This window comes from Prionailurus bengalensis, chromosome B2 (genome assembly GCF_016509475.1).
Source record: "Prionailurus bengalensis isolate Pbe53 chromosome B2, Fcat_Pben_1.1_paternal_pri, whole genome shotgun sequence".
Classification (NCBI taxonomy): Eukaryota; Metazoa; Chordata; class Mammalia; order Carnivora; family Felidae; genus Prionailurus; species Prionailurus bengalensis.
The window spans coordinates 21239419-21364358 of record NC_057349.1 but is presented as its reverse complement, the minus strand read 5'-3'; the positions used below and the strand labels follow the sequence as shown (position 1 = coordinate 21364358).

The 124940-nt window shown below is 40.6% G+C and overlaps 2 protein-coding genes and 1 non-coding gene across 9 annotated transcripts; 1 reads left to right on the top strand and 2 right to left on the bottom strand.

The window, feature by feature from the left end:
• Positions 1-3601: 3601 nt before the first annotated feature.
• On the bottom strand, positions 3602-59816 carry CAGE1 (cancer antigen 1). 6 transcript variants are annotated; one of them, XM_043590866.1, is made up of 14 exons: positions 59626-59816; positions 57722-57876; positions 54234-54321; positions 50728-51251; positions 46937-47992; positions 43072-43221; positions 41100-41210; positions 38599-38679; positions 38263-38370; positions 23416-23520; positions 22721-22791; positions 8362-8430; positions 5903-5942; positions 3602-4406 (listed from the first exon to the last, which is right to left on the bottom strand). In XM_043590866.1, the coding sequence occupies exons 1-14, from the start codon at positions 59636-59638 to the stop codon at positions 4365-4367; spliced, it is 2613 nt and encodes an 870-aa protein (XP_043446801.1). In that variant the 5' UTR covers positions 59639-59816; the 3' UTR covers positions 3602-4364. The 6 variants fall into 6 exon arrangements, with proteins under 6 accessions (XP_043446801.1, XP_043446800.1, XP_043446802.1 ...); XM_043590865.1 differs by having other exon boundaries at positions 3602-5942; XM_043590867.1 differs by lacking the exon at positions 23416-23520 and having other exon boundaries at positions 3602-5942.
• Positions 59817-59896: 80 nt separating this feature from the next.
• Positions 59897-90884, top strand: RIOK1 (RIO kinase 1). 2 transcript variants are annotated; one of them, XM_043590873.1, is made up of 17 exons: positions 59897-60220; positions 63538-63751; positions 65493-65583; positions 67017-67086; positions 68368-68410; positions 71564-71656; positions 72431-72543; positions 72651-72731; positions 75004-75090; positions 75493-75630; positions 75998-76101; positions 76308-76414; positions 78970-79035; positions 81437-81556; positions 82383-82436; positions 83666-83818; positions 85385-90884. In XM_043590873.1, exons 1-17 carry the CDS (start codon positions 60150-60152, stop codon positions 85493-85495), a joined length of 1716 nt encoding a protein of 571 aa, XP_043446808.1. In that variant the 5' UTR covers positions 59897-60149; the 3' UTR covers positions 85496-90884. The 2 variants fall into 2 exon arrangements, with proteins under 2 accessions (XP_043446808.1, XP_043446809.1); XM_043590874.1 differs by having other exon boundaries at positions 60195-60308.
• Positions 74577-74649, bottom strand: TRNAE-CUC. The gene has a single exon. It is a non-coding gene; the product is annotated as a tRNA-Glu (tRNA).
• Positions 90885-124940: the final 34056 nt, after the last annotated feature.

Here is a 124940-nt window from a genome sequence, read left to right as displayed (position 1 = left end):
AGTCATGGTCCCCTCCTCAGCTACGCCTGAGCTGGTTTTCAATTCCAGAACCCAGTAACTGCAGAGAAGCCAGGGTACTATGATGGGGAGTCCTGAAACCCCACAATAGTTGCCATTCAGTTGTGAATCCCCCATCCTTCTTCAAAGGATGGACATTTACTCACAGTAATCACACATTGAGGAAACGGGAACACCCAGGCCTTTGGAGGATTCTTGGACACAAGGTCTGAACTGATGTTATATCCAGGATCTAACATGCCAACATGGCCCCCTTTTAGAGTAGGAGTATAAGGGAGCCAGGCAATAAATGGAGTCTCATCCTGGGTCCAGCCAACAGTGGATTCTTCAGGTTATCAGACCCACCATATCTGGTCCCTGAAAGTACAGATGGAATGGACATACTTGGTGGTTGAAAGAACCCTTACATTGGTTCCTTGGGGAGCTATCAAGAGTATTAAGAGTGTGAAGGGCTCAGTGGAAGCTTCTCAAGCTGCCACTACTACTCTCCTTCCCAATGGAGATAGTAAATTAAAAGCACACCCACATCCCAAGGGAATGGTAGAGGTGTGTGCCACTCTCATAGGGTGGTGGTCTCCATCAAATTCCAATTTAATTTGCCAGCTGGCCCCTACAAGAACTAGATGGGTCATGGCAGATGACAGTGAAATACCAAGAAAGTAACCAAGTAGCAGCCTTAATGCCTCATGTTCAGACACAGCAGCTGATCACAGTTTGTCGTACTAACCCTTCTCTTGTATGTTTCCCAAGAACAAGACTGACCAGAATCCTGAAGAAATTGGGGGTGAAAGCAGTGATTGGCTGCCAGTAGGCTAGAGGAGACTTGGGGTGTGTGAGATGGAAATATTCTAAAACTAGATTGTGGGGATTATTGCATGACTGTACATTTACTTTGTAAAATCACTGAGTTCTACACTTAAAATAGGTGTCTTTTACAGTATGTAGATCATCCCTCAATAAAGGGAAGAGTATATTAAAAAGATATATTAGTTGTAGTAATTCCTCATGTATTTATGTACTGTAGTTTTTATACCTATTTGTGAGATAGAAGAAAATATATATACTGGTCTCTGCCCCAGTTCCTGTCATAGAGCACCTAAAGCTTTTGTCAATTCCTAAGTGAGAACAGCATTAGGGGCATCTTTTGTTCTAACGAGGCAACTCTGTGAGCTCTGGATGACTCCTGGCTGGGGGCTGGTCACTGGAAAGACCAGACCATGATTAGGAAGTTGGAATTTTCAGCTCTACTGTCTATTTTCCAGAAAGAGGAAAAGGATTGGACATGGATTTAATGATAAGTCATGGCTACATGAGGACACCTCCATAAAAATCCCAAAAGGATAGGATTCAATGAATTTCTCAGTTGACGAATACCTCCAAATACCAGGAAGGGAACACACCCCAACTCCATGGGGACAGAGCACTCAGGATCCTCCCAAGACCTCATCCTGTGTAACTCTTAGTCTGGTTTTTCATCTGTATCCTTTTATAAACTGTTAAAGGTAAGTGTTTCCCTAAGTTCTGTGAGGTGCTCTAGCAAATTAATCAAACCTGAGGAGGGGTTTGTCGGAACCTCTGATTTATAGCTGGTCATCACATGGACTAGTGATAGGCATCTGCCGTGGAGTGAGGGCAGTCTTGTGAGACTGAGCCCTTACCCTGTGGAGTCTGATGCTACCTCCAGGTGGGGAGTGTCAGAATTGATTTAAATTGTAGGACACCCAGCGGATGTCACAGAGAATTGCTGTCGGATGCTTGGTGTGTGAAAAAACACCACACATCTGGTGTCAGAGTGTTGTGTGGTAGTAGCATCAGAGTAAACGAGAGACATGGGAGAGAGGGAACTGACTTCTTCCTAGACCCTATTCTCCGAGTACCAAAGGTCTCTGAAAGGGATGTTCAAATCCTCTAGTCCAAATGGAAGTGGAATTCATCAGTAGAGTGGTTGTGCTGTGAAATCACAGAAATTCTCTTCTCAGAACATCTTTGTTGACCTTGGCCCCATTTATTATAAGGACCCTCAAGTGTACATTAGTGCCATTGAATTTTTCACCATATCGTGCTCACTGGAATTTCTTAAAAACTATGCTCTAATTGTTCTTCATGCAAGGTTGGCCTTGCTAAATATGGGAGGATCTATGTTCAGTTTCACAAAGTACACCAGAGGTACAATTATGAATTCATACTGACTCCTAGAGTCCTTTGTAAATATTTCAGAGTGGAGCTTCCGGAATTACATATGCCACTTGCTCATACCCAGAGTTTTATTTCTATAGGCCAATGTCACAATCTTTTATTATTTTATTATTTTTAAAACGTTTATTTATTTTTGAGAGAGAGAGTGAGCAAGTGTGCATGACGGGGGCTGGGGGCGGGGGGCGGGCAGAGAGAGGGCGACACAGAATTGGAAGCAGGCTCCAGGCTCTGAGCTGTCAGCAAAGAGCCCAACATGGGGCTCAAACCATGAACTGTGAGATCATGACCTGAGCCGAAGTCGGACGCTCAACTGACTTAGCCACCCAGGTGCCCCTAACAGGTACTTCTGATTATAGCATCACCCACCATCAACCTACCCTTTACATCACTTTTAAGGTGATCTTTCAAAATGCATATATGACCACATCATTCCTCTACTTTAAAGCTTTTGGAGCTTGAGATTTCATAAGGATAAAGTTCAGATTTTTTGGCCAGGCATACAATGCTATTCATGACCATCTTCGCCTCCTGCCATATGAAGAATGTGGGTTTTAGACATGACTTGTGGTTCATGGGATGTAATAGAGCCTATCATGCCTCTGTGCTTTGACTGTGCTGTTGTTTTCCCCTTCTATCTGTCTGGGGAATGTCCAGTCAGGGACAGATCTGGCTCAGGTGTCCTGAATTTCCCTGACATAGTCCTGGGTCGTTTCATCTATGCTTCTAGCGTACCCTGGACAGTTACACCTGCACCCCACTCTAGAACAGTGTATCTATCTCCTTTGGATTATGTAGTCCTTCCTTGCCTGATTTTTCTTTGTGTCCTTGGCATCTAACATAGAGGCTGTCACACAGTTTATTGAAAGTCACTAAATGTTTACTGAAAGAAGTACAGGCTTAGACTCAGCATCCTTCAGTCATGCACCAAAGGAGGCACATTCATTTTGAGACAACCTGCAGGTAAAATATCATAAATGCCTAATAACATACATGGCAAATGTGGTGCTTAGGCACACGCTCCTGTTTGCAGACAGCCTATGTTAATCCCTCCTTTCCAAAAGTTTCATCACAATTGTGTACAGATTGCAGAACTGCATTAGCCATCTTTATGTTAATATTTGTCTTTCTCCTGTCATGTTTTTAATTTTCCCTGGAGGGGATCCTCCAGGGAAACAATATCTCTTTTTAAAACTGGAATCATTTCTAAAACTTTCAATGCTTAATTTTCTGAAACACAACACTGTCACAGCTGCATTTTTCTGTGCATTTTTCATCATTTGTCTTAAATGGTATTGCAACTTTTTGAATTCGAGAAGTTAAAATTTCTGTTTCAAAATTCACATAAGATCTGTCTTACAGAATTCCTCAGCAAAAATAACAACAATAATAATAGCTTTTATTTATTCAGCACTTCCTTCAAGTGCAGATATATATTCTCCATATATTCTTCTCTTGTACTTACCTGAGTAATTTCAGTGCAAAACTAATTTCAGCAAGCTAACATAATTTCTCCCTTCCAATAGTTGATTCAACAGCTACATCTCCATCCTGGTTCTGGGATTTAGCAAAAGGATAATATGCATGTAGGCACATTTGTTTTTCTGATATATCTCACAAAATCAGCTGTCTCTGGTTCCTTTGTTTAAATTCAGAACTAATTCCTCAAAACTATGTTAAAGTAGAAATTATGAGTTAGGTCTCAAAGGACCAGTCCTCCCCTTTCATCTGTGTTTTAATTCCAAAGGATTTCAGAATTAGTGTCTTAAAATTTGGTTGGTAGTAGGAAGAGCTTGCCTGCCGGAAGAGAAAAACGATGTCCTACAGGCAGAAACAAAAAGTTGGAATGAGATACATTACTGTTTTTATGTGTCATTAAAGGCTTGATAATATGGAAGTGATATTGTGTGAATGAAAATAGACATTTGCAAAAGAAGCCACTTGTTCCTCTGTTTATGTTAAAGTAAATATGTTTTGTCGTTCGCAGGAATAAATTAGAAGAAAAGTAATCACAATTTTTAGGATGTATAATTTCATCTTTTATACAGATTTTAATGTATCATTTGTATGATTGATCTGGTTACTATACTTAGTAATGACTGTGCTCCTGGACTGGTTGATGAAAATGATTAATGTTTAATCTTCAATCCTATTTAATTTAAATAATTTCTATTTCCTTCTAAAATATCTGGCATCTAAAAATGAAAGGAAAAAAAATGTATCAAGTTTTTAGGAAACACAGGCATTCAGTGACAGGACAGCTGATTCTTGATTACATATGGCATTCTTAATTATATATACAATTCTTACTGCATAAACAGCTAATTCTTATATACATATGGAAAAGTAGTACAGCCTGTAGATGGATAAACTTCACAGATAACACCAATACTATATTTTAATAAATATTTTTGTTTGTTTCAACCTTTTTCTCATTAAGGAACATGGCAAGGAACAAGGGTGGTTGAGTTTCATCTTCCTTGGTTTGGTTGCCAGCTGGCAGAATGAAGAAAAAGGAATAGAAACAAGAATGTAAATATTAAGGTATTCTCATAACTCCACTATTAGAACAGCTGGGTCTCAGTGGAGCATATACAGACATGCCCTTGACTATACCCCTCTTCCACAAAGCTATATCACAAATAGGCCACAGGTTTTCATGAATACATACCCTTGGCCTGGAGTAGGACAAGGGCACCAGTGGCTACATCTTATATTAGGAATTACTCCACCATGGGTAGCATTGGTCCTGGGTCCTGAGTCTGCCTAACACCCCCTTCTATTTAGTACCTATTAGGGGATAGGTGCTGGGGGATACCAAAATGAATATGAGACAATCCCTGCACTAAAAGGGTTCTAGTCAAGTTAAGGGATGTGCAAGTAGAGAACAGTAATGAAATGTTGCAGGTGCTGTTTTATCAAAGGGGACAGTGTGGGCACGTGGTAGGAAGCCAGTCAGTTGCATGTGGGATACAAGGCAGGAGAGGCTTTATACAGGAGATGGAGCTTGAACTGGTCTATAAGTCTGTGAGGTGGGAACTGAAGTAAGAGGAGAAAAGGAATTGAGAGAGAACATTCCTGGCAGGGGAAGATGCATGGGCCATACCAGAAAGGCATAAAAATAACAGCATGTTTGGAAAATGACAAGTGGTTAGATGTGGTTTGGTGTATGATGACAAGGAGGAAGCAGTGAATGAGAAAGCTGGATAGGAGGGTGAGGGCCAGATCACAGAGGACCTTACATGCTGTGCTAGGGAGCTCGATTTGATCCAGAATGCAAGTGGGAACCACTGAGGGGTTTTATGTAGGGAAGGGGCATCATCCTTTTTGCTTCTGAAAGATCACTCTGTCTACTCTGTGGAGGATGGAAGGAAGGGGTGCCAAGCTGGAGGCAGAAACAAGTAGGAGATGACTGTCATAGGGCGGATGAGAAATGATGAGGGCCTGACATGTGGCAGTGGCTGTAGGGATGCAGTGAAGAGGATGAATACAAGGAAAATTTCAGAAGGAAGGTTCCCAGTTACAGGATGTATGATGATCAGAGGTCAAAGAGGCCTCATCTGAGGACAGAAAGGAAAGCGACACTGAACATTACTGAAATGTAACTTTAGGAACTCCTATTTAATCTTGTGCTACGGTCAAATTACATGGAAACAGAACATTCTTTATAGTGATCATCAGTATGACCTACCACGGTCAAGGACTTTGGATGATATTCTAATCTTCTTGGTCTGTAGGAGATAGAGAATAACGTTAAAAAAAAAAGTGGTGGGCTAAAATAGAGACCCTAGTGAACAAGTATGCCATTATTTAATATGTTCTTGCCTTCACTTTCAAGGAGAAATTGCCATTTAGGATAGAACTATGAGCACCAAAACGATTCAGAGAAAGGTTTTCAGTGTGTAATATATGGATCAGGCTCATTGCAATTAAATAAAAATATTGAGCCACAGTCTTGTTGTGTTTTAACATTCTCATGGACTTCTTTAGGATAAGATTCTGGCTCTTGAAAATGATGAAGAACTAGAAGCAAAAAAAAAAAAAAAGACATCTGAAACTATTAACGTGCTCGCTTTTATCTCCGAATTTCCCACTCTTTCCACTACTGAAGTCAGCGACAGGAGCACCACAATTCTGAGGCAGTGCAGAGGTGGTCTAAAGCATGTTCCCCATGCTGAGGGGAAGCTTCAAGGACGGTGGTGGCTGAAGGCTCCTGTAAGTCTCCAGTTTTCTAAGAAACAGCCTTGACCAGCTGGAAAGGGCTCTTCTACTCCAGCTCATCCCCTGGCTTCAAAGGCCATTCGAAGTTTACACAAATGGGCCTCAAATCCACTGTGAAAATAGGCTAAATAAACAACTAGCTGCACTAGTGAAATCTGTGAATTTATATGTGAATTTTCTTATTTTAAAATAAGGATGGGAAAAATATTCCACAGTTTCTGACAGCAATTCAGAGAAGATTCATATTCAGTTTAAATTAGCAACTATAGGGCATCTGTAATATGCCAGGCATCAGATTGTATTCTTTCATATTAGGGGGAAAAAATCATAGTTAACCTATCACTTTGCAAATAGTAGGATAATCTGCTAAGGGGTTTTAATTCTCAAAACATAGTTGTATTGCAAATGGTATGCTGAACATTCGTGACTCATGACATAGTCAAAACTCAACTTTAATATCTGCTTCCCATTTCTGCTTTGGACTTTCCTCACTCAAGAAAGCTTTTCCTTTGCCATTGGCTGAATATGCAGCAGGCCCAGTGATGTCGTTGGCTAACTCTAAGGTGAGGTCAGTCCTCATTGTGGGGCACGAACACAATCTCAATTCAGTAAGCAGAATGTCCGGTCTTGCGTATTAATCCTTTAATCTTCATTCAAAAGTAGGACTTCTCCTCCCCCTTGCCAAGCTAAGGCATGTAGTTGGGAGCACCACCTGCCATTGAGGGTCAATTTCTGCTCCCTCTTCACTCACCATCTCCTCCATTTGCAGGAGGAGGGAGGAGAAGTAAGGTGCTGGGACATTTTTACTTGGTATGGTGACTTCAGTCTCTGGGCTTGTAGTGGCTAAGCTGACTGCGTCTGTGGAGCTTGCCACTGCTAGGGACCTCTGTCCTACAGTTCCCTTGACCAAAGCCGATGCATCTCCCTTCTGATTGTCACCTGATACTCCATCAGCCTCTAAAAATCTGGCATTCCCTTCTGGCCTCTTGGTGCTGGTAGCCCTCCAGGCAGCTTTGGGCAGAGCCCAAGATAACTCAACTCTCTCCTGTCTGGTTCTTAAGAAACTATCACACACATCTTTTGTCCTGCTGACGAGCTCAGAGAGAACAGGCCACCCCATCACAGCCCCTCTGTGGATCTGCCACAGCTTGCTTTAGTTATCTCAGGCATGGTGTGTCACTGGTGTTCTGTTTCCCAACTTTTAGGGCATGCATATCAAAGCTCTCAAGTTGATCTTCTGGAAACCCCCACACCAGGCTTTAAGCAAAAGAGGTAGAATTACTTGGGGGCAATGGGAGCTCACAATATGATGGATTCAAAGAAATTTCTTTTCCAGTCTTCCCCACTCTCCACACTTTTTATACATTGGATCTGGCCAAGAGATAGGAGTTCTGAAAGCAGTTCTTTGCAATTGCCTTCAGAAACTCTGCACATGGGGAAACTCACTCTCACTTTGAGAACTGATAACTGTTTTTTTAGCACCTCAGGGACTAGGCCGTGAAGAATCCCATTTTAATATCCTGCTATGGTCTTAATCAACCCCATAGGGCTTGTGCATATACCTTGTAGCATCAAAATTACAGAAATAATGTATGTATTATAAGATTTAATATTAGTGTAAGAAAATCTGGTCATAAGATATATATGTAAGCTGTTTTGGTGCAGACACAATATTAGCTCATATCTTTATATCATCTTCCTTAGAGGTGATTGTAAGTTCCATGAGGGCAGGTATTCTGGCTTTCCAACTCAAGTTCTACAAAAAACATTTATCAACCAACTATTTTATGCCAGGCAAAATACCAAGCACTTGCATATAGTGTATCTTAAATTAAGAAAAGGAAAAAAAAGTTTTTTAAATGTATTATTCATTAGACTTATGTTTTAAAGTTAAAGACATTATTATTTAGAAACAAAGAGAAAACTTACCTTGATTTTCTTGCTTTCTCTCTGGGCCTCCTAATTAAATCTTCCAGATGTTTATTTCTCTTTTCTAAACTGAAGGAAGAAACAATTGGATTTTATGACTAAAACTGACTCTTCTAAACTAATATTTTGTTGGACTCACTAGGGGATTTGAGACGATAAATATAAGTGGTGATCTAGCTTCCTGTGTATCATCCATCCACCTCACCGGTATGAGAATTTGGGATTCTTTCCTAGCAACTCAAATTATTTAATTTCTTCCTTTATAGGTTCCAGTAGTGAAGAAGGAAAGTAGATAGTAGTAAACCTATAAAGTGACAGACGTTCTATTCATTTACACAGACAGTGAGAGAACTGATCCCTTTGCTCAAGGAAACTCAACATGATCCTGGGAATAACATGTTAAAAACACAGCCCCTGGGGGCGCCTGGATGGTTCAGTCGATTGAGAGATTGAGCGTCTGACTTTGGCTCGGGTCATGATCTTGTAGTTTGTGGGTTTAAGCCCCACATCGGGCTCACTGCTGTCAGTGCAGAGCCCTCTTCAGATCTTCTGCCCCGCTGTCTCTCTGACCTTCCCCTTCTTGTGCTCTCTCTTTCTCTCTCAAAAATAAACAAACATTCAAAAGAAAAATTTTTTTAAAAGCACAACCCTTGAGCTGTGAACTGCTTTAACATGGGGGAAATGTGTAATAGTGTCGTAGGAAGGATCACAGCATGCAGGTGGCCTGTTAGAGATTTACTTGTGTTCTACTTTTATGGCTTTTAGCAAGAGAGGTACAAGCAGGTTCCCTTCTTGCCTTTAGGAGGGCAAATTCAATTAAAGTAGTCTCTTCCCAAACTCCCTTTCCCATCCAGGGACAGTTTATTAGTTTCCTGTGGCTGCTGCAGCAAATGACTACAAAGCTGGAGGCTTGAAAAACACACCTTTATTCTCCCACGGTTCAGGAGGTCAGAAGTCTGAAATCAGATACACTGGGCTAAAGTCAGAGTGTCAGCAAGGATGTGCTCCCTCCAGGGGCTCAGAAAGAGCCTTCTTTGCCTTGCCTTTTCCCTCTCTCTGGCCTCTGTCCTAATTCCTTGGCTCCTGGTTCCTCGGCACATGGCCTTTACTCTTCCTGCTGCTTGATCACATTGCCATCTTCTGTCATCAAACTTCACTCTCTCTGCCTCCCTCTTGTAACAACAATTGGGACTGCATTTAGGGCTCACCCGAATAATGCAGGGTAATCTCACCATCTCAAGATCCTTCATTTAATCACACCTGCAAAGTCTCTTTTGCCATACGAGGGCACATTCACAAGTTCCAGGGAATGGGATTTGGATGTCTTTGGGAAGCTGTTTTTCAGGCTACTATGGAGAGTAAACAGATCTGTGGAGGATAGAAAATTCTCTTGCAGAAGTCATTACCTCAAATGCCTATGGAAGAGTCAAGCAAGTATGTGAACTGAGTAAAGCCAGCTAAGTGGGGATTTGGACAAACCAGAGAGCATTTGCCCCTATTGTAGAGGTCACTTTTAAGTAACAGACTTGAGCCATGAAAACTTGATCAAGGCAAAAGGGCCCACAGTGACCCCAACCTCCTGGCTGAATACAGACCCGGCCCATCAGGCAGCCTACCTCAAAATATCCATAAGCCCTAGCTGACCAATGGGTTACTTACAGCCAGGCACAGTTCCAAAAAAGGGAAAATTCCATTGGTCACCATACCACCTCACCTTCCCTCTTTAAATACAGTCCCCACCCACTACCTTGTGGCAGTCAGTCAGTCTCTCCTTTGCTGTCCTGCCCACTGCTCCCTTCGGTGTATTCAATAAACTTCTATCGCCTTTGTTCTGCCTCAGGTGAATTCTTTCATTTCCCAGGCCACTGGCTTCCACTCAGTCTGGTCGCCCCACATTTGGGGGCCCCCATCTGATTGGGAGGGAATCATACTCATTCCCTGCCTAAAGGACAAAGTTGCTACTTGGCTGATGTTGCCTGATGTTGCCATGTGGGAATGTTGCAGTAATGACGTCAGATCTTAATTTTAAAGAAGAGACGGAAATCTAAATCTTTACAGGAAATCTTCCTTTTTAAATATTAGCAATATTTCAAAAATACTTTAAACATTAGATGGACCAAACAAAACATATCTGCCTTGGGATATGCCTCATGGGGTGTCATTCTGAAACCTCTGCATTATTGTCCAGAGATATCAGGCTTTTGTTTTCAAAGATTAAAGGGGAGATGTTGTCCATCCAGGAGGGGATGGAAATATTAAATAGGTCCTCTGTTTACAAACAGCTTGAGTCTGTCATGCTTCATTATTAGAGAAAATGCCATGGAATAAATCTTTGTCTTTCTAGAGCTCACAAACAACAGCCCAAGTCGTGGAGGAAAAGGATACTCAAGGAGAGAGACTAAAGGGGCTGAGTAGGTTAAGCGTCTGACTTCAGCTCAGGTCATGATCTCACGGTTTGTGGGTTTGAGCCCTGCATTCAGCTTTCTGCTGACACCTGGAACCTACTTCGGATTCTGTGTCTCCCTCTCTCTCTGCCCCTCCCCTGCTCATGCTCATGCTCATGCTCTGTCTCTCTGTCTCAAAAATAAACATTAAAAACAATTTTTTTTAAGATTTAAAAAAAAGAAGTAAAAAAGGAGAGAGAGTGAAAAGTTCTTCTAAGCGTGCTGCAAGCACCAATGTAATGTACTTATATACAGTGCTCCTGTGCATAGAGCTGAGGACAAAAAGTCACAACCTAAGGCCAGGTAGATGGAGTCATTGGTTTCCATGGGGGAAGTGATATCCTCCCTTGAAGGACACTGGCAGCTCATGCAGAAAGCCAAGCAAGCAGAGCAGCAACATCCAGCAGAATGAAAGTGCTAACTGGACCAAGCCAACAGATGGCATGATGTCCCTGCTTGGGAGTGGAAGTCAGACTTACCCATTGTAAAGTCTGTGTTAGCACTGGCGTTTGTTCTTTGTTTTTTAAACATCTTTATTAATGTATAACTGACATATAATGAACTGCACAAATTTAACATGCAGTTTGATGTTTGACATATATATTCACCCAGAGAACAATAATCACAGTGAACATAGTGAACATATCCATCATCTTCAAAATTTTGCTCATGTACTTGTGTAATCCCTCACTCCCATTCCTCCTTGCCCCCAAGTCCCCAGACAACCACTGACCTGCTTTCTCTCACTATGGATTACTTTCCATCACCTAGAATTTTATATAATGGAATCTCACATTCAGTCCAATTATTTTGACATTGATCCATGTTGTTGCCATGTACCAAGAGTTCATTCATTTTCTCTTTTTTTTTAATCACTGAGTAGTATTCTACTGTGTGGCTATTCTACAATTTATCATTTTACCATTTGAGGGACATATGGGTTGTTTTCAGCTCTGGGCTATTACAAATAAAGCTGGCATGCACAGTCATCTTTGTGTGTACACAAGTCTAGAAATACAAAGACTTATTCCATGGCATTTTCTCTAATAATGAACCATGATATACTCAAGCTGTTTGTAAACAGGGGGCCTATTTAATATTGTCATCTCCTCCTCATTTGGATCAACACATAGGAGTGCTGAATCATACAGTAGTGTCTGTGTAACTTTGTAAGAAGCTGCCAGACTGCTTCTAAAGTGGCTTGTGTCATATTCCATTCCCACTGGGATGGTCTGAGCTGGTCAGCTGCTCCACATCCTTGCCAATACTTTGTATAGTCAGTCTTTGAAAACTTCTAGTAGTTGTGTAGAGTTATTCATTGTGGTTTTGTCTTTTAATGATGTTGAGTATCTTTCCATGTGCTTCTTCATCATCCATATATCTTCTTGGTGAAGTATCTGTTCAAATCTTTGCCATTTTAATTGGGTTGTTTTCTTACTACTGAGTTTTGAGATTTGTTATATATTCTGGATAAAAGTTCTCTATCAGATATAAGACTTGCAAATGTGTTCTTTCAGACTGTGGCTTGTCTTTTCATTCCTCTATCTGTCTCCTGAAGAGCAGAAGCTTAATTTTTTTTTTTTTTTGGTTTCATTGAGACACAGTGACACATACATAGCACTATGTAAGTTTAAGGTGCACAGCATAATGACTTGATTTATACATACTGTGAAATGGTTACCACACGTTGCAGACTATGAGCCTGGAGTTCTCTCTTGTCCAGCAAGACAGTGGATGCAGAATTGAATATGTGAGAGGCTAATGTCTGGGAGGAGACAAGAGCCCCAAACAGGGGTTTCGTCTCCGTATTTGAGTTCACAACATATTACCCACATGGTGAACGTGGAGAAAACAAGATATTACCCATGTGGCGAATGTGAAGAAAACAAGATCTTACACACATGGTGAATGGAAGAAAATCAGATAGTAATCATTAACTTGTGTGTAAGCAAAGGATCTTGAGGGCAAGTGGAGTTTGTGATCAAAGTACAATAGTATATTGGTGTCAGAATGGAAAGTACTCATGATCCCATTACAATATCTCACTACCTAATCTCGAGTGCTTTTGCCCCGTGGTGGTGGCTTTCCACCTTAAGCTTTTTTCTAACCCATTTATGTAAGTAGAACCTATTTCCCCACAACGGCAATAAGTTTAGTCAACATCCATCATCTCATATCAATACATGAAAAATAAAGAGAAAGTAGCGGCAACTGGGTGGCTCAGTTGGTTAAGTGTCCGACTTCTGATCTGGGCTCAAGTCCTGATCTCATGGTCGTGAGATAGAGCCCTGCATCGAGCCCCATCTTGGGCTCTGTGCTGGGTATGGAGCCTACTTAAGATTTTCTCTCTCTCTCCCTCTGCCCCTCTCCCATTCTCTGGCATGTATGCTGTTTCTCTCTTTCAGATTAAATAAACTTTTAAAAAAGAGTAAAAGTTTTTTTCCTGTGATGAAAATTTTATAATTTACTCTTAGGGACTTTAAAATATACCATACAGCAATGTTCAACTATAGTCATCATGTTTTACATTTCATCCCAAGTACTTACATATCTTATAACTGGAAATTTGTACCTTTTGACTACCTCCACCTAATTCTCATGCCTCCTCACATCCCCCACCACTGTTAATTACAAATCTGATCTCTTTTTCTATGGGTTTGGGTTTTCTTTTATTTTGTTTTTCAGATTTCACATATAAGTGATATCACATAGTATTTGTCTTTTTCTGACTTATTTCACTTAGCATAATGCCCTCAAGTTTCATCCATGTTGTTGCAAATGGCAGGATTTTCTTCTTGTTTATTACTGAATAGTATTCTTCTGTGTGTGTGTGTGTGTGTGCATGTGCGTGTACATAACACATTTTCTTTATCCATTCATTCATCTATGGACACTTAGATTGCTTCCATACCTTAACTATTGTAAATAATGCTGCAATAAACATAAAGATACATATATATTTTTGAGCGTTTTCATTTTCTTTGGATAAACACCAGGACATGGAATTTGTAGATCATGTGGTAGTTCTATTTTTAATATTTTAAGGAACCTCTACACTGTTTTCTATAGTGGATGCACCAATTTATATTCCCACCAACAGTGCATAAGTGTCCCTTTTCTCTATCTCCTTGCTAACACCTGTTATCTCTTGTCTTTTTGATGATAGCCATTGTAACAGGTATGAAGGCATATCTCATTGTGGTTTTGATTTTGCATTTCCCTGATGATTAGTAATGTTGAGCATGCTTTCCTGTACCTGTTGGCCATTTGAATATCTTCTTTGGAAAAATGCCTATTCAGGTCCTTTGCTCATTTTAAAATTGGATTGTTTGTTTTCCTGTTATTAAGTTGTATGAGTTCTCTACATATTTTAGATTTTAACCCCTTATAAGGTATATGATTTACAAATATTTCTATCATTTTGCAGGTTGCCTTTTCATTTTGTTATTTCTTTTATCATGCGGAGTTTTTAGTGTGCTGTAGTCCCACTTCTTTATTTTTTTACTTTGTTGCCTGTGCTTTAGGTGTCACATCTAAAAAAATCAAGACCCATGTCAAGGAGCTTTTTGTTTTTAATTTTTTTTAATGTTTTATTTATTTTTGAAAGAGTGCAAGGGGGGAAGGACAGAGAGAGAGGGAGACAGAGGATCCAAAGTGGGCTCCGTGCTGACAGCAGTGAGCCTGATGTGGGGCTCCAACTCACAAACTGTGAGATCATGACCTGAGCCGAAATTGGACGCTTAACCGACTGAGCCACCCAGGGGTCCCTGTCCAAGAGCTTTTTAAGCTATCTTTTTTCTTAGGAGTTTCATGGTTCTCAGTCTTTCATTTATGTCTTTAATCCATTTCAAGTTCTTTTTTTGAATGGTGGAAAGGAGTGTTCTAGTTTATTCTTTTACATGTGAATATCCAATTTCTAAGCACCATTTATTGAAGAGACTGTCTTTTCTCCATTAAATATTCTTGGCTCCTTTATCAAATATTAGTTGACTGTAAATGTATGAGTTTATTTCTGGGCCCTTGGTCCTGTTCCATTGGTCTATGTGTCTGTTTTTATTCCAGTACCATGTTGTTTTGGTTACTATCACTTTATAAATATAGCTTGAAATCAGAAAGTGTGATGTCTCCTGCTTTGTTTTTCTTTCTCAACATTTGCTTTAGGCTATTCAGGGTCTTTTGTGATTCTATATAAGTTTTAGGATTTTTTTTTCCTAAGAAATTTTTAATTTTGAGGAAATCCAATTATCAAATTTTATTAAAAAAATTTTTTTAAATGTTTATTTATTCTTGAGAGAGACAGACAGACAGAGCATGAGTGAGGGAGGGGCAGAGAGATAGGGAGACACAGAATTGGAAGCAGGCTCCAGGCTCTGAGCTGTCAGCACAGAGCCCGATGTGGGGCTCAAACTCACAAGCCACGAGATCATGACCTGAGCTAAAGTCGGATGCTTAACCGACTGAGCCACCTAGGTGCCCCTCAAATTTTCTTTAATGGATTTAGTGTCTTTTCTAAATCATTGCCTAACCTAAGGTTAGAGGCATTTTCTTCTATATTTCTTCTAGAAGTTTTATAGTTTTAGCTCTTAAATTTAGATCTAATATGCATTTTGAATTTTTTCTGGCTGTAGTACAAGGTATAAATTAAAGTTTTTCTGTTTTTTAAGTTTTTTTTAAATTTATTTTTGAGAGAGAGAAAGAGAGAGACAGAGAGGGGCAAAGACAGAGAAAGACACAGAATCAGAAGCAGGCTCCAGACTCTGAGCTGTCAGCACAGAGCCCGACATGGGGCTCAAACCCACAAACTATGAGATCATGACCTGAGTTGAAGTAGGACATTTAACCCATTGAGCCACCCAAGCGCCCCAAAGTTTTTCTTTCTAAACAAATGAATATTCAAGTATTTCAGCACCATATGTGTCAAAACAATCTTTTCTCTACTTCATCACGTCTGCACCTTTATGAGACATCAGTCACCCATATATGTGTGGGTTTGTATCTAGATTCCATATTCTGTTCAATTGATCTTTTTTCCTATTTTAACGTCAATGCCACACTGTTTTGATTATTGTAGCTTCACAGAAAGTCTTAAAATCAGGTTTTCCCCCAATTTTGTCCTTCTTTCTCAAAGTTCTTTTGACCATTCTGTGGCCCTTTGAATTTCCATATGAATTTTATTTATCTTTTTAAACTTTTTTAAATATTTATGTTTGAGACACACACACACACACACACACACACACACAGCATGAGCGGGGGAGGGGCAGAGAGAGAGGGAGGGGATCTGTGCTATCAGCACAGAGCCCGCTGCTATCAGCACAGAGCCTGATGCAGGGCTTGAACTCAAACCAAAGTCAAGAGTTGGACACTTAATGGACTGTACCACCAGGTGCCCTGGTTTTTTTTTTTAATTATTAAAGCTTTCTATTCATTACTCCATGAATATTTTATTGCACTCCACTTACTTATGTATTCTTTAATCTTCCAATAAGGACAAAAATTTCTTTCCAAAGTTCATGGACATTTTTTGTAGGGAACTTTTGTTTGTTATTATATATAGACTTTAAAATTTTATTTAGTTTATTTATAGTGTAAAGAAATTAAATTGACTTTAGAAGTTTTTCATGATTGTCAATTTTGCTAAAGTCATTTGTAAATATCAATAATTCATCTGTAGATTATTTTGGGCTTTCTGGGTAGGCAAGTATATCATTGGAAAATAATGACAATTTTGTTACTTTTATACTAATATTCACAATTTCAATTTCTTTCTCTCTTCTTAGGATGTTGGTGGGGACTGCCAGCATATTACTACATAGAATTGGCAACACCAATGGGTTTATTTATCTTGTTCCTGATTTTCAGATGAAAGAAATACTTACAGTGTTTCAATTGGTTATTATATTGGCTTTGGGTTTTGGGAGGGCATGGGATGGGAACATACCCTTAATCAAAAAGTAGAAGATTCCTGGGGTGCCTGGGTGGCTCAGTCGATTGAGCGGCCAGCTGTTGGTTTTGGCTCAGGTCATGATCTTGTGGTTTTGTGAGTTTGAGCCCCGTGTCGGGCTCTGCACTGGCAGCACAAAGCCTGCTTGGGATTCTCTGTCTTCTCTCTCTCTGACCCTCCCCCACTCATGCTGTCTCTGTCTCCCTCAAAATAAATAAAAATAAACTTAAAAAAAAAGTACAAGATTCCCTTATTTGTATTTTTGTCATGAGCTGTACAAAAATATTTTTAATGTATACTGCTGTAGAATTTCTGAGCCTATTGAAATGCTATTTTCTCCTTTAATCAGTTAATGTGGTGGATTTTATTAATAGAGTTTTTAATGTTTCATTGCTGTGATAAATTCAATTTGCTCAGGAAGCATTGTTGTTCTTTTCATTGCTGGATTCAGTTTGTTTATTTTTGTTGAGAAGTTTTGTATCTATGTTTATGATGAAATTAATTTATCATTTATGCTTCTCAGGCTGTCCTTGTTTGCTTTTAATATTTTTTCTATAAACTCTCCATTTCATCTAATTTTTCAAAATCATTGGTATAAAGTTTTTATTATAATATCTCCTTAATTAATCTCTGCTGCACCTGCTGTCATTTCTCTGTTTTCATTTCATTTTGAAGTTTCTAACAGTAAAGTCTCATTGTCAAGAAATGATCTATGTTTTTGTCTGAAGTTTCTGTATCTTATCTGCATTTCTTCAAGAGTTCAAGTGGATAAAACATTCTAGGTTGGCAGTGACTCTTATCAGCACTTCACAGACAGTATTCCACTCTCTTCTGGCTTTTGTTGTTGCTATCCACAGGACAAAGGTCAGTCAAGCTGGTTTGCATTTGCAGATAAGGTCATTTCTCTTAAGCCTGGTTTTAAGATCCCCTCTTCTTATCTAGTGTTCTTTAATTTTACAACAACATTTCTAGGTCTTGGTTTCTTTACATTATCCTGTTCTGAAAAATCCTCCATAGTTTATTCTCCACCATTCCATTCTCTTTTTCTGAAATTCCAGGTAGTTTGGATCTTATTCCTCTGAGCAGTTTCACTTGACCTTTATTTCATATGCGTTTGTGTAATACAGTGTATGCATTTTTTTCTCTTCTAACTCACTTATTCTTTCTTATTCAGTGACCAGTCTACTGTCTATCCTGTTCATTGAGCATGTATTATGTATGTATGTATTTCTGTGATACAGAGGGACTGGAAGAAGGGTCACATTAGATAGTGTGGTCATAGAAGGTCTCTGAGGAGGTGACATTTGAACAGAGACTAAAGGTTGAGAAGGGCAAAATGTCAGGTCAGGGGAAAACATTCTAGGCAGAAGAAAGAGCAAGTGTGAATGCCCTGAGACAGACAAGTCTTGCCAAGTTCTAGCAACTACAAGGAATAGGTAAGGAGAGACCAAGATGAGGTGGGAGAAAGAGTATGAGGTAAAAAAAAATGCAGGGTTTTAGCAGCTGTAGTGGAGAGTTTGCATTTATATTAAGGGTGAGGGGAGGCTCTTCAAGGGTTTAATGCACTTTGAAATAGTGCTATCTAATTTGTGGCTTTTAAAATAATTTTTAGAGAGATATAATTGACATAAAACTTCATTTTAGTTTCAAATGTTCAGCATAATGCTTTAATATTTGTATATATTGTGAAATGATCACCACAATAAGTCTAGTTGCCATCTGTTACCATATAGAGTTACAAAATTTTTTTCTTGTGATGAGAAATTTTAAGATTTACCCTCTTGGCAACTTCCAAATATGCAACATGGTATTATTAACTACAGTCACCATGCTGTACATGACACCCCCATGACTTATTTTATAACTGGAAGTTTGTACCTTTTGACCCCCTTTACCCATTTCACCACCCCCCCAACCCCCTACCTGTGACAACCACTAATCTGTTTTCTGTATCTATGAGCTTGTTTTATTTTAGTTTTTAGATTCCACATATACGTGAGATCATATGGTATTTGTCTTTCTCTGACTTATTTCATTTAGCATTTCAAGGTCCATCCATGTTGTCACAAATGGTAGAGTTCCTTCTTTTTTATGGCTGAATAATATTCCATTGCATACGTACATCACATTTTCTTTTTCTTTTCAGTCATCAATGGATACTTCAGTTGTTTCCATACCTTGACTATTGTAAATACTGCTGCAGTGATTTTCATTTTCTTCAGATAAATACCTAGAAGTAGAATTGCTGGATCATATGGTAGTGGTATCTTTAATTTTTTGAGGAACCTCCATACTGCTTTCCACAGTGGCTGCACCAGTTTACATTCCGACCAATAGTGCATGAGAGTTGCCTTTCTTTCACATCTTAGCCAATACTTGTTATTTCTAGTCTTGTTAATAGCCATTCTAACAGGTGTGAGGTGTCTTCTCCTTGTGGTTCTGATTTGTATGATGATTAGTGACATGAGCATCTTTTCATGTACCTGTTGGCCATCTGTATGTTAAACCAGGATATTTAAAAAATTTTTGCTTATGTTTATTTATTTGGTGGGGGGGGAGGGGCAGAGAGAGAGAGAGAGAGACAGAATCCAAAGCAGGCTCCAGGTTCTGAGCTGTCAGCACAGAGCCTCATGTGGGGCTCGAACCCATGAAACACGAGATCATGACCTGAGCCTAACAACCAACTGAGCCACCCAGGCACCCTGAACTGGGATATTTTTGTGAGAGGATCTACCTCTCACCAAGATGTTGTCATAGATGTGATGGGGAGGAGGGTACAGAGAACAAGTCTAAAATTCCATAGAAAACTGTCCCTGAACCAGGAATATATGGAGCAGTACTTTTATACCTGAAACTGATCTGGCCACAGGTATTACAGGGAGAGCAGTGTTAGGGAGACAGATGCTTGGTTACTTGAATCTCTGTAGCATTATGGAAAAGCTGCCTTACTCAGACTGGGAAGACAGTGAATATACCTCTGAGGAAAGGGCATTTGGGTGGAGATTTTAAGAACAGTAGGAGATAACTGAGGTGCAGGTAGCCTTAGTGTTCCAGGTGGAACAGCCTATGCTAAAGTTATGAGGCCAAAGGGAATGTGATGCATTCGAGAAGCTATAACATCTCCAGTGTGGCTGAAGGCAATGCAGGGAGTGCGGAGATGAGACTGGAGAGGCAGGCAGAAACCACATTGTGAAGAAAATTTTAGGTCATGTTAAGGATTTTTCTTTTATCTAAAAGTGGTGGAAGAAATCACTAAAGTGTTTTAAGAGGCATGATCAGATTGATTTATATTTCAGAAAGATTACTCTGGCTGCATGCGCAAAATGGATCTCACCAAGTTCCTTCTTTTATTTAGTCTTTTAGAAAAATCAAGTGTCATTAACGGCTTTTATAAGCAAGCAGCTGTTTCTAAAATTCAAGGCATGTAAATTGAAAACTTACAGTATATCCAGTGAAAATATTTAAAGATACTTCAAACACTGCTAAATTTTAACAGAATAGCACCACCTTAAAGAAACATTGCTCTAATGATGTATTTGATAATTTTTGATGTATCATACACCTTTTAAAAAGATCAAAACTAGGGCATCTGGGTGGCTCAGTCAGTTAAGCATCCAACTTCTGCTCAGGTCATGATCTCACATGAGTTCACCAGGATATCTGTTGTCAGTGCAGAGCCTGCTTCGGTTCCTGTCTCCCTCTCTCTCTGTCCCTCCCCAGCTTGTGCTTTCTCTCTGTCTCAAAAATAAATAAAAGCATCAAAAAATATTTTTAAAGATCAAAGCTAATTCATGATAATTTAAAAAAACTGCTTTCATGAATGAAAGAGACTATATTTGATTTAAAAAAATGATGATTCTTATCACTTAAAGCAAATCAACTCACATGATATCTGGCAGTGGTTCTTGAACTGTCCAGACATTAGAATCACCTGGACAGCTTTTGAAATACACTGATGCCCAGAACCCACTTGTTATTTTAGTTTACTGCATCTGCGAGTAGAGTCTGGCACTGTGATATTTTTAAAAAGCATTCAAGGGAATTTTAATAAGTATCCACAGTTGACAACCATTTTAGTAAAATTTATAGAACCCAGATGTCAAATCTCTTTTTATTTTTTATTTATTTTTTTAAATGTTTATTTATTTCTGAGACAGAGAGAGACAGAGCATGAATGGGGGAGGGGCAGAGAGAGAGGGAGACACAGAATCCTATGCAGGCTCCAGGCTCTGAGCTGTCAGCACAGAGCGCAACGCGGGGCTTGAACTCACAGACCGTGAGATCATGACCTGAGCCAAGGTCAGACGCTCAACTGACTAAGCCACCCAAGCACCCCAAATCTCTTCTTTAAAAAAAATTTTTTTAAGTTTATTTATTTTGAGAGAGAGCAAGCAGGGTAGGGGCAGAGGCAGAGGGGAGAGACAGAGAATCCCAAGCAGGCTTCACATTGTCAGTGAAGAGTGTGGGGCTCGAACTCATCAACTGTGAGATCATGACCTAAGCCGAGATCAAGAATCAGATGCTTAACTGACTGAGCCATCCAGGTGCCCCTCATATCTCTTCTTGGCCACAAAGTGGATCAGTCACTTTTCTGAAATGTAAGTTCAAAAAAATTTGAACTTTAAAAATGACTGGGGCAAAGAAATGTGGCCAGAGTGATGGTTTGATATTGGTTTAGAAATATTAGGTTATTTGTTATCTATATTTCATGAGCCCATGATGTTTGAACATTGGCTGAGTTTTCTTGGTTACAAGCTAAGGAGGAGTCTTATTTTACTTGTCTTCAGTGTATAATTAACACTCCTTTCCTCTTTCAAATTTAAAATTTGTCAATGTCAGTCTGAAAAATGGGAAAATTGTTTTAACATTCATTCTGCTTAGATACAATAATAAGAAACAAAAACAAACTTCCCAAGGTACAAATACCCGAACTGTCTTTCAGTTAGTTATCTTGTGGTGAGTTAGCCCTATATAAAGTTCACATGTGGGGTGTGCCTTCTATGTAAGAATGTGCCTTCTATGTGCCTTCTATGTAAGACCTTTTGCTTAAGCTTAGTGATAGCCAGCACAGTATAAATGAAATTGGGGGAAGGATGAAGAAACAGCATATGAGAAATGAAGATAATAAGTGAAAAAAATTTGCAGAATTTTATTTATTTATAAATGCTTATTTACTTTTGAGAGAGAGAGACAGCGCACATGAGTGAGCAGGGGACAGGCAGAGAGACAGACACAGAATTCGAACAGGCTCCAGGCTCCAGGCTCTGAGCTGTCAGCACAGAGCCTGATGTGAGGCTTGAACTCACAGACTGTGAGATCATGACCTGAGCCAGTCAGACGCTTAACTGACTGAGCCACCCAGGTGCACCTTATTTTTTATTTTTATTTTTTTAGAGAGAGAGAGTGCCAGAGGTGGAGAGAGAGAATCTTAAGCAGACTCTGTGCTCAGAGTGGAGCCTGATGTGGGGCTCCATCCTATGACCCTGGGATCATGACCCGAGCCAAAATCAAGGGTAGGACGCTCAACTGACTGAGCCACCCAGACGCCTCAAGCTGAATCTCATTCTCATGAGAGAGTTTAGTTGGCACTTGATATATATATACATGTATGTTTCATTTGGTGTGCATTCAAAACTTTTTGTGAATAAAGTCTAAGCATTAAGCATTGCAAGGTTATTTTACCTGAACACCATGGAATAGCTCCTGAAATTTTTGGATGTTTCTCACTAAGTTTGTCACCGCCCCCCTCCCTGAAATCAAAGGGAGCTCTGAGAAAAGAAGATGAAAATCTGATTATTCAAGTAGTCAGACATTGAGCAGACTATTTGATTGAAGAATGGCCTTTATTTATAAAAACTTCACATTTTTCCTCTTTCTAGGAGCCTAAAAAAATAAACTTGGTAAGCCAGAGAGCAAAATAAAATACCGGTAAATGTTTACAAAATTAAAAACTAAGCTTTTTTCAACTTACTGTACAATATGGGAGTGGGATATCTCAAGTCTTTGGTCAGCACATTTGATAATTTCTTCATATGATGTAACCTTGAAAAAAATAAGCCAAAAAATTATTCTATGATAAATTCTAGAATTTTTATTTTTGTTTATATTTGCTTTTATAAAAATCTCTTCAGTTGAAGTTCAATTATGTGAATTTCATCAATAGCTTTACAGTAGGCAAAACATCTTCCTTACAGTTTGAACCCAGGAATATGAATAGAAATAGAATCATAAAGTACCTATTCATCGTGCAGAAAGAGTGAAGTGTCAGAAACTGGACAACTGTAGTGAGTCAACTATAATCCAGTTGTCTTCCACACAAGTGGTAGATGTATCAGCTAAGGGTTAGAGCCTGTTTGGTTAAAGTTAATGCAGTTTTCAGAAGGTAAACTAGAATGTTAAGTTGAAAAGATCTACAATTACCCTCAAAATGAAGTCGTAATACTAAGACCTAAAATTGCCAACAGCAGGGGATAGATACACAGAATGTTCTTTGTTAGATGTCAGCTAAAAGGCTGATGGGAGCATTTTATAATGTCATTATGAAGTGAAAAGAATCAGTATAAATGTGTTCCATCATTCTTCAGATCCTTTGTAGCACTAAAATTCTATTATTTTAATATTTGGCATAGTTTTTAAAGACAAATATTTCTATAAGAACATTTGTACCTTATTTATTAAGTTGCCTACGTATCTTTGATATTTGTCATTTTCTTCAATGAGTCTGTTGCAATGGTCTTCTTTTGTCTCTAGAAGATTTCCTAATTTTGTGATCTATGGAGAAACATCAGTAAAAATACTAACCTGGAAACTGCCATGAAAACCACACATGGTTGCTGAAAACTAATGAGAACAGTAGCCTATACTTTATTTCAAGATTCTCTCTTTTTTTTTTAAGTTTATTTGTTTTTGAGAGAGAGATAGCACTAGTGGGGGAGGGGCAGAGAAAGAGGGAGAGAGTGAGAGAATCCCAAGTAGGCTCAGCACTGTCAGCGCTGAACCGTAGGGCTTGAACTCACAACTGTGAGATCGTGACCTGAGCCAAGAGTTGGACACGTAATCCACTGAGCCACCCAGGTGCCCTTATTCCAAGATTCTCTTAAACCAAGCTGTATCACAAGTGAATTAATAGACACTAATCCTAGTTAGATTGCATTTATAACAGAGGTACAGAAATGATAATTTTATAATTTTATACTCACAATTATAACTTCCTCCAATTTAACATTATGAAAGACCTTTGCAAATAATTGAACATTTGTTAGTGAAAACGAACATCTGCCCAAAATCTTCATTATCCTCTTTCCATTTATAACCAGTGCATTGATATATTTGCTCCCATCTGAAGTAAAGCACTGATGTCCCTGATGATGCATTTTCAGGTTTGATACATAGTCTCAACTTGCATAAATGACACCAAGTTTTTAAAAAGGCTCAGCTCAATGTATGTCATGTTCTGACCTAAGGTCTAATGTTTTACACACAAAAAACTACCAAAAATTTAATGTTTATTTTTAGAGAGAGAGACAGAGAAAGAGAGAAAGCACAAGTGGGGGAGAGGCAGAGAGAGAAGGAGACACAGAATCCAACGCAGGCTCCAGGCCCTGGGCTGTCGGCCTAGAGCCTGATGTGGAGCTTGAACTCACAGACCCTGAGATCATGACCTGAGCCGAAGTTGGACACTTAACCGACTGAGCCACCCAGGTGCCCCCAAAATGGCCATCAACCTTCTAATGTTTTAGATATACTTACATGTCTGTAGTGAAATCCCATAGGAGAAGCAACAGCAAAACAAATTTGCTGTGGGAATAGCCACTCTCTTACTCTCTTATGTAAATAAATGGGGACAATACCAAATTAATGGTCCTATTCTTCTGACTACATACGTTATTTAAGGTAGGGAGTACAGATATTATGATCTCAGTTTAACAGATGGAATCAGGGGGAAGAGAATCTAAAAGTTTTTGAAAGGATAGGTCTAGAAGTGGGGAAGACTAAAATCCGTAATGATCAACTATTAGCATAGGGCTTGGCTTTTCCCATTCTATTCCTTCCCTGCACTCCTCACCTGGAGCTTCAGGTATCTCGTGACCTCTAACTAAAGCAATGTGGAATTCTTTCTCACTTCTGTTTTTCATTTATAGACTTCATGGCACGTTTTGGATTTCTTTAATGGCTTTCAAGATCAAAGTAATAACTCTTAAATCTGCTGACTGAATTTTTAAAATTTGCTAACCTCAGATTAAGGAAATAAGAGCAAAATGTTCCTTAAAAAATATTTGTTTTAGAGGTGAAGGAATAGCTCTCGTAAAGCAGTTTTTTTGGATTACAGTGAAAAGGAATCAAAATTTTAAGTTTCTGCTTAAGTGTGTGTAAAGTTTAACTGCTTTAAGAGTATTATTGAGGGGCGCCTGGGTGGCTCAGTTGGTTAAGGGTCTGACTTTGGCTCAGGTCATGATCTCACCGTCTGTGAGTTCAAGCCCCACGTGGGACTCTGTGCTGACAACTCAGAGCCTGGAGCCTGCTTCAAGTTCTGTGTCTCCCTCTCTCTCTGCCCCTCCCATACTTGTTCTCTCTCTCTCTCTCTCAAAAATAAATGTTAAAAAAATTAAAAAAAAAGTATTATTGACATATGACAACACATATTTTTATTAAACAATTTTATTCAATTTATTAAATATATTTTATTAAACATTTATTATTCATTTTTATTTACCCATTTTGAGAGAGAGACAGAGAGAGAGAGAGAGAGCGAGCATGTGCATGTATGATTGGAGTAGGGGCAGACAGAAGGAAAGAGAATCCCAAGCAGGCACCATCCTATCAGCATGGAGCCTGACATGGCACCTGATCCCATGAAACATGAGATCATGACCCAAGCCAAGATCAAGAGTTAGACGCTTAACTGACCAAGCCAGCTGGGTGGCCCTAAATTGCACATATTTAAAGAGTACAGTTTGCTGTTTTCACATATATATACAACCATGAAGCCATCACCACAATCAATATAATGAACATATCCATCACTGCCCCTCCTATTGCCTTTTGGTAATTCCTCTTTCTTGTCTGCCTGTCTTCCCTGACTCCCCACTCTATGTGAGCCCTGGCAAATACCCATCTGCTTTCTGTCACTATTGACTGGTCTGTATTTTCTAGAGTTTTATAGAATAGAAGCAAACAGTATTTACTCTTGTCTGGCTCTTCTCCACACAATTTTGAGCTTCATCTAGGTTGCATGTGTATCAGTAGTTCATCCCTTTTTCCTTGCTGAGTAGTATTCCATCATGTGGACATACCACAATTTTTTTATCCATTCATCTGTTGCTAGACATTTGAGTTGCTGTCAGTTTTTGATTATAAATAAAGCTGCTAGGAACTTTCACATCCAAATCTTTGTAGAAACATATGCTTTCATTTCTCTTGGGTAAATACCTAAGAGTAGACCAATGGCAGGTGTATGTTTAGCTTTTTAATAAACTGCCAAAATGTTTTCCAAAGTGGCTGTACCATTTTACATTCCCATCAGCCGCATATGAGACTTGTAGTTGTTCCACGTACTCATCAATCCGCGGTGTGGTCAGTCTTTTTAACAGACACTATAATGGGTTATGTAGTGGTATTCATTGTGGTTTTAATGTGCATCTCAATGATGTTGAGTATCTTTTCACATATTTATTTGCTATCCATGTATCCTTTTAATGAAGCGTCTATTAAAACCTTTTTGCCCACTTTTTAAGTTGGGTTATTTTCGGGGCGCCTGGGTGGCTCAGTTGGTTAAGCGTCCAACTTCAGCTCAGGTCACGATCTTGCCATCCGTTGAGTTCGAGCCCCGCGTCTGGCTCTGGGCTGATGGCTCAGAGCCTGGAGCCTGCTTCCGATTCTGTGTCTCCCTCTCTCTCTGCCCCTCCCCCGTTCATGCTCTGTCTCTCTCTGTCTCAAAAATAAATAAACGTTAAAAAAAATTTTTTTTTAATAAATTGGGTTATTTTCTTCTTATAGAGTTTGAGGGTGCCTTACATATGTTTTTAAGTTTTCTTTTTTAAGTTAATTTATTTGAGAGAGAGAAAGCATGAGTGGGGGAGGCGCAGAGAGAGAAGGGAAGAAAGAGAATCCCAAGCAGGTTCCACACTGTCAGCATGGAGCCTGATGCAGGGCTCAAACCCACCAACATTAGATTATGACCTGAGCCCAAGTTGGACGCTTAACCAACTGAGCCACTTGGGCACCCTGGTGCTTTACATATTCTAGATACAAGTCCTCTATCAAATCTTTGATTTGTTGGGCACCTGGGTAGCTCAGTTGGTTATGCATCTGACTTAAGTTCAGGCCATAATCTCATGGTTCATGAGTTCAAGGCCTACAACAGGCTTTACATGGAGCCTGCTTTGGATCCCCTGTTTCCCTCTTTCTCTGCTCCTCCCCCACACTCTCTCTCTCTCAAAAATAATAAATTTCTCCCAGTCCATTGCTTGTCTTTTCATTAAAAGCTCAAATTTTAGAGTTTAAAAAAAATTTCAAAATAGAAATATTTTAGGGGCACCTGAATGGCTCAGTTGGTTAAGCATCCAACTCTTGATTTCAGCTCAGGTCATGATCTCACAATTCATGAGATGGAGTCCTACACTGGGCTCTGTACTAAGAGTGCAGAGCCTGCTCAGGATTCTCTCTCTCCCTCTCTGCCCCTCCCCTGAATGCACATTCTCTCTCTCTCTCTCTCTCTCTCTCTCTCTCTCTCAAATAAGCTTTAAAAAAAAAAGAAAAATTTTAGAAGACAGAATTGAATCATTGAAAAAGTCTAAAACATTTTCATGAAAGCATACCAAAAAGTATATGTAAAGTAATATTTAAATAATAAAGGATGGAGTGGTGGTAACATTTTTCTTTTGTAAAGGAAGATACCATGAGATAACCTTGAATGTGATATTTGAATAATATTAATGAAAGGTGTCCTTTAATGTGTCTTTTCCTTGATGTCTCAGAGACACTGTAGCACTTCTGAGCTGAATGCTAACCTGAACCCACTTGAAGTCTCCACTAAAATAAAGTAGATTTGGATGAAGTATGAGAAACTGAAGAGTAGTAAAGTGACTATCTATGCACTTGGCTTAAAATAGCAGGAGATCTAGACCACTGTGAGTCAAACTGATGATAGAGCTCCCATTCACCACATGGTTCACAGAGAAGAGGTTTCACTTGGCTCTATTCTATCTGGCCCTAGATTTCTGGATCCATAGGTACTGTACCTGGTGCCACCACACCTCCACCCCATCCTCCTATCTGGTCGATGATTCTTGTGGCTTCCCTTCTAGGTCTTTCCTATGACATTCCTGCATGGTTTTTGGCCTTGTTTAGTCCTTTGATTTTGGCATCCTTTGTTGCGCCCAGTGAGGATCTCAGCCCTCACGGGGAAACTCCTCCCCCTGCTCCCCACCCCTCCCACCCTCCCTGGTCAGTCTCCATAACTAGGTGAAGGTAGAAGAGAAATCAGATTTGGGGACACATGAAATTGAAGAAAAAGCAAAAAAATCTTTAGATGGTTATCAGGCCTAGGAATATATACAATAACATTTAAAACTTTGTCTTGGAAAGCAGTTTGGAATCTGCATATAACAGGATGTTATTTATTCTATTACAATTATTATTCTTTAAAATATAATGCATATGTTAAAATCTCTGTTAAAAGAGAATTGTTAAACTCTGTATATATTAAAATCTGCAGGTGAGACTGTCCCCCACACACAATTGTAAAAACAGTATGTTAAAAAATGTTTCATCTTACTACAAGTATAAACTAAAAGGTCAATTGTTAGAAATATTTCAAGTGGTAATATTTGATGAAATAGCACCATTAACACACTGATATCTGTAAGGTAAAGTTAGTCTTTTGAAATTCATTTGATTATGTACATAAAGATTCACATGCATATTTATAGCTTTAAAAGCAGTAATGCCACTTCAATAATTTATTCTAAGGAAATTATCACAAATGAAAAGCCTCTCCATAAAAGCAGAAAGAACTCAATCATCCAATAAGTGGAATGGCTAAAAGATTATTGTATTTTCACTCTATGGAATATTATGCAGCCATTGAGAATTATATATAATCTATATACAATCTATAAGGATAGTATAGTAGCATATAAAAATGTGTGATATATCAATTAAAATTCAATAGTATATAGACATTATGATTTCAACTCTGCAAAGGTTTGTGGACAAAGACTCAGTATATCTGAAACATTCTAGTGTGAGCTATGATTTATTCATATGTTAAAATACTACATAGGAGTGAAAATGGGTAAATGCAGCTACATCTATCACAAAAAAAAAAAAGAACCTTACAGTTACAGGATTGAGGCCAAAAAACTTAGAAAAGGATGTACAATAAAAAAGATATGTAAAATAATAAAAGATATACAAAACAATACTGCACATTGTTTAAAGATACATATATATGCAGGAAATACAGACCTGCATGGTCAAGGTAAACATTAAATTCAGGATAATGGTTACCACTGGGTGGAGGGGACGAAAATGCAACTGGAGACAGCCACAGGGGGCTTCAACTATATTCACGTTTCATTTCTTTACCTGGGTGGTACATACAGGGTTATTTATTATATTAGTTTGGTGTGAAATATTTAAAATAAATACTTTTTAAGATCGCATCAGAGCCCTTGCATAAGTGGAGATAAGAAGTATCTGGAGGGTGCTCGAGGGCTGACAGCATTGCAGGGGCATGCTCTCTCATTTCCCCAGCACCTCCCTTCCTGTGGGGTCTGCCCACGTGTGCTGGAGCATGTGGTGCAAATGCAGACCTACAGCAGTGGCGAGGGGCCTTGCCAATGATCTCAAAGAGGCAGACTCCCAGGGTAGGGCTGAGCTAGGCAGAGGAAGAGTACCTGTGTCTGGCCCTATTCACAGGCCCTATACACTTGGCCAGAGTAGAGGAGGAAGTCTTCCTGGAAAGCTGCTTTCCATGCTGTGTGGACACAGGTACTGAGAGGTGAAGAAGCCAGCTGGCTGGTGGTGCTGGATGAGGTTCCCTTGGACCAGGTGTTACTGCTCAGTTATAAAGTCCTCCGGAGGAAGATTTCCTGGGTTGGGTCCCCTTTACAGTCCCCCTGTGTTCTAGATTTATGGACATAGTTCCAAGTTAATAATATATTAACTTGCCCTAATATATTATGAGGCACTGAAATCCACCCCCCCCCCAAAATAACATCAATACCTCTTGTATTAGCTTTTTATTACTGCTGTAACAAATAGCCACAAACCTAAGTGGCTTAAAACAACAGAAATTTATTATCTTTCATTTCTGTAGGTTAGAAGTCTGGCAGGGATCTCATTTGGCTAAGGTCAAAGTGTCAGCAGGGCTGTGTTCCTTTCTGAAGGCTTTAGGGGAGATTTTCCAGCTTTTAAATGCTGCCCACGTCACTTGGCTTGTGGTCTCCTTCCCTCATCCTCAAAGCCAGCACGTTGCATCTCTAACATTCTTCAAGGTTGTAGCTCTCTCAGACATGGCTAGATGCATGAGATTAGATTGGGCCCATCCTGATAATCCAGGATAATCCACCTCCACATCCCAAGGACCTTGATTTAATCATCTATCTCCACAGGTTTCCTTGATTTAATCACAGCTACCAAGTCCCTTTTGCTCTAAGTGCCTAGATTTTTTATTTCATTAAGCGACACAAAATCTCTGTTGCCGTGTTGGGTGGCCATTGCTGTGCCTCCCACACACCTCTGCGAGGATCACTGAGGCCTTCTATGATGAGAGGTACAAGTGGCCTGGTAATACAGTCAAGCTATTTGGTTCTACATAGTTCATAATTCCAGGTTTCCTAAGAAAAAAAAAATTTTTTTTTTTTTGCTTACACTAACACTTTTTCCTCAGATGGGATTGTCTTATGCTCTGCTGCTGTCAACTTACAGAGAAAGTGTGTCAAGGTAGAAATAACGTTTAACCATGATCATAAATATATCCGTCATTTTTATGAATGGCCTAGGAGACTGGGACATCTGAAGGCTGGCTGATTGATTGATTTCCCAATTCTTTACATGGTTTTGAGATTGAATACATATAGTAAAATATAAGTTAAATGCAATTAAATCAGAATGTACAGAACAAGTGAAGAACAAGATGCATACATGAAGACAGTTAAAACCTGCACTACAGAGCCATGCATTTGATACTGAACTTCCTGGCAGCTAAAGCAAAACTGACATATGGCCAGTTACATGACTTGCATTATTCGTGTGACGAAAACACACCTATTTCTAAAGAGAAGTTTTTCCTAGTAGGCCTGAGGCCTCAAAGGAAGTTCTCATCCACGTGGCACTAAGTGAAACAATAATCTCTCTGTAACAAATAGAGAAAGAGGTTTCCTAGGATTGTTAAGGGCATAACACGAAACACAACCTGGTAAAAGCAATCCTTTAGGAGGGCCAAGACAACGTGTTTCAAGCAGCAGCTTTCTTTTTTTTAAATTTTTTTTTTTCAACATTTATTTATTTTTGGGACAGAGAGGGACAGAGCATGAACGGGGGAGGGGCAGAGAGAGAGGGAGACACAGAATCGGAAACAGGCTCCAGGCTCTGAGCCATCAGCCCAGAGCCCGAAGCGGGGCTCAAACTCACAGACCGCGAGATCGTGACCTGGCTGAAGTCGGACGCTTAACCGACTGCGCCACCCAGGCGCCCCAGCAGCTTTCTGCTAATAATCATGATCCAGGTTGTGACTCATTAAGCAGTGAAATGAATTTATGACCAACATGCACAAAAATGGAATAGAACAGAACAATAAAAACCCAGTGTTTCTTCTGTGCGTGGGGTATATGTGTATTTGACCAAGAAGTGAAATGGATTTTCTACTGTGGATTGCTCTGGGAGGAATGACAGGGCTGCACAGATAATTCTTCAGAGATGGAAGATTTCTTAAGTTCTAGGTTGGTCAACAAATAGACTGATGTTATATCCTGCAACCAGGATCTGTCGTGCAAGTATTGCTTCTTGCACTGGCTTCACAATAGGATTTAGGAAAATCAAAACCAGAAAGATGAGGAAAGGGAGCAGAGTATCCCATGAATGCCCTGGGTGCTGGAGAGGGCAAGGAAACAGATGGTAAGGTCGATATCTTCCTGTGGAAACTGAGGAGCAAGTGTTCCGCCCAACTGGATAGCCCGCCCATCTGTGTGACCTGAGTTCCAATGAGCCCAGAATCTTCCTCAGGAGGTTGGTGGTTCAGTGGCAGAGAGGCCCACAAACTGTAAGGTTTACTCAAGGAAATACTGTATCCAAATCCAGGAACTGGTGGGTATATTTAATAGTTCAGAGGAACCATATGACATTGGGTTGTGACCGTTTTCTTTTGGCTTACTTAGAAAAGTTTTCCTAGAGTAGTAGTTTTATGCCTTATATAATATTTGTTTCCCTATTTTTAGGACTATAGAAGATGAATATGAAAATGAAGCGAATTTGCTACTTTCTGAGCATTTCCTTGAGAAGAAATAAACTTCTAACTTTTAAGACTACCAAAAGAATAAATTAACGTTTCATCTAATACAGTGAGTGTTACAGTAAAGTGGGATGTTTTAGAATAGTATTTCAGTTCTTAGTCTTCAACTATTATATAATTATGGTTACAGGATATCTTCTAGGGGCACCTGGGTGGCTCAGTTAAGCATCTGACTCTTGATTTCCGCTCAAGTCATAATCTCACAGTTGATGGGATTAAGCCCTCTGTTGTGCTGAGAGCACAGAGCCTGCTTGGGATTCTCTCTCTCTCTCTGCTCACACTTTCTCTCAAAATAAATAAACTTAAAAAAAAAGGATATCTTCTATAATACTGGTGTAAAAGTATTTTATTTTTATAAAAAGATTTTGGGGGCACTAAAAAGGCTCAGGCAGTTAAGTGTCTGACTCTTGATTTTGGCTCAGGTCGTGATTTCATGGTTTGTGAGATCAAGCCCTGCCTTGGGCTCTGTGCTGACAGCATGGAGTAGGCTTGGGATTCTCTCTCCCTTGCCCTCTGCCCCTCCCCCTCCTTAAAAATAAATAAACTTAAAAAAAAAATTCCTATTTTACTGAAGATGGGATCTAGGAGGACCCTGGAGAATCATTACAACTAGCCTAACTTGAACCCTAAAATTCATCACTGTTTTTTTTTTAATATTTATTTATTTTTGAGAGAGAGAGAGAGAGAGACAGAGCACGAGTAGGGGAGGGGCAGAGAGAGAGAGACACACAGAATCAGAAGCAGGCTCCAGGCTCTGAGCTGTCAGCACAGAGCCCCATGAGGGGCTTGAACCCACGAACCATGAGATCATGACCTGAGCCGAAGTCGGGCTCTCAACCAACTGAGCCACTCAGGTGCCCCATCACTGTTTTTTTTTAAAAGTTTATTTATTTATTTTGAGGGAGGGAGGGACAGAGAGAGAGAGAGGAAGACAGAGAATCCCAAGCAGGCTCTGCACAGTCAGCGCAGAGCCTGATTCAGGGTTTGATCTCATGAACTTGAACTCATGACCTGAGCCAAAATCAAGAGTCAGATAGGAAACTTCACCAACTGGGTCCACCCAGGCACCCCTGAACTTCAGCACTGTTAACTAGATGCCTGTCTGTTCCCTCTGACTAATTCCCCACCTTTGGTGTACCTTATCAAGGGCTTCTAGGATCAGGATACATTTTGTACTTGACAGTTAAACAACCACAGTGCTAGAGCCAGTCAGTAGGCAAAGCTGGGGTCAAGAACGCTGTCTCAAGATGGAAGAGGTCAGGAGGTGAAACGAGCAACAAGAGGATCAGAATTGTGAAGAAGAACCAAAAGCAAGGGGTCAGAAGGGCCACAAGAGAAGCACAAGACAAAGGAGGAGAGGAGGTATGAGCCTCAAATTTAGCTCCAGCAGACCAAGTCTTGCTGGCCTAGAGTTCCTTAGAGAATGAGAAATGAGCCTCTTGGAGCATACTTCTGCACTTCAAAAACAAAGAACACAACTAAAACTCTTTATTTGGGAAAATTCCAAACACATACAAAAGTAGAGAGACTAGTATAAATGAACCTCCATGTTCCCAGCACTTAACTTCAACAACTTATCAACATTTTCCATTGTTTTTTCATCCGTTTTCAACCTCCCACCATCCCAACTTGGCCACCTTTTCATTTCCCTGGAATATTTAAGAACTTTTTTTAAATGTTTGTTTATTTTTGAGAGTGCCAGTGGGGCAGGTGCAAAGAGAGAGAGGGAGACACAGAATCTGAAACAGGCCCCAGGTTCTGAGCTGTCAGCACAGAGCCAGACCTGGGACTAGAACTTATGGGCAAGATCATGACCTGAGCCGAAGTTGGACTCCCAACCAACTGAGCCACCCAGGCCCCCCTAGGTTATTTTTAAAGTTTATTATTTATTTTTGAGAAAGAGATAACATGTGCACACAAGTTGGGGAGGGGTGGAGGGAGAGGGGGAGAAAGAGAATCCCAAGCAGGCTGTGCACCACCAGTGCAGACCCTGACGTGGGGCTCAAACTCACAAACCGTGAGATCATGACCTGAGCCGAAATCAGACGCTTAAACAACTGAGATACCCAAGTGTCTATTCCTAGGGTATTTTAAAGCAAACCTAGACATCCTATTAATTCATTCACACATACTTTTCAATATGTATCACTAACAGATCAGGGCTTTAAAAACACAGTGATATCACTATTTCATTTAGTAAAATTAACAATAACTTCTTAATATTATACCTAGACTGTGTTGATTTTTCTGCTACTATCTCACAAATACCTTTTATTTAAAAAAATTTTTTTAACATTTATTTATTATTGAGAGACAGAGAGAGACAGAGTGTGAGCAGGGGAGGGGTAGAAACAGGGGGAGGCATAGAATCTGAAGTAGGCTCCAGGCTCTGAGCTGTTACTGGGAGCCCCTCACAAATACCTTTTCATAGTGGGTTTGTTCAAATCAGGACCTGTATACATGGGTGTCACACACTCACTGCATTTGGTTGATTAGTTTCTTGTCTCCAAACTCCTTTAGTCTATAATCGTTATTCTTTCGCTTCCTTCCTTTCCCTGTGTCCAGTGTTGACTGATGAGAGTTTTTCACATTCTGCATTTGTTATCATGGTGTCATTTAATTCATCTCTTTATCTACTGTCAAGGTAGTTAGGTCTAGAAAGCTGCTTTCGGACCCAGCTGTTTTGCTGAAAAGGCTTCATAGATGCTGCTGTGTGTGTCCTTCCTGTGGCATGTCACGGGGCACAGGCATGTGCGTCTCCCCTTTAGTGAGGTTGACATTAATCAGCAGGCTCAGGTGGTTGTCAGTCTGACCCATTCACTGAAAGTTCCCCTTCAGTCTTTTAAACAATTTTTTTCATGTTTATTTATTTTTGAGAGAGAAAGAGAGACAGCATAAGCAGGGGAGAGGCAGAGAGAGAGGGAGACACAGAATTGGAAGCAGAATCCAGGCCCTGAGCTGTCAGCACAGAGCCCGATGCGGGGCTTGAACCCATGAACTGCAAGATCATGACCTGAGCTGAAGTTGGACGCTCAACCAACTGAGCCACCCAGGCACCCCACCTCAGTCTTGAATGTAGGGTTTTAGCAGCCATTAGAATTGCTAGGAAAAGATGCCTCTTCTCTTCCGCTTTTAATAGCTTACGTTTCCAGTGAAGAGTTGTCCCTTCCTCATCAATTATTTGGTCTGAGACACAGTTTGCACAAGTAGGCCACAGCACACTTTAAAAATGACATCGTGGGGCGCCTGGATGGCTCAGTCGGTTAAGCGTCCGACTTTGGCTCAGGTCATGATCTCGCAGTCCGTGAGTTCGAACCCCGTGTCGGGCTCTGTGCTGATAACTCAGAACCTGGAGCCTGTTTCAGATTCTGTGTCTCCCTCTCTCTCTGACCCTCCCCCATTCATGCTCTGTCTCTCTCTGTCTCAAAAATAAATAAACGTTAAAAAAAAAAAATGACATCGTGTATCTGACATGCTTCCAGTTGTGTGCTCTTTCTCCTTCCCAGCTTCCCACTGCTGGGAACATGAAGTTCACTCGCAGTATCTTCTATGCTGAAGCAGAGAAACTACTAATGAACTTACTGAGGGTCTGCTCTCATCCCTCTATGGTCGGACATAACCAGCCATTCTCCTTCACGAGGTGTTCCATGACTCCTCCACCTGGACAGCATCTGGTCCTCCTCTGAACTCCTCATTCAACAAACATGGCCTCTGACAGATGCTGGTCACTGTATCACTTTTTAAGAAATTTCTCCTTTGGGGCGCCTTGGTGGCTCAGTCGGTGAAGTGCCCAACTCTTGATTTCAGCTCAGGTCATGATCTCATGGTTCGTGAGTTTGAGCCCCATGTTGGGCTCTGCCCTGTCAGTGTGGAGCCTGCTTGGGATTCTTTCTCTCCCCCTCTCTCTCTGCCTCTCTCTGTGCTCTCTCTCAAAATAAATAAACTTAAAAAAATTCTCCATTACCCCTTATGAATAGTTATTTATGTTAGAAGTGGACATCAGGGGGTTGCCTGGGTGGCTCAGTCAGTTAAGTGTCCAACTTCGGCTCAGGTCATGATCTCACGGTTTGTAAGTTCGAGCCCTGCACTGGGCTTTGTGCTGACAGCTCAGGGTCTAGAACCTGCTTCAGATTCTGTGTCTTCCTCTCTCTGCCCTCCCTCCTTTGCTTATGCTCTCTCTCTCTCTCAAAAACAAACACTAAATTAAAACAAAAAGAAGTGGGCATCATGTTTGATTTAGCTCTCTGTCTCCAGAGTGACTACATCTTTTAGCCTTTTCTGGGAAGTCAATAATAACTTATTAAATTAAAAAGTTAATGAATTACAAGAAACTTTTGAGCCCATTGGACTTTTTCTTCTCTCTTAAAGATGAATGGTTATGCTATGAATTTAGTGCAGAATGCCAATTTTTAATAATTTAGAAATATTATAGACTTCTCTAATTAATCACTATTAAAAAACAAATTACATTAATTAATCACCTTTTCATTATAGTAAAATCCAATTGGATTGTAATTCTGTAACTATCTAGATACCAAGATCACATTTTCACTTTTTTTTTTTTTAAGTTTATGTATTTATTTTTGAGAGAGAGAGTGAGTGTGACCAGGGGAGAGGCAGAGAGACAGAGAGAGAGAGAGAGAGTCCTAAACAGGCTCCTTGCTGTCAGTGCAAAGCCTGACACGGGCCTTGAGCTCAAAAATTGTGAGATCATGACCTGAGCGGAAATCAAGAGTTGGACACTTAACTGACTGAGCCACCCAGGCACCTCACATTTTCACTTTCTTATAACATATTTTTCATGTTTTAACTTTATTTTTTTCTAGCTTTATTGAGATATAACTGACATATAATACTGTGTAAGTTTAAGGTGTACAACATGTTCGTTTGATACACTTCTATATTGCAAAATGATTATCGCCACCACATTAGCTAACACCTCCCTTAAGTCACATAATTACTACTTCTTTTCTGTGGTGATGCCTTCATCTTTAGATGGCATCTAAAGTAAACTATAAGAACTATTTCCCAAAGTACTCCTAAATCATAGTTGTTATAAACAGCTATTGATATACTGATATAAAAATGATGGTAGTGGGGTGTCTGGCTGACTCAGTCAGAAAAGCATGTAGCCCTTGATCTCAGGACTGTGAGTTCGAGCCCCATGTTGGGTGTAGAGATTACTAAAATAAATAATGTGCAAAAATATAAATGTGCTTCAATCGCTGTGAAAAATAGCACATGTTTTTTTTTAAAAATTTTTTTTTTCAACGTTTATTTATTTTTGGGACAGAGAGAGACAGAGCATGAACGGGGGAGGGGCAGAGACAGAGGGAGACACAGAATCGGAAACAGGCTCCAGGCTCTGAGCCATCAGCCCAGAGCCCGACGCGGGGCTCGAACTCACGGACTGCGAGATCGTGACCTGGCTGAAGTCGGACGCTTAACTGAATGCGCCACCCAGGCGCCCCGCACATGTTTTTTTATTTCTGCATTTTGAAAAAATAAATCTGATTACTTTAAACAGTATCAGGTAGGACAATATGTAAAATTTCAAAACCTGAAAGTACAAACTTCAATTCTATACTCTTGTGGTCAAATAATACTGCCACAGTGCCAGTGTAAGACCATTTTAATGAACAAAGTTTTTGAAGGTTGATAGTTTTTTTTAAGTTTGATTCAAAGAATCCTTTATTTATTTAATTAAAAAAATTTTTTTAATGTTTATTTATTTTTGAGAGAGACAGAGCATGAGTGGGGGAGGGGCAGAGAGAGAGGGAGACACAGAATCCGAAGCAGGCTCCAGGCTCGGAGCTGTTAGCACAGAGCCCTATGCAGGGCTTGAACTCATGAACGGTGAGATCATGACCTGAGCTGATGTTGGACACTTAACCAACAAAGCCACTCAGGCGCCCCGAAGGTTGATAGTTTCTTAAACTTGTCCATAAAATGGTGCTATGGATAAAAAGGATAGCAAACCAACAAAAGATCTTTCTTACCAAGCAATCAAGCTCTTCATTCAGACTGTGGTACTTATTCCGTTTGGCTCCCAGTAAGATAGGTACATCTCCAACATTCTTGGTTTCATCTGAATCAAAGCCTGTAACCTGAGATTACATACATTTGTGCTCACTTCCAACACTTGCACATTCCTTGGAAAATTTGACAATAAATACTTTATAAGTTTAACAATCAAAGAGATCTTCAATGGCTAGAATCATAGATGTATAGAACATACAGCTGGTAGGATTTCAACACATTTCCCAGAAGAACATAAATATCTGAAATTGTATTTTTGTATGTTAAGGACAGTGCACAGTAAATATTACACTCACCTCAGTAACTTGATCTTGAAATGCTTTTTCATTAGTAATCAACTCTCTAAAAGCTGTGATTCTGTCTTTATGTTTCAGTAGCTAAGAAGAAAAGCATTTTACATTTCAGAAAAGAAGACAAAATAAAACTACATTCTATAACATTTATAATAAAATCATCAAATCATGCACCATCTAATCCCTGGTCTCCAAAGATCTACTGTTTTTACAGCTCATGTACAGAAAAGCGATCACACAGGAGATCTGAGACTGCTCTCCTTAGAAAGGCCTGCTAGTCAGATTGCTCCCTCGGGGACTGGAAACTTGGATTGCAGGAGGATTTCCATTGTTCCGTAATATGAACAGCTCATTGTGCCTCATCTATCTGTACAAAGATATAGTGTTTACTGAACACCTCTTTCCTTCTGGACGGTCTGGAATTTTAGTATGTGCTAGTCAGAGGTGCTTATGTGAGCAGCCCCCAATAAAAATCCTGCGTGCTGGGTCTCTAATGAGCTTCCCTGGTAAAAACTTCACATATATTGTCACAGCTCATTGCTGGGAAAATGAAGTGCATTTTGCGTGACTCCACTGAGAAGGAACTCTTGGCAGCTTGAATCTGTTTTCCTCTAGACTTTGCCCCGAGCACCTTTTCCAGGCGCTGACTTTGCTCTGTATCCCCTCACTGTGAAACAGAGCCTCGAGTATGACTCTATGCAGAGTCCCACGGGTCCTACCAATCAATGAACCTGAGGGTGGGCTTGGGAATCTCTGGGAGCTTATGCCAATATTCAGTTGTTTTTACAACCAGGCTATCAGAATTCTTTAAAGGAAAAAAAGAAACTACCAATTTTTCCTAGGTGTAATTTATAATCATTTCTTATTTGTTAATTTGTTCCTTCAGTATAATAACAATAACTCTTAATCTTCAAAATTCAAACTTCTGTGAAAATCAGTGAGGTAAACTATGAAGCACAGAATTATTATTATGAGCAATTTCCAATATAAATAGAGAAAAAACTTGAATGAACCTTCATTTAATTATCACCCAACTTCGACTATTGACGGTTAGCAGCCAATCTTGTATCATTTATATCCCCAACCATGTCTTCCCCACTCCAATCCTCCCCTTCACTAAGTCAAATCACAGACACCACATCATTTCACCTGCCAATATTTCAGTAAATTTACCAAAAGAACACAAACACCTGACATTGTATTTTTGTAACATCCTGCTCCAACCCTCAATGGGGCCTATTTTTTTTTTTTTACATTTATTTATTTATTTATTTATTTATTTATTTATTTATTTATTTATTTTTGAGAGACAGAGAGAGACAGAGCATAAGTGGGGAAGGGGCAGAGAGAGAGGGAGACACAGAATCCGAAGCAGGCTGTAGGCTCTGAGCTGTCAGCACAGAGCCCGACGCGGGGTTCGAGCTCACAAACCGTGAGATCACGACCTGAGCTGAAGTCGGATGCTTACCCAATGGAGCCGCCCAGGTGCCCCATCAATGGGGCCTATTTTTGAAGGGTGGCTTAAAAAATGGAGGATGTATCTGTTTCTCTGCATATCTGTTATTCCTTGATCCTTTTCTCTACAGGTGAACTAGAAGACAAAGAGACTCCCCAGAATACCTGCATAAATTTCTACCCACACCAGTTCAGAGAAGTAATTTCCTGATAATATAGGACTGAGTTTGTTACTACAATCCAAGATCCCATACTTGAGTATATTTTTATTCCGTTAGCTGATAAACTTGTCACTTGTGTTTTCTTCTCATATGAAAACTGGCAGAAGTTAACATCCTGGTATTACCCTCCCCATTTAACTTACTCTCTTAATCTGTTCCTCCATCGCTATACCACTATACCAAGAAAAGAATAATTGAAGAAATTCCAGGAATCTCTTCCCTTATGCTTGTGCCACTTGAAAAATAAAATGACTGGTTTTCAATGTACCCACTATTCCAAGTGATAAAGTTTGAAACCGCTATCGGGATATCAAAATACACTGTTCTTCAGGAATCTGTAGTGCTGGGACGCCTGAGTGGCCCAGTCGGTTAAGTATCTGACTTCGGCTCAGGTCACAATCGCGTGGTTTGAGTCTGAGCCTCACATAGGGCTCTGTGCTGACAGCTCAGAGCCTGGAACCTGCTTCGGATTCTGTGTCTCTCTCCCTCTCTCTGCCCCTCCCTGGCTTGTGCTCATTCTCTCTCTGTCTCAAAAATAAACATTAAAAAAAAAAAAAAGAATCAGTAGTGCCATGCAAAAGTGGAAAAAATAATCATACCTTTTTTTGGTAGATGAATAATATTTTGTAATACAAACTTAAGTTATAAAACAAGCCAATTGTTGAACAATGTATCTCCTTAGTTAGGGCCATAGTAAAACTAATCTGGTCCTCCAAAACGATTCTTTTAAAAAAATCAAAATTTGGAGAGTTTTATGTTACCTTTCTCTTTGACTATTATTTTCACCAAAAATGATACAGGTTTTAGAATAAAGAATAAATACAGTACCTTTTTATCTAAATTTTTCTTTTTAAGATGGAAGTGCTTCAGTTTTTGTAGCATTATATCACTAATTTTCTCACAATCTTTGAAATATTCAGCATCAGTAGTAGTAATGTCCTAAAGGGTAATAGTTTGAGAAGCTATATTAAAAAGTTTTCATTAAAGCTAAAAGGACAGAAAACACACACACACACACACACACACACACACACACACACACACACAATTCCATAATACCTGACCAAACCAAAAGAGATAAAATAATATTGAACTCAATTACTCATCCATAAGACACCTAATAAAGGGTTATAAGAAAGAATTCTTACAGATTCACACTTGTATGTAAGTGGTTATTGGGACAGATTGGTATAATCTCTGGGAAGTTAATACTCACCTATAATAAGGTGAACATCTCCTGTTAGCCTAGCCGGGTCAGTTTACAAATCCAAATTTCAGCCAAATTGCTATATCTAACAGCAGAGTAATCAGACATCCCCAACAATACTGAAGCTCTAGGTGCCTATAATGAAGGTATTTGTATGTATAACCTCAGGGTCAAAACTGTGTGCATGAGTCAGACTGCCTGAGTTTGTATCTGAGTTCTGTCACTTAACCCTATGTAAGACTTTGGACAAGACACCCTGCAGTTCTAAGTCCCAGTTTGTTTTTCCATGTTTTGTTTCCATTTTTTTTTAAGCCTGAGAATATAAAGACTGACATAAGGATTGGATGAGATAACCCATGAAAGGCAGGGACAGTAAATTTAAATGCCTCCAAGGACAGGTTGGAAAGTCAACAAATATTTGTTGAGTGCTGATTAAGGGCTTCATCAGAATTAGATACGGGGCATACAACATACCACGTTTCTGATGTTGAAGCCTTCCACTCTGGTGGGGGTGGGAGACACAGAATAAGCAAACAGATAATATTTGGTGTGGGATGACATCCACCAACAAGAGGGATGAGGATACACTCTTCATGGGGAGGTGTGGTGGAGAAGCAGCCTCCAATGACATGGTGGAAAACCAAGCCTTACAGTAAGTAAGCAAATGTTTGAAGGAACAAAGTAGGCTGGAAAAGTTTGCAGCTAAGGAGAGTCTGTGCCACATTCAGAGTCACATATATAAAAACAAAACGTTAGGTGGATATAGTCTGTATGCTGCCACTTTGTGATCTCTACATAAAATGCTCAGCTCAGTGTCTAGCATTAAATAAATGCTAGCATTCAACAAACTTTAGCTAAAACACAATAGAAATAAGGGTTGTGTTGGATCAGGAACATCACAGACCATGCCCCCCAATTTGGGCTCTGATGACTACACCCAAGATCAAAGAAATGGACAATAATGAAGAGGAAGAAAGACAGCTAGCTCATTTGAGAAGCTATCAAATGTCATGCTCTGTACTCTCATCTCTCATTAAATGTAGTGCTTGTAACCTCCCAGGGCAGGGGAAAGTATCATTTCCCCTACTTACAATGCAGAAACTGAGGCTGAGAAAGGCAAAGTCACTTGGGCCAAGTCACAGAGCCAGAAAGTGGTGAAGTCAGAATTTAAACTCACCTACATTAATTTCATTCTTCATTCCACTAATGTATACAACTCCCCACTGCTCTCCCCCTGCCCAAAAGCTAAATTTTAGATTGGGCAAACAGCTCCATGATGGGAACACTCACTAATCACTAGGCACCAACTGAACCAGAGAACAAGACTATCACTCTGATAGAGTTTCCATGACATGTAAGAAGTACCGAATAAAAGGTTTTCTCTGGTGCCTTTATCTTGTATCTGATTATATTATTTTACTTGTGGGAATTAGGTGTTAAAGAAAGATAAAAAGAAGCAGGAGGAGGTCTGAATTTTGTCTTCCATTTTTTTCTCCCATGACTTAACTCCAATGCTTTATATTGCTTCTTTGGTTTAGTCCAACTTCTATATTTCTTCCTTCCCCAATAAAAAATATGAATTTTTTAAATTACCTGACATGTGAGAAGTCCTATGACCAGAGCCAGAAGACTGTGAAGTTTGGAGACCAGCTGAGAGGTTCTTTTCACATCTGGGGGATTCAGGCTTTCTTCTTCACAAGGTGAGCAATTCAGGAACAAATTAGAATGTATCATCTTTGCATCCTATGTGTACACAATTCAGAGGTGTTACAATAAAGACAGAGAGTCTGGATTGCTCTTTTTTTTTTTCTTTTTTTTTTTTTCAACTTTTTTTTTTTTTTAATTTTTTTTTTATTTTTGGGACAGAGAGAGACAGAGCATGAACGGGGGAGGGGCAGAGAGAGAGGGAGACACAGAATCGGAAACAGGCTCCAGGCTCCGAGCCATCAGCTCAGAGCCCAACGCGGGGCTCGAACTCCCGGACCGCGAGATCGTGACCTGGCTGAGGTCGGACGTTTAACCGACTGCGCCACCCAGGCGCCCCTGGATTGCTCTTTAAGTAGAATTCTGAATTAAATACCACTCTTTAAAACTTTGAGCAGCCCTAACAACGTGGCACTCAAATTTAAATTTGAAGAGATAGCGGGACACCTGAGTGGCTCAGCTGGTTGAGTGTCTGAGGCTCAGGTCATAATCCCAGGGTTGTGGAATCGAGCCCTGTGTCCGGTTAAGAGTCTTTCTTTCCCTCTGTCCCTCTTCCCCACTTGCTCATGCTCTCTTTCTAAAATTAAAAACAAACAAAATTGGAGATAAATGTTAATATTTAAAAAAAACAAAATTATGAGCTGTGGTTCTCAAACTTCTGATTCTCAGGACCCCTTTATAGACTCAAAAATTAATAAGAATCCCAAAAGCCTTTTGTTTATATGGGTTATATCTATCAATATTTTTTGTATTAGAAATTATGACTGAGGGGGTGCCTGGGTGGCTCAGTTGATTAAGCGTCCCACTCCAGACATTGGCTCAGGTTGGTGGGATCGAGCCCCATGTTGGACTCCACACTGACAGTGCAGAGCCTTTTTGGGATTCTTTCCCTCTCCTTTCTCTCTCTGCCTCTCCCCCACTGGTGCGTGTGTATGCACATGCTTTCTCTCAAAATAATAAACTTAAAAAAAAAAGAAATTATGACTAAGAACATTTAAAAATTATGTTTACTGGGTCACCTGGGTGGTTCAGTTGGTTGAGCATCCGACTTTGGCTCAAGTCATGATCTCACAGTTCATGAGTTTGAGCCCCATGTCAGGCTCTAGGCTGACAGCTCAGAGCCCAGAGCCTGCTTTGGATTCTGTGTCTCCCCTCTCTGCCCCTCCCCCACTCTCTGTGTGCATGTTCTGTCTCTCTCATGTTCTCTCTCTCTCTCTCTCTCTCTCCTTCTCAAAAATAAACATTAAAAAAATAAAATAAAAATTTTTACTAATCTATTCAAATAACAATAAATCCTTTGTGTCAACATAAATAACAATTTTAATATGAAATTACCACATTTTCCAAAGGAAAAAATTAGTGGAAAGAGTGACATCTTTTACATTTTTGTAAGTATCTATAATGCTGACTTCATAGAAGACAGCATGATTCTTACATCTGCTTCACACATTGAGCAGCCATAAAAGCAATGATCAACAGTTTCTAGAAAATGTCACTGGGAGCACTTGTGAAAAAAATGAGACTGGCAAGGGCATAACATCTTCCTATTACTATGAAAATACTTTTGATCTCATGGACGTTCCCAGACCACACTTTTGAGAAAACAGACCTAGAGTTCATGAAAAGCAAAACTAAAAGCAGAGTAAGGATGACTTAGGGATATTAAAGAAATTGATTAGTCAAGATAAAACAAAGAACTTTCCTTTTTTAAAAAAAATATTTATTTGGGGGAGAGCATGAGCAGAGGAGGGGCAGACGATCTCTGGGCTAACAGGCTGACAGCAGTGAGCTCAATGTGGGGCTGGAACTCACAAACTGCAAGATCATGAACTGAGCCAAAGTCAGACCCTTAACCGAATGAGCCACCCAGGCACCACTACTTTTTTTTTTTTTTTTAAAGAAAATTCAAGAAAAAAAATATATACTGTGATAAACCTCTGTACAGTTGTACTAACTTATTCAGAGTTTACCAATTCAAAATTTGTCATGATTTGGTTAGCAGCTAAACTTAAGGTCATCTCTGCTTAGGTTAGTAGTTCTCAAAGTGTGACCCTGGGACCAGCAGCATGGGTGAGACTTGGGATCTTCTTAGAAATGCACATTCTCTTGGGGCGCCTGGGTGGCGCAGTCGGTTAAGCGTCTGACTTCAGCCAGGTCACGATCTCGCGGTCCATGAGTTTGAGCCCCGCGTCAGGCTCTGGGCTGATGGCTCAGAGCCTGGAGCCTGTTTCCGATTCTGTGTCTCCCTCTCTCTCTGCCTCACCCCCGTTCATGCTCTGTCTCTGTCCCAAAAATAAAAATAAAAACGTTGAAAAAAAAATTAAAAAAAAAAGAAATGCACATTCTCAGCACCACCCTCCTCCCTGCACACCTACTGAATCAGAAATGCTGAGGTGGGCCCCAGCAATCTGCATTTTCACACCTAATGCTGATGAATGCTAAAGCTTGAGAACCACTGGCATAGAAAATCCTAACTTCTTTCTGGAGAAAAGATCACAGAGAGAATTTTTTAAGTATAAGACAATATTTTCCTAAGAATCATTAAAAAAATTAGCCTTCTTCTAAAAAAGTTTTTAATGTTTATTTTTGAGAGAGAGAGAACAGAAGCAGGGGAGGGGCAGAGGGAGACAGAGAATCCAAAGCAGGCTCCAGGCTCCAAGCTGTCAGCACAGAATCTGATGCAGGGCTCAAACCCACGAACTGTGAGATCATGACCTGAGCTGAAGTCAGACGCTTAACCAACTGAACCACCCAGGTGCCCCCAGATTAGCCTTCTTTCTAAATAGTCAGAATTAATAAGGATGTACTATAAATAATATTTTTAAGTTTATTAATTTTGAGAGAGAGAGAATGCACATGGGAGGGGCAGAGAGAGAGAGAATCCCAAGCAGGTTCCGTGCTGTCAGTGTAGAGCCCAACTTGGGGCTTTATCTTGCCAACCGTGAGATCCTACCTGAGCCAAAATCAAGAGTTGGATGTTTAACCAACTAAGCCATGCAGGTGGCCCTATACTATAAACATCTCAAGACAAGCCTTCAAAACTGAAATAGATGTGCTCTGGCTTATGAAAATGATCACTTCCAGGACATGCTTCCAGGTTCTTGTCTACCAAGTCATTTGAACTGCATAGAATACAAAATTACAGCCTCTCCAAATGTACTGTTATGAGGCTTTCATGTTATTTTTAACAGATGTTAACTAGATTTATTGTGATCTCTTTCCAACACGTACAAATAACGAATTATGTTGTAAACTGGAAACTGATGCTATGGGTCAATTACACCTCAATCAAAAAGTGTATACTTTCATAAAATTAATATGTGATATAATATAGTTTTGTTTTACTTTGTAAACCAAATACGTAATTGCGTTATTTAGTTTTATCATTGAATAGGCAGAAGTGACATGAAAACATAGAGATCCCCACGTAGAAAACCCTTTCTCAAAGGATACTTCAGATGATTGGTCATAGGTACCCAGAAAATTCCCATGTTAATTTTCATCTCTACCAAAATAGTCACAAGAGGCCAGAAATAGCCTCTTTAGGTGAGTATCCAAGAAGTAGCTGTCTTTAATGTGAGTACCCAAGAACCGGAGAAGCTTCTCCAAATCTGTGGTACCTTTTCCACTCTCCCTTTTTTTGTCGTTGTTAATAATTCTTTCTGCTGACAAAGTGCTGCATCTAAATATGCATGAGCAGACTGTTAGAAACTCCTGAAATTCTGCATTAGAGATTCTGAATTTGTGACAATACCTTTGTGATATCTGCCTCCACTGCCTCCCCAGAGTCCTCCTTTAAATGAGCCGTCTCAAACCGAGGGGCATAATTTTGCTCCTCGCTCCCTGCAATCTGCTGCTGTAGCCTCACATTTTCTTGTTTTACTGAGATGACCTGCTGCTTCAGTTTGGCATTCTTCCCCTTCTCATTCTCAGATATGAACTGTAAATTATTAACTTGAGTGAGCAGTTTCTCCAGTCTTGATTTCAGTTTCTGTCGTTCTTCCAGGTTCTTCTTTTCATGTTTCTGAAATTCCTCCCGTAAAGACAGGAACTCGTGCTCTCGGGTCTTCTTTTCCCTTTTCAACAAGTCCAAAGCAGAAGTGGTGGCCTTTTCCAATTCTCCCTTGAGCTGCTTCAGCCTCTCTACCTCTTCTTCTTTCTTACTTAAGGTTGTGTTCATCTCCATGCACTGACTTACAGTTTTATCTTTCTGTTGCATTTCAGTCATGTACCTTTCCTGTAGGTGAACATAATTGCCCTTGACCTTCTTAAGCTCGAGCTGTAAGGTTTCCTTTTCATTCCTAGATTCCTGGAGATGTTTTTGGGTGTTAGTCAAAACCTCGTGCAAGTTCTGCAGTGTCTTCTCGGTATCATTCTTCTCTAGCATCACTCTGTATTTGTCTTCAATTAGTTCTTCCATCTTTTCCTTTAGCTTATTTATGTCAACGAACACCTGCTGCTTGGTAGTCTGCCTCTGGAGCTCTTCGACCTTCTTCTCTAAATACTTGTTACTACACTGCAGGTCTTGGATCAGAGTTTGCTGCCTTTTGTTAGTATGTTTTAATTTCCGTAAGACTTCATTTAAAGCCATGTCCTCTTCCAGAGGTTGTAAGCTCTCCAAACTCTGCTCCATGTCAGGTGCCTTGCTGTCCTCCTGAGATGCTCCACTACTCCAAGAAATGACTGCAGGAGACCAATATGAGACAGTCCCTGGTCTGTCCATGTCCTCCACTGTGACTTCCTTTTGGTGACTGACTGGCATCTCAGGAATATCCCCGAAACTCTGGATTCTTTTCGAAGACACTGAAATCTTATAGTAAATAAAATAAGTGAAAAAGAGTATAAAGATCATAAATTTTGAAATCAGAGCTGGCCTTAAGTCCTAGGTCCCTAGTTTGGTTTTCTCAGCTCTAACAATGATAATATCCACTTCCAATAATACCTATTTAACAAACATACTTAGGTATTAACTGCTAAGTATATATATAGCACCGATAGCAGAGCACAAAGAGTAGGTATATGATAGGTATCATATTTACTTTTACAAAAGAAAAACTCAGCTTTGATACTCTGACCACTTTCTATGGTGCAAAATTTTCTGAACACATGTACTTTCTTTGACTTCAAATGAATTAAAACAAATTTATCAATTACCCTACAGTCTGTGAGGCCTCTTCTGAAAATGAAGACTACCTCTTTCTTTTAATGTTTATTTATTTATTTGGGGTGCCTGGGTGGCTCAGTCGGTTAAATGTCTGGCTTCAGCTCAGGTCATGATCTCACAGTTTGTGAGTTCAAGCCCCACATCGGGCTCTGTGCTGACAGTTCAGAGCCTAGAGCCTGCTTTGGATTCTGTATCTCCCTTTCTCTGTCTGCTCCTTGCCTACTCACACTTTGTCTCTCTCAAAAATAAACATTAAAAAATAAAAAATAAAAATGCTGTTATTTATTTTTGAGACAGGGAACAGACACATGGGGGAGGGGGAGCAGAGAGGGAAAGAGAAAATCCTAAGCAGGCATGAGGCTCAGTGCAGAGCTCAATGCAGGGCTCGATCCCACAACCGTGAGATCATGACCTGAGCTGAAATCAAGAGCTGGGTGCTTAACCGACTAAGCCACCCAGGCTCCCCTGAATGAAAACTACTTTTATTGCCTGCTAAACCATTATCTCATTGCTATGACTCCTGTGAATGTAAGAATGTCAGATGAACATGTTTTGCCATTGACTTTCTGCCCACAACACAGGTTTTAGGGGCTTTTTCAAAGGACAATAAGTTGTAGTAAGAAAATACTGAAATGAATATGACATTAAAAATCCTGTAAAAGATATTTGCAAGGGTGGGCTGTATAACTTCCTAGAACTTAGAGATATTGGACCCCTGTATTTTTTTTTAATGTTTATTCATTTTTGAGAGAGAGAGTGTGTGAGCCCGGGAGGGCAGAGAGAGAGGGAGACAACAGAATTTGAAGCAGGCTCTAGGTTCTGAGCTGTCAGCACTGAGCCCTATGCAGGGCTAGAACTCATGAACCTGCCAGATAATGACCTGAGCTGAAGTCGGAAGCTTAACTGAGCCACTCAGGTGTCACTGGACCTCTCTTTTAATGGTTTACTATCATTCTGGGATAAAAACAACCATCCCTACAGAGGCCTACAGGTTCTACTATCTGGTCTTGCTGCCTAAGGCTACCTTTCATCCTCATCTACTACATGCCTCCTTCAATCCAGGCTTCTGTCAGGTACTAGTGGGTGCCATGTTCCCTGAAGCCACAGGGTTTTCCACATGTTACTTCTGCATGGAATGCTCTCCCACCCACAGTTCCTTAACTCCTAACTTATCCTTCAGAGCTCAGCTCAATGACCACTACTTCCAGAAGCCTCCCCCAAACTCGCTGACTAGGACAGTAAGACTCCTGTCATTTTATTCACAGCTCTTACCATCCTTGCAGCTTACAGTTTATATGTAATACTATAGCACGTTATCTACACTTTACATACACTTTATATGTAACCACTCAGAGCCTTATCATAGTTGAAAGTTCACATTTATTTGTGTGATTCTTTAATGTGAGTCTCCTCTACTAAGGTGTTACTTTCATGAGGACAAAAACCACATTCTTTAAAACCATTATATAATCAACACATAGCATTGAGCCTAGCACAGAATAGGTTCCAGAAAGTATTTATTGACTGAAAAAATGACTAAATGCAGTGGAAATAGGAAGGAGCAATCTTGAGAAATGCTAATTAAGCAGATTTTTTAAATGCCATTTTCCAGAATCAATACAGGGAAATAAAGTTCTCTTTTAAATAATGCTTCCAAATAAATGAACAAAAAAACTGCTCATACTTGTAAATGAAAAATAGTCATAGCTTTTCTCATCAGACTTAAAATAAAAAGGTATTATTTTTACTATTCTTGGATTATATTTGCCCATACCATTATATTACTTTTAAAAAATTTTCAGAGAGCACATAGAATTTATACTAGTGGCATCTTCAGTGTTCTTAGGATACTACATGTATGCCCAGAATCAATAAGTCAAAAGACAAATTAGTATTTTCACTTTGGTAGAAAAACTACCATTTTATACTTGTTAACTGAAATCCCTCATGATAGAAAAATTTTAAGATTTTCCTGTCAAATAACTTAATACCTCCATCCTTCTTCCTCTTCTCAATCTTTTTCTTACTGTAAACTCTTGAGTTCCAGCCAATTTGATTCACAAATATAAAAGCCAAGGCACCATGTAGATGCTAAGACACATAAAAGGATGAGTAAGACAGAGCCTTGGTCCTCAAAGACATGACCATTCAGTAGGGCTAATCTCCATGTATGGACATAATTTTAATAGAAAAATCTGTTTCTAAATTGATTAAGATCTCAGAAGGTATTTTCCCCAGAGAAGCAATGTCCCTCTTGCTGATTATTAGATTATTTAGTGGTACTTGGAAAAGTCTAAAATTATATACATAGTTTTGGGGGTTTTTTTTGAAAGCACATATTTTAATACTCCACAAGCTATATTGACCACCCCAAAATTTACCTTTTCTGTTGCATAATTAGCTTTCAGATCAAGCTGGTTAAAGCCGTTCTCTTTGTAAAACGGTTTGTCAACATCACTGGGTACATTTTCCTCATACCAGAAGCTCTGAGGTTGACTAGGTTTGAGGGCAGATTCCGTGGCAGCACTTTTAGCCAGTGACATTTCCATGAATTTCACTGTCTCTCCACTGCCGTGGACTACAGGTGGACTTCTAGAAGGTTGTATGACACATTTATGAGCAAATTGCTCTTCATTTGTAGAAGTGCTAGTTCCCAGTGAATTTTCTTCCTTAAATGAATCTTCCTTTATATTAGTGTCTTTTGCACAATAATACACATGAATTTGCATTTCGGGTTGTACTGTATAAGGTAAGCCTTCTTTCAGATTTTGAAATGTTATCATTTCATTACTAAATGCTTCTGTGTGATGAAATTTGCAAATGGGTTCAAATTGTCTGAAGGAAGAAATGCTGGGGTCAACTAGTTGAGGTAGTACATTCTGTGAGTCATTTCCAGTGTTGAAATCTCATTAGAAAGAGAAAGATGGAAATAAGAATTAGCTGTCCATACATTTATATGCTAACAGTTATATTTACATTTATGAAATAAACTGTTGGGAGTCTTTTTAAAATTATTTTTGTGTCAACATTTTTTTATTGAGTGTATTTCAGCATGACTTAGTGCTAGCAAACAAAATAAACTACTTTTTACATGGAGACCAGAAGTTCTCAAATGACTGCTACCAAAAAAGTTTGTACATCATTCTGGTCAAATGCCATTACAACAAATTCCAAGATATCTTCAAAATTCTTTTGTTGTACTGTAATTCTAAAATGTTTTGATTATGTGTCCAAAGAATACAAAAGCACAATGAACAGTATAATAACAAACACACATAAACTTGGTTAATCTCACAGCAATCCCCTGAGCCAGGCACTGTTATTATCCCTGTTTTACAGATAACGAAACTGAGACATAAGAGATGTTAAGTCACTTACTTGCCTAATGTCACAGGTTGGGTAGGCGGTGCACCTGGGATTCTAGAACACTATTTCTAAATGCTGTGTTTGTCAACATGACAAGTTATCCAGACTTAAGACATTAAAAAAAAAATTTTTAACGTTTATTTATTATTGAGAGACAGAGCATGAGTAGGGAAGACAGAGGAGGAGACACAGAATCCAAAGCAGGCTCCAGACTCCGAGCTGTCAGCACAGAGCCCAGTGAAGGGCTTGAACTCTCAAACTGCAAGATCATGACCTGAGCTGAAGTCGGATGCTTAACTGACTGAGCCACCCAGGTGCCCCAAGAAATTTTTAAAAATCAGAAGTAGAGATGCCTGGGTGGTTCAGTTGGTTAAACGTCCAGCTCTTAGTTTGGGCTCAGGTCATTATCTTAGGGTTTGAGCCCCAAGTTGAGCTCTGGGCTGACATTGTGGAGCCTGCTTGGGATTCTCTCTCTCCCTCTCTCTCTCTGCCCCTCCCCCACTCATGCTCAGCATTCCCTCACTCTTTCTCCCCCTCCCTCAAAATAAGTAAACATTTTAAAAATTAAAAAGATAAAAATCAGAAGCAAATAGGCAATAAAATGTTACAAAACTAATTAATGATGCCTCCTTCTATCTAAATTCCCTCCTTTCCCCCTCTTGAGAGATAACTACGAAAGCTGGTATGTATTTATTCTTTCCACCCATATTTTTCTGCTTTCATTACTCAATTATGTACCTTAAATAATATATATCAACTTCCAAGAATTGGAAAGAAATACCTAACAGTTCCATTTATTAAGTAGTGAAGCTCAACTTCAGTATTTGTCTCAACAACTTAGATGTTTGAAAATTACACACAAACTGAAAGAAAAATATAATGCTTTATTTTATTCTCATACAATTGAACTTACTACTTGGATGCACTACTGGGTATCACATGTCTCAAATCTTGGAATCAGATAGGACAATGCCAACCATCACTTTCTATTCTACATTGATTTTTGTACAATACTTGCTTTTTATCACAGCAACCTGCAAAGACCCAGCTTTGCAAATAATACTTTATAGAAAGGGTTATAGTATGGTTTTACACTGAAATAGTAAACTATCTTAAGCTGGTAGTTTGTGGAGTCCAACAGATGTCCAGTGTCACAGCTTCCTAAATATTTCAAAATGTCATGCAGCACCCTGGGTGATATGCAGTACAGTACTATTTTCCGTGCTTTAAAATTGTATGTAAACAGACTCAAATTACATTTGTAACATATATATTAGACATAAAATGTATATATATATATATATATATTTATATCCATACAAAAGTCTTTATTTCACTTAAAATTTTGCTTTTCAGACTTAGCCATGTAAATATCTGTGATTTGGTTCATTTTACTGAAGGACTACACTTTAATCCCTTTTTGTTAGATATGTTTCTAATTTTGCTGTTAAAAACAACCTTCAGTAAACATCCTTATACATGTTTCCTTGTACACTAAGAATTTTTGTCTAGGTTCTGGATATACATACCTCAAAGTAGAATCACTGGATTATAGAAAATGTTACCTTCAACTTCACTAGACATTGCAAAATTACCCTCCAAAGTAGCTGTACCAATTTATACTTCCAACAAGAGCATAGAAGTTTATCTGCTCTACTATGTCCCTCCAACGCATATTAAACTGGCATGCATTAAATGGTATTTTGTGGTCATTTGAATAGTTTTGCAGGTTTCCTTTTCTGTGATCTGCCTGTTAGATACTGTTATGGCCTCAATTTAATCTCCCCAAAAATCACATGCTGAAGGCTTAACCCCCAGCATCTTACAGTGTGACTGTATTTGGAGATAGGACCTATAAAGAGGTAATTAAGGTTAAATGAGGTCATAAAAGTGGGGCCCTAATACAATATGACTGGTGTTCTTATAAGGAAGAAAGGACATCTGGGAGGCCTCAGGATAAACCAACTCTTCTGACACCTTGATCTTGGACTTCCAGACTCCAGAACTGTGAGAAAATAAATTTCCGTAGTTGAAGTCACCCGATCTGTGGAGTTTTGTTATGGCAGCTCCAGCAAGCTAATACGTACACTTGGCCTGTTTGTCTATCAAGCTCTAGGGGTCTTTTTCTTATCGGAGTTCTTTATTTTGGATACTAATCTTGTCAATGTATACATTGCATGTGTTTTTAGTCTGTGTCTTGTTTTTTTTTTTTTTTTAATTTTGTTGGTTATAATTTGGTCATATAGAAATTATTTTTTATTTTAAGATAGTCAAATGTGTTGCTAATGGTTTGTACTTCTCATGTTACTCTCTGGGCCTCATGCTTCTCATCTGGGTAGATACAAACAACCCTTATTCAAAAAGAAAAAAAAACCTATTTCATAGGATTGGTTGTGGAGTGTGATCATGCATATAAAGTGTATATTATAGCACATGGCTATTATTATTATTGCTGTTATCACAGGACACGTACACACACAAATCTTGTTTCTCTGTGTATTGCCAACAAAGAGATACTCACCACCTAACCGGTCATCTAGTGTGCTATAAATTTCTTCAGCAAGTGTGAGTTTAGACTCATCTTCCCTTTTTATATTCTTTATTTCATTCTGTATTAATAATAAAAAAGGCATTAGTGTTAATACTTTAAACAAACATCAGAAGCTTCTTCTAAATGTGTATGTACATTGCTATGTAACTTTTCTCTTAGTATTTTTTGTTGCATGGGTAGAATGTACTTTCCAGTATCCTTCCCTACTGTATATCTGAGCTCCTTTACTAAAAAGTAAAACCATGCTAAGGGAGTCACGATATTAAATGACGTTAAGCAAGTATCTTGCTATTTTAATATTTTAGTTTTTTTTGTAAGTCAAATCGTGGTACCACAAACATGAGTATATAATAATGTATAAATCTCTGATAATCCTTTGGAGTCTGTTAAATCTGGTCTAAAGATCTATTAGGGTAGTTGTCATTTAAGTCTTTTAACAGTGAAGATACAGGGTGGGTTCCAGTAATGAGGTGAAATCTGATTTCCAATAGATAAAAATCTATAAAAATTCATGTAAGACTTATTCTCAAAGTTATCTCAATGTTATCTAAGGGAAAGGTTTTGTTAAGTAATATTTTAAATGTTTGAGGAAAACATTGGTTTCAATATGAACAGTGTACCAGGCATGTAAGACAAATGATGCTCTAAAAAATTTGTATCTCCTACTAAAGTCAGCTGGTTACAAGCTTCTATTCAATCATGCTTTTTATAACATTGTTCCACTTATTGAAGGTACCTAAAGAGTATGATAAAAACTGAGTTATATTTTATAAACATTTTTTTAGACTTCTTGCTAATTTAGACCATTCCTGCTAATTAGATTTTAAGATTTTAAACATATCAAGAAGAATATCCTTTATTTATTTATTTATTAAATGGTTTTACTTATTTTTGAGACAGAGAGAGACAGAGCATGAGCGGGGAAGGGGCAGAGAGAGAGGGAGACACAGAATCCCTTCAGGCTCCAGGCTCCAAGCTGTCAACACAGAGCCCGACGCAGGGCTTGAACTCACAGACTGTGAGATCATGACCTGAGCTGAAGTCGGACGCTCAACTGACTGAGCCACCCAGGCGCCCCAAGAAGAATATCCTTTAAAAAAAATAGTACTATTCACATGTATTGATCTTATATTTACATAAACTTCTTGGAACTCCACTACTCATTGAATTTCAGAGATTACCTCTAACTCTAGCCTTCTATGATAATACTGTCTTTAAAATATGCTTGTTGTTCCTTTGGTTTATAAATTATTTATAAAGAATAAAATACTCCATGAGTTCCAAGACAGAGAACCTCTTACATAATTTAGGAGATTCATTCTTTACAATTTGATATATATAATATGTTAGACTTTGACTAACACTGTAATACTATGATGAAATTTTCTTTTAAAATGAAATATGAAAGGGGCCACCTGGGTGGTTCAGTTGGTTAAGCCTCTAACTTTGGCTTAGGTCATGATCTGGCAGTTTGTGAGTTGGAACCTGCATCAGTGCTGAGCCTGCTAGGGATTCTCTCTCTCTCTCTCTCCCCCTCTTTCTCTCTGCTCCTCCCCCACTTGCATGCACATGCACACACATGCACTCTCAAAGTAAATAAACTTAAAAAAATAAATGAAAGGGGCGCCTGGGTGGCGCAGTCGGTTAAGCGTCCGACTTCAGCCAGGTCACGATCTCGCGGTCCGTGAGTTCAAGCCCCGCGTCGGGCTCTGGGCTGATGGCTCGGAGCCTGGAGCCTGTTTCCGATTCTGTGTCTCCCTCTCTCTCTGCCCCTCCCCCGTTCATGCTCTGTCTCTCTCTGTCCCAAAAATAAATAAAACGTTGAAAAAAAAAATTTTTTTTAAAAATAAATGAAAATATGATAAAAGTTATCATTATGAAAATAATCTTGAACATTTTAAAAAAGAGAGAAAGTAAAAAACACTCAAAAGCCCACTACTCAGTGAGAAGCAATGTGATCATTTTTCTATGTCACCGAATATACAGTTGACCCCTCAACAACATGGGTTTGAACTTCCCGGGTCCACTCACACAGATTTTCTTATAAATACAGTATAGTACTATAAATGTATTTTATTCTCCTAATGATTTTCTAAATCACATTTCTTTCCAGTATATAATAAAGATAATACACAAAATATGTGTTAATTGACTGTTATTGGTAAGGCTTCTAGTCGTAGTAGGCAATTAGTTAACTTTTGGGGGAGTCACAAGTCATATGAAGCTTTTCAACTATGAGGGGAGTCAGTACTCCTAAGTGCTGCATTGTTCAGGGGTCAACTGTGTGTCTGTATTATCATATTTAAGGTTTACATATCTACTGTACATCTGTGCAATCATCTAACTAGGTTCCTATTGGTAAAAATTTGGTTGCTTCTAGTGTTTAAATAATGCCTTTCATGAAAGTTTACTTGTTTATTTATAATCTCTACACCCAGTGTGGTGCTTGAACTTACAACCCAGAGATCAAGAGTCACATGCTCTTCAAACTGAACCAGTCAGGCACCCCTGATGTTTATTTATTATAGGTAATCCTGCACATAGCTCATTTGCATACTTCCTTGAGATAGAATTAAAAATAAAATGCAATTTCCTCTCACTAAATGGCCCTTTATTTTTTTTAAAGATGTGTTTCTTCAGTTTGTTTTGTTTTTATTTATTTTGAGAGAGAGAGAGAGAGAGAGACAGAGACAGAGAGCGCCTGTGCATGCACATGTCTGCAGGGAAGGGCACAGAGAGAGGGAGAGAGAGAATCCCAAGCAGTTTCTGCGATCCCACAAACCAGGAGATCATGACCTGAGCTGAAATCAAAAGTCAGACACTTAACCAACTGAGCCACCCAGGCACCCCACTAAATAGCCCTTTAGACAGTTTATGCCAATTTATGGGTTAGCCCACATGAAATTGTCAATATTTGTCCATTTTCAAACTATAAAAAGGCAATTACATATGGCACAAAATAATTCATTCCTATTATTTCCCTACACTCCTGCTAGTAATTGTTAAACATTCATCACAATTTGGGACAGTATATTTTTTTTTTAGTTTATGAGAAAGGACACTTGTAATTGTCATTAAGATAAAGTCATTTACATGCAGGGCTCTGTCAATACCATGATGAATGACATCTAAATCATTTGCATGCTGACATATTAGAACATGCTCAAGACCAGATGTCTGGCCCGTTGGGCTCTTTTCCTGCCTCTGTGACCCAGTTGTTGTGGCCATGTCCCCCTGGCTGCATGCTTAGGACTTTGTGTGGAGGCTAGAAAGGATCAGGTTTAATGCTCTATTTGTAACGTTCTACCTTTGGGAAAACTAGACCGTGTATTCCCCTCCTTTGAGCCTCCACTGGAGATTCTTTTAGTGTTTTTCGTATTTTTGAGGACATTTTCAGAGGAAGACAACGTGAAAGCTGAATACATCTATACCTCCTAGAACTTACAAGTAATGCACACCTGAGGCAAGTCTGAATTGGTACTGCTGGTATCCATATAGAAGGGAGAATCTGAGCAAGTTAAGTCTTGACAAAGACTGCTGACATTCCTGGCATCCGCTTCCAAGTTGCTTTCTAATTTTTCATGAGAAGCATCCACTTCAAAATGCACAGGATCTGAAGGTGATGAGAAAACTTTTTGATAATCCTTGTTCCTAACTGGTGAATGATGAAAGTCTTCTTTAAAAAAAAAAACATAATTTTAATGTTTATTAGTATATGTGAACAGAGAGCTTTGTCCCCCATGCCTTCTCACATTAAGAAAGCAGCAAAGTTCAGTGTCCTAAATTTTAAAATGTCATTGGTCAAGTTATTAGAAAAAAAATTTTTTTAGTCTGAGTATACCATGGTCACTTTGTATAGTGCAAATACTGATTTGGACAAAAACAAGTCGATATGTGTGGCTACTATCCAATAATTCCCCTAGAAGACTTGGGACTCAAAGTGAAGGGAACTCTCAGTTACTTAATCAAAAGATATTTACAAAATATTATCAGAGAACTATTAGGTTCCACAAAATACTGTTTTTCTATTTACTTGGTACTTTCTATTATCTCATTATCAAGTCAAATCCAACAATGTAAATCCGTTTCCCCCACTTCCCTATGCCACACCCATTCTCTTAGGCAACTGGGTTTGAAAACTTGGAGATGCCTTTGGTATCCTTCTAGCTCATCATTATGAGCCATCCAATTACCAAGTCCCATCCATTTCTCTTTTAAAAATGTTTTTCGTAACCCATGCTTTCTTTCTACTACTCGCGCCATCACACAGGCCCATACTCTCATGACTTCCTCAGGTCGGGGATGGTAGTGGACAGGATGTCCAATCACCTGGAGTTCAAGTTCTTCTGCTGGACTTTCTAGGACTCCCATAGCCTGGACCCACATTACCTATCCAATACTCGCCTGCTCTAGTCAGATCATACTCCTTACTATTTCAGTCTGACCTGGCAAATGCTTCTCTCTCCTAAAGCCTTCCTATATACCCATTCATCTATCTAAAAAATTCCTGCAACATGGGAAATCTCTACAATTCAGCACCTATTTGTTTTACCGTTTTAGCTTTTACCACCCTTTCAAGGGTGTTAGTATTTACAGATTATAAATGCCTCCAGAAGAGTCCATTCATGATTTTCTAGTAATCACCGCTGCAAACAGCAATGTTGTTCACAGAGTAAATACTGATCAAATGAATCCTGCAGTCCAAAGATTTTATTTCTATTAAAACTTCTCAATTTACAGTTGCTACCTATTTGCCCGGATTATTTTATTGAATTATCGAATTAATGAACAATTTATTGAGGCTTGATTTGTTTTCCCAAAGCCATGCCATCGTCTGAAGTATAAAAAGCCAGTAAGACAAGCAGGCTAGTCGGGCTTAGTGAAAGGCCTAACTTTATGCTCACCTTTTCCACCTTCGGAACACATAAATGCTGCCTAGGCTGTGGTGAAAGGAATCTGAAAAATCTTCGTTTTCCAAACGCAAAAAAACTCAAGGCCCTTATTTCTTCAATTTCTTTGTTGGTGAACCTAGAACTTCCATTTACACTTTTATAAATTTGTTCACATGGCGCAATCTGTCAACTTACTTTAAAGTTAGGTTTACTTTTTCCATCTTTCATCCTGTCCTTACCAGGTCTTTGCCAACATTTTTAAAGTATTTATTCAGATGTTTGGGTAGATATTCCAGGAACATTATAAAGCTGTTTTAAGATGGGCGCTAAAAGGGTCGTCATTTGGAGTTACCACCAACATTCTAGTTTTAAAATTCTCTCAGTTGTATGACAAACATTTTAAAAATCACTCCTCTCATTTTCCCTCAAAACAATGCACCAAACTTTTCAAGTCTAAAAAGTGTGCTCACTTTCAGGGTCCATAGCTTCTTGGATCCGCTGTAAGGATTTAGCGCTTCCACCTTCCGCACAGGGTTTCGCGGGAGAAAGAAAAACGCTTTACGACTTCATCCACTGAAGGCTTTGAAAAACTCGCAGTTGGCACACGGGCGCGCTGGAACGGCCCTGTGTGACGCCCGCCCACCGCCCTAGCCAGTCTCGGCTCGCTACGACGCCACGCGGGCTCCCACGCTCTGCGCGACGCCCCACGCCCCAGGGGCGCGGCCGGGGGAAGGGCGGGACTTCCGGCAGGATTGAGACTTCCGGTCGGGCGGGAGTTCCGGTCAGGGCGGTCCTAGCTGTCTTGGTTGTAGGTCTTTATCTCTCTTAGCACGTGGCGTTCGCTTTTGGCGTTGGAGCTTCTGAGCAGTTTGATAGGCGGGCATCTGCCCAGAGGGGGTTGGATGGGCTGCGTGTAGCGCTGTCTCTGTGCGGTTTCCGTCCCAGCGCGGGGCGGACGGCCTCCAGGGGCGCCGAGGCTCTGCGCGCTTCCGTCATGGACTACCGGCGGCTGCTGATGAGTCGGGTGGTTCCCGGGCAGTTCGACGACGCGGATTCCTCGGACAGGTGGGCGAGCCCCTTTGGGCACACAGACTCCGTAAGGATTCTGCTGTCTCCGCCGCCGCGGGCAGCCTCGGGCTTTTGAGGGAGACAGGTATTTCATTCGGAGTAGTCTCTCCATAGCCCTTTGCTTCTTTCTCCATGCCAGCCAGGTCTTTTAATCCCACTTTGCGCCAGAGTTCACGAAAGCCACTTGTCAAGGGAGTTCCAGATTGGCTAGCCTCGCTGAGAGGCAGAGTTGGAGACAGTGGTTGGGAAACGTAGATTTTTAGTCTTTAACTGCATTTGGCGTTCAAAAAATATTTGAGCACCTGTCGTGGGCCAGGTTTTGTCCTCGGCGCGGGAGATGGTGGTGAACAAGATTAAGTCCCTGCAGTCTTTGAATTTTACCTTCTATTTGGGAAGGAGGGCAGACAATTAAGTACATAGAGATATTTTATAAACAAACAAAAAAACCCCCCACAGATAATATATTCAATGCAAATAATTAAAATCAGTTGGTAGACTAATGACAGTGTCAGGGATGAGTTGAGTCCACATGTGGAACTAACCTCAGGAAGAGCAGAGGGAACAGCAGTTCAGGAAGAGGAGACAACAGTGCACAGCCCCAACGTTGGCATCACTCTTGGCTGTGAAAGAAAGGGCTAGAGGCCAGTGTACCTAGAGCACAGCACAGGGAGTTGAGAAGATGGCTAGGTAATGATGTAGAAGTGAGAAGGGGCCAGATCATATAGAGCCTTATAAGGGATGATAAGCAGTTGGGATATTCTAGGTCTTAACAGAAAGCCATAGGAGGGATTTTACTAGGGGAATGACAATCTGATTTATGATTTAAAGGAATTACTCTGTTATGGAGAGGATGGTTGTAGAGGGCATGAGTGGAAGCAGTTCAAAAGTGATAAAGTAATTCAGTTCAAACATGAGGGGAGCTAGAGATAGGGTCACGGGATATGTTTTGGAGGTAGAAGTGACAAGGTTTGGTGGTAGATTGGCTGTGGGATGTGAGGCAAAAGGATTTCAGGATAACTCCTACATGAAACATAAGAGTTCCTTTGGAATTCCAAGAAAACGTTTTTTACTTTATATTCACAATAAAGATTCATTACATGTAGATTTTAGTAGTCATTTGGGGATTTTTTTTTTCCAGTAAAAATACGTTGATCATTTTCTGTGTGCCAGGTCTAGTGTTAGTGGGTAGGGATACATTGTAAACATCACCCTGATTGACACAGAACTTACATGATAGGAGGGGAAACATTAAATAATTGGACAAATTATTTGTATTAGAATTGGGTAAGTAGTACAAAGGAAAAAGGAGTGAAGAAGATGGGAGACTTTCCTGACCAAATGATGATAATCTAATACTGAAAGGTTATATAAGATTTAGTCAGAGAAACAAGAAGATTTTATTTCAGATGCATTCCAGGTTTATGTTTCCAGATAACCATATAAAAGGCTTTAGGGAAGAAGTAGGAAGAAGAAACAGCCCAGTGTGGCTGGTAAATAGTTGGCAGTAATGGGTATACACTGGTTTACCGTCCATCACTGGATATTGTGAAGATAAGCCAATGGACTTTGTGACCCTGCCACACTCCAGGGTCCACTCCACTGGGAGGTGGGGGGAGAGCATAATGTATTGGGTAAGTAGAAGCCAAAGATGCTGCTAAAATTCTACAAGGCAGAAAACGACTTCCCACCGCAAAGAATTGTCCAGCCAAGGTTGAGAAGTTCTGGTACAAATGAGGTATAACTTTGGGGCGCCTGGGTGGCTCAGTCGGTTGAGTGTCCGACTTTGGCTCAGGTCATGATCTCGCAGTCTGTGAATTCGAGCCCCGCATCGGGCTGTGTGCTGACAGCTCGGAGCCCAGAGCCTGTTTCAGATTCTGTGTCTTCCTCTCTCTCTGACCCTCCCCTGTTCATGCTCTGTCTCTCTGTCTCAAAAATAAAGAAACATTAAAAAAAAAATAATAAAGAAAAACAACAAACAAATGAGGTATAACTTTAATGTGCCATAGTAGATTGTTGGCAATTAAAGGATCAAATTAAGGATTATGTTTACAAAATCGTAGTAAATAGCAGGTGTTTGATGATTATTCTCTTCCCACCCATGTCCATGGAGATTTGGAACCCTTTGAGCTGTGGCTAATTAATAATCAGGATTGATCACCTGAATTTACTGAATTCTTGTCTGACCGTTTTTAAGCTGGTAGTTCACATTATCAGGGTTCTATGTGGTTCCTGTGTTTGTTCTCTACATGAGTGATCAAAACTGGTGGGACCTCTGTTGAATCTGACCTGCAGACATATTTTGTTTGGTATGCACAGTGTTTTGTTAAAATTAAATGTACCAGTTAAGTGGGAGATTTAAAAGTCCACACTTCTGGCTTCTCTTGAAAAACTAAGATCTGGGGCGCCTGGGTGGCTCAGTCGGTTAAGCATCCAACTTCAGCTCAGGTCACGATCTCACGGTCCGTGAGTTCGAGCCCCGCGTCAGGCTCTGGGCTGATGGCCCAGAGCCTGGAGCCTGCTTCCGAGTCTGTGTCTCCCTCTCTCTCTGCTCCTCCCCCGTTCATGCTTTGTCTCTCTCTGTCTCAAAAATAAATAAACGTTAAAAAAATTAAAAAAAAAAAAAAAAGAAAAAAAGAAAAACTAAGATCTGGTAGCACTGGCTCTGAATTTTCACATGGCAGAAAAACACCTTATTGGTTGTGCTCCATTTACTCTGGGCCTGATCTCTGGGTTTGACAATCACCACTTCTCTTACTGAATTACACCCAGACTGCTCTGAATTACACCACTCATTTGTGGTGCTTATGTTCACCATTCCTTCCCTTTTATGAATAGGGGTGATTTGAAGTTCTTTGTGTAGCACAAATCTTGATACAGCTTCTTTTGTTGGAGTGGTATTGAGTTCAAGGTAAGGCTGCTTTAGACTTAGTCCCAAATTTTGTCAGAAAGCTTTCCCCCAATTGATTCTTAAGACATATCTGTGAATGGTTTTCCTGGAGTTGGGTCTGGTGTACTGGTCAGAGTGCATTCATTCAGCAGAGAAAATGACAATGTAAATCCTGACTTCATTAAGGCCGAAGTGATTTAACACCTGATGTACTTCTTCTTTAGTAGGACCTGGAGAATAAGCAAACAATGGGAATGACACTTTGAAAAACAGAACCTGGTATTAAGTTTGAGTTTATTGGGAGATAATGTTGAGAGGAAAACTGTTAGATTTATTGGTATAAATTTAGTCTGTTATATCACAAATAGCTGCATGTATAAATCCAATTAGAGTTATGTGGAAACATGCTGCACATTGTTATTTCTAGTGAAAACATTGACCTAAGGACCATCAGAGAGGAAGATATTCTGTTTGAAGATCTGCAGAAGAATGTGCCTGAGAAGATGGGTGGAGGTGATATGGAAGAGAAGGAGGAGGAGGAGGAAGAGGAGGAGGAGTATGATGAAGACGACTGGGATTGGGATGATGGAGTTGGAAAACTCACCAAAGGTTGTATCTCAAATGCAAGGAGTAACCCACAGGTATTTTACAAATGATTGTATACATCTTTATGTTATTTATGTCTTCTTTTTTTAAAGTACTTTTTGTTGTTCTGGACTTGAATTGGAAGATTTCCCTCAGGTTATGTTGCCCTGTAGCCCCAACCTTTAACGAGTTTTATTCTTCATCCTTTTTGTATTTCTGATAATTTCCTGGATGTAGGTTCTTTTCATAGTACATTTTAAAAACTACTTAAATTATGGTAAGATTAGGAGCTTTAAAGTCTGCATGGGAAAAGATGCAAATAGGCAGTTCACTACAAATGGTTAGGAAACATGGAGAGAAAGTTCCGCTTCCTTAGTAATTAAAAAATGCAGATTAAATATGTAGAAATGCTGTTTTTTCACTTATGAAACTGACCAAGATGCAAAATCTATAATTGCTGATTGAGTAAATAAGTACTTATTTAGAGGATAAACTGGTATGTGATAAAAGCTTTTAAAACATAAAATAAATGCTTTGATTCAGCAATTCTTTTAAGACTGTGCCAAGAATGGTGTTATGAGAATGATTCTCCAGTATTGTTTATAGAGAAACACTGGAAACAAGCTTGACTAAATTTGTTGTGGGACTGATTTCACACGATGGGATATTATGCAGCCATAAAATACATTGCAGTGGAACACTATATTAATGACATGAATCTGCCATCACCTACTGTGTACCGGGCACAAGTTATCAGACTGCAGAGCCTGCTTCTCAACTGGAAGTACTCTGTTTCAGGATTTTGCAGAGCCTTAGGATTAACATGGTACATCTTACTAAAGCATAAAGATTTCTGAAAGAGATGGAGGGGGAAAAAACCAACAGTATTTCTTTGAATATTAAGATTGCTATATTGTGGATAAGAATGAGTGCATTTTAAAAATAACCAGATGAATTTCACACTTGTCTGTTTTGGTGAGACGTTGAGCTATTTTAATATAGAGTTTATTCTCTTTTAATAAAGATAGAAAAAAAGGCAAGTGTATATGCTTAAATGTTAACTATTATCTTTGGGTGCTGGGATTGTAGGTGATTAAAATTTTACCTGTGTTTTCTACTGTGAATCTCTACTTAGAAATGTTTTTAAAGTTATATCTGGTAGAAAACTTTAAATAGGTCTGTACAGACAGCATAGGTCTGTGCAGTCAGCCTCACACTTGCAAGCTGAGATACGCGGAGTAAATCAGTCATTGTTATGAGCCCTTTTTATCTGTACTATACTCCCTTTGAATAAGGGTTCTTTCTTTTTGTTATTATTTTAGTTTGTGTATAGCGCCAGTGTAAGTGGTAAGCCTCATGCCTGATCTTTCTGTTTCTTGAGACAATAGGCCCAAAATGAAATTCTTAGAACCAGTTTAATGTTGGCCTTAGCCATTCATTATACGTTTTGGAGGTAAATGAACATTGTCAAATTCTAAGTCTATTAACAGTTGAATTAAAAAAATGGATTTAATTACAATTTGTTATTTATAATAATGAGGAATACATTGTAGGGAGGTTAAAAAATACAGATTATACAGACTCTTCATTTTAGCCAGTAACTTTGTCCTATTTCAAATGTCTTTTTAAAAAATTTCTTGAGCAAACATGATTGATTCTTAACCTTTTCTTAGGGTACTCCTTCAAGTATTGATGCTCTGATAGTTAACTGTTAGCTAAGGAGAAAGACATGTAATAACTAACCTTAGGTCTGTATTTATAACTAGTGCCTTCAACTCTGGAACTTATTTCTTCTAGACAAATCAGCAGACTTCCAACTACAATTTGGCCAAAATATCTACTCCAGCAGACAAGGTCTTACGGAAATTTGAGAATAAAATTAATCTAGGTGAGTTCATAAAATATATTTGGGCTATGAGGAAGTTATTCAGAAGCCATGAAGTGTCATAAATTTTGTTAGGTCAAGAAATGAGTGTGTTCAGTGTTACTGGCTGAATAATAATAATGTTTAGAGAAGATAAAAACTCCGTATTTAAAGACCTGGCTTTAGGAAGAGACTTCAGCTTCTGCTTTTTTAGCTGTTTGCTCCTCTGCTGTAAAAATATAAATTTACAGATATCTGTTCAAGTTTTCATCTGTTTTGTATTAAAGTAGCATTGTCTCAGACTAGAATGTTGAAAATACGTGGACCCTTGAACTTGGGGGTTGGGATGCTGACTCCATGCAGTTGAAAATCCACGTGTAACTTCTGACTCCCTCAAAACTTAACTACCAGTAGCCCACTGTTGACCAAAAGCCTCACTGATCACATAAACAGTTGATAAATACATTTTATATGTTATGTATGTTATATACTAAGTTCTTACAATAAAGGAAACTAGATAAAAGAAAATGAAAATGTTAAGTCATAAGAAATACACGTACAGTACACTACTGTGAAAAATCCGTATATAAGTAGATCTGCATAATTCAAACACATGTTCAAGTATCAACTGTGCTAGAATATTGAATATAAATACATTTTGTTTTACTAGACACTTTTTATGTACGCATTAATCATTTAGTGAGCTGTTGAATGCAAGGAATCAGAATGTTGATTTAAACCACCACCTCTTAAAAAATGCAGGATCATCTTTGTCTTGTGGAAGTTGATTCATTATAAACCTAGCACAGTGTCTCTCATATCCTATCACTGACCTATAACTTGAAATGAAACTGAAGTTTTTAGAGTTAAACTTGGAATTCGGGCAGTTTATATTCCCAAATTTGCTGTATAAAATATTAACAAGTGTCTGAAATTCAGCATATGCAGGTAAAGGATTTTGCGGAGATTCCTGGATCTGGGTTTCTGTGGCTCAAATTAGAGCTGTGATGATGACAGTGACAACACTTGTCACTAAGGAGACACAACTTCATGCTCAACATCTAAAAACATTAATAGTTTTTCATCATTAAAAGATACTCTATGGGGCGCCTGGGTGGCGCAGTCGGTTAGGCGTCCGACTTCAGCCAGGTCACGATCTCGAGGTCCGGGAGTTCGAGCCCCGCATCAGGCTCTGGGCTGATGGCTCGGAGCCTGCAGCCTGTTTCCGATTCTGTGTCTCCCTCTCTCTCTGCCCCTCCCCCGTTCATGCTCTGTCTCTCTCTGTCCCAAAAATAAATAAAAAACGTTGAAAAAAAAAAAATTTAAAAAAAAAAAAAGATACTCTATATGTAACAAAATATTTGGAAAATAGAGGAGGAAGAGGGAAAAAGTATTCTATTCAAATGTTGTCTTTTTGTCTTAACTGTTGTTTACATTGTGGATTTTTAAATTTTTAGATAAGCTAAATGTTACTGATTCTGTCATAAATAAAGTCACCGAGAAGTCTAGACAAAAGGAAGCAGATATGTAAGTAATATTTTAACTATAAAACATGGCGGATAGGGATTAATTCTAAACAAATGAGCATCTTGGTTATAATTCTTTTGGAAAGGATATTTCTTTATATGATTAAACCAGTTATTTTCTTTTTCTTTTTAGCTTAAATGAGGGTGTCCTTTCCTTAGTAAGTTGAGAATATTAAGTGAGTTTTAAATGGTCAAACTATAATCTTGTAAAATTCACAATGTGCTCTTGGGAGGGTAATGGTAAACTAAAATGTAGATTCCAGTTTAAACTGAAGTGTTAAAGTGTAAAAATGCTTCCTTTTAAAAACTTAATAAAAATTTTTCCCTTCCATGAAATGTTTTTAAATTTTTATTTTATTATTTTTAAGTTTTTTTTAAGTAGGCTCCATGCCCAGTGTGGAGCTTGAACTCACGACCAACCGAGCCACCCAGGCACCCCTCCATGAAATACTTTTAAAAATGTAAGGGAAGATTTAAAATTAAATAGTGATCTAATAAGAACAATTTCTATTTATTCTTCTCAAAACCAGTTGTTTAAGTGCAAGCTAACTTCTATATGCTAAAAACACTAGGGCATTGACATATTGTAGAAAATGACATTAAGTTTATACAACTAGCAGTGTTTGAACTTAAAAACCAACTTTCTTCTGACTAAAAATCACTTTTCTTCTGGTTTATTGCTATCCCCAAGAGATAGCAGCCTTTTGAGAACTGCCATAGTCATCTGTTATTTCATAGAAGTGTCTGAATCTTTGTGTTTGAATCTTTGAGTTGAGGTTAGTGTGCTAATAGAATCAGTGTGTGAACTGAAGCCAGTCAGAGTCTGCATTTTAATGCAGAACTCAAGAACTATCTTTAGATGACAAAAACCCGTGTCTTTGTAGAAAGGGACTCTAAAGAGAAGGTGATATAAATGACTTTAAATCTCACATTAGATTAATAGAATCATTAAAGATTGAAAGACAATATTAACAGACCCAATGTTTCCTTTTTTGCAGCATGGTTCACCTTACCCCGGCTGCTCTCTTTATCTAATCCTTCTGAAATATGGATAGAATGATTTTTTCTTACTGCAGATGTGCTCCTTTTGCTCTAGGGAACTGAACTGATGATTAAGGGGACACAAAGGAAGCAACATTGAGCAATGAAACTACAATGAGATTTTGAAATGGGTTATTAAAGAAAGTACCTACTTAGGAGTTTTATGGGATGAGATACATTTTGAACTTTTTATTTTGGCTTCTGAATTTTGAATGTCACATTCTTTTTTGGTTTTGGTTAGGTATCGCATCAAAGATAAGGCAGACAGAGCAACTGTGGAACAGGTACAATTTAAATGTGCTTTCATTTTAAGTAGGCATTATAAGTTCTCATTTTAAATTAGCACTTCTTTTCTCTTGGGATTATAGTTTGCATTCATTCTTCTTGCTTAATGCTAATGTTACCTAAAGTTACTCCTTCTAGTTTTGAGTTTAGAAGTCTACATTTTGAGGGGCGCCTGGGTGGCTCAGTCGGTTGAGCGCCCGACTTCAGCTCAGGTCATGATCTTTGGTCCGTGAGTTTGAGCCCTGCGTCGGGTTCTGTGCTGACCGCTCAGAGCCTGGAGCCTGTTTCAGATTCTGTGTCTCCCTCTCTCTCTGACCCTCCCCCATTCATGCTCTGTCTCTGTCTCAAAAATAAATAAACGTTAAAAAAAAAAAAGTCTACATTTTGTTTTATTGATAATAGATAACTTAGAGTCATGCCCCCCTCTGTGGCCACCTTGCGGTGTTTTCATCTTCTATGAGGATGCAGAATTTACTGGAAGTCCAGAAATCTTTTGTCTTGAGCAAGATATGCAGGAATTTTGTGAGCTTTATTAGAAGGTACCTGTCACAAAGTGAAGGGATAGGGCAATGCCTTCAGATTTTCACTAGAAATCCCTTACTTGGTTTAGACATTATGCTGGTTTTATTCTTTCTGTTCAAGAATGGGGGAAATTTTTCCTAATTTTCCCATATGTAGAGAGTTGTGAATTGGATGTTAGCATTGGCTCCGATTTTTGACGTGAAGGTGGTAAAAAGGGTCAGAACATTGCTACTGCTATCTACCACCCTTCTCACCCCTACACAGAGGCACAAACATTTTGGAATAGTAGCCCCTATGATCCCCAGATCCTTGATATAAGATATGAACCCCCTGCTACTAGCCACCTCAGTCCCCAGCAGAGTAACACCCAACCTGAGCTCCAGAACCATTTGTGCAGTTGAAGAATTCCACCTGTAGTTGGGCAGGAGTGGGTCTGAGATCTGTGTCCTCCTTGTCCTCTCATTTATTTTGTGTGTGTGTGGTTGAAAACAAAGTGTATAGTCCAGCTGAGAGAAGTGAGGCAGCCATAATTTTCAAACACCCTAAAATAACAAAGGCAATAAATCCTTTTTTCCCCCTTTTTCAAAATTAATTTTGAATAAACAATGTATATCTTGGTCTTAAGCTGTCTTTTTTTAAAATTTTTTTTTCAACGTTTATTTATTTTTTGGGGGGACAGAGAGAGATAAAGCATGAACAGGGGAGGAGCAGAGAGAGAGGGAGACACAGAATCGGAAACAGGCTCCAGGCTCTGAGCCATCAGCCCAGAGCCTGATGCGGGGCTCGAACTCCCGGACCGTGAGATCGTGACCTGGCTGAAGTCGGACGCTTAACCGACTGCGCCACCCAGGCACCCCTTAAGCTGTCTTTTTAAATACGTGTTTGTAATGTTTATTCCATTCTCCTGTTTCTCTCCCCTATTTTGTTTTTAAGCCATTTTGGTACGTTGCTCCTCCTACGCCCCTGCCTTGGCTTCCTCCCAGTTTTGCAGCCATACAGGTGTCTGCCTGGATTCTCAGCACTTTGCTTCCCTCTGCTGACCTGTGCAGTGAAGTGGGAATGTCAGTTAGGGCCCGTTAGCCCAATTCCCTTTCATTCCTCTCTAGTTGCCATAGTTGCAGTTTGGCTTTTTGTCCTGTAGTCTTTCCAGGGTTGTTTTGTTTTTATTAACCCTAGGTTTCTGGTATGACCGTGGCTGCATCACTGAAGGATAGACCCTAAAGTATAGTTAGATTTGGCCACTTCACACTGTCTCTCTCTGTGGAGCTGGAGGGGCTGCTGTGAGTGTCCCTTGAAATTGGATGTAAATATCTGGCTGGTTGAGTTCAGGGATGGATGAGACCAGGCTTTAAATTCCTTGCTTTCTGTTAAAGAGGACTTTGGGATCCTTTTTACTCAAGATAGATTGCTCTAGCTTTGAAAGAGACCCTTTCCCTGATTTACTCATCTATAGCAGAGGTGCACAGACTCTTTCTTTAAAGGGTTAAATAATAGGGGCGCCTGGGTGGCTCGGTTGAGCATCCAACTCTTGATTTCAGCTCAGGTTATGCCCACATTGGTCATGCTCCATACTCAGTGCAGATCCTGCTTGAGATTCTCTCTCTCCCTCGCCCCCCTTGTCCCGTGCCTCCCCAACCACCCACTCATGTGTGCGCGTGTTCTCGCTCTCTCTCAAATAAAAAATAAATGGGGTGCCTGGGTGGCTCAGTTGGTTATGTGTCCGACTTCTACTCAGGTCATGATCTCATGGTCCGTGGGTCCCCCGTCGGGCTCTGTGCTGACAGCTCAGAGCCTGGAGCCTGCTTCAGATTCTGTGTCTCCCTCCCTCTCTGCCCCTCCCCTGCTCACACTCTAACTCTTCTCTCAAAAGTAAACATTAACAATTTTTTTTTAATAATCAATAAATAAGGAGTTAAATAATAAATACTTCAAGCACTGTGGCTCACAATTTTTTTTTTTTAAGCAACTTTTAAAATGTAAAGACCATTCCTAGCTTGCAGGCTGCAGAAAAAAAAGCCATGGCCTGGATTTGACTTCTGTGCTGTAGGGTGCTGACCCCAGTTTAAAGTTGCAAATCCAGTACAGTGACCACTGAGCACTTGAAACGTAGCTAGTCTGGATTGACATGTGCTATAAACATAAACCAGATTTTGAAGACTTGGTGTAAAAAAAGAATGTTAAATCTCTTACTGATAACTTTTTATATTGATTACATGTTGAAATTGATAGTGTTTTAGATAGATTGCATTAAATAAAGTATATCAAAATTAATTTTACCTGCTACTTTTTGCTGCTTTTAGTGTGACTAGAAAATGTGAAACTGCTATGCAGCTTGCGTTATATATTATATTAGCTAATATCAGTCTAGAGTCCATTTCTGCTTCTGTTGAACTTGGTAGACTTTGACTTCTGTGTCTGAACGAACTTGTTGGTTTGTCTCTTGTTCCTTTGGCCTTCGTGTCGTATTTTATTTACTAAAAATCAGAACAAATAAAAACACCACAATTGAGACTGTCAGTCAGCCAGAATAGCATAGTATTTAAGCTCTTCAGTTTATTAATGGTCAGGTGCTTCAATGAGAAATACTTGATACTATCTTTCTGAACTTTCTATTTTTTGCATTTTTTTAGGTGTTGGATCCTAGAACACGAATGATACTATTCAAGATGTTGACTAGAGGAATCATATCAGAGATAAATGGCTGCATTAGCACGGGAAAAGAAGTGAGCTTTTCTTTGGATGCCTGAATGTTTTCATGTTAGTTTTCTTATTTCAGATACCAAATGAAACTAAGGCACGTAGTAAATAAATGGTGCCTTTAAAAGAAAAGAAAAAAAAAGCATGCACAAGTCAGGATAGTTTAATTAGTGTTTGTAAAAACAGCTTTATTAATATTTATGGCTAGGTAGGAAGTTGTGCACATAAATCGGCCTTTTCACTATTGTTGCTGTACTGGATCACTGAGTCCAGGTAGTGCCCAGGGTAGGCATAGGTGGTCAGATTACTGCAGGCCCCAGTCCTTGCCACATAGTTACTATGGGCGGGGGGGCTTATAGTCTAGTTTCTGTGGATGAGCAAATCTCTTTCTCTGTTTTTCTTTGTACGTGGATATGGAGACAGACAGACAGACATGGCATTTGTAAATTAGCAACTCATTCTATGGGAAGCAGTCCTCAGTAAAATTCAGTTTATAAATCATGAGATGTAAGAATGTCTTGAAATATTTTTCACATACTTGAGATGCAAAGATGTTTGAAACTGCTTCATGCTTAATTATAAATTGGATCTTATATGTAAATTGGAGCTCTACTTACTGTACGTTTTGGTATGATGTTTCATATTTTAATTGATGTATTCAAAAGATGATATTTCTTCTACATGCTACTTCAGTTCACTTGACTTTGTTTTTTTGACTTTTGAGGATAGAATCAAACAGTTGAAAATTAAAATACTTTTGTTATTTTACACAAACTTATTTTGTTTTTGATGCAAAATAGGCTAATGTGTACCATGCTAGCACAGCAAATGGAGACAGCAGAGCAATCAAAATTTACAAAACTTCTATTTTGGTGTTCAAAGATCGGGATAAGTATGTAAGCGGGGAGTTCAGGTGAGTGAGCTCAGATTCTTTTTCCAGTGGCCTGATTTCTATATCCTAAAAAAATAAAAACTAGAATAATAGAATGATTACAATAACAAGTGTTTTTCTTGTTCAAGATTTCGTCATGGCTATTGTAAAGGAAACCCCAGAAAGATGGTGAAAACTTGGGCAGAAAAAGAAATGAGGAACTTAATCAGGTGACTCTCGAGGGAGGGTGTCTGTGCTGTGCCAGGCATACTGGCCCCAGCTCCTTCTTGCTGACAAATCCCAGTGTGGTTCTGTGTAAAGGTGGGGACTCATAGTGCTGTTCAGTTGTGTTAGATCTGAGGTATGCAAAAGAAACCAATTTCTGGGCAAATAGAAACTACCTTATCTTCTCTGTTTTGAGAATCCGTTATAGAAAAATTTACATTTATTCAGCAAGGGTGAGTCGTTTGAAGCACCTTGGTAGCCATGTGAAAGCATTTAGAATTTATACGAAGGATGATAGGGGGCTGTTGCAGGACTTTATTTTATTTATTTATTTTTTTAATGTTTATTTTTGAGAGAGTGAGAGCGCAAGTGGGGAGAGGCAGAGAGACAGGGAGACAGAGGATTGATCTGAAGCAGGCTTTATGCTGACAGCAGAGAGTCCAATATGGGGCTTGAATTCACAAACCATGAGATCATGATGTGAGCTGAAGTCAGTTGCTTAACCGACTGAGCCACCCAAGCACCCCTAATTTATTTATGTAAATTCAAGTTAGTTAACATATAACGTAGTATTAGTTTCAGGAGTAGAATCAGTGATTCATCACTTACATGTGACACCCAGTGCTCACCCCAAGTGCCCCCCTTAATACCCATTGCCCATTTGGCTCCATCCACCCACCCAGTGCCCTCCGGCAACCCTCAGTTTGTTCTCTGTATTTAAGAATCTTACGGTTTATCTGTCTGTTTTTATCTTATTTTTCCTTCCCTTCCCCTATATTTATCTGTTGTGTTTCTAAAATTTCACATGTGAATGAAATCATATATTTGTCTTCCTCTGCCTGATTTATTTCGCTTAGCATAATACACTCTAGTTCCATCTACGTTGTTGCAAATGGCAAGATTTCATTCTTTTTCATCACTGAGTAGTATTCCATTTTATATATATCGTATCTTTATCCATTCATCTGTTCATGGACATTTGGGCTCTTTGCATAATTTGGCTATTGTTGATAGTGCTGCTGTAAGCACTGGAGTACGTGTACCCCTTCAAATCAGCATTTTTTTTTTTATCCTTTGGATAAATACCTAGTAGTGCAATTGCTGGGTCGTAGGGTAGTTCTATTTTTACTTTTTTGAGGAACCTCCATACTGTTTTCCAGAGTGGCCGTTGCAAGATTTTAAACAGGGAAGTAACACAATCTGGTGGTGAGACTGATGGGTTATTTTGTCATAGGTATTGGAGTTTAGACAGTTTTGCTAGGTCCTAAACTCTATTATAGTTTCTTTTTCTTATTTCTATCCAGTTGTTTTTAAAAAAATTTTTAATGTTTGTTTATTTTTGAGAGAGAGACAGAGAGAGCCTGAACAAGGGAGGGACAGAGAAAGAGGGAGAGACAGAATCTGAAGCAGGCTCCAGGCTCTGAGCTATCAGCACAGAGCCCGACACGGGGCTCAAACTCACAAATCACGATGTCATGACCTGAGCTGAAGTCGGATGCTTATCCAACTGAGCCACCCAGGCACCCCTCCTCTTTCTATCCAGTTTTGGACATGTTTATGTATTATTCTTTGTGCTGATCCTTTTATATCAAGTGAAGGCAACTTGCTTAGCTGAGGTGAAGTTTTTCAAAAATTTGAAGTATTTTTTTCTCTTTCAAATAACTTTTAACTTTGTATGTGCCATACAGAGGTAACATACATTGGATACTTTAGTATTAAATCCTTATTTTAAAAGTCCTTCTGAAATCTTCCTGTGTTCAGTTAGCTAGCTAGATGTTAGGTATGAGTTCAACCGTGTTTTGTTTTGTTTTGTTTTGTTTTGTTTTGTTTTGTTTTGTAAGTAGACTCTGTGCCCAACATGGGGCTCAAACTCATGACCCTGAGATTGAGAATCGCATGCTGTACCAACTGAGCCAGCCAGGCACCCTGAGTCCAACTGTTTTTATTAATCATTGTTTAGCTAGTTAGCTGAAAAGACATACCTGCTGTATCTCATCAGTTCTGAGATGCACATTTGACAGGTTAACATCTCTGGAATGGGACCGAATGTTAGAGACTGTGAGTAGTTGAATTGCCAGTGTTGTGTCATTCTTGGTCGTGCATCATGGTGTCACCTAAAAATCACTGGGGCCCTAGAGTTTATGACAAACAATAATACAGTTGAAACATGTTGGCGCTGCCTCCTAACAGTGATACTAATCTTCTGTAGCCATTATAATTTGCTTTAGATGCTGTGTCACCTTCTCACTTGTCCTTTTACCTGTTTAAATATCACAGGCTAAACACTGCACAGATCCCATGCCCAGAACCTATCCTGCTAAGAAGTCATGTTCTTGTCATGGGTTTCATTGGTAAAGATGACATGTGAGTACGTAGAAGGCCTAATAATTACATGCTCAGAATGGTATTTTTAAGTGCTTTGAAGTATACAGTGTATAAATATTTCCCATTTAAATAGCTCCTTTTATCTTGAAGTATTTGATAGGATTTTTTTTACTGTATGAGTGCATAGAGTTAATTTATTCTACCTTTTTTAAGTCCCCAAATGCTTCAGAATAACAAAGTTCACCCTGTTTCTGAGAAATGTTTTGTATAGTAGGCTGCAAGAGCACTTGTTTCTTGACAGCTTGCTGAAATGGTACATCTGTCATGAGCCAAATTGTTCATCGATGAGTTGTCGAAAAGAAGTGCATGTAGCAATGTAGTCTAAAGCAGGAAAACTTGTTCTGGGGCATTTTATCTTAGTTCATTTGATTTTTATTCAAGGCCAGCGCCACTGTTGAAAAGCGTCCAGCTCTCAGAATCCAAGGCTCGGGAGTTGTATCTGCAGGTCATCCAACTCGTGAGAAGAATGTATCAAGACGCCAGACTCGTCCACGCGGATCTCAGTGAATTTAACATGCTGTGAGTGCATTTTGTCCTTTAGGAGCCACCTGTGTGGTGTTTCATGTCCTTTAAAAAAATAAAATCCCAATCTAAGAAGTCATTTTTAAATTTTAAAGTTTTAAAGTTGGCTTCCATGCGGTCATAGTATAGGATGTGTTCTCTGCCTCTGGTGACCTCAGTCGCAGAATTGACCATCTGATCATTAACAGGCTTCTAGGACTTTGGAAATTTTCTCGGTTTTCATCTCTTGTTAGTCAAGCAGCCTCTTATCCTTACCCACCTTGTTCATCTTATTGGTTATTTCCCTTGCTTTTAAAGTAGAATTTTTTAAGCAAGGAATGCAGGAAAGTAGTAGCATCCAAGTCCCTGTGTGTCTGGCCCACAGGTACCATAGCGGAGGTGTGTACATCATTGATGTTTCCCAGTCCGTGGAGCATGACCACCCACATGCCTTGGAGTTCTTGAGAAAAGACTGTGCCAATATCAACGGTGAGTGGGAATTGGAGTTTCCAGCCAGCTTGTTTGTATAGTGGTTTTGCACTGTTAAGCTGTTGATATGGCCCTAAATCATTCGTTACAGCGATTACCATTTGCTAGGAGATTGTATATTTTTATTCATCTCTTTGTTCCTCTGTAAAGTAGTTGGAATAAACCTTTTCCCTCATAAAGCTATCATTATATTTTCCTTCCAACAGATTTCTTTTTGAAGCACAGCGTTGCCGTGATGACTGTGCGGGAACTCTTTGAATTTGTCACAGATCCATCCATTACACATGAGAACATAGATGCTTATCTCTCAAAGGTGAGATGGGGCGAGGAAGGGAAAGGGCAGAAAATGGCAATAGTAATTTGCACTTACATGGCGCTTCTAGGGACTCAGGTTGCTTAGCATATGTTCATTTTGACAGCTTCCTGAGACCTTTTCCTTCTGATTTCACAGATAGGGAATCAAAAGTACAGTAAAAGGCCAATGAGAAAGCCAGGTTTCTTGACATGAAGCATTGGGCAGGATTACATAGACTGCCAAAGTTCATGAATGTTTAGTAAGAGACATGTTCACTTTTGGTATTTCCCTTGTTTCTCAGAGGTCTTTCTGAATCCTAGAATTTTTGAAAGTGTGGTAAAACGTACATAGCATAAAACTTGCCATTGTAACCATTTTTAAGTGTACATGTCACTTAAGTGCATGCACAATGATGTGCCGCCACCGCCACCGTCCATCTCAGAACTTTTCTCCTTGTGCAAAATAGAAACTCTGTGCCCATTAAACATTAACTCCTCTTTCTTCCCTCCCACAGCCCATCCTACTTTCTGTCTGTGATGTTCCCTACTCTAGGTACCTCACATAAGTGGAATCAAGCTGTTTGTTTCTGTTTCTGGCTGACTTGATCCCCTTAGCATAATGTCCTCAAGATTCATTCGTGGCATGCAGCACATTTTGTTTATCCATTCGTGTGTGGATGGACACTTGAGTTGCTTCTACCTTTCAGCTGTTGTGAATAATGCTGCTATGAACACGGGTGCACAAATACCTCTTCAAGACCCTGCTTTTATTTCTTTTGGGCGTATACCCAAAAGTGGAATTGCTGCATTATATGGTAATTCTGCTTTTAATTTTAATACTGTTTTCCTTAGTGGCTATACCATTTTACATTGCCACCCAACACTGTGCAAGCATTCCAGTTTCTCCACGTACTCACATCCTCGCCATTTTCTGGTTTTGTTTTCCTGTTGGTGTTTTCCTGTTTTTGGAACAGCTATCCTGGTGAGCGTGAGGTGGTGTCTTATAGTTGTTAATTTGCATTTCCCTGATGATTAGTGATGTTGAGCATCTGTCTTTTCACATGCTTGTTGGCATTTATAGATCTTCTTTGGGGAAATGTCATCCACTTTTTTGCCCATTTTTAATTTTTTTTTTTTCAACGTTTTTATTTATTTTTGGGACAGAGAGAGACAGAGCATGAATGGGGGAGAGGCAGAGAGAGAGGGAGGGAGACACAGAATTGGAAACAGGCTCCAGGCTCCGAGCCATCAGCCCAGAGCCTGACGCAGGGCTCGAACTCACGGACCGCGAGATCGTGACCTGGCTGAAGTCGGACGCTTAACCGACTGCACCACCCAGGCGCCCCATTTTTTTGCCCATTTTTAAATGGGATTGTTTTTTGTTGTTGAGTTACAGGAGTTCTTTATATATTCTGAATAGTAACCCCTTATCAGATGATCTGTGATTTATAGATACTTTCTCCCATTCTTTGGGCTGCCTTTTCCCTCTCTTGGTCACACCCTTTTGATTTTGGTGTCAGTGTATCTGTTTTTACTTTCGTTGCCTCTAAATCTTAGAATACTGAATACATGGCATATATGCCCCGAAACAGTTTTCCAGGTTTTATCATACCCTTTTTGTATTCTCCCCTTTCCTTGGAATGCCTTCCCATTTCTACCTTTGCACATTTTGCTCTGCCTAGTGAATGTTAGAGCTCAGTTCAAAAAGCTTTCTCCAGGAGGAATCAGGCAAAAATCATTGTTTCCACGGGTGTATTTCCCATATTATGTGAGCCTGTAATAGAAGTAGTTGTACTGCATTCTGTTATTAAGTTCTTTTTAATGTTGTCACCCTTTACTAGACCATGAACTGTTAAGGGACAGGAGTTCTCTTCTTGTATTGCCTGTACCTCAGTCAGTACTGGTGCATACTAAGCAATTGCATATATTAATTGGATAAATGGTATCATTTTTATTTCTAAACTCTTAAGCACTAATTTTAGTGTCTGAATGTAAAACAAAAAAAGCTAGTACCACAATTTTTTCCTCTTTCCTGTATATTCTAAGTAGAGAACGAATCCAATTTTACAAGCCAGAAGACTCTTGTAAAATCTGTCACCTTAGTGTCAGTCATCGTTTGTTCAAAGAGCTTTCTTTGGTGGTTGATGCTTCCACAGCATTAGAGACACATACTCAAAAGGACAATCCACCTTTCCTCTTTCATTTCTTTCATTGACTATTCAAGAATTAAAGAATAGGTCTTTCATTCTTTGGGTCTCAGTTTTCTGTTAGTAAATGTTTTTGCTAATCATTTAAACATTAGGAAAAGTAGTTTTACTCTTAAGGAAAGGGGTGGGGATCCCCTGAGGCTAGATGAGTTTGATTTATTCTGTTACTTGTGAGCTTCCCACAGCCTTTTTGGTGAGGTCTGACTGAGAGAGCTAACCTGTATCACTAGAGGTCACTGAGTCTTTTCTTTCAGAAGTGTAGAGGTGATATTGGTAAAAATGAGAGCAGGTTTATATAAAATTGAGAAATGGATGCATCTTCTATAGGTTGAATATAAAGGAAAGTAACTTTTGATTTCTTTCCAAGGCCATGGAAATAGCATCTCAAAGGACCAAGGAAGAAAGGTCCAGCCAAGATCATGTGGATGAAGAGGTGAGATTTATTATCTACTCACAGGCTTAGGAAACACTGAGTTTTGTTTGTGTTTTTGTTTTTTGTTTGTTTGTTTTAAGGGCATGCTAGGTCACAAACTTGATTTTAAGAGAGAAGCAGTTTTCAAATGACTGTTTTCCTTGTGCATAATTTAACTGAGCCAGATTATATAAATACATTTCACTACATCATTCCACTCAGCAGCCTATGAGACAATCTTTCTAGATAGAGAACTTTATTTACTTGAAGAATAATTGACGTGCAGTATTATATTACTTTCAGGTGTACAGCACAGTGATTCAACATTTATATACATTACTAAATGGTCACCACAATAAGTCTAGTTCCCATCTGTCACCATACATAGTTATTACAATATTATTGACCGTATTCCCTATGCTGTATTTTATATGTGACTTATTTTAAAACTGGAAGTTTGTACCTCTTAATCCCCTTCACGTATTTTGCTCTGCCCCTCATCCTCTCCCCACCTGGCAACCACCAGCTTGTTCTCTATATTATGAGTCAGTTTCTGTTTTGTTTTTTTTTAGAATCCACATATAGGTGAAGTCTTATAGTATTTGTCTCTCTCTTTTATTTCACTTAATGTAATACTCTTGAGGTCTGTCCATGTTATCACAAATGACAAGATTTCTTTTTTTTTTTTTTTTTACTAATAATTTCATTTTACTGTGTGTGTATGTGTATCCACATACATACATGCACTCCATTTTCTTTGTTGATGGACACTTAAGTTACTCCCTTATCTTGGCTTTTGTAAATAATACTTCAGTGAACATAGGGTACATCTGTCTCTTTGAATTAGTATTTTTATTTTCTTTGGTTATATACTCAGAAGAATTGCTGAATTTTATGGTAGTTCTGTTTTTAATTTTTTGAGGAACCTCCATATAGTTTTCCATAGTGGCTGCACCAGTTTGCATTCCCACCAGCAGTGCATGGGGGTTCTCTTTTCTCTATACCCTTGCCAATACTGATTTATTTTTGATACTAGCCATTCTGACTGGTGTGAGGTGATATCTCATTATGGTTTAGATTTGTATCTCCCTGATGATAAGTGATCCTGAGCATCTTTTCATGGGTAAGTTGGCCATCTGTGTGTCTTTGGAAAAATCTCTGTTCAGGTCCTCTGCCCATTTTTTAAATCAGATTGTTTTTTTGTTGGTGGTAAGTTGTAGGAGTTCCTTACATATTTTAGATATTAACCCTTTATTAGATGTATCATTTGTAAATATTTTCTCCCATTCGGTAGACTGCCTTTTCGTTTTGTTGATGGCTTTGTTTGCTGTGAAAAAGCTTTTTAAGTTTGATGCAGTCCCATTTGCATATTTTTGCTTTTGTTGCCCTTGTCTGAGGAGACAGATGCAAAAAATATTGCCAACACTGTTGTTTAACTTTACTGCCTTTATTTTCTTTTAGGAGTTTTATAGTTTTGGGTCATACATTTAGGTCTTGGCTCTACTGTGAGTTTATTTTTGTGTATGGTGTAAGAAAGTGGTCCAGTGTCATTCTTTTGCATGTGGCTTCCAGTTTTCCCACCACCATTTGTTGAAGAGACTGTCCTTTCCCCATTGTGTGTTCTTACCTCCTTTGTTGTAAATTCATTGATCTTATATGCATGGGTTTATTTCTGGCTTATTTATTCTGTTTCCTTGATCTATGTGTCTGTTTTTGTGCTAGTGCTATACTCTCTTGATTATAATAGGTTTGTAGTGTAGTTTGAAATCAGAGAGTATAATACTTGAGATAGAGCATGTTTTTAAAGAAGCTATTGAAACATCTGACTCAAGGAAAATCCTGTTTCAGTTCGTGACTGTGAATTTTAAAATGATTTATATGTTGATTTCAGTAACATTGTAGATTTTAAATATTTATGGTAAAAAAGAAAATTGTTTTAGCCTTGAAGATCAGTGGATTTTTTGTGAGTGTGATCCATGTTCTCACAGCTATTAGTGTGATGGATGACTATAAGGCACCCTATATTTATCACCAATTCTGAACCCTTTTCACCATAGCACAGGACAGACAATATTTCTATGTAAGAACATGTTCCTTTGTAAGGCATAACCAGGGGCAGCACTTGCTAATGCAACTCCATTCCTTCCTTTCCCACTCAGAAAAGCTTTTGAGAATGCAAATGAAGGGAGAGAGGTGTTATTTTAAGGGTAACTTCAAATCATTTCATATTTTATTGTTAGTAACAAATTCCTTTTGGCACACCACACAGCAGATGTAAACACCAGTGTGTGCAGAGAGCCTGGCTGAAAATCAGTGTTGTAGATGACGATAGGTTCCTCTGTGACATGACGGGTGTGGGATGCTCAGTGAATGAGAGAAGCATGTGAATAACGCTTTTGGTTTTACTTTCCGTGTGTGTTAGGTGTTTAAGCGAGCATACATTCCTAGAACCTTGAACGAAGTAAAAAATTACGAGAGGGATGTGGATATAATGATGAAATTGAAGGAAGAGGATATGGCCATGAATGCCCAACAAGACAATGTGAGTAGCTTGATTTGTATATAGCAAGCAAATTTACAGAGGAAGCTACTGTCACATACCTGCCTCTTGACTGTTGGCTTCTAATCTAGTGAGATGGCTAATTCCCTTTGCATTAACAGGTCCTTTCTGTGTATTGGATATAAAGGATGTTCACTGGCATTTGTGAAAAAATGACACATTTGAGTCCAATAGACAATAGTTGCAGAAAATTGAAGATATCTGTATAAGTCTAGGCTATAAATCATTATTATAGTGGGTCTGTTAACAATTGTGTTTCAAGGTCTGGAACCTTTTTTTTTCTATGAAAAAGCCAGATAGTAAATATTTTTGACTTTGCAGGCCAGGAAGCAAATTGGAGGCTATTATGTAGGTCATTATATAACAAAGAAAAAATTTCCCCAAGTATTTATTGATGAAATTAAAAGCTCTTTAATAATAATCAATTCCTACTAATCACAATTCCTATTAATGAGAGAAGAATGGAGTTATTTGGGGGAGGAGAATACATTTCATTTAATTGAGATTCAGAGTTAGAGTTTTGTGTCATCAGGTTGGTGGCAGAGTTTCATCTGTAAAAACCATCAGGCTGTGGGTAGGTTGTGGGCAGGTTGTGGGCCAGAGTTTGCTCATGTCTCTTATGTTTGGTGGGCAAGAATAATTCCCACCAAGAATAAACTGTGTGTTAAGAGGAGATAAATTTTAGGCTCCTTTTAATAATCACAGAAGGTACCGGTCAGCTCCCAGCGTTCTTCCATAATATTACAGGGTATGTTCTTCACAGCGTAGGTTTATGTTGACTCTTCTTTTTTGTCTCTTTGGTTATAAGATTCTGTACCAAACTGTTACGGGAATGAAGAAAGATTTGTCAGGAGTTCAGAAGGTATGAGAACATGTGTTGCTGTTCACTTACGTGAATACTCCTTTGGAGGGTATAAAACTTGATGTATACTAGAATTAAATTAACAGTGGTATTATATTAGTATAGATCCTTTCCAAGTTCATGGGAATTTTCAGAAATGCCCTTTTTTCTGTTCATTCTTTTAACCCTAAGACTGAAATTTGGGAATTTACGGTTTATTTCTCATTCTGCCTCCGAATTGTTCTATTGTTGCTGAGGCAGTGATATTTTTTATATCCTGGTCTTCATTTGTGAAATTATTGATGATAGCCATGTATTTCTTAATGTTTTTACAGTCAGCTTTAAAAAAAAAACAAACACAATGGAATCTGGTCTCCTACTGCTTTATAACCTGTTGAAGAGCAATCTCCTCATGAGTCTAGCAGTCTTATACTGCTGGATTCCTTAGGGGTTTTTTCTTGGAAAAGTCTTGTTTTATTTTGTTTTACATTTCAGGATGGTGCAGATTAATTCTAATTAAGCAGTAGTAAATAAAGGCAGTTCGTGTTATTTTAATGTTCTTAACTAAAGGCTTAAATGTGAAGGATCATAGTTTGCTTTTTGAAAATTTGATGTGTGTTTGTTTTTGGAAGAATCAAATTAGGAAAACTCACATACTCACTGTGTGTTATATATAGCAAGTGTTACAGGGCTGTTGTGCCATGAATTCCAGGCCAGGAACATTTTGTTAAAACTGGCTAGGAAACCTTTTTGTACAGTTCCCTTTTAAAGTTTACTTTTTATTATAAAAAGAAAACCTCTTGTTCTTTAAAAATGCTTTCTGCTAAAACTTCTAAATATCAGAAAAGAAAATCTCTCTTGTTTAAATATTGTTTTCCCTTTTGATTAACAATAAATTGTTGCTTGAAATCGTATTCATAGGAAAAAAGCTGTGAGATTATCCAAATAAATCTTTTAATTCTTACTTCCATCTATATTTCACATTTTTCGATATTCCAGCTCAGTTCTGTCTTTGATCTGAGTCACCCTGGAAAGCCCCAGTTCCTTCATTTGGGTATGTTCTTGAGCCTCACGAGATGGGCTGTTTTCTAGCTTCTGCCCTGATGTTCTGTTGTTTTCGATGCTTCAGTACAGGATGTTGTTTTTCAGTGTATATCTGCAAGGCTAAAAAATCTGAATTGTGGCTTTAACACATTTAACAATAGATAACTAAGTGGTTTCGAATGACATGGTTTTGTAATATTTTCAAGGTTCCTGCACTTCTGGAAGATCAAGTTAAGGAAAAGGCTTGTTCTGATTCAGATGATGCTGGAAGCTCTGAGTGTTCTGACACAGACTCTGAAGAGCAGGGAGACCAGGCCTGCTCCAGGAAACCCACTGCTGACCCTGAAATTGATAAAAAGGTTAGTGAGAACTCAGATTCCCTTGTTCTTCAATGTGGCAGCAAAGCCAGCCTCATTTCTCTTTGTTCACATATCTAGATTATGATGGCAGAAAATAGTATTGATCAGTAAGTACTTCCAGTTGTAGATCTAGTTTCTAAGTGTGAACTTTGCCTTTGGAAGTCACACTGTTTAGGGATTGGACTGCTCTTAAGAGGTCCCTGGGCACTGCCTAGAGAGGAGGAGACACTGAATTCATTGATCAGAAATGATTGTAATTCACTTGAAATACAAATGATATTGGAGTTGTCCCATGATGAAATATTGAAACGCCATTTTACAGGGGATTTGCAGCCCTGCCAAGTGTTGCCAGGATCTAAAAGACTTACTCCACTCCTAGCCATGGACAAGAGACACTACTGACTGAATGATACATGACTGCTGTGTAAATGTTACTCTTCATTCTTAGCTTGATCCTTTAAACCTTACAACATGTGGGTCCTAAGACTTCTGAGAGACATACCGAGCTCATGTGCACAGAATTTTCTCTTTCAGTCTACTAGAAATGCTTAGTCTGTTTCCAACCTTTATTTCTCTTAGAGTATGAAACTTGTGAAGAAAATTAATTGCAAACATTTAATAATCCTCCCAGATATTTCTGTTTGGCAGTCTTCAAATTTCTTTCTTTTTTCTTTTCTTTTCTTTTCTTTTCTTTTCTTTTCTTTTCTTTTCTTTTCTTCTCTTCTCTTCTCTTCTCTTCTCTTTTTTCTTTTCTTTTCGAGACAGGGTGTGGGAGAGGAGCTGAGGATGGGGGGAAGAGACAGAGAGTGGGAGGGAGGGAATCTTAAGCAGGCCTCATGCTGGGCATAGATCTCAGGATCCTGAGATCATGACCTGAGCAGAAATTAAGAGTCACTTAACCGACTGACTAATCTAGGTGCACCTGGCAGTCTTCAGGGTTGTTTTTTGTTTTTTGTTTCTATTTTTTTTTTAGTCTTTATTTTTGAGAGAGAGACAGAGTGTAAACAGGAGAGGAACAGAGAGAGAAGGAGACACAGAATTTGAAGCAGGCTCCAGGCTCTGAGCTGTCAGCACAGAGCCTGATGCAGGGCTTGACCTCACGAACTGTGAAATCATGACCTGAGCCAAAGTCGGACGCTTAACCGACTGAGCCTCCCAGGCACCCCGTTTTTTTTTTAATGTTTATTTATTTTTGAGAGAGAGAGTGAGTGTGAGGGAGAGGCAGAGAGAGAGGGAGAGAGAGAATCCCAAGCAGGTGCTATGCTGTCAGAGCAGAGCCTGATGTGGGGTTCGAACCCAGGAACCCGGGAGATCATGACCTGATCCAAAATCAAGAGTCAGACACTTAACCAACTGAGCCACCCAAGTGCCCCGCAAATTTCTGTTAAGAAACTCCAAAGACAAATTTCGAATGAAATTTCACTACCAAATCATAATCATTTTCATCTAGTTATATTCACTTTTATCTTTTCACATATATTTTTTTATTTAGTTGTAATAGTAAAGTTAATATCCTGAACAAATGAAGTCTGCAGGTTCTTTTAGTTTATTTTTGTTTTTTTACAGGAAAGAAAAAAGATGGTCAAGGAAGCCCAGAGAGAGAAGAGAAAAAACAAAATTCCAAAACATGTGAAAAAAAGAAAGGAGAAGACTGCCAGGATGAAAAAGGGCAAATAGAATCAGAACGCCACAACATAAGAGTAATTTACCATCTGTCACTTTTCTCACCCACGCTGTGAGCTATGAGCTGCGTCTTGAAGACGTGCTACTGATTTTAACTGAGGTTATCACGGCAGTGTCGTGAAGACGGAGTTACGTGTTCTCATCTAATTATGTAAAAAGCTCTAAGCTCTCTTATCTAGACCCAGTCACTGCCTCTGTGTGGTATTGACAGAGGATTTATTTAAGCAACTATATGAAGAACTTTGTACAATTTTATTTTTATATGTATTTTTTTCTCCTGCAGTGTGTTTTTTGAGGCATCATAAATGTTACAATGTAATGAGCACTCATCGTCTTTAAGTGTAAAGGCACTTTGGACAGACTTGGCAGATTGTATTTACTTTGTTTGTACATGCCAGAGACCCATCTGAAATCATTTGATCACAGGGCCACGGTTTCTGTAGAAGGGAGTTTCCCTTCGAAGAGAATTCACATGGCTGTTGACATAATCATTCACTGCAACTGTTACGACCGTGAGGTATGCATTGATGCTCATTTGTGATGCACTTATGCATCATCTCTGATACTCTTTTGAGTTCAGACATCCCAGTTCGTAAGCTGTTTCACACTCTGCTGTTTGGCCTGTTCATTCACTCATCAAATATATGAGTGGCTCAGGTGCTAGGGATACAGAAGTAAACAAAACCAAAACATTACTACCTTCAGGTAGTTTACATTTTGAAAGGAAAACATTAAACAAGTAAATAAAAAACAGTGTCTGAGTAGGTGGTGAATTCTGTGGAGAGAAAGGATGCAGAAAAGAGAACTCCTGGGGAGGAAGGAGGCTACCATTGTCAAACAGTCCACACTAAGCAGCTACCTTTGAGCAAATACTTTAAGAATGTGAGTCGTGTGCATATTCAGAGAGAAGGGTATTCCAGGCACAACAGGTGGGAAGGCCTTGAGACAGAAGTGTGCCTGAAAGTTCTAGAAACAAGAGACTCCCATAACTGAGAAAGAGGAGATCTGATGGTGCCAGGCTATTAGAAGGTTTTGAGCAGAGGAAGGATATGATCTGACTTGGGTTTTGGGAGGATCTTGATCTCTCTAGCCTCTGTGGAGTCCTGAGTAGGAAGCAAGGGTGGGAGACCAGTGGGTGGTTACGGTGGTAGCCCACGTGAGCGATGGTGATGACTTGGTCTAGGATGGTAGCAGTGGACTTGGAGAGAGCAGTGGGATTCTGGGTGTAACACAAAGTGGAGCAACCCTGATGTGCTGAGGGGAGTATGTATCAGGCGTGTGACAGACAGTGAGGGATGACTTCAGGATTTGTGACCCAAGCAACTGAGAGACTGTTAGAGTTGCCACTTCCTGTGTTGGGAAGGAATGTGGCTGGAGCAGGTTTTGGGGGTAAGAGATGAGGTAAAAGCTTACATTGCAACAAAGGTCAAAAGAAATGAATTTTTAACTTTTTACTATATACTTTATGTTAGAAATGTCTGTTTTAGCCCTTGCATCAGAAACAGTTGCTACAAATAAGCTTAGTTTACCTTAAACTGAAGCTTGCACCTGCTTGTTTGAAGGTTGGTGGGCTAGTGGGGGTGGTCAACTAAGCTTTTAAAATATTAGATCACATTTACTATGTTCATACGATCTTCTCCCTGACTTCAAAAAGTTCAAAATGCAAAATGTAATTCAGTGAAATACAACAGCCCCTCTAAAATATTTTACAATTAACCAAAGGGAAACCAGAAACAGACTTAACAATTCTATACACCTTTGAGGGTTTTATCTTCAGGATCTTCCTTATGTTGTATTTGTTTGGTCTTACTCTCTGACAGGGTGTATTTGAAGGGGCCAAGTTTCTCAGTGCTATCTTTTGGTGAATCTAATGTAATTATGAAGTTTGGAATCAATTTCTCTTGGGCAGAAGTAGTGTCAGCAAGATACAGGGACAATTCCTTCTCATTTGCATTGCTTCCAGGAGGAAGTGGCTTGTAAAATACCAAAATTTGGGACTATAGGGAGATTCTAGGGGGTGTCTGGGTAGCTTGGTTAAGCATGAGGGTCGTGAGTTCAAGCCCCAATTTGGGCCCCGCGCTGGGCATGGAACCTACTTTAAACAAGGGGGGGGGGGGTAGATTCTAATTTGAGGAACATTTTTCTAATAACTGTCTTGCTGATAGGCTGTTTCCCTGTTTGGATTTGTGGGCCACTGGTAATATTCCTGGCAAACTTGTCTGAAACTGTATGTCCCCATTCCTGTCTTTCTCACCAGAAGGCTTAGAAGGAGTCTCTTCTTAGGCAGACTTCTAGAGCTATTTGCTGACTTCAGTTGCAATTGAATTTTGAGTGCCTGACAGGTTTTAAGTGCCCATGGATTATTGGTTGTACAGTTACTTTCCATCTGGAGGGATGAGGTTTGGGTCTTTGACTCAAAGGCTGGTACATAATTTTGTCAATTGTACGTGTATCTGATTTCCTGTCATATTTTGTTGATACTTAATCCTTTCAAATAATGTACTTTCTAAAAGTGTACTGTGAGAAATTTGGATAGTTTCTTTGAAGCACAAAGTCACAGCTATCTCCAGGGCTACTCTAGGTGTCATCCTTCCTGTGATGAAGCAGTTTGGGACCAGAACTTGCACAGGCCCAGATGCTCCAGCATTTGAGCACGGCCTTGCAGCAAAAAGACAGGAACTATGGTGGCACTATTTGTCTCAGTCTGACAAGTAGGAAACCCAGGTTTCTGTGCTGGCATCAGATTTCCTTCAGTTTTCTCTCTCCTTGATGAAGATGGACTCAAGAGGTTGGAAAACGTTTTGGTTTGGTACAAAGGGTTGTTTCAGATGGTCTCTCCTTTTCAAGAATGTTCTGTTGAATTCAGTGTGAGCAGCTTGCTGTTTCTTGGTAGTGGGCCTATCCTGTTTTGTGGCTGTGATCTCATTAGTCTTTTGGATTGGCAAATGAAGAGTTGAAAGGTTCTAAAACCTGGTAAAAGAAAAAATTCGGTTTAAGGACATCTCAAACGTCATGGGCTCCAAAGGAGGACATTAAAATCTTTTTGTTTTCAAAAGCTTGACAGGTTTTCTAATTTTTAGTTGTTTATACACACAGTAAGTAGAGACCATGCCCGTTCAGAGTTCTACCTTGACTTCTGGGGGTTACTTTGTCATGGTGAAAGAGTTGCACTGATCAGCATCTCCTCAAAGTATAGTTTCCCAGGAAGATGTTTTATGAGCACATCAGATGGACACAGCTTTCAACCATGGGTAATCATTAAGCAAGAGCTCTTTATGCTGTGTTTTGAATCGGATTAAGTTGTCACAGTCCCTACATTTTGGTTGCAGTTTTTAACTTCTGTAGCCTTTGGGTTTGTGTTGCCTTGGACATAAAGACTTTTGTAAATGCCCCAGGGCAAATTGGAATGCTGGGTATCAAATCATCTAAGCTAGTTTCCGAAGGGGAAGATGCCTTTCTTGCACCTGTGTTCTCCATGCATCTTGGTCTCAGTTGATAGTGTTATGGAAACCTCTGGACTTGAGTTTGAGGAACCAAGACTTGAATTGGTGGAATTCTTGACTTTGGTTTTCAGCTTTCCTTCATCTACTGTGTCACTGCACATCGTGCTTTGAGTGCTGGCAGGCCATGGGTGTGAGAAGGTAGCTGTCCTACAGCTAGAGTAACCACACAGCCACATAATCTTTGTCCTCATTCCCCCCCCCCCCCCACCCAGAACGGTAAGGGGGTCATCTAGTGTGTGAGCAGAGCTACTTGTAGCTCTCTGAGACTCTTCCATGTCTCATGAGTGCTACTTAGTAGTTTTTGTTTGTTTGTTTGTTTAGTAGTAGTTTTGTTTAAAGGCTGATCAACCTCATCCTCTTTGGATGAGATTTTTAACCTGTGTAACCACTATATGTGACCATCATGGGGTTCTAGATTTGTCGTTGAAAAAGTGGTAGGTCCTTGGGGCCAAAGAATTGTTGGAGTCACGATACTACTAGAGTGCAGAAGTTGGAAAAACAGAGGAGGCCAGAGAAAGGTATGTTTAAGGTCATACTAATGGAAAGTTGCCCTTGGACATATCTGCGGTGCAGCCATGGGTGGGAGTGGCCACGGGAGGGTAACAGACAAAAGCATTGAAGGCCGGAAGGCCAAGGAACTGAGGCTAGGGCATGGCAGGGCCATCTGTGTTAGGACAGGCCTAGTTTTAGAGTGTCTGTAGGAGCCCTCCTTCAGTCTTCAGGGAGAGAAGGGAAGTGAGCCAGGGAGGGCGTGGCACCGATGCTTGCCACTTGGAGGGGAAGTGAGCAGTGTCTGATGACATGAAACTAAGGGTGGCAGGTCGAGCAGTGCCCCCAGGAGAGCCAGAGTTTAAATGCAGTAAGTAAAAGGGAACCCTCAGAGGAGATGCTGAGGACACAAGGCTCTTGGTGTCTGACAACGAGTTCTGAAAGGCCCCGTGGGAGTGTTTCAGGACTTAGAAAGGGAAGGGATCTATTTGAGCTCAGGTGCAGGCCAAGCCTTGGTGGTGTTGGCGGCTTCAGGTTCTCAGAACCTGATGCCATGAAGTAGACAGATGCGGCGACCTTTGTGGAGATAGTAGTGGGGCCCACCTCACAGAGTTCCTGTGAAGGACGCTGAGGAGAGCTTGGTGAGGGGTGGATCAGGCCTTCAATGCCTAGACCCATTGCTCAGTCACTGAAAGTGGAACAGCCAGACACGTGGGCGCTCCTGTTGCGGAGTAGGAAGAAGCGCAACACAGCCACCTGTGAAGTATCTTGCCTCCTACAGAAGCCACTGAGCCTGAATCCAGGTAGTCTCCAGATGTGGTCAGCGGTTATAGGAAATACACAGCACACAGGGGCTGGATTAACTGAGGCTGGGAGGAATCAGTCATCCAAATCCAGAGTCAGAATATCTGTCAGGGAAAAAGGAAGAAGAACTGTTGCAAAAAGTGAAAGAAATCTAAGAGGCATGCATGCCAATGCTGGGGACGTCGTTTGGATCCTGATTAGACCAAATCAATTGTAAGAAGATGGGCTTTTTTTGTTTGTTAGGCAAACAGAATAAATTTAAAATGGAGTAGGTATTCAATGATGATAGGAAGGAATTGTAATTTTATTGGATATGAGGGTGGTATTGTTCCATTTTAAAAATTGTGCTCTGTGTGGACTGAAGACTTTATGGGTCAGACAAATAGGATGTCTGGGATTGCTTGAAAATACTCCATCTTTATCCCCATCCCTGCAGTAGACAAGACAAGATCAGAACATTAGTGAGTGCTAAAGCTGAGAGTAATGGGTGTATAGGATTCATTGTGTTACTCTATTTCTATGTATAAAAGTTTCCATAAAAGTGTTTTTTAAGATGATTTAAAGCATATTAAAAACAGGGCTTGTCACTTAGTGTCTATATACTTGTCTTATTATTTTTAAGTAACTGTTTTTGCCTGAGCATCAAGGTTTAACCATGTGGGCCAAATAAAGTCGGTATAGGCAGAATCGTGATGCCTACTGGTCCTGGACTCGCTTGGTGTCACTTGAAATGAACTTTTGGGTCTGAAATTCAGATGCCACTAGTAGGGTGCAGTTGGAGAACCTGTATAAAGAACAAAGGCTGATGGAACCTTTAGTTCTGCTGAACCTGTTCCTTGTTTTAAAATATGATGCCACCTTCTGAGTGCCCTTTCCTAACCACTGTTTGGCATGGCTGTCTGCCCACTTCCCTGAGGCCCCTACATTCTTTATTACCTTTGCACTATTTTTCTAGAGCTCTTCTAACTCACTTACTTGGATATTGAATTTACTTCTGTATATCACGTGTCTTCGCTCACTTCCAAAACTCTGATTAGAATGTAAGCTTCATAAGGGCAAGGATTTTTACCTTTGTTCAGTTTTGTATCCCAGCACCTAGAATGCTGTCTGAAACATAGTAAATGCTCCATAAATATTTAAGTGAATGATAGGTCATGTTCCTTAAACAAAAATGAGGGTATTACATCAATTGGATGCACCCCTCATGTTCATAACAATGAAAAGTAGAAGTTGATGTGGACTTCTTTGTACCCTCTCTAGCCCTACCCTGACCAGCGGTGTCCACTTTAAAGTGGCTGACCCGAGCTTTGTCTGTAGGCTATAGCACTGCCCCTGTGGCACTCAAGTCAGTGGAACTGATGGGTTTTTGTTTTTAATATTTACTTGAGAGAGAACATGTGTGCATGAGAGCAGGGGAGTGGCGGGGGTGTCGGGTGGGGGGAGAATCCCAAGCCTGTTCCTGCACTGTTAGCACAGAGCCAACGCTGGGGCTTATTCTCACGGTTCATGGGATCATGACCTGAACTGAAATCAAGAGTTGGACGCTTAACCGACTGAGCCACCCAGGCGTCCCTGGAACTCATGGGTTTTAAACCAGATTGATATTTTGACTTTGACCATGTGACACCATTTGAGCATTATCCAAAGTGCTCAGCCAAAATTGGATTGACTGATGAATTCTTCAATCACCACAATGTGTAACAATGGGAATCTTTGAAACCAACGTTTGTGTTTACACATTTTGTCATCTTTTCTAAAATATAGACTGAATAGACAAAGTTTTTAAGATAAATTTATTTTAAAAGATGGTTCTGACTTGAGGGGTACCTTGGTGGCTTAGTCACTTAAGTGTCCAACTCTTTTTTTTTTTTTATTTTTTAGTTTATATCCAAGTTAGCATATAGTACAATAATGATTTCAGGAGTAGATTCCAGTGGTTCATCCCCTATGTATAACACCCAGTGCTCATCCCAACAGGTGTCTTCCTTAATGCCCCTTACTCATATAGCCCAACCCCCCTGCCCACAACTCCTCCAGCAACCCTCTGTTTGTTGTCTATATTTGAGTCTCTGATGTTTTGTCCCCCTCCCTGTCTTTATATTATTTTTGCTTCCCTTCCCTTATGTTCATCTGTTTTGTATCTTGAATTCTACATATGAGTGAAATCATGTTATATTTCTTTCTCTAATTTTGCTTACATAATACACTCTAGTTCCAAGAAAGTGGTCCCGGTTCATTTTTCTGCATGTCGCTGTCCAGTTGTCCCAACACCACTTGCTGAAGACACTGTGTTTATTCCACTGGATATTCTTTCCTGCTTTGTCGAAGATTAGTTGGCCATACATTTGTGGGCCCATTTCTGGGTTCTCTATTTTGTTCCATTGTTCTAAGTATCTGTTTTTGTGCCAGTACCATACTGTCCTGGTGATTTTTGTAACACATCTTGAAGTCTGGGATTGTGATGCCTCCAGCTTTGGTTTTCTTTTTCAAGATTGCTTTGGCTATTTGGGGTCTTTTCTGGTTCCATACACATTTTGGGATTGTTTGTTTTAGCTCTGTGAAGAATGCTGGTGTTATTTTGATATATTGCATTGAATATGTAGATTGCTTTGGGTAGGATCAACATTTTAACAATATTTATTCTTACAATCCATGAGCATGGGATATTTTTCCACTTTTTTGTGTCTTCAGTTTTTTCATGAGCTTACTAAAGTTTTCAGCATATAGATTTTTCACTTCTTTGGTTAGGTTTATTCCTAGGTATTTTATGGTTTTTGGTGCAATTGTAAATGGGATTGATTCCTTGATTTCTCTTTCTGTTGTTTCATTATCAGTGTATAGAAATGCAACAGATTTCTGTGCATTGATTTTATATCCTGAGAATTTGTTGAATTCATGGATCAATTCTAGCAGTCCATATAGAGTATCATGTCATCTGCAAAGAGTGAATGTTTGACTTCCTCCTTGCTGATTTGGATGGCTATTATTCCCTTGTGTTGTCTGATTGCTGAGGCTAGGACTTCCAATACTGTGTTTAATAACAGTGGTGAGAGTGGCTATCCCTGTCACGTTCCTGACCTTAGGGGGAAAGCTCTCAGTTTTTCCCCGTTGAGGATATTAGTGGTGGGTCTTTCATACGTGGCTTTTGTGGTCTTGAGGTATGATCCTTCTATCCCTACTTTCTTGAGAGTTTTTATCAAGAAAGGATGCTGTATTTTGTCACATGCTTTCTCTCCATCTTTTTAGAGGATCATGTGGTTCTTGTCCTTCCTTTTATTGATGTGATGTATCACATTGATTGTTTTGTGGATATTTAACCAGCCCTGCATCCGAGGTATGGATCCCACTTGGTCGTGGTGAATAATTCTTTTAATGTATTGTTGGATTGGTTGGCTAGTGTCTTGTTGGGGATTTTTGCATCCATGTTCATCAGGGAAATTGGTCTGTAGTTCTCCTTTTTAGTGGGGTCTTTGTCTGGTTTTGGAATCAAGATGATGCTGGCTTCATAGAATGGGTTTGGCAGTTTTCCCTCCATTTCTATTTTTTGGAACAGCTTCAAAAGGATGTTCTTTAAATGTTCTTTAAATGTTTGGTAGAATTCCCCTGGAAAGCCATCCAGTCCTGGACTCTTCTTTTTTGGGAGATTTTTGATTACTAATACAAATTTCTTTACTGGTTATGGGTCTGTTCAAATTTTCTGTTTCTTCTTATTTCAGTTTTGGTAGTTTATATGTTTCTAGCAATTGTCCATTTCTTCCAGTTTGCCCAACTTATTGGCATATAATTGCTCATTTTATTCTCTTATTATTGTTTGTATTTCTGCAGTGTTGGTTGTGATCTCTCCTCTTTCATTCTTCATTGTATTTATTCGGGTCCCTTCCTTTTTCTTTTTGATCAAACTGGCTAGTGGTTTATCAATTTTGTTAATTCTTTCCAAGAACCAGCTCCTGGTTTCATTGATCTGTTCTACTGGTTTTTTGGTTTTGATAGCATTGATTTCTGCTCTAATCTTTATTATTTCCCATCTTCAGCTGGTTTGGGGTTTTATTTGCTGGTTTTTTCCCCAGCTCTTTAAGGTGTGAGATTAGGTTGTATATCTGAGACCTTTTTTCCTTCTTAATGAAGGCCTGGATTGCTCTATACTTCCTTCTTATGACTGCCTTCTGTGTCCCAGAGTTTTTGGGCTGTGGTGTTAACATTTTCATTGACTTCCATATACTTTTTAATTTCCCCTTTAACTTCTTGGTTAGCCCATTCATTGGCTAGGATGTTCTTTAGTCTCCAAGTATATGTTGTCTTTCCAAATTTTTTCTTGTGGTTGATTTCGAGTTTCATAATGTTGTCATCTGAAAACGTGCATGGTATGATCTTAATCTTTTTGTACTTGTTGAGGGCTGATTTGTGTCCCAGTATGTGTTCTGTTCTGGAGGATGTTCCATGTATACTCGAGAAGAATGTGTATTCTGCTACTTTAGGATGAAATGTTCTGAATATATTGGTTAAGTTCATCCTGTCCAATGTGTGATTGAAAGCCATTGTTTTCTTGTTGATTTTCTGCTTAGATGATCTATTGCTGTAAGTGGGGTGTTGAAGTCCCTTACTGTTATGGTATTGTTGTCAATGAGTTTCTTTATATTTGTGATTAATTGATTTATATATTTGGGTACTCTCACATTGGGGGCATAAATGTTTACAATTGTTAGGTCTTCTTGCTGGATAGACCCCTTAATTATGATATAATGCCCTTCTTCAGCTCTTGTTATAGTCTTTATTTTAAAATCTAGATTGTGTGATATAAGTATGGCTACTCCAGCTTTCTTTCGACCAGTAGCATGATAGATGGTTCTCCATACCCTTACTTTCAATCTGAAGGTGTCTTTAGGTCTAAAATGGGTCTCTTATAAACAGCATATAGATGGATCTTGTTTCTTATTCATTCTTTTACCCTTTGTCTTTTGATTGGAATGTTTAGTCCATTGACATTTAGAGTGAATACTGAAAGATGATGAATTTACTGCCATTGTGCTGCCTGTAGTGTTGGAGTTTCTGGTCGTGTTGTCTGGTCCTTTCTAGTCTTTATTGCTTTTGGTCTTTTTTGTTTTGTTTTGTCTTTTCTCCCCTCAGAGAGTCCCCCTTAAAATTTTTTGCAGGGCTAGTTTAGTGGTCACGAAGTCCTTTAGTTTTTGTTTGGGAAACTCTTTATCTCTTCTTCTATTTTGAATGACAGCCTTGCTGGGTAAAGAACTCTTGGCTGCAAATCTTTCTGATTCAGCACATTGAATATATCCTGCCACTCCTTTCTGGCCTGCCAAGTTTCTGTGGTTAGGTCTGCTGCAAACCTGATATGTCTTCCCTTGTAGGTTAAGGACTTTTTTTTCCCCTTGCTGCTTTCATGATTCTTTACTTGTCTGTGTATTTTGTGAATTTGACTATGATATGCCTTGTCAGTGGTCAGTTTTTGTTGAATCTAATGGGAGTTCTCTGTGCTTCCTGGATTTTGATGTGTGTGTCTTTCCCCAGATTAGGAAAGTTTTCTGCTCTGGTTTGCTTACATAAACCTTCTACCCCTTTTTCTCTCTCTTCATCTTAAGTTTGTCCTCTGTATTGCTGATTCACTGCTCTGCTTCATCCATCCTTGCAGCCATGGCAGCCATTCAAGATTGCATCTCAGTTATAGCATTTTTAATTTCATCCTGACTCGATTTTACTTCTTTTATCTCTGCAGGAAGGGATTCTATACTTTTTTCAACACAGCTAGTATTCTTAATATCGTGATTCTAAATTCTTGTTCCGACATCTTGCTTGTATCTGTGTTGATTTAGTCCCTGGTTATCATTTCTTCCTGTTCTTTCTTTTGGGGTGAATTCCTTCGTTTTATCATTTTGGAGGAAGAAAAAGAATTAATAAAATAAAATAAAAATTAAAAACTACACAAAACAATCAAGCAAAGGATGTTACCGCCTGTGTGTTTTGGTCTGGTTGTTGAAAGAAACTTGGTAGAATAGAGAAAAAAGGGAAAGAAAAGAAAAAGTAGAAAAATGTTTGAAATTAAAAAAAATACAATAAAATAGAATAAAATGAAATGATGAAAGCAAAATAGAATTAAAAATTTTACAAACAAATAAATTTAGTATAAAAAATTAAATAAAAATCTTTTTATAAAACGGAAAATAGGGGCACCTGGGTGGCTTAGTTGGTTGAGTGTCTGGCTTCGGCTCAGGTCATGATCTCACGGTTTGTGAGTTCGAGCCCCGTGTCGGGCTCTGTGCTGACAGCTTGGAGCCTGGAGCCTGTTTTGGATTCTGTGTCTCCCTCTTTCTCTGCCCCTCCCCCGCTCGTGCTCTGTCTGTCTGTCTGTCTCTCTCTCTCAAAAGTAAATAAACGTTTAAAAAAAATGGAAAATAAAAATAAGTTTCTCTTTATGTATTCACAAATAAGAAACAAAAAGAAAAAGACAAAAAATTGAATAGATGGACCAGTGAACAGAATGAAATACAATTGAAATTACATCCAGTTTCCCCTAGAAGTCAAACTATGAAGTACTTTATAGTTCATAAACTAAGCAGGCCTAGAGACTTGTGTTCCTCTAGAGCACGGTTGGCACAGCTGGACAGAGCTTGATGTAACGGCTCCATTCTCTGCTAGATGTTGCTGCTTAGTTTACTGGGTTGAATTGCTGTGACGCATGTACGCTTGTAGGTGCATGCACAAGAGGGGTGAAAATGTCATCACCCGGCTACCTAGTCTCTAGTATCAGAACTCTGTGCTCTCCCCAACCGGCAATCAAGTACCTCTCCTTTGTCTCTAGCTTCCATCCACTTCCCACTTCTACACTGTCTGTGACCAACTTATCAGCCTGCCAGGTGGCACCTCCCTCTTGAGTATTATCTCAGATGGGTCTGTGTTTCTAAACCCTTCACTTCTGAGGGCCCTGCAGCTTTGACCTACTCTGACCCTCTGGGGGAGGGTCTCGTTGAGCAATGGCTGGGTGCCGGCCTGCCCTGAGGAATGTTCGTGCAACTGTGCTGCTACAGATGCCCAGAGACTGTGGCTGGGTGCCAGCCCACCCCAGAAGAAGTTCGAGGGATCTTGTAGCAGCAGCATTTCAGGGATTATGGTAAATCACAACACACATCTGGCGTCAATCTTCCCCCTTAACGTCCTTGTACCAACACCAGCAAACATGGCACTTTTCTGGGGCCCACTGGAACCTTTGCCTATGGGATGGCTGCACAGCCTCTACTAAATGTCCTCTCAGCAGGGGAATTGCCTCTCCCTGTATGGCCTGAGGACCCCTCAGACCTCACTATCTGCTCCTGGGGATTCACCCTTCCCACTAGGACTCTGCCAGGTATTGAGCTGCAGAGTTTCAGACTCTGTGCTGCCCTGTTTATAGAGTCCTAATGGTATTTAAACCCTCTCCTTTCTCCTTTTCTTGTTCAGTCCCTTATGGGTGTTTCCATTCTTTCTCTCTCTCTCCAGCTGCTTTGGGGGGCAGTGCTTTTTCAGTACTCTCCCCTCTGTGTCTGTCCTTTCTCTGCAAGCAAAAATAGCTCCCTACCCTCCATGGCTTCTCTCTCCCCCAGTTCACCTCTCTGTGCCACCTACCTGCCAAATTCTGTGGTTCAGGTTGTGCAGATTGTTGTGTTAATCCTCAGATCAGTTTTCTAGGTGTGCAAGATGGTTTGGTGTTGATCTAGCTACATTTTAGGGATGAGAGAAACAGAAAACTTCCATGCTGCTCTGCCATCTGGGCCCCTCCTCTTAAACATCTAGTTCTTGATCTCAGCTCAGTTTTTTTTTTTTTAATTTTTAAAAAAATGTTTATTTTTGAGACAGAGAGAGACAGAGCATGAGCAGGGGAGGGGCAGAGAGAGAGACACACACACAATCTGAAGCAGGCTCCAGGCTCTGAGCTGTCAGCATAGAGCCTGATGCGGGGCTCAAACCCACAAACTGCGAGATCATGACCTGAGCCGAAAGTCGGATGCTCAACTGAGCCACCCAGGTGCACCCTGCAGGTCTTGATCACAGGGTCATGGGTTCAAGCCCTGTTGGGCATGGAACCTAAATAAATTAATTAAATAAATAAATAGAGGATGGTTCTGAGTTTAAACAAGACCTCTGCTCACTTGAGAAGCTCAGAAACTACCACAGTGAGGCACCATCCTGATCAGTTCCCTCAACAGGGCATAAAAGAATACCCCATCCCCAGGAGATTGGCATGATTGTTGACTACATATTTGGTCTTGCCTAACCTGGTTTTTCATTAAATGGTACCAACATTGGCAGTAATGTTGGGAGCTTGTCTCCTGCTCCCCCAGCATGTAAACACTGTCAAACTTTGCTTGAGGGGCTAAAGGAGCCACTAGCCCAATCTCTCTCTTGGCTGGAGGAGTGGGTAAGCCACTTTCCTCTGGGGGGAGATTTTTCATCTGTGGATTGAGGGAGTCAGACCAGGTAGTCTTAGATTTTCTTCTTTACAATTCCATTATTTTTAAAAAGTGTAGCACATCAGTGATTTTAAAAAGACCAAGGGACCAGGCTAGAATTACATCTCTTAAAAGAGTTTGTTTATTCAAGGCACAATAAATGGGTTTAAGGTGCCAGTTACCATACAAGGCAGATTTGCTTTTTATATGAATCATAATCTCAAGGCAACTTTTTCTTACTGTGTGCCATTTTAATTTTGTGTTCATTGTCCTTGTAATAATGTTTGCTCCTCTAGAGGGAGGTGTGCTCTTGAGTTCTGATTATCAACATGTCCTACAAGCTGTATCAATGGCCATTTAGGCTGCTGATCGCCAGAACTTTTAGACTCTGCTACACTGGTCAAGTTCATCTCTACGCTCCCCTTAGAAAAGGATTAAATGAATGGATCCTGTTGGCAGATGCATGTTTGGTGGCAGATCTTTGAACTAATCCTCTTAAAGAACTCCTGGAGAAATAACTCAATAACATTTTTCCAGAAGTTGTAGCTCATTTAATCAGGAGCTGTTTTACTTGAAAACAGCACACGTACTTCAAGAAAAGAGTAACAGTCACACAGAAACAGATGTTTGAAGAGCCTTAGATTGGGACTCTGACATCCTGTTAACTTGCTGAGACTCACTTTCTCTTTCTAGGCCTCAATTTCTTCTAGAAAGTGAAAGTGTTTGAGTGATGAGGTCTCAGAATTCTAGAGCTGCCATCAGGTGGTAACCACAGGCCACGTGTGACTGCTGAGCCCTTGCCATGTGGCTGGGCTGGATCGTTAAAGTGCAAAATACACACTGGATTCTGAAAACTTAATATGAAAAAAAGAATGTCAAGTAACTTAGTCACTTTTTAATATTGATTCTATGTTGCAATGATAATATTTTGCATGCGGTAGCTCCCTCTTACCGGTGGTTCCAGTTACCTGTGGTCAACCGTGGTCCAGAAGCAGATGATCCTCTTTCTGATGTATCCTCAGAAGGTCAACAGCAGCCTAGCACTAAGTCACAGTGCCTACATCATTCACCTTGCTTCATCTCCTCACATGACATTTTATCATCAAATATCCCAAGAAGGGTGAGTATAGTACAGTAAGATATTTTGAGAGAGACCACATTCACATAACTTATGTCACAGTACGTTATCATTATTCTACATTATTAGTTTTTGTCAATCTTACTGTGTCTAATTTATAAATTAAACTATCCTATGTGTGTATGTGCAGGAAAAAATTATATATACAGGGTTTGGTAGTATCTGTGGCTTCAGGCATCCACTAGGGGTCTTGGAACATATTCCCCTAGATAAGGGGTAGGGGCACTACATTATATTGGAAAATATATTAAACATATTTTAATAATTTAATAAATATATTAAACATATAAGTATAAAGAAAATATATTAAAATTAATTGCACCTATTTTTTGTGGGGTAGACAATTCTAAATTTTGTATATGAATATGTTTTTAAAATTTCATATTCAGGAATATTTATTACTTCTGAAGGTAAAATTGCCATTCCATTTGGCTTAAATATAGATAATAGATATATACAAGAGAGAAAAATGGGGCTTCTTAAGAATAAATTAGTATAAGGAGGCATTAAATACTTGTTTCTTTCTTTTTTTTTTTTAATGTTTATTTTATTTATTTTTTTTTTTCAACGTTTATTTATTTTTGGGACAGAGAGAGACAGAGCATGAATGGGGGAGGGGCAGAGAGAGAGGGAGACACAGAATCGGAAACAGGCTCCAGGCTCTGAGCCATCAGCCCAGAGCCTGATGCAGGGCTCGAACTCACGGACCGCGAGATCGTGACCTGGCTGAAGTCGGACGCCAACTGCGCCACCCAGGCGCCCCTAATGTTTATTTTTGAGAGAGTGTGTGTGTGCACGTGCTGGAGATAAGCAGAGAGAGAGGGAGAGAGACAGAATCCCAAGCAGGCTCTGTACTCTGCAGGCGCAGAGCCTGATGCGGGGCTCGATCCCACAAACCATGAGATCATGATCTGAGCCGAAATCAAGAGTTGGACGCTTAACTGACTGAGCCACCCAGGTGCCCCAATACTTGTTTTTTCTAACAGTATTTTGTTAGCTTGTTAGTTTACTCCTCAAACTTTTCTACTGAAGGTACTCACTGGGACAGAAAAGCATGGCCCCACACTGCATTCCACTCTATTTCCAGGCATGACATTTCTTTCAAATCTCTTGTTTTAGCTTAAAAAAAAAAAATCCATGTGAATTTTGTTTTCTAGTTAATAATAAATTCCTGCTAAAAACTTTTTTGGAAAGTTTTAAATGACCACCAAGTAATATTAATATTCCAGGCAGTCATGCCCATGTTTAATCTGAGGTTCCCTTGTGGACCATCATAATTGTTTTTGTTTTTTAACTTTTTTTAAAGTTTATTTCTGAGAGACAGTGTGTGTGAGAGCTGGAGAGGGGCAGAGAGGGAGACAGGATCCAAAGCAGGCTCTGCACTGTCAACGCAGAGCCTGATGCAGGACTCAAACTCACCAACCATGAGATCATGACCTGAGCCAAAGTCAGATGCTTAACTGACTGAGCCACCCAGATGCCTCCATCATAATTGTGTTTTAAAGTCTGTTGCTGGTGAGGACAGTGTGGCAGGATATTTGCTTGAAAATTGTAAGATAATAGTATCCATTATACTGCAGTGAGGATTAATGTAGTAAGTCACATAGTTCAAAATAAATGTTTATTAACAAAAAAATAGTAAGTATTGGTCACTTTTCTCCTTTGGTTTCTAAAAGGTGCCATTCCATTTAAAATGAAGGATAGAGGGTAAGGATTTTTCTTAGAAAATGTGAACTATACTAGGGGAGCATACATGAAGTTCTAAAAGACTGCCGCAGTGTGTGTAGGATAGCCACTTCATGTATAGTATTGTCAACACTTATGCAGGTGTTGGTAGATGGCCACATGCTGTAACTGAAAAGGTCCCACGTTTAAATTAAGAAACTGAACTCTCGTCCAGGATCTGATATTCCTTCTTATTTTATTTATACCCCATCTACGAAGAATTTTTAAATGGTTTCAGTAAGCAGCATATTGCAATACTGTCAATAAAAAGAGCAAAGCCATTCGGAGGAAGGGAGAAGTTATTATAGCAAAAACCTATGGGCAGATATATATATACATACACTTGTTGCCTGGCTGAATTTCCTGAGCTGTTGGGCAGAGGATCAGTGAGCTTGCGGAAGCCATTTGACATAAGCCCTTTTCTCCTCAGCTCCAGAATGAGGAGGCTAGACCAGGAGGTTGCTAAGGTCTCTTCCATCCCTAAGTACAGGACTTACAAGTCAGACAAATTCTGACTGGTTCTAATTCCACCTCCAGTGTTCACTAGCGGGATCAACATGGGCAAACTGAACTTTCTGAACTTGTTCCTTCATTTGAAATGAGGATGGTATGGAAATCAAATGTCAGTGAAAGTTCAATGCTTGACAAGTAGGAAATAATCAATGCCGGTTTCCCCTCAGAATTCTAGGAAATTCGAATGCAAGTTTACTTGCAGCGCCACATTACTGCTCTGTCACCCTCTTCCAAAATGAATGTTTTATTTTATAAACAGGATAATTTGGAACTTCAAAACCAAGAACTCCAGAGCAAGGGGTCATGGAGTCCATGGCACAGCCCTTGACATATGGGGGGATCACTGACCAACCAACCATCTTCTGGGAATAAATTAAAAAAAAAAAAATTTTTTTTTTTAATGTCTTATTTTTGAGACAGAGAGAGACAGAGCATGAGCAGGGGAGGGGCAGATAGAGAGGGAGACACAGAATCCGAAGCAGACTCCAGGCTCCGAGCTGCCAGCTCAGAGCCCAACGTGGGGCTCGAACCCACAAACCGCGAGATCATGACCTGAGCTGAAGTCGAACGCTTAACCGACTGAGCCACCCAGGCGCCCCTGGAAATAAGTTTTTACGAGCAGATGAGGCATTTTATTTCAAGACATATTCACCCCAAATTGTAAAAGGCTAATTTCTGTTGAGCAGACCTGAATGAGGTAGAGGGCAGTGGGATGCCCAAAGGGGTGTGGTGGGAAGTGAGGAGTCTGCAGAACGGGGAGGGTGGAGAAGTCCAAAAGTCAAACTACTGACTTCACAGTTTTACCTGGGGCCGGCCCTGCCCTCACTTAAAACAGCGGGAGGAGTCGGTTAGCTCTCAGGACCTGCTCATCCTGTTGGGAAACCTCTCCCTATGTGGGGCATGGGATCTCAGTGTGCTGCTCCCGGGTCAAGGTGGAGCTGTTTCAGGGAGCTTGCACCCACACCTAGCACCTGACTCGGAGAAGCTGGCCTTCCCAGTTAGGTGAAGGAGTGTGTGCTCATCCCATAGGGTGGGCTGTGGGGCTGAGGCTGTGAATCACTGAGCAATGGATGTCACTCCACCTCGGGACCCCAGAGTTCCTCTGGGCAGGCAGGCCAGGTTTTAATTAGGATTCTCCGGTAGAGACATGGGTTGGGTTCTTTTGGCTGTCTTTTGGTTTTGCTTTTTGGCTGTTTGTTTTAGGTCATGGCTATTTTCTGGCACATGTAATTGCTCAGCTCAGTGGAAGGGAAGAAAGCCAGTAGCTCTCCCTTTTGTTGGAAAGCTCGCTTTTGGTTAAGATTTCACCTTCCACCCTGAACTAGTTTCACTGCTTCTTCTCCAGTTTACGAATGAGTACACATTATGTTCGCTGCTTTTAGCCTGTGCCTGCCAGGGCAGAAAGTGTCCTCACCAAAAAGGCAGTGAGCAGTCCTGAGCATTAGCTGGATTCACCATCCCAGCAGCTCTCAGAGATCCTTTAGACCTTGGGGAGTGGATCTGAGTCCCTGGGATAGGCCACTGTGGGCTTAAATGCTCCTGCCTCTGGAGTCAGGGGGTGGGCAATGAAGATCGGATTCTCTGGGGACAGCTCTTCAGAGTGAATCCAAGTTCCTAAAGGTGTCACAAAGGTGGAAATCTAGCTCTCTGACTAGACCAGCTTGCTGCAGACAAGGCAGTCCTGGAGAAAAAAGGGAAAAAAAATCCTTCAACCATCTTAACAAAGGGAGAACATTTTTGTAACAAAGAAAGAACAAGCCCCGACAAGAAGGCAAGTGCAGAAAAGATCTCTGAATGGCCGTATTTCGGGTTTGAGATTTCAGCAGCTTCTAATCTTCAAGCCCAAGGGAGTCCTGGCCCAGCCCTGGTGGACTCTCTCTGGTCCAGCCACCTCCCCTGGGCCCTCATGATGGGTGACGTGCCAGCCGGTATCAGCAGCCCAGTGAGTGCAGGAGTCTGTTTTCCACAACCATGTGTTTTGAGATGGGGGGGGGGGGGGGGCGCGGAGTGGAGAATCAGATGAACTAGGGGTGCTTTGGATACTGCCGTCGGAGGACGGGCGTGGGCGCTGCCCAGGCGTGTGCCATGGTCACATGGAGGCAGCCCAGGCACCGCCCATGCACAGTGGAAACCCATGTGTTTGCAGACAACAAGGGCCAGTGAGGAGGGTGATTCCCAGTGCCTGTGAATTGGTGGTGCAGGATCCATCTGGTCTCCCAGCCAGTGCTTATGGACATTCAGACTGCAGACAGAGGCCAGCCCCACACAGCTTGGCTTGCCCCCTAAGTGGGTGGGGGTGGGTGAGGATCAGGCAGTCTTGGCTTTGGCAGTCTGGCCTCTCCAGCCACTCTTGGTGTTCCTGCTCCCCTCCATCAATCAGGTCATCTCCTTGAAGCTGGCAAGGAAGGTTCAGAGATCCAGGCACTTGAAGGAGCCTCAGGGCTCCTCCTGGCCGTGGTTGTTGTCCCCAGCTTAGGGGAGGGCTCTCACAGAATCTATGCCCTGGATGTGGAAACGAGGTCCACTTTCTCATGGCCTGTTCTTGAAGGGATTTTATTTTATTTTAATCTTTTTTTTCCCCTAGGTTGGAGTATGGTTTATTTTTTATATTTTTATATAAATAAATACAAATTAAATAAATATAATTTATGGTCAAATTGGCTTACATACAACACCTGGTGCTCATCCCAACAAGTGCCCGCAATGATCATCACCCATTTTCCCCTCTCCCCCACTCCCCACTTTAATCTTTTTTTTAATGTTTATTGTTAGAGAGCACACAAGCAGGTGGGGGAGGGGCAGAGAGAAGGGAACAGAGGATCCCAAGCAGGGTCCAAGCTGACAGCAGAGAGACTGATGTGGGTCTCAAACCCTCACACTGGGAGATCACAACCTGAAGTCGGATGCTTAACCGACTGAGCCACCCAGGTGCCCGTTCTTGAAGGGATTTTAAATGCTCTCGGTCACAGTTCCAAGAAGTCCAGGGGAAAGCAGAAAGCTGTAGATGGGATTGCCAGCACTCTGCTCTAGTTCTGAGGGCAAAGTTGCAACGGTTTGACTGCCGACCCAGGGGAACAGCCAGGCTGCTCCAAGGTTGGTTCCCCAGATCCCTGACAAGCCTCTTAGCTGCCTGCGAGTCTGCTCTGGGTTTTGTGGTGTTGGGTTTTGTTTTGTTTTGTTTTGTTTTGTTTAAGTAGAACAACAGAATGAAACGCTATCTGGAGGCTTCCTTGGGCTCTGGTTTATAGATCTTTCATATTGCATTCTTAGAGAGGCTTTGACCACATGAAATGTGCACTGAGGTCACAAGGGAGGTTTGAGAGCTCAGAGTCCATTTTGACTTGTATACCTTAGATTTATTTTCCAAATGCCCATTCCCCCACCAAAAATATAAAATAAAAACAAGCCCCCTGTGAATAAATAGCCAATGAAAATCAACAGTAGCCATATTATTCATGGAGTCTTTCTTTTTCTAATTTAAATATCATCGTAAGCTTACAGATGTTATGCTACTGGGGGATAGACAAGGGTTATACTTCAGCTCCTGCCCTTAATGTTACTGTTTCCTTATGGAATAAAACACACACGTGCATGTGTACTCCTACAGGGAACAATTGGGAAATAATGCAAGCCTTTTTAAGAGCCACATTGTGTGGTATAGGCAATATGCTATAGGCGTATGGAGTGAGGAGCAAACTGTACGGATTGGAGTGGTTGGGTATGGCTTGGAAATAGATCAAGGGATGGGTTAGTTTGGGGGTAGGAAGGTGAAAAGCTGAGCTACGTGGCAAAGAGCCATCCTAGAAAGGCTTGCTCTGATTGGCAGGAAAGAGTCCATTAGCATGCTTTGGGTTGCAAGTAACAGTAATCCCTGCCCCATGTGGTGTAAACAATAAAGACAAAATTGATTTTTTAACGTTATACCAGTTTCAGCATGGATTTTAATACTATAACGAGAATGGCCCCTGGCTGTGGTGATGGAGTAGGGTCCTGGAGGCCTCTGCTATGGCCAGTATTTACCCATTTTGCGGGGATAAGGGAAAGCCTAGCAAATTCTAGGGGAGGAATGAGGGGCTGGGGTGGTACTGAGACACTCAGGAGGCTCGGGACAATGCTATTAACAAAGCAGCACAGACGTATTCCAATATGCTGACAACAAATATGACAACAGGTGTGTACCTGCTGAAAAGAAGCCCTGAACAGGGCTAGTGCATTATCTTACACCCATGTTTAGAGGCAGGCCCATCCTGGCTGGATAACTTGGCAGTCCAAGGTCTTCATCCAGGACCCGGTTCTTTATGGTTCTCTATCCTGCCATCACCAGAGCAATCGCATTCTCATGACAATATCCAGAAGTAGAAAAAAAGGACACCCCTCCCCGTTATTCTTTTTATCAGCTAAGAATACATCTATCAGAGGTCTCCTTGCAGATTTTCATGCAAATTGCATTGCACTGCAAATGACTGGTCCAGGATGGCTAGGACTAATTGTGGTTCTCCCCTTGGGATTAGGGATGGGCCACTTCCCCTGAAGCACACGGCCACCACCCAGAGGAAGATGTATTACTGAGATGCACTTGGGGTTCTCTCAAGGGGAAAGAGGAAATGGCATTGGGTAGGCAGTCAACAGTGTGTGCCTAGCGAGGGCACATGAAGTAAGATGGAACCATGTTGGAAAAGGCCTTCTCTGAGTGGAGAAATGTTGACTTAATCAGTAAAGCCATTAGAGTAATGTTGGCGACCACTTAGTGAGCACTTACTGTGTATGCTGCTCAAAGACATCATATGCATCACCTCACTGAAGTCTCAGGAACTCCAGAAACAATGGACCTGAGTACCAGAGGGTTGTATACCCTGCACCCATCCCACAGGCAGACCGTGACAGTGCTGGAGCAACCAGCTAACGGAAGTGGTGATTCAGTGCAGCGTGGCACAGAATAGATTGGGAAGCAGAGAGGTCATGGCACGGAAACCAGTTAGGAAGTGTTGCAGACTATGAGTCTGGAGTTCTCTCTTGTCCAAGAGAGCAGACGCAGAATTGAATACAAGGGAGACTAATGTCTGGGAGGAGACCAAGAGGCCCAAACAGGGGGTTTCGTCTCTGTATTTATTGAGCTTTCAGTATCTTACACATGTGGTGAATGTGAAGAAAACAATCAGATAGTAATCATTAACTTGTGTGTAAGAAGCAAAGGGTCTGGGGGGCAGGTGGAGTTTGTGATCAAAGGACAATAGTATATTGGTGCCAGATGGAAAGTAATTTCCTGCAGGTGATATAACAAGTTACTTGTGATCCCATTATAATGTCTCGCTAGCTAACCTTGGGCGCTTTTGCCCTGTGGTGGCGGCTCTCCGCCCTAAGCTTTTTTTCCTACTTAATGTCTAAACTTTTTATAAAAGTATAAGGAATTCTTGAACCTATTTCCCCACAAGGAAGCTCTGGAAATGATGTGCAGACATGCTAAGGGTCTGAACCACTATGAAATGCCACTATTGTGTATATCTCTTTGACTTGTGCCGTCCAATAGTTGCCTCTAGGCTGCAGGTGACTATTTAAGTTTAAATTAAGTAAAATGAAATAAATAAAAATTAAGTTCTTCAGTGGGACTGGTCATACTTCAGTGTCCAATAGCCACATGTGGCTGGTGGCCACTGAATTGGCCAACACAGATGTAGAACATTTCCATCATTGCAGAAAGTTCTACCAAAGGGCATTGCCCTAGAGAAACTTGTGCTCCTGGAGCCATATATAAGAATGTTCCTGACCCATTGCTTGTAATGACCCTAAACTAGAAGCAGCTTCATGTCTTCCTGCAATAGAATGGGGAAAGTGGCTTACACATATGATGCAATATGACACTCATGAAAGTGAACAAAGAGATGGGGTTCCTGGGTGGCTCTGTTGGTTAGGCGTCTGAGTCTTGGTTTTGGCTCAGGTCATGATCTCATGGTTTGTGAGATCGAGCCCCGTGTCGGGCCTGCACTGACAGCACAGAGCCGGCTTGGGATTCTCTCTCTTTCCCTCTTTCTCTGCCTCTCTCTGTGCTCTCTCTCAAAATAAATAAACTTAAAAAAAAGAAAAAAAAAATGAAGAAAGAGGTACAAGAATACACACAGATGGATTATCACACAGACAGTACAGTGGTATGAAGTCTAAAATCATGCACAACTCTAATATATTATTTTTTTCACTATGGCAAAACAATAAAAGATTATCACAAAATGATTATCCCAAATATCAGGTACCATGTTAGGATAGTGGTCCCTTCTTATTCAGTCTTCATAGAAACCTATGCCAGTGGTTTGCTGAAGGAAATGTTTCTGTTCTTTTAGACTACCGAGAGGAAGAAACTAATAGTATCTCAGTTAATTAATCAATCCTTGTAAGACTCTTCTAAGAACGTTCCATAGACTGAATGTTTGTGTCCCCCCAAATTCATATGTCAATATCAAACTCCCATTGTGATGATATTACAAGGTGGAGGCTTTGGGAGGTGATTAGGTCACAGAGCCCTCATGTGTGGGATTAGTGCCCTTACAAAAGAGAGCTTCCTGCCCCCTTCCACCGTGACGACACAGTGAGAACATGGCGGTCCATGGACAGACATTGAATCTGCGGGCACCTAGATCTTGGACTTCCCAGCCTCCAGAACAGTGAGAAATGTCTATTGCCTATAAGCCACACCCTGTCTATGGTATTCTGTTAGAGCAGTCCAAACAGACAAAGACAGGTAGCTATTAGGGTTGGGAATTATTTGACTTATTATTTTAAAGTGAGGGTAATATAATTTACCATTTCCTCCTGATGGGATGACTTTAAAAGTTTACAGGGATTATAACCATTTTATATTCCATTAAAAATAAAATCCCATTTATTCCGACACTAAAAGTTTTGCCTCACTTCCTATTGTTAGTCATTTGGGGCAGGAAGAAGAGGAAAAGTAGGAACTGAGTGTAGGTTTCAACAGAGTTTTTGATGGATGAGCAATGCTAAAAACAACTGTCAGCGCTTCCGCCGTCCTACACTGTGTTATCCGCTCTGCACCCATTTATGCGGGGAGGAATGTACTTCTCTGCACTCCGAAGGTGTTCCTGTCCTGAGCTGGCAGCCACCTGGAGAGGTGGCTGTGGAATCAGTGCCTAGATCGGGCTTGAGGAGGTGAGCAAGCCTTGGTGGGATACTTCAAATTTGCAGATGACCCAGTTCGGCCCAGCAGGATTCTAGGATGGAGAATGTTGTTGTTCAGTTAGTATTCAGTTCCTGGATAAAACCGTTTCTGTGTTCTTATCACGTGTGACATGTTGCTCAGTGTGTGCCTTGGTCACTTGGGGAAGGAAAAGCTTTGGGTTGCCTTTAGGAACACATTGAACTCAGCATTGCTAAGAAACCTCCAAGCTGGTCAGTGCAGTCAAGTAGGGGATTCTACCTCACCCTACCCCCCTCGAATGCTTGGAGCTGCCTTGGTTTAGCAGACTCCACAATTAATCCACTCCAGAACACAGCGGAAGCCAGCCAAGCCCCTGTGTGCTGACTCAGAGGACGGCCATCTTACCCTCATTTTCACTCCCACAGCCAGGAAGGAATGCATTTCTAGGACTCCAGCGTGTTTGGACTGAGAGCAACCTCTATCTCTCCCCTCTGCCTGCCATGTTATCTCTAGTCTCATTTCCAAAGTGCAAACTCCTCAAGAAACAGGCATGGTCACTTTCCCCACGCTGTGGCCATCCTTTCTTCAAACATTTTCTATTGTAAAGAAATGGAGTTCTTTGGTTATTTTTTTCCCCTGTATCTCTTGGGTATTCCTTAAGAATGTATCACTTACATAGGCATGCAGGGAACATAGCTCTTCTTCCCAAATGATGAAACCTCCCTGAAAACACAAGAGCGCTTGGCCCTTGGGCTCATACATGGAATGCTGATGTTCAGAGACTTTCAAGTAGCCCTTACGAATTTGTGGAGGGAGCTTTAAGTCTTAAGGAATTAGAAAGTTACCAGGTCTGGATATGAGGAGGCAGACAAAGCCCAGAACTGGCACTGTATTCTTATGGTTCTGGAGGAAGTCTCAGGTTTAAGGGAGAAGGAAGGAGATCATCTTAAAGAGTTTCTCAATCTTGTTCCATGAGCAACTTGTCTGAGAAATAGTCCCAGATGCCAGGTGTGTGTCTGCAGGGTGTGGGGGGTGGGGAGCAGCATGGGGACGGGAAGGGAAGAGGCCAGAGAGTGACGGCTGTGCTCAGAAAAGACAGGTGGTAACAATATGGCTGGTGGGGGTAGACTGGACATCTCTGAACTAAAGGCAATGAATGTAGGGTGTGAGGAGGGGAGACCATCAATCCAAAACCCAATTTAACATGTAAGTCTTGGGGCGCCTGGGTGGCTCAGTCGGTTAAGCGGCCGACTTCAGCTCAGGTCATGATCTCACGGTCCGTGAGTTCGAGCCCCACGTCGGGCTCTGTGCTGACAGCTCAGAGCCTGGAGCCTGTTTCAGATTCTGTGTCTCCCTCTCTCTGACCCTCCCCAGTTCATGCTCTGTCTCTCCCTGTCTCAAAAATAAATAAATGTTAAAAAAAATTAAAAACAAACAAACAAACAAACAAAAACAACATGTAAGTCTTGAGAATACCTGTATCCAAAGGGAAAAAAGAAAAGCTTTAGTTTCATCTGCTCTGGAGCATGACTGGTATACCATGCTTGCTCTGAGGTTCTTCAAAGAAAGTTTGGTCAAAGACATAAGATTCCCAAATCCTGACTGGGAGACTCATGGTTCAAATGGTCTGGCCCTTCTAACTCTGAAAGCCTGAAATCAGTTTTTACCTCCACTGGGAGAAGTTTTCTTTCAAGGTTGGAAACTTCTTTATTTATTAAATTTATTTTCTATTTTTGGGAGAGCACAAGTGGAAGAGGGGCAGAGAGAGGGGGACAGAGGATCCAAAGCAGGCTCTGTGCTGACAGCAGCGAGCTGATGTGGGGCTCGAACTCACAAACCGTGAGATCATGACCTGAGCCGAAGTAGGATGCTCAAGTGACTAAGCCACCCAGGTGCCCCCAAGGTTGAAACCTTCTAAAAGCTATCATATTTTATGTATATACTGAAATATGAAAATTGGCCTTTAAAAGATGTCTTTTAGTTCTGCAAAAAGCACTGGTAGAGGGGCGCCTGGGTGGCTCAGTCGGTTGAGCGGCCGACTTCGGCTTAGGTCATGATCTCACGGTCCGTGAGTTCGAGCCCTGCGTCGGGCTCTGTGCTGACAGCTCAGAGCCCAGAGTCCGTTTCAGATTCTGTGTCTCCCTCTCTCTCTGCCCCTCCCCCATTCATGCTGTCTCTCTCTGTCTCAAAAATAAATAAACATTAAAAAAAAATTTAAAAAAAAGCACTGGTAGAAAGTATGCTTTCTGTGTGCACAACTTGCATTTCCTACAGATAGTTCATGTCAGTATTACCATTCTTTCAAAAATGTGTCATGAATTGCTTACAGAAATTGAATAATTCCACCTGCTTAAGGTGAGAAATTTGACTCACATTGGTGTTAGCCAGTGGATTCTTTCTTTACTTAAAAAATTCTAAACTTTATATTAATAAGTTGCTTCAGTTTAGAGTAAACATTTTTTGCTCTTGCAAATAGATCCCCATATTTCATTGTTTTCCTTTTTGTCAAGTTTATGTATTATTTATTTTGAAAAGTCAAGTCACCAAGTTACACAGAAAATAGTCTTAGACCACTTTCCCCATGCTTCCCCCCTCCCCAATTATTCCTCCTTTGGTGTCAGCTATGTTTTTTTAGTTGTTTCTTAGTTGGTTCTTTCGTATTTGCCTCTATATCTCCAATTAGCAAGATTGTATTACCATTGCTTCATTTCCAGACTAAGGCATTAGTTATTTTTCTTCTATGAAAGACGAGAATTAGGTCTAATCCTCCCTTAGCCCCAGCCCACACATTTACACTTCCTTTCTTCTCCCCTGTCTCCAGGTCAGTTAGTTGTATTTCACATCAGTTTCAGTATTTACGCCAGTGGGACTTCTGCTGTTCAGAGCAGATCCTGAACCATTATAGCTATGAGTTCTTCCCCAAATTAATGTAGAGGAGCAAAATTTGCCACCGTCAAATGTGTCTCCTTGGCATGCAGATTGTTTTAGCCTCAGTATTTTGAAGAAACAGAAGGCTCAGGAAGAACCTTGACCTTTCCCCTGTCTAGAAGAATTTAGATGGAGGATCTGCTCCAGAAAGGGAAGTATCACCATAGATATCTACAGTATAATATAAAATAGGTGTAGTAGACAAGGAAGGAATTTAGCAAAGTCTGTTTGTTAAAACTCCTCCTTATGTTCCAGTGTTTCTGAGTGGCCCTGCAAACATTTGCTTATCAAACATTTACTCTTTCATCCCAGACTCCTGCCCCCTCTCCTTAGTTCAGGATGACATATACCTCATTTTGCCTGTCTTTGGAATCTCTAGTGTTTATATGGATTCACCATATAAGTGTAATTACATTTGATTTTCTCCGGTTAATCTCATGCCAATGTAATTCTTTGACCAGCCAAAAGAATCTAAAAAGGTATAGGAAAAATCTTCCTCCCCAATATTAACAACTATCTTCTTTTTTTTTTTTAATTTTTTAATGTTTATTTTTGAGACAGAGACAGGCAGAGCATGAGTGGGAGAGGGGCAGAGTGAGAGGGAGACACAGAATCCAAAGCAGGCCCCAGGCTCTGAACTGTCAGCACAGAGCCTAATGTGGGGCTGGAGCCCACAAACTGCGAGATCACAACCTGAGCTGAAGTTGGACATTAACCGACGGAGCCACCCAGGTGCCCTTCTTCTTTAAAAAAAAAAAAAAAAAAATTGCCTCCTTTTCTGTGTGGCTATGACTAATTCAATCCCAAACTCTCTGCTAATTGTCCAGATCCCTTCCCAAAATGTTCCTTTCCATCAAACATCCTATCAACTTCATCTTCACAAAAGCTCCCAGGTGCACACCTGTCATTCTGGGCTCTCTCTTCATTGTCTCATGAGGTTCCCCTCACCTCTCTTCTGCCTTGGATCTCCAATTCCGTGTTTTATTTGTCATCTTTTTGTCTTTTTGCTCTGGGAGATTTCCAGTTTTATCTCGAATTTGCATTTTTGAAAAGTTAATTTCCAATATCTTTTTAAAAATCCTCTCAATGCAGCTTTTTCATATTATCCCATTCTTCTTTTATGAATATACTTTCTTCCATATCTCTGCAATATAGTTTACAAAAAAATTCTGTCTTGACCCAGTTTTGTGGCCTTGGTGCTCACACACACACACACACACACACACATGATAGATAGTCCAGCATCCTGCTGGGAGGCAAGAGCCTGGTTAACCAGCCTAGCACAGGTAGAGGCTTTAACTGCCTTATTCCTCAGTGTGTAAACATTCACGTCATCTTCCCCCTTCAGGAGAGTCTCCTCACCCCTAACTGTACCTGGTGTCTCCCAGATCAGACAACCTCTCTTTGCCTTCCCCTGAGGACAGATCTCCCACCTCACACTGCGGTGGGGGAGAGGCAGTCGTGGAATGCTGGAGGGAATCTATGGATTTAATTAACTGCTTCGTAAACAGCTTTCACCTCATCCTCCCTAGGATGGGAGTCACATCTCCTTTACCCCTGGTTTCTGAGATACCTCAGAAATGGTGCTGCCATTTCCTGAGTGTTTTAAGGATTCTGGGCTTAAATCAAGTTGTTCTCAGTTTTCCTCATTTGCTCAGTGTTCAGCTTTTCAAGTCAGCTAAAGTCATTTACCACAGGTCCATTTCCAGCTTCCAAAATTTTATTTTGTCTCCTGTCTCATTCTCCCTGTCCCTGTGCAGGTTTTGTTCGCTGTGGTTTTAACATTTCAGGGGAACGAAATTAGATGCACGTGTGTGTGTGTGCTCATCACATATCTTTACCCAGAACTATGTTGCAAATTCTAAAAGAATTGTCTAGTTAAGGATATACAAACACTGCAGAAATGGCCCAGAAATCTTTTATTTCATTGGTGTGAGCACCTAAGAAAAGAAAATTAAAAATATTATATTTACATGAATGCCTAATTCTTTTATCTTCATGACCTCTTAAGAATCTTTTCAAGCAGGCCAAGGAAGGCAATCATTGATGAACTGAATCATCAGTCAAAAGCTTTTTCTGGTCTCTCTCTCTTTCTCTTAAAAAAAAATTTTTTTTTAACGTTTATTTATTTTTGAGACAGGGAGAGACAGAGCATGAACTGGGGAGGGTCAGAGAGAGGGAGACACAGAATCTGAAACAGGCTCCAGGCTCTGAGCTGTCAGCACAGAGCCCAACGCGGGGCTTGAACTCACGGACCGTGAGATCATGACGTGAGCCGAAGTCGGCCGCTTAACCGACTGAGCCACCCAGGCGCCCCTCTCTCTCTCTTTTTAATTGAGAAAGCTTTAAACATCACATGTCTTCACTTATGACAGTGAAAGGAAGAACCACAAGATGACAGGGTTACTTGGTGGGTAGGACTGGAAGGATAGAGAGAAGGTAGAGGAGACAGGCAAGAAGCAGTCAGAGAGGCCAGAAGAAAATGAAGGGCATAGGATTCTCCAGACTCACACTGCTTAGAATTGCCAGCACATGGTGACCATAAAAGCAGAAGGAATGTTGATTGGCTCATTACTGTCTTTGGAATCTTCACAGACAAAGCCATCCCTTATGTCTGCACCTGAGCTGATGGCACTCTCACCTTAGTGCATCACTGCTTGGTGGTTTTAGTTGAGGATCCTGGGAAAAAGAAACTTGTAGTAATCATGTGGAGATTTTATTTTATTTCTTAAAGTTTTCTTATTTATTTGGAGAGATAGCGAGCAAGGAGAGAAGGGGAAGAGAGAGAGGAAGAGAGAGGATCCCAAGCAGGTTCCGCGTTGTCAACGCAGAGCCCAATTTGGGTGAGGCTCGAACTCACGAACCGTGAGATCATCACCTGAGCCAAAACCAAGAGTCAGACGTTTAACCAACTGAGCCACCCAGGTGCCCTTGATCATGTGGAGATTTTAAACCTCAAGGCAGAAAAATGGAAAGATTCTGGAGTCTCAGAAAGTTTAAAACCTACATAACTGCAAAAATTTTTTGTAGCTCTTCATATCATTCCATTTCTCTAAAATTCCATATGTGGAAAGAAGGTGTGTTCTATATTTATCTTCACTTAGTCATGCCTTTCATACACATTTATTGAGAACCAGTGATGTTCCAGCCCTGTGCTAAGAGCTGAGGGGTGCAAAACTAGTTAAGACTTTCCTCAAGGGGTTAGTCTGTAGTCTAACTGGAGGGAGAGACATCTTTTAAAAAATGCAGTATAGGTAAAACATGACAAGTGATATAGTAGGGGTTTTCTTGACTACAAGGTCCAGAGGAGGCCCAAAGGAGGATGCAATTGATTTGCATAAGGGCATAAGAAAGCCTTGTGTTGGGGAGGGCATCTGGATAGCAGAATAGCAGGGCAGAGAATGGGTGCATCTTTGGGGAAATGAAATCAAGATGGCTGAAGAATGGATGAGTATTGGGGCCAAGGTCTTTTGAAGGAATTTTAAGTTTATTCTTTAGGCAAGTAATTTTCAGTATCAGGTTCATGCTAGGCTAACTGCCTATGAGTCCCTGGAGATCCTGACTCAGCCTTTCTTGGGTCCTCTCAATCTCGATCTTTCAAAATCTCTAAGAAACTATTGCTTTAGGCAGCACAATTCCACTGAAGGGATTTAGGTAGGGTGAGAACATAATCAGATTGGCATTTTAGAAATATCCCCTTGGCCACAAGATGGAAGTTGGACTGAAGGAGAAACTGGAGACAGAGAAGCCATTCTAGAGACAGAAAGTGGCACCTGCACCAAGGCAGTGGCAGTTGAGATAGAACAGATTAGACATGGCAGTACATAGCAGCCATGTGGCTCTAGGGAAAGGAGTGGGGGTGGGGTGTCTCAATGATTCCTAGGTTTCTGCGTCCCAGAGTAGCAGGCTAGACAGTGGCCCGACTGCTTCCATCAAGATGGAAATCAGGAGAGGACCAGGTTTAGGGAGACAGATGAGATACTTTGGGGGCACAATGAGTTGGTGCTTTGGGAGGGCGAGTGTATAAATGGATGTTCCTACTGGGTGTGGGGTGGTACTTGACTGTATGAATAAGTGAGTTGCCCAGACAGAGTGTGAGTGCAACCAGTAACCAAGGAGTTGACTGGGCAGATACCCTTATCTGGGTATCTTAAGCTGGCTCTCTTTCCTCACTTCTGCCTCTTCTCAGAAAGCCGTCTGCCACCATGTTCCCGTAAGATAATATTCTTGCTTGAAGATGCCCACGATAGCCAAGTATTAATTTAGTTGTTTTGCGGGAACTCAAGGTTTCATCAAGAAGCCGGCTGGAACCAGTTGGGACCACCCACCTCTTCTTTGAGACCAACAAAATGAGACTAACCCTCCTTTACTTGGTAACTTCCTTTATCTGATTTTGAGTCACTAGCTCCTGTCTCATGTAGACCCTCTTCGGCCTGCCTTTAAAAAAACCCCAAATTTTCCCTTTCTGGAGGCTGATTTGAGGCCCTTGCTCCTGTCCCCTCCTTTGGTGGCCTTTCAAATAAACTTCTTCCTCAGCGATGGGCTTTTCTGTGCAACCGGACGACAAACTAGGGTTCTGTTACATGAGTAGACAAGGGAAGACAATTTTTCTTTCAACCTTGAAGGCAGGTAAGACAGCACAGGGTAGGAGAAGGCAGGGGAGACAGCAAAAGTGGCCAGAAGGACCAGAGAGAGAGAAGAAAATGAAGGCAAGGAATCCTCCACACAGGGAGGACAGCCTTGAAGAAGGGTGTGGTCAGCTGAACCTGGTTCCTCCCCAGAAGGCCCCCTCCCACCCAGCAGAGGCACCTGGGAGTGGAAGACACACACCCCAAGGGGAAGGCGAGGAGCACAAAGCTGGAGACCTCCCTCAATTATTTTTAATCTCCTTGCAGATTCCCTCAGTGCTCAGCAGCGTTTTCTCCCAGAGACAAAGCTGGAGGGTGCTTGGGGCCTGGGTGTGGCTCCAGCAGCCATAATTGCTGAGTGAGAAGCTCCTCCAGAGCTTTGGCGACCCAGCCTTGGGGGAGGCGGGCCACCCACTCTTCAGGAAGAGGCCAATTCTGAGTCGAGCGTCCCTTTGTACTTTTCTTCTCATTTTGGCAGCACAAGCCCAGCGCCCAGAAATCTTCCTAGATGCTGCAAAAACGAGAAAGGACATTAAAGAAGAAAAATTAATTTTCCCCTCTGCTCTCCACTCTCTTTGTTTCAATTTGAGTTTAAATGAGATGTTATGCTTCTTAGAGGCCCCAGTTGTGAAGTGAAATATATTTTATTTAATTTACAAGCTTTTCTTTTTTTTTTCCATCCAGCAGGATTTAGTGTTTTTCATCTGAAGATCTCAAGTCTCATCAGGGACACGAGTGAACTGATCGATTCAGCACTCCCTGTGAAGTAGGAAAGAACAATTTTCTCTCTTTTGTACAGCAATTTTGAGGATAGATGATTCGGATTGATAACCAGGTGCTATGAGTACATTCATTCACTTATTCATTCAGCAGGCATTTATGGACTGCCTACTCTCTGCAAAATAGTGTGTGTGAAACCATGCCCTGCCCACGGAGCCACGGCCAGCTAGGACGACAAGATACGACATGCACGCGACGTTTAAAAACACTGCAAAGAACAAGGGTCCGTGCCCTTGCTCGCCAAGTGAAATGCAGAAGGCAAGAGCTTCTGTTTGCCAGGGGTGGTCCCTTAGGTCTGTCTGATATGGGGGCGCTGGCAGTGGAGGTGGGCCTCCCAGTGACATGCAGCAGGGTGGCCAGCAGCACCCAGACCCCTGCCATTTGCAAGCTCTCAGCCTCCTCCTCTCCAGAATGGGGATAACTATAGCTATCCAGCAGTTATTGAAAGCACTCAGTAAGGGAACGTTTGGGTGGCTCAGTTGGTTGAACGTCCGACTTGGGCTCAGGTCATGATCTCATGGTACGTGGGTTCAAGCCCTGAGTTGTTGGTCTGGGCACCGCCAGTGTGGAGGGGATTCTCTCCCTCTCTCTGCCCCACCCTGATTTGTGCTTTCTCTCTCTCTCTCTCAAAAGAAATAAAGTTAAAAAAAAAAAAAGTACTCAGTAAGGATGGCTGATGCTATTCTTCCCCTCCTTCCCATGCACTGCCCTGCCCCCCATACTGGTTTGCTCTCCCCCAGAACCCTGCTCTCCACCCCCATACCACTTCTCACACTGTCAAGGGACGGTCCGATTCCTTGTCTGCCAGCCTCACAAGCCTTGTCACTGTGAAGTCTCCCCTCTTGGCACATAGTGGGGACTTTGTGAAAATGTGTTGAATCAGGGAACAAGAGCTTTATCAACAGAGGTTGGAAGTCTGGTCTGAGCTAAGGCTGGAATGTGCTTGGGTTTTTGGGAGAACAGTGAATCAACCTGTTTGGGTGGAGTAGAGGGTGTGTGGGAGAGAACAGCAAAAGACAGATGAGGACCAATTGTGGGACATCTTATATGTCCACGTGGCAGACTGGGGATCAGGGCTTTGTGCTGCAGGTACAGGGAGACACAGAGTGGTTTGGAACAGGGAGCTGACAGGGAAATGCGGGAGGAACTTGAACCTGGGTTACTGTGGGATGATGGGGCCGGCGAGAGTTTAGGCAAGACATGGTGCTGGCCATTCTCGGAGTGGAAATATACAAGCAAAGATACAGTAAAAAAAAATTAATGTGTCTACATTTCATTAAAGAGTATTTTAGTTACTGATAGGACAGTGACTTTTATAATTTAAAATACAAACAAGTTTCATTCAGGCCATAACAGAATGACCTCAGTCTCTGAGTGAGGATTGATCTGCAACTCTGATCTTTGACTCCTAAGGATGTCACCCTTGTAAACAAGGTCTGTTCTCCATACTTGGATGGGAGACTCTCCAGGGTCTGGACAAACAGGGATGGCAGTGAAGAGTGAGCTCCTATCTTTTGTCCCTCAGGAAACTCCTGACAAAGAGGTTTTTCTGGAGGGAATGTGTGTGCGTGTGTGTGTTTGTGTGTGTGTGTGTGTGTGTGTGTGTGTGTACACGCACACAGGTGCCTATGCTGTGGGTGTGGCTTCCCTCGTCCTTCAGATCTTATCTGGAGCGAAACACTGTCCAGTTGCTCCTGATCCTAAACTCTGTTAAGAGAGTCTCAGGGGGTCAGTAAACCTGGGCTTGAAAAACACCCCAGGTCCACACTCCTGGGAGAAGAGGGGAGAAGGACGGGGCGGGTTTCAACAAACCCGCTGGCCTGCAGGCAAAGAGCTCATGGAAAAAGGACTATTCTAAGAAAGCTCGGGCGTGCCAGCTTTTAAATTTTTCCCAGGATGAATTAATTTAGCAACCATGACTATACTTGTTGGCAAACAGAAGGGGAATAGAAAATGCATGGTAAAGGAAGAGGTAGAGGAAGAAAGGCGTGTCGGGCAGGGAGCTTGCCTGGAAAGCACAGAGGGAAAGGGCAGCTGAGTGGAGTCTTCAGTGTTCGGCCAAGGGACACAAAGTCCGTCTTTGACTACTTCCTTATGAAAGATCACTTTTGCTAATTTGACACAATTTAACCACTGCTATCTTGTATTGAGGGTTTTCTAAGTGGAAGGGCATTACACATTTCATGCTCATTAGAAGTCTGTGAGGGATGTGCATTCTTACCATCTCCACTTAGCTCTGAAGCCTGAGCACTTTACACAGTGAATGACAGAGCTCTGAATTTGAACCCAGACAGCCTGGCTCCAGAGCTCACCAGCTTAGCCAACATCTAATCTGTCCCCTGTCCCCCATCTCCCTGTCCTTGTTCATAGTCTATTAACAAGTCCATGAGGGTTACGTACAATAGGCTTCTCTTAGATTTCAAAAGAAAAACACGTTTAGCTCTGGCAGAATCCCTAACGCACACCAGGAGCTGGGCTTGATGCTTATTTCCTTGTACACTTCCCATCCTGGGAAGTAGCCATTACTGCATCACTTACAGATTGAGGCATTTTAGAGACAGAAGTAATTTGCCACAGGTTACAAAGCTAATAGGTTTCAGAGCCTGGGATCCCAAACCAGATCTCTCTGTCCTGAGGCTTCTTCCCACCACTTGTCCATGTGCCCTTGGAGGCATTCTCAAATTCAGAGGCATTGCAGGATGGAGGTTATGCAGGTGATTTCTGAGGCTGAGAAGGTAGTTTTTCCTTCTATTTCCTTTCTCTTCCCCTCCTGCCTTCTCAACATCTCAGCACTGTGTTCCAGCCTCTTGCTACTCAAGAATGCTTCCTAGACCAGCAGCATCCACATCACCAGGGAGGGAGCTTGTTAGAGGGCAGAACTTCAAGCCCCACCCACCTGCACAAGCAGAATCTGCCTTAAAAAAAAAAAAAGTTTTATTATTTACTTTTGAGAGAGAGAGAGAGAGAGAGAGCATGCACAAGTGGGAGGGGAGAAGAGAGAGAGAGAGAGAGAATGAGAGGAGACAGAATCGGAAGCAGGCTCCAGGCTTCGAGCTGTCAGCAAAGAGCCCAACATGGGGCCTGGACCCACAAACTGTGAGATCATGACCTGAGCTGAAGTTGGATACTTAACTGACTGAACCACCCAAATGCCCTTCTTTTTTAATATTTTTATATATTTTTTTATTTTTTGAGAGAGAGAAAGCATGCATGCTTGTGCGCATGCGTGCGCACACACACACACACACACACACACACACACACAAAGTGGGGGAAGAGCAGAGGGAAGAGGAAGGACAGAATCTTGAGCAGGCTCCACACCTAGCTCACAGTGTGACACGAGGCTCCATCTCACCACCGTGAGATCATGACCTGAGACGAAATCAAGAGTTGGGAGCTTAACTGACTGAGCCACCCCGGTGCCCCTTTAATTTTTTTTTACAGATTTTTTTTTTTTTTAAGATATCTCTACACCTAGTGTAGGGTTTGAACTCACAACCCAAGATCAAAAGTCGCATGCTCTACTGACTGAGATAGCTAGGCCTCTATTGTGTAGTTTCTATCTTTTGGAGAGAGGTGTCTCAATCTACAGTATGAACCCAATTTACAAAGGATCTGGTTTCAGTAGAGGGAGTGGGGTGGGGCAGGAGTTACCAAATCATTAACCCTATTGAGTCTACCATGGACTTCTCCCTTCCAGTTTAAGAAATAAAGAAGCGGGTACCTGGGTGGCTCAGTCTGTTAAGCATCTGGTTCTTGATTTCAGCTCAGGTCATGATCTCTAGGTTAGTGAGTTCAAGCCCCAAGTTGGGCTCTGAGCTGACAATGTGTGGAGCCTGATTGGGATTCTCTTTTCCCTCTCTCTGCCCTTCTCCTGCTCATTCTCTCTCTCTTTAAATAAACTTAAAAAAATAAAGAAACAGGGGTTCCTGGGTAGCTCAGTCGGTTGTGTCCAACTTCAGCTTGGGTCATGATCTCACAGTTCATGGGTTCAAGCCCTGAGTCGGGCTTTGTGCTGATAGCACTGCTTCAGATTCTCTGTCTTCTTTCTTTGCCCCTCCCCTGCTAGTGTGCGATCTCTCTCTCTCTCTCAAAAATAAATAAACATTTAAAAAATATAAAGAAATAAATCATATTTAATTTATTTAACAAATTTATTTAACTAGCCTTATATTATAAATTAATGCGTTTCCCATTGGCTTCTCTAACTCAACCAGTTTAAATTTGAACTGCTCAGCTCCCCCCAGATATATTCCTTTTCTTGGATTTCATCTCCCTGTTGGAACTGTCACTGCCCTGCCCTCAACCTGGGCATTTCTTTTGGCTCCACCTTCCTTCTGGATCTCTCACATCAGCTACTTGTTAGGGTTTGGCCATGGTGGTTCTCACTGTTCTTCCTTCCACTACCAACTCACCTGGGCAATGGTGTTAGTTCTCAGACTTTCTTCTGTTATCCTTCAAAATGAAACAGTAGGGTTGCCTGGTGGCTCACTGGATTAGGTGTCCAGCTTCTGCTCAGGTCATGATCTCATGGTTTGTGAGTTCAAGCCCTACATCGGGCTCTGTGCTCACTGCATGGAGCCTGCTTGGGATTCTTTCTCTCTTTCTGCCCCTCCACAACTTGCACTTTCTATCTCTCAAAATAAATAAATAAACTTCAAAAAAGTAACAAAATGAAACAGTAAGTTTTTTACCAGGAAAAATGAGTTTATTTGGAAATTAAAATTAATTGAAAAGAAAAATTAATTCAAAGAAAATTAAAATTTATAAGAACAAGCTATGGCAAAACCATAGGCAAGTCCTTCAACAACGGAGAGGACCCCTCTTTTATTGGAGTGGGGGAGTTGGGAGTTGTTATAAACTAAAGGCCCATTGGAGTAAACCAGGAGTTCCAAGTGTAATGGCTTCTCATTGGCTGAGTATGCCTGCGTCCCATGAGCTGGGCTGTTGCTGGAGGAGGAAGAAACTTCTCTTCCTCCTGCTGCCTTCTCTTCTTGTTGGGGGTTCGCAATTGAGGGTGGTAGGCCTTCGGCTCTATGCTGACAGCACAGAGCCTGCTTGGGATTGTCTCTATCTCTGTCTTTCTCTTTCCTCTCACCCCTCTCATACTCTCAAAAATAAACATTTAAAAAAAAATAAAGGGAGAGTCAAGAGTACACTTACCTAGATAAGCACTGAATAATATATGGAATCATTGGGCCACTATATTGTACACCTGATTGTACAACTAGTAGAACACTGTATGTTAACTATACTGGAATTAAAATAAAAATAAGGGAGAGTGAGGGGGTGGGGAAGAGAAGCCAGCAGGGCTCAAGCAGGGAAAGGGAAATGAAACATTACAAAAAGCTGTTAAGAAGGTTGGTCTAGGGACACCTGGGTGACTCAGTGGGTTAAGCGTCCAACTTTGGCTCAGGTCATGGCCTCCCAGTCCATGAGTTTGAGCCCTGTGTCAGACACTGTGCTGACAGCTCAGAGCGTGGAGCCTGCTTCAGATTCTGTGTCTCCCTCTCTCTGCCCCCCCCCACTTGTGCTCTGTCTCTCGTTCTCTCTCAAAAAATAAATAAAATATATCAATAAACATAAACAAAATTAAAAAAAAAAAGAGGGTTGGTCTAACATACAGTTAGGCCAGCTGTGCCCTCTAACTGCATGTATCAAAGTTAGGCATGTTTCTACTCTCCTCTAGAGACTGGGAACCAGAGGCCGTATCCTTTTTTTTTTTTTTTTTAATGTTTATTTATTTTTGCATGAGAGAGCACAAGTAGGGGAGGGGCAGAGAGGGGGACAGAGGATCCGAAGTGGGCTCCGCACTGACGGTAGAGAGCCAGATTCCGGGCTTGAATTCATAAACCGAACCGTGAGATCAGTACCTGAGCTGAAGTCAGATGCTTAACCCACTGAGCCACCCAGGCGCCCCAAGGCCTTATCCTTTTTGATGATTACATTTAAAAGGAATGACTTTTAGTTCCTGGAGAAAGAGACTTCGGGGCTGTAGCAGAAACATACATCTCAAAGGAGGATAGACTTACACTTTGAATCTCCTTTTTTTAGTACATACTCTAAGAAAGGGAGTTATTAATTAGGTGTTAGCAGACACGAAGGGTGAATTTTCTTGGCTTGGCAAGGTTGAGTTTTTCCAGACAGAGAGCTTAAGGTGGGGGCTGGGTTGGCCCAAAGATGAGGGCCTTGGCTGTTAGAAGCCATGTCATGGTTTGGTCAAGTGTCTTAGTGCTGGTGTTTGAATGGATTCTTTCCTGTGGAGAGTTTATGAGATTCTCACAGTTCATTGGCAGTAAGTACATTCACACTGTTGTGCAACCATCACCACCATCTGTCTCCAGAGCATTTTTCATTTTGCAAAATTGAAATTCTGTCCCCATTAAACACTAACTTCCCATTCCTGCCTCCCCGGCACCCACCCTTCAGCTTTCTGTCTCTGTACATTTGTTGACTCTAGGGACACCTGGAATCATACAGTATTTGTCTTTTTGTGACTGGCTAACACTGTGTCCTCCAAGACTCATCCAGGTTGTAGCCTGTATCAGAATTTCCTTCTTTCTAAGGCTGAATCATATTTCATGCCCTCGTATGTGTATAGCACATTTTGTTTATCCACTCATCCACTGATGGACATTTAGTTTACTTCTGCCATTTTGCTTTTGCGATTGGTGTTGCTATGAAAGTGGAGGTATACAAATACTGCTTCAAGACCCTGCCTTCATTTATTTTGATTATTCCCTTTTGCGTCTGCAGGGCTGGCCCCCTTTTAGCTCCTTGATAAATGCTTGTCAAAAATCTTATTGAATGAATTTCTTGGCAGTGGGAACGACCATAGCACATCGGCCAAGGCGCACAGTGGGGAGATTCCCAGAGGTCCAAGGTGACCACACAGTCAGCGCCCTGGAGGTAACGGAGCTGGTCGCTGAGCTGAGGGGCCCAGCTGGAGAGAGAGGGCTCCTCAGCCAGGGCGCAGTCCCAGGCAGCAGCATGTTGATCCTTTGATGGTTTCTGAAGCCTGTGGATACAGTGGGCCTCTGTCCACACACTCCTTCTCTGGCTCTTTCATCTGCTTTATGTCTGAGATCCCTTATCTCCTCCTCCAAGAGGCCTTCCTGAACCACTGAAGCAGCATCCTCATGGCCACCTAACTCTCTAGCATAACACCCTATTCATAACCTTTAGAATCCTAGTATAGGTTACACTTGTTTCATTTGTTCACATGTTTATTTATGGTCTCTTCTCCATTTATGGTCTTCTCTCTGTAAGCACCATGAGGATATGGGCCTTTTCTGTCTGTATCCATGCAGTGTTTGGCACGTAATAGGCGATGTTAAAAAAGGTAGAATATG

Bases quoted from the DNA above. Each gene is read 5' to 3' on its own strand.
- CAGE1 (XM_043590865.1), bottom strand. The intron at 47,993-50,727 runs GTAAATTTTGGG...ATTTACTATAAG, and splicing joins CTAATTATGCAACAGAAAAG to ATTTCAGTGTCTTCGAAAAG. The intron at 38,371-38,598 runs GTGAGTGTAATA...ATGTAATCTCAG, and splicing joins TTCAAGATCAAGTTACTGAG to GTTACAGGCTTTGATTCAGA.
- RIOK1 (XM_043590873.1), top strand. From the start codon at position 60,150: ATGGACTACCGGCGGCTGCTGATGAGTCGGGTGGTTCCCGGGCAGTTC. The intron at 75,631-75,997 runs GTGAGTGCATTT...TCTGGCCCACAG, and splicing joins CTCAGTGAATTTAACATGCT to GTACCATAGCGGAGGTGTGT. The intron at 76,102-76,307 runs GTGAGTGGGAAT...TCCTTCCAACAG, and splicing joins AGACTGTGCCAATATCAACG to ATTTCTTTTTGAAGCACAGC.